Genomic DNA, 131,077 nt, shown 5'->3' with positions numbered 1-131,077 from the left:
AAGTTAGTCGCGTCTTTCTGCTCATACTGAGTATTACTGTGGTATTACTGCATGTAGGAGACACATGGAGCGCAGTATGGTAGGTGAACTATAGGGCACTAGGACCCAGCAGCACTACAGTGAACAGAGTGACAGTGGGATCTAGCGGTATTGGAGCTCTTATTACAGGACGCTGTTTCTGCTGCTTGTTATTAAACTCACCTGTGGATCATTTGAGGGGAGAAAACGTGGTGAGTTCTTGTTGTGTTCTTGTTTTTTATTGAGTTTTCTTGCTAGAAAAGAGATTTATGAAGCTTTTTGAGGGTGAAACTGGGAGCTGCATTTGTTTTAGATCTTCTGGACTTGCTCGGTCGCGCTAATTCTACTTAATAAAGTTTTAGTGTGCATTTACACCCTGTTTTACGCTACTGATCACATCGTCTACACTAAAAGCTTTAGTGCGCATCTAAACCCTGTTTTACGGTACGATGCTCTGACTGTAACCAGTAGGTTTCTTTGCTAAGAAGAAATTCTGCAATGTTTTCTAACACAACAACCACTACAAAGTACACTGTAAACACTGTCAGTACATGGTGACTACGAGTGGTTGATTTCATATTAAAGTTTATGTTACGTTTTGTTAGGATTCAGTTGCAGGAGAAGCTGCAGGAAGTAAAAGATGTTCAGGATGAGGATGATGTGAGTTATGAGAGTAACGAGAAATTCTTCACCCATACTCCTTTTCTACCGACGCAGCACGGAGCCCGTTCCGGTTCCCGAACTTGACTTTGAACCGGTTCCGCGTGTTTCTACCAGAAAAAAGAGGTTCCAGACAGCGAACTAGCGGGCCAATCTGGCACCACAGAATACTTGGTTTTTCAGCCCGAACTGTGACATCCGTCAGTGGGCGTGTCGTGTTGTACAGCAGCGCGTTAGCAACTATAGCAACTGGCGTCAGCTGGGGTCTCGTATGGAGCGTAATGCTGCATTTTTATCTTTTAAAGTTCACTTGATTACATTTTGAGCCAGTTTGCTGCTGATATTTTTAAAGCACATTTAAAAAGATGAATTGTGTGATATTACGAGATAAAAGTGACCCGGACAGAACGAAACACGCTTAACGTGAAAAATAAAGAGTGAAGCTTGTGGTAGCTGTTGTCTTGTTTGTACACACTTCAATCGACGCTTTTATGTATAGTGCATAGTGGTTTATTGTTCATTGTTACATCCACAAAATTAATGATCTCTTTAAATGACTTTATAATTCCAAAGTTCCAATACGTCATAAAGTGATAATTCCAAAGTTCCAATGCGTCATAAAGTGATAATTCCAAAGTTCCAATGCGTCATAAAGTGGTCTAAACTGTTTGTTCCCACAGCGTGACCCACATTTAGCACATCAAACACCTTTCTTCCCCGTTTTATCACGTGCTCTACGTGCAGGTGTAACGTACCAAAAAACACGCCCCCCCCCAACTTACGTAATACATTTATAAACACAAAATCAATAATAAATACAAAATAATAACATCAACTTAGTTTAACCTTTTTTTTTTTTTTACTAATAACGGCTACCACACACCGGCCCCTAATTGTTGCCCAGCAATCAATTAATTATCTAATAAACTTAGTAGCCGTAGTGCACAATACATATGAACATTCCACATTTCACAATTCATATGAAACTTACATAACTTTATATACATATTATATACTTCTTACATACAGGGGTTGGACAAAATAACTGAAACACCTGTCATTTTAGTGTGGGAGGTTTCATGGCTAAATTGGACCAGTCTGGTGGCCAATCTTCATTAATTGCACATTGCACCAGTAAGAGCAGAGTGTGAAGGTTCAATTAGCAGGGTAAGAGCACAGTTTTGCTCAAAATATTGCAATGCACACAACATTATGGGTGACATACCAGAGTTCAAAAGAGGACAAATTGTTGGTGCACGTCTTGCTGGCGCATCTGTGACCAAGACAGCAAGTCTTTGTGATGTATCAAGAGCCACGGTATCCAGGGTAATGTCAGCATACCACCAAGAAGGACAAACCACATCCAACAGGATTAACTGTGGACGCAAGAGGAAGCTGTCTGAAAGGGATGTTCGGGTGCTAACCCGGATTGTATCCAAAAAACATAAAACCACGGCTGCCCAAATCACGGCAGAATTAAATGTGCACCTCAACTCTCCTGTTTCCACCAGAACTGTCCGTCGGGAGCTCCACAGGGTCGATATACACGGCCGGGCTGCTATAGCCAAACCTTTGGTCACTCGTGCCAATGCCAAACGTCGGTTTCAATGGTGCAAGGAGCGCAAATCTTGGGCTGTGGACAATGTGAAACATGTATTGTTCTCTGATGAGTCCACCTTTACTGTTTTCCCCACATCCGGGAGAGTTACGGTGTGGAGAAGCCCCAAAGAAGCGTACCACCCAGACTGTTGCATGCCCAGAGTGAAGCATGGGGGTGGATCAGTGATGGTTTGGGCTGCCATATCATGGCATTCCCTTGGCCCGATACTTGTGCTAGATGGGCGCGTCACTGCCAAGGACTACCGAACCATTCTGGAGGACCATGTGCATCCAATGGCGGTGCCGTGTATCAGGATGACAATGCACCAATACACACAGCAAGACTGGTGAAAGATTGGTTTGATGAACATGAAAGTGAAGTTGAACATCTCCCATGGCCTGCACAGTCACCAGATCTAAATATTATTGAGCCACTTTGGGGTGTTTTGGAGAAGCGAGTCAGGAAACGTTTTCCTCCACCAGCATCACGTAGTGACCTGGCCACTATCCTGCAAGAAGAATGGCTTAAAATCCCTCTGACCACTGTGCAGGACTTGTATATGTCATTTCCAAGACTAATTGACGCTGTATTGGCCGCAAAAGGAGGCCCTACACCATACTATTAAATTATTGTGGTCTAAAACCAGGTGTTTCAGTTATTTTGTCCAACCCCTGTATATACCTCTCATTTAATTACTATTTCTATTATTTTCCATTGTCCAGACAATGTCCCAATGTCCACAATCCCTAGCAATTCTACAACATCGCATTATTGCAAATTTTAATAGTCCCAGCAGTGTGTTTTATTATAGCAGTTCATGAGTCTAGGTTACACTGCTTCCACTAATAAACAAATCTTGCTGATTGGTCTCTCTAGTTCATTTGTTTGAGTCTTTAAAAGTACACGCCGCACAAGTCCTTTAGAGTCATTCATGGTTTTAATGATTCGTCCCATAGGCCATGAATTTCTGGGTGAGGTCTCGTCCATTATTAGGACCACATCTCCGACTGTGAAGTTTCTGTGCAACTTGTTCCATTTATTTCTTTTCTGCATCATTGGCAGGTATTCTCTTATCTATCTTTTCCAAAACAAGTCTGCAATGTATTGGACTTGTCTCCAACGTCTCCATACATAACAATCTTCCTTTCTAAACAGACCAGGTGGAAGAAGTGGCTTTACCTTGAGTTGTATAAGATGGTTAGGGGTTAGCGCCTCCAGATCTTTTGGATCATCAGATGATGGTGTGAGAGGACGGTCATTCAGAATCGCCTCTACTTCACATAAAACTGTTTGCAAAGCTTCATCATCTAAAACTTGCTGTCTCACGACTGAACAAAGCACCTTCTTCACCTGCTGAACCAACCGTTCCCAAACTCCACCATGATGGGCTCCAATAGGGACCACAATGGAAATAAGTCTACGGATTTTTTGTGTTATCCCTGACTGTTTCAGTTTCTTATAAGAGGCATTGCATCTATTTAGAAAATGTGAAATGGTTCAATAAAATCAATCAATCAATCAATCAAGGGGGGTTAAAAACCCATTTAATTCCATCTTGCATAAGTGACCTTTGTATTTTGCTTTGGTTTAGCTCTTTTACAGCCTGTTTCAGTTCACGGTTAGAACTTACAAAATTGGTTCCATTATCTGATCTAATTTCCTTCACTTGTCCTCACCTGCATATAAATCTTCGAATCGCATTAATGCAGGAATCTGTATTGAGAGAGTATGCCATTTCTAGATGTACTGCACGACAGGTTAAACAGGTGAATAGAACCCCATACCTTTTACATGTGGCCCGATTTCTTTTTACCTCTATTGGGCCAAAGTAATCAATTCCTAAGTTTGTAAAGGGAGGAACATCCACAGCTATTCTGTCAGATGGGAGGTCGGCCATCTTTTGTTCACCTGGTTTTTGGCGCTGGCGTTGGCATACAATGCATTCTTTAATAATGGTTCGTGCTGCAGAGTTGGCATGAGGTAGCCAATAGTGACGTCGAAGTGTGGAAAGCATGTGGTTTCTTCCACCATGACCCACCTTTTCATGTATTAACCGAAGAATAAGTTTGGAGACGTGGCTATGCTTTGGCAGAATTGCAGGATGCTTTGTTTCTTCTGGTAAGGCTATTTTACTTAATCTGCCCCCAACTCTTAATATTCCATCGACAAGAATTGGATCAAGTCTGTACAAAGAGCTAGATTTCTTTACAGGACCTTTCCGTAATGCAGTGATTTCTTCTTGAAATGACTGTCTTTGAATAAAGCACACAATAGCCTTTTCTGCTTTAGCCAAGTCTTCCATTGCAAGTCTCTGTTGGTTCTTTTGCTTGGTGCTGGTTTGCTGTTTCAGTGGGTAGTGCTCTGCTTTCTTTCTTTCACATGCTTGTTTCCAAAGTGCTTCCTTAATTTTCAGTATCCACGCCACGATTCTTTGTAGCCTTTTCCATGTTGAAACAGAATTTAAAAGTCTACTTGTTGGGCTGTCTCCATGGTTCAAAATGACCAAACATGTTGTGATTTTCATTTTTACTTCTGGGTCATCATCTAAAACTTCCCGTTGTTCAACCTTTTCTGGCCAGAAACACTGAGGGTTGTACAGGAAGTTTGGTCCGTTAATCCAGTTTTGAGATTTGATGAATGATTTTATGGCCATCCCTCGTGAAGCAGCATCTGCTGGATTTAACTTGGAGCTGACATATCTCCACTGTGTTACTTTTGATGAGGCTTGAATAATAGCAATCCTATTTGCTACATATGTTTTGAATCTCTTTGTTGTATTTCCAATGTACTTGAGAACAGTCATACTGTCTGTCCAGAAAACTGAATCTTCCATTTGAATTTCTAGTTCAGTTTTTAACATTCGATCCAGGCGTACAGAGAGTACTGCAGCAGCAAACTCTAATCTGGGTATGGTGATTTGCTTAAGAGGGGCTACTTTGGCTTTTCCCATAATAAAGGTAACGTTTACCTCTCCTTGGTTGTTAATTAAGCGAAGGTACGCTACTGCCCCAAATCCCTCCTCACTGGCATCACAAAAGTGGTGCAGCTGGACAGCTCTGTCTTCAAAGTTTTTGGGTATGATACACCTTGGAATGCGAAGATCACCCAATAAACATAAATCACCCAACCACTTTTGCCATTTTTGAGCTGAGTCTTGGGGGATTTTTTCGTCCCATCCATACCTGCATTTACATAAGCTTTGAAGAATCTGCTTGGCAGGGAGAATGACTGGAGCCAACAAGCCCAAGGGATCATAGATCGAACTCACGACAGATAAAATACCTCTTCTTGTATTTATGTGATGTTTTTGTGACAAGGTAAAAGTGAAAGCATCGTATTCAATATCCCACTGTATACCAAGAACCCTTTCCATAGGTAGCTGATCCTTGTCAAGATCTATTGTCCTAATCCCTTTAGCTCGGTCATCTTCAGGAATTTCAGCAAGCATTGTACGATGATTGCATATCCATTTATTAAGTCGAAATCCACCCTTAGCACATGCCTCTGTGAGTTGTTTATACAAGAAAACTGCCTGCTCAACAGTGTCAGTGGATTTTAAGCAATCATCAACATAAAAGTTTTTTCGAATAGTATTAATGACATTTTCAGGATACCTTTCTTTGTTGTCATCAGCTGTCTTTAACAAAGCATATGATGCACAACTTGGTGAAGACACGGCTCCAAAGACGTGTACAACCATTCTGTATTCTACAAGGTCTTTACTGAGATCTCCATTTGGCCACCAAAGAAATCTAAGAAAATCCACATTCTCTTCTGTTACGCGAACTTGGTAAAACATGGCTTCTATGTCAGTCATAAATGCAATGGGACCTAGACGAAATCGAAGCAGTACTCCAATTAGTGTATTTGTTAGATCAGGGCCCTGTAGAAGTTCTTTATTGAGAGAGGTTCCTCCAAGTGACACAGCACAGTCAAAAACCACACGTAAGGTCTTTTTACGTGGGTGATAGACACCATGGTGTGGGATATACCACACTTTTCCACTTGTTGGTTGCAGTTGATCATGAGGCACAACTTCTGCATACCCCTTTTCGAACAGATCATTCATGAAGATGTTATACTCTTTGAAGAAAGCTTCATTCCTTTTAAACCGTTTCATTAAGTGCTGCGCTCGTTGCTGCACCATGTGTTTGTTATTTGGCATATTCACATCAGCATTGCGAAAGGGCAGTTTCAAATAATAATGTCAATTTTTCTGTTCTGTAGAGTTGGTCATTATATTCATAAACTGTTGATCTTCCATAGACATTTCTTTCTTTTCATCATAATGTTGTTCCATAAATTCTTGACTGTATTGTTGAATTAGCAGTTTTTCCAAAGTGTTCATAGTGATTCTATTGACATGTGCTGAAAAACAATCACCATCATTACGACTTCTACCAGAATTAAGAGGACCATTAATGACCCATCCAAGTAAAGTTTTTACAGCGTAAGGCCCACTACCTTCACTGTTTATTATTTTCCAAGGCTCCAATGCTTTTGGAGCATTTACACCAATAAGCAGCCCAATGCCAGCATCAATTGGTGTCAATTCCACCTCTCTCAGATAAGACCAGTGTTTTATGTCTTCTTCTTTGGGAATGTTGTCCTTGGTTACTGGAATATTTTCCTGTGTATATACATCCGGCAATGTCAAAAAAGTGTTGCTTTGAAGAGCAGCCACTTCCATTCCTGAAATTCTAAAACTGTTGACAAGTTTTTCATGGCCCATTGTTTTTATAAGGATTTCCATTTTTATTCCTGGTGCGTTCAGTCTTGCCATTAGTGCCTCGGTGCAAAATGTAGCGGAACTGCCTGGATCAAGAAATGCGTAAGTATGAATACATTTTGTTCCTTTGTTTAACTTTACTTTAACAGGGACTATAGCAAGTGAACATTCCTTTGTTCTGGCCCCATTATAGCAACCTGCTTTCAAAGACACCAACGCACTTGACATTGATGATTCCTTGGCTTCCATCATCACATTTTTTGGTCCAACTGTTGGTCCCTTTTGAATATGCAAAATTGTTGGGTGATTTTCCTGACAAATTTGGCATAACATGCGCTTTTGACATCTTTGGCTTATGTGTCCCTTTTCCAAGCATCCAAAACATATCCCGCTGCTTTTCATAAATTCCACCTTTTCTTTGTTGGATTTGTGTTTAAATATTTTACACACTGCCAATTCATGCTCCTTTTTACAAAACAAACACCCCACTTGTGCTGAGGGATGAACAATGTCTCTTAAGGACTGGTTGTTTTGTGGCGTTTTACCTTTGGTTTGAGCTGGCATGGCAGTTACTGTAGTGGCAAAACTACTGCCTTTAGTAGTGGCTTTAGGACTTGGAGTTTGTTGTCGTTTTGCGTTGGAGAACCCTTTGTCTGTTGGATTTTGTATTTCACCAAATACAGGATGTGTTGCAATTAGGGACTTAGTTTCAATAAACTTAAGGAGGTCTTTAAACTTTGGTTTTCTTTTTTGGCTTTCTTCTATATCACAAACCACTGTTCTCCATTTGTCACGAAGTTTGAATGGTAACTTGGATATTATACATCTCATGTTAGAAAGGCTTTCCAGTTCATCCATGTAGCCAGCTTCCAATATCGTATTATAACAACTCTGAAGAAAGAGAAAATACGATCTCAAAGCAGGACCATCTTCTGGTTTTATAATGGTCCAATTTAAAGCTCTCTCCATAAACGCAGATGCTATTTTGAATTTGTGTCCAAAGTTCCATTCCAGTTTTTCCTTTGCCCTTTTGTAGCCCTTTTGTGGATCCATGTGCATAAAGCTACGCACTAGAGTTTTAGGTTGACCAGTTGTAAATTGCTCCAAGTAATAAAGTCTGTCTTGCATGTTATTTGTTTTGCTCTCTATGCTTTGCTCAAAGGCTGTAATAAAAGTTCTGTATTGGAGAGGGTTACCATCAAAGACAGGTATTTCTATTGCTGGAAGAAGGGACATATTTTGTTGTTTAATTAGCAGCTCAGTTAATTCATTTTGCTTTGCCATAACGTCTGCAAATGCATTATACCCAAATGAGCCAGCAGGTTCAGCACCTTGAGAATAATGCACCTCAATTCTCTCTGTTTCTGTTTTGCACTGGCCTTTTAATTGTTTAACACTCTCTGATGGAGGTGGTGCACTTGGTTCAGCAGGCATGGTGGGTGTGTGTTTGAGGTGCCTTTGAGGTGTTTGTTGTCTGAAAGGGGTTACTGGGTTTATGTACTCGGTTGAAGGACCAGATATAGAAGAATCACTTGACTTTACAGATTCAGATTGTTTAAAGACCTTTAACTTTGCATTTGCTGCAGCAATTTTAACTTCCAAGGCTAATTTTTCTCTCTTTGCTTTTAGTTGAGCCTCCTCCATGTCCAAAGCATGTTTTTGTTCCAATGCCTGGGTTTTTGCCATTAGAACCGCATATTCTGCCTCAGCTTTTAAACGAGCGGCAAATGCATTTAAATTCGGGCTGGATTTACTAGATGCACCAGATCCTTTTGAAGATGTTTGAGATGCACTATCATCAGGCATAATGTCACCATCCTGTTGTTCATGTATACTGTGCTGTTTAGGTACACCATTTGCATCATCATTGTTATCAGTTATTACAACATCATCGTTTTTATCTGTAGCAGGTTTTTCCATCCATAACTGAACAGCATCCATAAATTCATTAAAACGTATTAATTTTGGTTCGTACCAGTCACACTGATCGGCCTCCTTTTCCTCATCGTCTAACAGAGCTTGTACAGATTCATGTAAAGCAGTGAACTCAGTGAGATAAGTATTAAACAATGCAACATGCTTATCTATTGTTTCTTTATCTTCACCAGCTTCAAACAGAGCGTTTATTTCATTTCGTTTCCTCGTTAAAACACCAAGCTTCCCCCTTCGCTTAGCGATCAACTTTAAAAGTTTATTTTCCTCCTCAACCACTTGTTCAGAAACCTCTTCCATTTCCATTTTAAAACAAGTCCACTTTAAACCGTGTTTACCGTGCACTTTACATCAAACACGCGAGCGCGGCGGCTCGTTCTTCGTAAACACCTGTTTACTCACGGTTTTCTGTATCGTTTGTCCAGCATGCCGTATTTCATCCAAAGAGAAAAATTAGACTTTAAATGTGGTAGCTGTTGTCTTGTTTGTACACACTTCAATCGACGCTTTTATGTATAGTGCATAGTGGTTTATTGTTCATTGTTACATCCACAAAATTAATGATCTCTTTAAATGACTTTATAATTCCAAAGTTCCAATACGTCATAAAGTGATAATTCCAAAGTTCCAATGCGTCATAAAGTGATAATTCCAAAGTTCCAATGCGTCATAAAGTGATAATTCCAAAGTTCCAATGCGTCATAAAGTGATAATTCCAAAGTTCCAATGCGTCATAAAGTGATAATTCCAAAGTTCCAATGCGTCATAAAGTGGTCTAAACTGTTTGTTCCCACAGCGTGACCCACATTTAGCACATCAAACACCTTTCTTCCCCGTTTTATCACGTGCTCTACGTGCAGGTGTAACGTACCAAAAAACACGCCCCCCCCCAACTTACGTAATACATTTATAAACACAAAATCAATAATAAATACAAAATAATAACATCAACTTAGTTTAACCTTTTTTTTTTTTTTTTACTACTAACGGCTACCACAAAGCTTTTTCGACTCCCCGAGCTGAATAAACACCACACGTGTAAATCCAGCTATACACAGATACATGTGGTATTTTAGTGTAGATTTGATGGTTATTTCACACAGATGGATGTTCATGTTGTGGAACTTTAGTGATGTTTTACCACTCAAGCTGAGCGCTGAGCTAATCGGCTATTTGCGCCGAGGGTCGCGGTGAAACCGAAGCGCAAAACGCTTCTCACCTTAATGAACTAAAGAAAACAACAACTGAGACAAACACGTCACGTCCTCTTATCACCGATATATAATTGATGTTTTTACATAAAAACAAACATCTGTAACAGCAGCACAAATGCTCGCACATAATCCACACACTCCTCCATGTTATCACTTCTCTTAACTCTTAGTAAGTAACGCCCATCGTTGATGATGCAGCTTGGTTCTCAAAAACTGGTGGAAATGCACGTCGGTTCACTACAGAACACCAAGGTTCAGAGAAACCCGAACAGAAACGGTTCAAGGGGTAATTGTGTGGAAAGAGTTTTAATAGACAGAGTGAGCTTAAAATACACCAGCACATTCACACTGGAGAAAAACATTATCTGCATCCGGAATCAGATACTAACAGAGTCTGTACTAGATTGGAGGAAGTACACAGTGCTTTCAGTACAGAAGTAACAACACCCCTACGTACTACGTCCGCCATCTTACCAACGTCAAGTGAAGACGTGATGACGTAATATCGCCATGGTTACAGACCACCATAGTTACAGACAAGCCCCACTTGCCAAATTTTTGGATATTTATCGTCTTTTTGCGCTAATCATAACATTATTTAGGGTTGTACACAATAATAACATTTTTATTTTGTTTATCTTACTTACACCTGTAAACAGAGGACTCCTCCTTCTCCCCAATTTCTTGTTTTTGCTTCCGCTTCGCAGCTACAGTTGCATTACGGGATACATTATGGGTTGCATACTCGAACATGGCTGCCCAAGAAGTAGGTCATCCGGGTACTTCTCGCGTACCTTTTTAATGTATATTTATGTATACTGTGTATTCGGACAGACTAACCGCTCTCGCGTACTATTGAGTATGGAAGTATGCAATTCTTTTTTTGTATTCGATGTGATTTTGTATTACATGCTTGAATCAGGTTAGCTCATGATGCATTAAGTTAAATGAATTTGCACATGTTGGATTATTAGTATTGAAATGCATAACTTGGAATAATATGCATATGAACTTAAATATCATTTGATATTCATTTCTTGATGTGCGGAAGTTTATAAATGTGTTGTTTTTACTTCTTGTAGTTTTAACCTACTTCCAGTTTGCCATTAAACAGAGTTGAACTAAACATCTACAGCGTGGTGATTGGTGGAGGAGTTATCTATCTGCCAGTTTATGCAGGGCGTATAAAGGTGGCAGAATAGAGTTAATACACCAGCGCATTCACACTGGAGAGAAACCGTATCAGTGCTCTGTGTGAGAAAAGCTTTAATATACAAAGTGACCGTAAAAATACACCAGCGCATTCACACTGGAGAGAAACCGTATCAGTGATCTCAGTGTGGATATCAGAGTTTTAATCAACATTGTCATCTCAAATTACACCGGCGCATTCACACTGGAGAGAAATTGTATCTGGACTCTGTAAACACTAACACACAGGAATCTAACTCAGATTATCAGATTGTAAAAGCTCTGAGAAAGAAAGAACAGAGTTAGAGAAGCATGTTGGAGAACTAAACATGACATTAGAGGAACTGCTTGGAATAACGTCTAGGACTGACTGTAGTCCTCTCTAAAAGACTACAGTCTGCTGTTCAACTCCAACTGCTGCTGTTCAACTCCAAACATGCCATTATTTTAATTTGCCAAACTTAATGACCCTTCTGTAAATGGTTTAATGTGCACACTGCTGCTACTGGCTTGTTTTTCTTTTCTACAATGTAAGTTCATACCTTCAGGTTCATGTTATTTGAGGTCTGTGTTTTGTTCATTCATTTGAATGCTGTGTACTTTGGTCAGTGGAAGTAGTTTTATAGCTTTATAAAACATTGTACTTACTTACTATTTCCATTCTTGCAGGAGTGTGGGTTTACCTTCCACTTCAATAGTGAGGCGTGTCCAGCCCTGCTACACAAACTGTCATTTTGTCCCTGTTAAAAACTTTAGCTTAGTTAAAGCAAATAAAGACACATTTAAAATGTTCATCTTTCATTACAGGTTTAAATTTGCATAAAACAAATGTTTGTACAAATAATATAAAACCAAAGTACAAAATAAACATTTCACTTATTTTAATTATCTCACAAATCACTTCTCAGTTTTAAAGGTCAAAGGCAGCAGCATCTTTTAGATCAGAACAGCTAATAACATTAAATATCACTTAAGAGGAAATCCTGAAGACAGCAATGTAAACCTTTCATTTAAATACAAGCTGCAGTAAAGTTACATAGTTCACCCACGGTAAAAAAGAACCTCACAGTTGGGTTGTTGTAACAACTTAGCACAACCCAACAAGATAAAAAAAAAACATCATGTGTTCTGTCACAGTGCTGGTTGCCAAATAACACTTTTTCACCTGCATTCGTCCTTTTCTTTTCTGTATACCAAAAACTTCGCCACTTCAGGTCTACAACACGTTACAAAAACACTTGGGACAGAAGAGCCATAAACACTCTCTGTTGGAAAAAATAGAACATACCCAAATATATATATGCTTATATGCCAATTAAACATTAATTATAGACTGCTGTATGAGATAACTTGATAACATGAACTTATCAAGAAGGTGTGAACCTACATTGTAGCAAAGAAAAACAAGCCAGTAGCAGCAGTGTGCACTTTAAACCATTTACAGAAGGTTCATTAAGTTCGGCAAATTGAAATAATGGCATGTTTCTGACCTGAATGAGAGGGGCATTAAAAAGATCTCACACTTGTCAGAGTTAACATTTGAAGCCCAGGTCAATAGGAACTGCTAGTTAGAGAAGGATCACTTGTTTGTTAGTTTAAATGCAAAAGAGGGTGTGGCCCGTACGGGGAGCGAACCCATGACCTTGGTGTTATTAGCACCACACTCTAACCAACTGAGCTAATTGGCCAGGCCACCTTTTCACTTTAGATCTTTGTACATAATTCTACACTAACCCCCATTCAACCAGCTGCATGGCAGCACAAAAACCATTTGAGATTCTTCACACTTACAAGGAAGATCTGTAAAAATAAGCGGCTTCTAAACTGAATTTGGTTGTTATTGCACCAGAAATGCAGCAGTTTCATGTTATTTTAATGATCAGAGATCTCAGTCCTGCTTCAGACATCACTGTCTAGTCATTTCTTATGGTCAGACTTTCTTAATACACATCTAAACTATCTAAACTATATATTTCTTAAAGTTCCTGACTGAGCTTAATGCCACCAACCAGCGACTGGAGCAGATACGACTCAGGTCCTGCACACAGTAAGTAGTGCTGATACACAGTACCAGCCTGCACACCAGAGGAGCTCCAAACATCAAGTTTTCACTCATTAAATCATGTATTTTGTGAACTTTGTGGAATGAATGTAGGATTTGTACGTGTAGATTCTGGGTTTTAGGAAGTTTAGCTACTGTTAATATTTTTTCTCAGTTAAACTAAAAACCTGAATTGATGTTTTAATTGTTCATTAAGACTTCACTAAGAGTTATTACCATCAAGCAAATGTAAAGCATATTTCTATATGAAGAGAATCTGTTTCCAGATAATATACACTGAGGTGTAAAGCATAATGGAGCGGGTTCAGTAATTGTGTAGTAGTTTAAAAGTGACAGTAAGTCTGTGTCTGTTTCTGTTGTTTATTCTGAATTGTGTTTGTTTGTAAAGTGTGAATTAGTTCTTAATCTGGTCGTGATGTTAGTGAATTAAATCTCTCTAATGGTCTGACTGATGAGCTGTCTTTTCTGACAAGTTTCTTCATTTAACATCTAGTAGAATCGGGTATGTGAGTATGACCTGCCCTTGGAGGTTAGCTCAGTCGGTTAGAGCAGGGTGCTAATAACGCCAAGGTCGCGGGTTCGATCCCCATACTAGCCACACCCAATTTTGGACATAAACTAACAAACAAGCGAGTCCTATTTACACAGTGCTGGGTTGCCAAATAACACTTTTTCACCTGTATTCGGCCATTATCAAAAACAGTTGCCATTACAGGTCTACAACACGTTACAAAAACACTTGGGACAAAAGAGCCATAAACTCTCTCTAATTTTTATATATTATAAAAATAAAATAATAATAATAAAGTCACAAATCTGTACCAAAGCAACAAGCTGTAATTTATTTCTAGCACCACTAGATGGTGACGATGTCTGTACAACATTTTGAACTTCACTTTAAAAGTCAGTTGAATGTGTTTTACTGTAGTAAGAATGAAAGTATGAGCTGATCTTTGTCTCATTGTGTAGCTTTGATGAAGAAAAAGCCTCTGGGTCAGTGTGTAACAGGAGGTTTGGAGTGAAGGTGGGTGTGTGTGGATAAAAGCTTCCAGCACCTACTATTCTCAGGCGGTCTCCCATCCAAGTACTAAACAGGCCCGACCCTGCTTAGCTTCCGAGATCAGGTGTTCTCAGGGTGGTGTGGCTGTAAGCAAGAGATGATGTAAACAAGCTGCTTCTTATAGACGTCCGTCGTTCAGCCTTTCACTCCACTGTGTGTCGTCTTTTACTTTCTCTGTTCTACACGCAGCTTTTCAAATAAAAGATCCTGAAACAGAGACAAAACACACAGAGAACCAAACACACCGCTCAGCTGCTGCTGCTGATCCTCTTTCACCTGCATTTAGTACAAAAACACCACAACAAATCATCTGTATTCAACCTTTCCTTAACCATGTACCAGAAAAGTCACTCACTGCTGCCTACAAAACCACACAAAACACTTTATACAGAAGAACCTTTAACTGTCTCTTACTTTTATTTTATTTTTATAAATAAATAAATAAGTAATTAACAGCTTAAAAAGCAAGTGTTTAGGTTCATTCATCATCTTAACACAGATTACAAACTAATCAAGCTCGTCCAATTTCAGACATTGTTCACGTAAACAAAAATCTTAGGTGTATAATGTTAATTTTAAGTAGTGCCCTAAGTAGGGAGTAGGCGTCATTTGAGACGAGGCCGATAGTCTCTACTCAAACTGCAGACTAAACGAACTGATAAACTATCTGATGAAGTAAAAGCTCTGAACCTTTTCTGTATTTTGGCTCCACTGTTCTTCATGTTTCATGTTTACAGTTTCTCTATTTTACACTAATTACTAAACTTGTGTTTTTACTTTCCCGGTTATTTCTGTGGTATTTGTGTGATTGGCTGATAGTCCTGCACTGAGGATACTGTGGGTCACTGCCAGTGTTGCCAACTTCTCAGTAAGGAAAGTAGCTATTGGCTGGCTATAATTATAAACTATAGGTAGCACATCTCAATAGATCCATTGATCTGTATCTCAGCCATATAGTAAAAATGTAGTATATTTACATGTATCTCAGGCATGTAGTAAATAATATTCTAACCCTCTATGAGGAATATCTTCTAAGGTTTTACCTCCGTGATTTATCATACCCTTTTGGATAAGATCCCAGTGAGAAAACTATAGATCACACAGATCTTATCTATAGCTACAAAAACATGGAGTGAGGAACAAATAATTAGAACTGAACTGACAAGGGAAAAGCAACAACATTGTTTTACATTTACAAACAGCTAAGTACAAGATAACATAATAAATGCTCAACATGTTTACTCAGTAATGAACTTTATTAGACACAACCTTTACATATGTACTTACTTGCTATGTGTTAATGTAAGGTTAACACATAGCATTAGATAAACAACTTAAATAATAAATAAACTTTATACTTTTAAAGGAATTAAAACTAAAACCACACATTACTAAACGCTAACAGAAATAAATTAGGCAAAGGTAGCACAGAATTATAGGCGTTCCAATCAAAAACAGATGTGCACATGCTCGGTAGGACAAATTGATGGTATTGGGTAAAATAAATCAACAGAACAACAGCAGCACCCGCTGCTCGGTGAGGACAGTAACTGCAGAACGATATGTGCTTTTACCTCAAAGTCTCCAATAACACCATAAAAAGTCACTAGAGGGTCTGAAAACTCGCTAAATATAGCACAAATATCCACCTGATAAGTCAGCGAAGACCGTAGAATTATGTACAAAGATCTAAATTGAAAAGCTGAACTGGCCGGTTAGCTCAGTTGGTCAGAGCGTGGTGCTGATAACGCCAAGGTTGCGGGTTCAATCCCCTTATGGGGATCATTACCCTCTTTAATGATTAAAGGTAGCATATTTGAGAGTCAGGTGAGCATGTGCTGTGTATCAGGACTTTCTAACCTGAGTAATTTAATCACTGAAAGTAAGAATACCACCCTGTTCTTCTGCCATCTTTAATTCTGGCTTTATTTCACCTAATGAACGTGGCATGACCTTTATAAATGCTTACAATCAATTTTGTCAATGGCAAAAATAAATAAGTAAATAAAAAGAGAACTGCTGTGTAATTTAGTGAATTCTTGCACTGCACATGGCAGAAGACTAAAAGAAATTTAGACAGTGTAGAATAAAGGTATTAGGAAAGTATGAGGTTAAAAGCATCAGCTTTTATTTATTCTTAAAAGAAAAATACATGAATCTCAGTCATCTTACACGAAGATCTGTTCTGCTCAACAACAGTAAAGCTCTCCATCGTTTCTGTGTGGCAGCTCCATAACTGAAGGGCTGTCAGTGTAGAATCGGGTATGTGGGTATATGCCCTGCTACACAAACTGTCATTTTTTTCCCTGTTAAAAACTTTAGCTTAGTTAAAGCAAATAAAGACACATTTAAAATGTTCATCTTTTATTACAGGTTTAAAGTTGCATAAAACAAATGTTTGTACAAATAATATAAAACCAAAGTACAAAATAAACATTTCACTCATTTTAATTATCTCACAAATCACTTCTCAGTTTTAAAGGTCAAAGGCAGCAGCATCTTTTAGATCAGAACAGCTATTAACAATAAATATCACTAAAGAGGAAATCCTGAAGACAGCAATGTAAACCTTTCAGCTGGAGTAAAGTTACATAGTTGACCCATGGTAAAAAAGAATCTCACAGCTCACAGTGAATACGCTGATGTACTTTAAGGGCACTACTTTGAGTAAAACTCTTTCCACACTCAGTGCAGTGATGTGGTTTCTCTCCTGTGTGAATACGCTGGTGGTTTTGAAGGGTACTATGGTCAGCAAAACTCTTTCCACACTCAGAGCAGTGATACGGTTTCTCTCCTGTGTGAATACGCTGGTGTTTTTTTAGGTTAACATGTTGAGCAAAACTCTTTCCACACTCTGAGCAGTGATACGGCTTCTCTCCAGTATGAACACGCTGGTGTACTTTAAGGTAACTACTTTGAATGAAACTCTTTCCACACTCTGAGCAGTAATACGGCTTCTCTCCTGTGTGAATACGCTGGTGTTGTTGGAGTGTACTCCATTGAGTAAAACTTTTTCCACACTCTAAGCAGTGATATGGCTTCTCTCCTGTGTGAACACGCTGGTGTATTTTAAGGTCACTGCTTTGACTAAAACTCTTTTCACACTCTGAACACTGAAATGGCTTCTCTCCTGTGTGAATGCGCTGGTGTTTTTGGAGCGTACTCCGACAAGAAAAACTGTTTCCACACTCTGAGCAGTGATATGGCTTCTCTCCTGTGTGAATACGCTGGTGTCGTTGGAGATTACTCTGCATAGTAAAATTCTTTACACACTCTAAGCAGTGATATGGTTTCTCTCCTGTGTGAATGTGCTGGTGTTGTTTGAGATTACTCTGCATAGTAAAACTCTTCCCACACTCTGAGCAGTGATATGGCTTCTCTCCTGTATGAATGCGCTGGTGTCGTTGGAGATTACCCTGCGTAGTAAAACTCTTCCCACACTCTGAGCAGTGATATGGCTTCTCTCCTGTGTGAATGCGCTGGTGTTGTTTGAGATTACTCTGCGTAGTAAAACTCTTCCCACACTCTGAGCAGTGATGAAAGTTCTTCATGTTTATGCTTTGATAAGACTGTAGAAACTGTTTCGTTGGAAAGCAACAGAAACAAAGAAACAAGTCGATTCATTAGAATTACTTTTACTACATTAATACCACAATAATATTAAACTCATCACCTAGTAATAAAAACATTAAATTCACTTCACATCTAAGTGAGAATCTGAATTCAAAGAACATCAGGATAAAATACTTATAAATACTGCAGATATTAATATTTAAATAACTATAAATAACTTGATATAAATAAAGATATAAGAGATCTGACTTTCTCAACATCAGTCCTGCACCAAGCAAATCTAATCCAGTTCATGACAGGACTAATAATTAGCTCACAAGTGTAAATCTTTGGTGTGCTGGGAGTAAAAAAGGCTTCATAAATCACCACAATTATGAGCATAAAGCTATTTTAAACAGTCTGAATATATTAACCTGATAATATTAAATAACATAATAAAATAAAAACAACAACAAATGCAACATAAATGTAAAAGAAACAAACAAGAAAACCCTTTACCTTCCTGTTAGAATCCTGGCAGCCACTTTAACAAAGCTGGTGTCTCCAGCAGGTCGTTTCTAATGAAGAACGTGCAGAAGATCCTTCTTACCAAGTGACTCAGCTACAAGTCTAGAGTTTAGTCCTTAAATAGAGCTGAGGACAAAGACCCAAGACCAGTTAAAAACTCTGCATTGGTCAATCATCAGACAACTATTCACACCTTCTTGTGTGAAGTACTAGCTCATTATCTATGGAACGTGTGCAAATGAACTAGATGGAGCCACAAATCATGATGGGTGAAGTCAAACTACACCTATTTATCTCAGCAGAAAAGTTATTTACATTTAATCCTAAATTTAATGTGTGAAATAGTTTCTACTGTATAAGAGGAAACACCCACCTATAGATTTATCTGTATTTATGGTGTAGAAATATTTATTGTGCACTTGTGTGTCTGTGAACTGTTTGATTTACTACTGTGGTCAAGCCTCCACTTCAAAATGCTCAGTCAAATCAGCTCCCACATTGTTTGTGAAGATGTGTTTATACTAAACATTACGGTAAAAGAGTCTGGCGGAACTATTTAGGATAGAAATTCAGGCTTTAAAATAAAAGGTTTGGTAATAACTGGACATTATGATTTTACTTTAAATTTAAAGCCAACTAAAACATAATCTAAGCTCATTTCCGTTTTAATTTAGATTGTTATTAAATGGAATAATCTTGATTACATGAATTGTTATTGTTACTAAAAGGAATTCTCCTGTTTCCACAGAACAATTCCACTTTATAATGATAGTACACAAAATGTAGGTTAAAAATACATTCTAGAAATGTGACCGTTTAAAAGGCCTTTATTATAAAGTTTAAGTGTATCATAAAACAGGGTTTAGATGTGCAAAACTTTTAGCATAGACCATGTGATCTCTACCGTAAAACATGGTGTAAATGAACCTGGGTTTAAATAGCATTTACACCAGGGTGCAAACTGTACACTTTGCTGTTTACACCAGGGTGCAGATAGCATCTGCCTAATTTAAAATAGTTCTTCATGTAACCTGAAATTCTATTCATAATTCATTAGTTAATAATGAAGATTGGAGAGGAAAGAACAGAAAAAAGTAGAAGTGAAATTCAGAGCTTTTACTATTTAAAGTGTTATTATTAGATGTTCTTTTATGAGATCTAAAACGATTACAAAAAATTCAATAAAATGACATAGTTTAATAATAAAATATTACTAGCTGTAATACCAATGTAAACAAAATACATCACAAAAAATATTATTCGGAATGTAAAATGAAGTAAAATGAAGTAAAATGTAGTACACTGATCGTTCATTTGCCATTTCACCAATATCTGTGACACCCTGGATTCTGGGCTAGTTTTAGCTGCAGGGTTGATTTTAGACCAGACATTAGGCTTGATAATTTTGTTGAACCTGGAAACTCTCACGATTTTCCCGCTAAATTGGGCTTGTTTAAAAATTCAGTCGTGGTTGAGGATTTGCGCTCACATAACTATGAACAAGGTCTGCTAGTTTTAGCATGTGAACGGCGGGTTTAGACAGACTTTGAGCTGGATATTTGTGCTGGACTTGGCATCCCTGGGTAGAGTTGAATTGTTTGGCGTTGGTTCCAGTGGCTGCTGGAGGTAAACAGACCGAGTACAAGTACAGTCTGTATTCCTGTAGTTATGAACTGCTCTCATTCTCAGCAGTTTAAACAGGATTTGAACGGAAGGTAAAGCTCTTATTTTCAGGTTTTGTTTCCTTCCCTTTATTAATCTTTATGTTTCCTCAGTGAGCTCGTATCACTGCTCAGAATGTAGAAAGTGCTTCAGTAAATCCAACAGTTCACATATTTCTACACCATAAATACAGATAAATCTATAGGTGGGTGTTTCCTCTTATAGTTTTCTTATTGTTCCTCATATACAGTAGAAACTAATTCACACAAATATACATACAGCATTTTACATGACTTAGATTCTTATCATAAAAGCTTTATCTAAGTTCATGTCATTTCACTTTACAGAATAGCCTTTCAATTCCTTGTTTGTGTTTAGGATTAAATGTAAATAACTTCTCTGCTGAGATAAATAGGTGTAGTTAGACTTCACCCATCATGCTTTGTGGCTCCATCTAGTTCATTTGCACACGTTCCATAGATAATGAGCTAGTACTTCACACAAGAAGGTGTGAATGGTTGGCTGATGATTGACCAATGCAGAGTTTTAACTGGTCTTGGGTCTTTGTCCTCAGCTCTATTTAAGGACTAAACTCTAGACTTGTAGCTGAGTCACTTGGTAAGAAGGATCTTCTGCACGTTCTTCATTAGAAACGACCTGCTGGAGACACCAGCTTTGTTAAAGTAGCTGCCAGGATTCTAAAAGGAAGGTAAAGGGTTTTCTTGTTTGTTTCTTTTACATTTATGTTGCATTTGTTGTTATTTTTATTTTATGATGTTATTTAATATTATCAGGTTAATATATTCAGACTGTTTAAAATAGCTTTATGCTCAGAATTGTGGTGATTTATGAAGCCTTTTTTACTCCCAGCACACCAAAGATTTACACTTGTGAGCTAATTATTAGTCCTGTCATGAACTGGATTAGATTTGCTTGGTGCAGGACTGATGTTGAGAAAGTCAGATCTCTTATATCTTTATTTATATCAAGTTATTTATAGTTATTTAATTATTAATATCTGCAGTATTTATAAGTATTTTATCCTGATGTTCTTTGAATTCAGATTCTCACTTAGACGTGAAGTGAATTTAATGTTTTTATTACTAGGTGAAGAGTTTAATATTATTGTGGTATTAATGTAGTAAAAGTAATTCTAATTAATCGACTTGTTTCTTTGTTTCTGTTGCTTTCCAAGGAAACAGTTTCTACAGTCTTATCAAAGCATAAACATGAAGAACTTTCATCACTGCTCAGAGTGTGGGAAGAGTTTTACTACGCAGAGTAATCTCCAACAACACCAGCGCATTCATACAGGAGAGAAGCCATATCACTGCTCAGAGTGTGGCAAGAGTTTTGCTCAACATGGTACCCTTCAAAACCACCAGCGCATTCACACAGGAAAGAGACCGTATAACTGCACTGAGTGTGGAAAGAGTTTTACTCAAAGTAGTGCCCTTAAACTACACCAGCGCATTCACACAGGAGAGAAGCCGTATCACTGCTCAGAGTGTGGAAAGAGTTTTGCTGAACATGGTAACCTTCAAAAACACCAGCGTATTCACACAGGAGAGAAACCATATAACTGCACTGAGTGTGGAAAAAGTTTTACTCAAAGTAGTGCCCTTAAAGTACACCAGCGTGTTCACACAGGAGAGAAACCGTATTACTGCTCAGTGTGTGGAAAGATCTTTGCTCATGAAAATAGTCTAAAACGGCATCAGCATATTCACATAGAGAAACTACATCACTGTTAAGTGTGTGGGAAGTATTTTATTGCACATTATGTTCTCCAACAACACCAGCGCATTCACACAGGAGAGAGGTCGTATCACCATTCACTGTCTGAAAAGAACTTTATTAAAAGGAATATCCTTTAAGTACATTACACCAGCGCATTCACATAAAAGGATGACCCATATTGCTGCTTATAGTGCGGATGAAGTTTTACTGGAAGCAGCATTTTTAATAGACACCAGTACGGTCACACAGAAACTCGTTTTTTTAAGAAGACTGAAGTCGTCTTGAAAAACACCAGCACATACATTCAGAGGAGAAAATAAAATGATACTCCACTACTGCATGTACAGAAAAAGCTATGTGTAATTTTTTCTCTTATAGTTTTTGTCACGAATCACTCATAGACAGTAGTAGAATCAGGTGCAGGTTTAATATTAGCAAACACACAGTCGAAATCCAATAAACAGTCCAGGGTCATACACGGGTAATCCAAATAATCAGTAAACAAATCCAAAGGGCTCAAGAAATTACTCACAATCAGGAATCCAATAAACGGCGGTCATACACGAAAATCCAGTACTAGAACAACGCTCAGAAATGCAGGAAAATACCGAACATGACTTCGCGAGCTGTGTTAGTAAATGTGGGGTATATATACCCATACCAAGATGGCCACCAAACAGGAAGTGGCTGCATTAGAACTCAGGAGACAGTGACCTCTCGTGGTGAGGAGGAGCAGCCACTGCCGGTGTAACATAACCCCCCTCCTGACGGGCGGCTCCCGACGCCGGTAACCTTATTATCCTGGGGCGTCCTCTGGGCCTAGGGGCTGGTCGATCTGGAAAGTCCCTGTGAAAGTCTTCTATGAGTGCGGGGTCTAGGATATCACTGGCTGGAACCCAAGATTGTTCCTCTGGTCCATAACCCTCCCAGTCTACCAGGTAGAACAATCTACCCGCACGGCGTCTTGAATCCAATAACTGGTTTACACTGTATGCGGGGGAACCGTCTACGTCAAGCGGAGGGGGGGGTTCTGTTACCACCGGCTGTCTGTGGGAGGAGGAAGAATATACTGGTTTTAGTAGGGATACATGAAATGTTGGGGCGATGCGGTAAGAGGTAGGTAATTCCAATCTATATGACACTGGGGTAATTCTTCTCATTATTTTAAAAGGCCCCACAAATTTAGGGTTTAGTTTTTTACAAGGTAATTTGAATTTTAGATCTCTCGTGGACAGCCATACCTTCTGTCCTGGTCTGAATGATGGCACATCCCGTCTATGACGGTCTGCCTGTACCTTTTGTCTACGAATCGCCCTTTGGAGCCTTACGTGTGCCTCCTCCCAAGTCTGTTCACTCCTCCTCATCCATTCGTCCACTGCTGGGACCGTTGAAGGGTCTCCTGACCAGGGAAAGAGTGGAGGTTGATAACCTAAAACACATTGGAATGGAGTTATACCCGTTGATGAACTTCGCAGTGAATTCTGTGCATACTCCACCCAAGGTAAAAATCTAGCCCAATCCTGCTGTGACCGTGAACAGTAAGATCTCAGAAACCTACCTATTTCTGCATTTAACCGTTCTGTTTGTCCATTACTTTGTGGATGGTATCCAGAAGTAAGGCTGACATTGATATTTAGCATCTTACAAAATTCTTTCCATACCTGGGACGTGAATTGAGGTCCCCGATCAGAAACAATGTCTTCTGGAATCCCATAAAATCTGAAAACATTGCTGAACAGAGCTTCTGCTGTTTCTAGGGCAGAAGGTAATTTTCTCATAGGGATCAGTCTACAAGCTTTAGAGAACCGATCAACCATGACTAAAATTACTGTGTTGTCTTGGGAATTGGGTAGATCGGTTATGAAATCCACACCCAGATGAGACCAGGGACGATTAGGAATGGGGAGTGGTTCCAACAGTCCAGCCGGTAGCTGTCTGGATGTTTTAGACTGAGCACACACAGGACATGCCTTAACAAACTCTTGGACGTCCTTCTCCATCTCTTTCCACCAGAACCTGTTCCTTACTAATTCTAGGGTTCTGCTGATCCCTGGATGACCTGAACTTGGTGTACTATGAATTTGTTCTATTAACTCTTGACGTAATATACCTGGCACAAACTCACGATCTGGTGGACAAGTCGTTGGAGAAGGATCATTTTCCTGTCCTTGGTGTATTTTATCCATTAATTCCCACATTATGGGTCTAATAAAACACTCTGGTTTAATTATGGGAAATGGTGGAACCTCCTCTCGTTCAACCTCCCACAGTCGAGACAAAGCATCTGCCTTCCCGTTCTTTGAACCTGGGCGATAAGAAACAGTAAAATCAAATCGAGTAAAGAAAAGAGCCCATCTAGCTTGTCTGGTGTTAAGTCTCTTAGCTGTCTTTAGATACTCAAGATTCTTGTGATCTGTTAAAACCAGGAAAGGGTGTTTTGCCCCCTCTAACCAGTGACGCCACTCTTCAAAAGCGAGTTTCATAGCAAGAAGCTCTCTATTTCCCACATCATAATTCTGTTCGGCCTTACTCAACTTCCTCGAGAAGAAGGCACATGGATAAAGTTTCGAAGGTGAACCAGTTCGCTGAGACAATATGGCTCCAACTCCAGAGTCTGAAGCATCCACTTCTACTACGAACGGATGTTCTGGGTTGGGATGCTTGAGAATGGGAGCTACTACAAACCGATTCTTTATAGAATGGAAAGCTTGTTCGGCTTTCTCGGTCCATTCTAATTTTTTCTTCTTCCCCTTTAACAAGGAAGTTAGTGGGGCTGCTTCCATGCTAAAACTCCGAATAAATCGCCTATAAAAATTGGCGAACCCCAGAAATCTTTGTAGCTCCTTTATGGTATTCGGTCTGGGCCATTGTACTACAGCCTTCACCTTTCCTTTATCCATGTGTACTCCTTCTCTATCAACAATATAACCTAAAAAGGAGACAGAAGATAAATGAAATTCACATTTTTCCCCCTTCACAAATAACTTGTTTTCTAAAAGGCGAGCTAAAACCTTCTTAACATGATCTCTGTGTTCATCCATAGTTCTGGAGTAAACTAAAATGTCATCAATGTACACGATGACCCATCGGTCAATCATGTCTCATAGTACATCATTAATGAATGCTTGGAACACAGAGGGCGCTATAGCCATCCCATACGGCATTACTGTGTACTCATAGTGCCCCCTGGTGGTTATGAATGCAGTTTTCCATTCATCACCCTTTCTGATTCGGATGAGATTGTAGGCACTCCTCAAGTCCAGCTTGGTGAAAACTGTTGCTCCCCGAAGTTGTTCCAATGCTGCTGGGACTAAAGGCAGAGGATACTTGTATTTTACAGAAATGTCATTTAATCCTCTGTAGTCAATGCATGGACGCAGTCCACCATCCTTCTTTTCTACAAAAAAGAAGCTGGCTGCAGCCGGAGAGGTGGAAGGGCGAATGTATCCCAATTTAAGAGCTTCCTCCACATAATTTTCTAGTGCCTCAGTCTCTGTTCGGGAAAGAGGATAAATCCTATTCCGAGGGGGTGTGCTGCCTGGCAATAGTTCTATAGCACAGTCCTCAGGTCTATGGGGAGGTAGCTCACTTGCACCTTTCTTAGAAAAAACCTCTCCCAGGTGCTTATAGCAATCTGGAACCCTTTCCAGTCCCACCATATTAGGGCTTTCCACTAAAGTAGCTCTAATGGGTAATGTTATACAAGATTTCAAACACTGTTCTCCCCATTTCTCTATTTCATTCTTTCGCCATGTGATATGGGGTTGATGCCGCACGAGCCAGGGGAATCCCAAAATAATGTCATGATTGGGAGCAGTAATAACAAAGAAGGAAATACTTTCCTTGTGAAGCGATCCAATCTTCATAGTAAGTTCAATCGTGTGCTCTGTGATGGAGTTCCTTCCTAAGGTTCTCCCATCCACAGCCTTCAATACCATCGGAGAGGCGGTCCTAGTCAGAGGGATCTGTAGTTTCTCAACGAGAGCTCGGTCTATGAAGTTCCCGGCGGCTCCCGAGTCGATGAGCGCTGAAACAAAGGTAGACTCTGAACCCCAAAGTAATTGAACCTTTATGTTCATACACTTGACGTTAATATCTGGTTGAAGCAGGAACCCTACCTCCAATACTTTAGCTGCACCTGGACGACTAGGACAGGAGGTGCGTATATGACCTGTTCTTCCACAGTATAAACACCGTCGTTCTCGGAACCTTCTCTGTCTTTCCTCTTCAGAGATGTGAGCTCTTCCCAACTCCATGGGTTCCGATTCCAGGTCCAAGCTCTCTGTTGACTTGACGGATTCAGTAATCCTCCTGGCCTGCCGACTGTCGCATAGCAGATTATCCAAAGTAATGGTGTGACGAATATAATTATCTAGGTTCATGGAGGCACCTCTAATAGCCATTTCTGCCTGCAGTTCCGGTTTAAGACCCTTTTTAAACATGGTTAGCAATGCCGGTTCGTTCCAACCACTCCCTGCAGCGATAGTTCGAAACTCCAAAGCATACTCCGATGCCATTCTTCTTCCCTGTTTGACATCACAGAGCCGGGCCCCGATATCACGTCCCGCTTGCGGATGATCAAACACTTCCTTAAATACGGAATAAAACAGAGCTTCCGATTGTAATATATCGCTACCCTGTGTCCATAATGCCGTAGCCCACTCCTTAGCCTTCCCGGTAAGTAGTGATATGACAAAGTGAATTTTGTCTGTTTCACCACGAAATTGTTCCGGATGGTGTTCAATGTAAATGCTACACTGCATTAAAAAACACTTGCACAACTCCATTGACCCATCATACCTTTCAGGAAGGGCAATATGAACAGGAGAACTCCCCGCCGGGGTAGGTAAGGTACTCACTGAACCTTGTGCGATTGTAGGCTGTTCAGGTTCATTGCGATCGGGTAGTGGAGGAGCTGTTCTCAGCAGTATCTCCTGCAAGAGTCTTGAAATCTCCTCCATTCTTTGTTCTTGACGAGTCAGGCGTTCATCCAAACCTGCTGATTCCATAGTCAAGGCGAAGTCTTCTGTCACGAATCACTCATAGACAGTAGTAGAATCAGGTGCAGGTTTAATATTAGCAAACACACAGTCGAAATCCAATAAACAGTCCAGGGTCATACACGGGTAATCCAAATAATCAGTAAACAAATCCAAAGGGCTCAAGAAATTACTCACAATCAGGAATCCAATAAACGGCGGTCATACACGAAAATCCAGTACTAGAACAACGCTCAGAAATGCAGGAAAATACCGAACATGACTTCGCGAGCTGTGTTAGTAAATGTGGGGTATATATACCCATACCAAGATGGCCACCAAACAGGAAGTGGCTGCATTAGAACTCAGGAGACAGTGACCTCTCGTGGTGAGGAGGAGCAGCCACTGCCGGTGTAACAGTTTTCTTTTTTTACTAATATACACTAGAACTGTTCTACTTCAATTATCAAATGTACATGATGGTATGAATATGATCATTAATCAGTAAATGTAATGTGGTGTAATGTACCAACCTCAGATCTGAATCTGTTTTTATTCTTTATTCAAGTTTAATCTACTTTATTAAACACAGAACAACTTTTACTTTCAAGTGGAAGAATTTTACCTTGGTCTTTATGGTGTTTGCAAAAATTCTTCATATTATGAATGCTAAGTTTTCAAAAATGAATAGCCTCTTACTTTAACACTTCTAGGTCTACACTCCAAAATTCTAGTCTTTAGATGATTTCCACTTAGCAAATATGAACCGTCCTCCACCAGAATGTACATGAGAAGGTGTGAATGGAGGGCTGTGGACTGAACAGTGTTGCATTGTTCTGTCATCATGAGTCTTTGTTGTTTGTGTTTATCTATAGACCAAATTAGTGGTAGCTAAACTCCTTTGTAAAAAGAAATACTCATATTTACGTTTAATTATCCCACCATCTTCTAGTGCAGGTGTGGCTAACTCATTTGTCAAATTTATACAATATATTTATAATGTATATCTACATTTCTATTGTCCTCCTTTACCACAGACACAGCCTCATGACACAAGAGACGCACCGGTTTCTCTTCCTAAAGCACAAACTTGTATTTACTTTTATTACATTTCCTCATTCTGCTTCATTTTCTCTTCTTGTACATGTTGGGATTATGTTTAAATATTTTTTAACATCATCTGCTGGTGGGATGGGGTCACTTTTGCGGGTCACAAAATCAGCATGCATTTTGGGAGATGCAGTTTATGTAGGATTTTACAGTGTATTTTAAGACAGACTAGACAGACAACTCCCTCCAGAACACAGTCGGTTTTATTTGCTTTCTAGCTATATGATACACTGTGTGCATCAGAATGGAGTAAAACTACATAATACAAACAATAAAAACAATAAAGAACTTCATACAGTAAAAGCACATAGCTGTAGTTACAGTGTTACATCTGGTACAATATGAGATGTAACCAAACGTAAAATAGTGCTAACGAGTTAGCATTGTGTGTAAAAATGCTAATTGCTATAGTAAATTTAATTACAGAATTATGGTAATTTTGTAACTTAAACGCTGTGATATACTCGCTAAACATTTACAAACGACTGAGAATATAAACGTCACTACTGTCACTACGATGCTTCTGTATTATATTGCAAGATAATTATTTGTATTTATTATTATTATTTACATTACTGACTACGCTACCCCGCGATCTTTTCGAAAAGTGACATGGCTTTTAGCGAAGGTCAAAGTTAGTTGCCGTGACTACAACGTCAGCAGTCGCTGCTTAAAGGTGCAGGAGTCCCATTACATTATAAGTGCGTCTCTGTAACGACTCCATTAGTACTTTGTTGCACCACCTCTGGCTTTTATAATGGTTTGAACTCTCTGAGGCATGGAGTTAACTAATGACAAACAGTATTCTTCATCAATCTGCCTCCAACCGTCTCTTATTGCTGTTGCCAGATTAGCTTTGCAGGTTGGAGCCTTGTCATTGACCATTTTCTTCAATTACCACCAGAGATGTTCAATTGGATTGAGATCTGGACTATTTGCAGGCCATGCCATTGACATTATATGTTTTCTTGAAGGAAAGTTTTCACGTCTGTCAACGACTGTGGAGATTTACATGTTCTCTTGAGGCAGTTATCTTCATACATTTCATTGGACAGACACAAGTACCAGCATCATCACCTTGCCCAATGCAGATTCACGATTCATCACTGAAGATCACTTTCATCCAGTCACCCACAGTCCACGATTGCTTTTCTTTAGCCCACTTTAACCTTGTTCTTCTATGTTTAGGTGTTAATGATGGCTTTTGTTTGGCTTTTCTGTATGTAAAGCCCATTTCTTTTAGGTGATTTCTTACAGTTCGGTCACAGACATTGACTCCACTTTCTGCCCACTTGTTTCTCATTTGTTTTGTTGTGCATTTTCTGTTTTTAAGACATGTTGCTTTAAGTTTTCTATCTTGACACTTTGATGTCTTCCTTGGTTTACCAGTATGCTTCCCTTTTACAACCTTCTTATTTTGTTTGTACTTGTTACATATTTTAGACACAGCTGACTGGGAACAACCAACATCTTTCACAACATTCCATGATGATTTATCTTCTTGAAGGAGTTTTATAATCCTCTGCTCTGTTTCAACTGACATATCTTGTGTTGGAGCCATGACTCATGTCAATCTGCTTTGTGCAACAGCTCTCCAAGGTTAAACTGAAGAATAATTAGCAAATTTAATCTGCTGCAGATGTTTTGTTTTTAAACTGCAAATTACAGAGTGATTCCATATTTTTTTTCCTCTACCACAGCAATTATATTTGTTTCCTAATGCCAAAGGTTGGAATTTTAAAAAATGATAGTTTTGTGGCATGTTTGTGATTTTTGTTTCTCTACAAAATTAAACAATTAAAATAACATCTTCCAAGAGTGGTGATTTCATCATTGTTGCCAGCGGTTGTAGTATTTAAAGTGTTACTATTAAGCATACCGTAAACATGGTTTAAATGCGCAAAAAAATTTGCTCAAAATCTAATGTGCATGTACACCCTTTTTTTATTGTACAAGTCACATGGTCTACACTAAAGATTTTAATGCACATCTAAACCCTGTTTTATGGTACTGATCACATGGTCTATGCTGAAAGTTTTATGCACATCTAAACTCCTGTTTTTTGGTACACTTAAAATTTATAATAAAGGCCTTTTATATTCTCACATGTCTAGAATGTATTTAGAAATGATACATCTGAATGACTTGATGTTAACTGAGTGTAAACTACAGGTGATTTACTATCATTATAAAGTGGAATTGTTAAGTGGAAACAAGAGAATTCCTTTCAATCACAGTAGCAATTAATGTAATCAAGATTATTCCATTTAATAACAATCTAAATTAAAACAGGAATGAGCTTAGATTATGTTTTAGTTGACTGTAAATGTAAAGTAAAATCATAATGTCCAGTTATTACCAAACCTTTTATTTTAAAGCCTGAAATTCTATCCTAAATAGTTCCACCAGACTCTTTTACTGTAATGTTTAGTATACGCACATCTTCACAAACAATGTGGGAGCTGATTTGACTGAGCATTTTGAAGTGGAGGCTTGACTGCAGTAGTAAATCAAACAGTTCACAGACACACAAGTGCACAGTAAATATTTCTACACCATAAATACAGATAAATCTATAGGTGGGTGTTTCCTCTTATAGTTTTCTTATTGTTCCTCATATACAGTAGAAACTAATTCACACAAATATACATACAGCATTTTACATGACTTAGATTCTTATCATAAAAGCTTTATCTAAGTTCATGTCATTTCACTTTACAGAATAGCCTTTCAATTCCTTGTTTGCGTTTAGGATTAAATGTAAATAACTTAAAAATAGGTGTAGTTTGACTTCACCCATCATGCTTTGTGGCTCCATCTACTTCATTTGCACACGTTCCATAGATAATGAGCTAGTACTTCACACAAGAAGGTGTGAATGGTTGGCTGATGATTGACCAATGCAGAGTTTTGAACTGGTCTTGGGTCTTTGTCCTCAGCTCTATTTAAGGACTAAACTCTAGACTTGTAGCTGAGTCACTTGGTAAGAAGGATCTTCTGCACGTTCTTCATTAGAAACGACCTGCTGGAGACACCAGCTTTGTTAAAGTGACTGCCAGGATTCTAACAGGAAGGTAAAGGGTTTTCTTGTTTGTTTCTTTTACATTTATGTTGCATTCTTTATATTTTATGATGTTATTTAATATTATCAGGTTAATATATTCAGACTGTTTAAAATAGCTTTATGCTCATAATTGTGGTGATTTATGAAGCCTTTTTTACTCCCAGCACACCACAGATTTACAGTTGTGAGCTAATTATTAGTCCTGTCATGAACTGGATTAGATTTGCTTGGTGCAGGACTGGTGTTGAGAAAGTCAGATCTCTTATATCTTTATTTATATCAAGTTATTTATAGTTATTTATTAATATCTGCAGTATTTATAAGTATTTTATCCTGATGTTCTTTGAATTTAGATTCTCACTTAGACGTGAAGTGAATTTAATGTTTTTATTACTAGGTGATGAGTTTAATATTATTGTGGTATTAATGTAGTAAAAGTAATTCTAATTAATCGACTTGTTTCTTTGTTTCTTTTGCTTTCCAAGGAAACCATATCACTGCTCAGAGTGTGGCAAGAGTTTTATTAAGCAGAGTCATCTCAAACAACACCAGCGTATTCACACAGGAGAGAAGCCATATCACTGCTCAGAGTGTGGCAAGAGTTTTATTAAGCAGAGTCATCTCAAACAACACCAGCGTATTCACACAGGAGAGAAGCCATATCACTGCTCAGAGTGTGGAAAGAATTTTTCTGTGCAGAGTAATCTCAAACAACACCAGCGTGTTCACACAGGACAGAAACCATATTACTGCTCAGAGTGTGGGAAGAGTTTTGCTCAACAGGTTAACCTCCAACAACACCAGCGTATTCACACAGGAGAGAAACCGTATCACTGCTTAGAGTGTGGAAAGAGTTTTGCTTACAGTTATGCTCTTAAAGTACACCAGCGTATTCACACAGGAGAGAAACCATATTACTGCTCAGAGTGTGGAAAGAGTTTTATTCAAAGTAGTGACCTTAAAGTACACCACACTGGAGAAAAGCAGAGTCATCTCAAACAACACCAGCGTATTCACACAGGAGAGAAGCCATATCACTGCTCAGAGTGTGGCAAGAGTTTTATTAAGCAGAGTCATCTCAAACAACACCAGCGTATTCACACTGGAGAGAAGCCGTATCACTGCTCAGAGTGTGGAAAGAGTTTTGCTCAACAGGTTAACCTCCAAAAACACCAGCATATTCACACAGGAGCAAAACCGTATCACTGCACTGAGTGTGGAAAGAGTTTTACTCAAAGTAATACCCTTAAAGTACACCAGCGTATTCACACAGGAGAGAAACCGTATCACTGCTCAGAATGTGGAAAGATTTTTGCTCATGAAAAGAATCTCAAACAGCATCAGTGTATTCACATAGAAAAACTACATCACTGTTAAGAGTGTAGGAAGTATTTTATTGCACATTATGTTCTCCAACAACAACAGCGCATTCACACAGGAGAGAGGTCGTATCACGTGTCTGAAAAGAACCTTAGTGAAAGGAATATCCTTTAAGTACACCACACCAGCGCATTCACATAAGAGGATGACCCATATTGCTGCTTATAGTGCAGATGAAGCAGCATTTTTAATAGACACCAGTACGGTCACACAGAAGTTACGTTTTTGTGACTGAAGTCATCTTGAAAAACACCGGCGCATTCAGAGGAGAAAATAAAATGATACTCCACTACTGCATGTACAGAAAAAGCTCTGTGTACTTTTTTTTTCTACCAATATCCACTAGAACTGTTCTACTTCAATTATCAAATGTACATGATAGTATGAATATTATCATTAATCATCAAATGTAATGTGGTGTAATGTACCAACCTCAGATCTGAATCTGTTTTTATTCATTATTCAAGTTTAATCTACTTTAATAAACACAGAACAACTTTTACTTTCAAGTGGATTTTACCCTGGTCTTTATGGTGTTTGCATAAATTCTTCATAGTATAATTGTTAAGTTTTCATAAATGAATAGCCTCTTACTTTAACACTTCTAGGTCTACACTCCAAAATTCTAGTCTTTAGACGATTTCCACTTAGCAAATAATGAACCGTCCTCAACCAGAATGTACATGAGAAGGTGTGAATGGAGGGCTGTGGACTGAACAGTGTTGCATTGTTCTATCATCATGAGTCTTTGTTCTTTGTTTTTATCTATAGACCAAATTAGTGGTAGCTAAACTCCTTTGTTAAAAGAAATACTCATATTTACATTTAATTATCCCACCATCTTCTAGTGCATAAAACCCAGTTCATATGAATCCTAATACAGACTGCACTGACATGTTTTAAAATTACATTTAAAAATAAATAAATACTATTGTGGTAGTTCAGGTGTTTTCTTATCATGGAGGTGACCAGTTGACCAAGACCAATTGAGGGGTCGGGAAACAAGTGTTTCTTTATTGATGAATAAATATTGAATCCAATGTCAGCAAATGTGTCCACTGTTGTTAAATGGGACTAGACTCACGGTCAATGTACTGTATTTGTATGTAGGCTTGAGCTGGAGTGACAATAGAAGACAGATGTAAATGACTGGGTGGGTAATCATTAACAGTTCTTTATGTAATCTGAAATTCTATTAATAAATCATAAGATAATAAAAAGACTAAATCGTTAATAATGAAGATCGGAGAGGAGAAGAAAACAGGAGAGGAAAGAACAGAAAAGAGTAGAAGTGAAATTCAGACCTTTAAGTATTTAAAATGTTATTATTAAATGTTCTTTTGAGATCTAAAACGATTATAAAAAATAAATACAATTACTAATAGTTTAATGGTAAAATATTACTAGCTGTAATACCAATGTAAACAAAATACATCACAATAAAGTATCAATGGAATGTAAAATGAAATAATAATAATAATAATAAGGCTGGATAATTTGGCCGAACCTGGCAACTCGTGATTTTCTCGCCAAATTGGGCTTGTTTGAAAATTAAGTCATGGTTAAAATTTTGGCTACTTTCAAAATTTGTCACGGCTGTCTAGAAGCTTTCATTAAAAACTGTACAACATGTTTTTAATGAGGATTTGCGCTCATATATCTATGGTCTGCTAGTTTTAGCATGTGAAGGGCGGGTTTAGACAGACTTTGAGCTGGATATTTGTGATGGACTTGGCAACCCTGGGTAGAGTTGAATTGTTTGACGTTGGTTCCAGTTGCTGCTGGAGGTAAACAGACCGAGTACAAGTGCAGTCTGTGTTCCTGTAGTTATGAACCATACACACCACCCTGAAAACACCTGATCTCAGAAACTAAGCAGGGTCGGGCCTGGTTAGTACTTGGATGGGAGACCGCCTGGCAATACCAGGTGCTGGAAGCTTTTATCCACACACACCCACCTTCACTCCAAACCTCCTGTTACACACTGACCCAGCGGCTTTTTCTTCATCAAAGCTACACAATGAGACAAAGATCAGCTCATACTTTCATTCTTACTACAGTAAAACACATTCAACTGACTTTTAATGTGAAGATCAAAATGTTGTACAGACATCGTCGTTATCTAGTGGTGCTAGAAATAAATTACAGCTTGTTGCTTGGGTACAGATCTGTAACGTTACTATTATTATTTTATTTTTATAATTATTAATTGTTGATGTTGTGTTTTCAGTGTAAAAGCATAAACAGCACCGCCTATAAAGATGAATCCTCTTGTGCTTATAGACTAGTTGGTTTGTAGTGTTATTTTTAAGCTTCTACTGGTGTGAATTTGTGAGTTGGAAAACAAAACATGACATTAGAGAAACTAGTCTAGGACTGACTGTAGTCCTCTCTAAAGCTACACTGTAAAAAATTATCTGAGCAATAAGTCAAGATAACTTCTTTCTTTCATTTACTTTAACTTATGAAAATCATTTTTGTAATTTCAACTAGATTTTATGAGTTTTCAGTGTTTCAACTTAAGTTTTTAAAATGAGTTTAATGAAATGAAAATCTGAAGGAGTCAAATGAACTTAACTATGTGAGTTCTGCTCTCTAACAGTGTGTAACCGTATTAATGTGTCATAGGAGGAGCTCTTTGTTTTGATCAATTAATTTAGCAATATGATGGTCTTTTTCTGTAATATACTAATATTACAGATATTCCAGACGTAGTAATAATTTAAACTAGAGAATTCTAAACGAAACACCTAACGGGCATCTGCAGACACCAGCTAATAACAGGAACTACACCAAGAGGCGGAGGAATACATTTTGAGCGCGAAATGTTGAACGTCACTAGCTACAACCAGGCGGAGGAAAAACGACCGTTACACGGACAGTCTCACTGAGGTGAGTGGGTGCATTAATCATCGATTTTGAAAACTATCTTTAGTATTTGGTTCATCAGGTGTCTTGTATAAAATACATGCCATAAATTGCTCTCATGTTAGTATATTCTTTACAGGATGCCGCTTCTATCAGTTTTGAGTAGTTTTCGTAGAAGATGTTAGTTAGCTTGGAAATAAGTTGGCAAACCGAGGCAGCTAGTTAAACCAAACCGTTAGCTTACACTAAACTCTAGCTTGCCTTCCCGCCCTTTTTATTCAAGACAGTTGCCGTTTAACAAATGCACACATATATACCGACGTGAGTTTAAAGCAAATAATAATGATAACTGTACATACTACAGATGTAATCGATCATTTATGACTTGTTTGGAGTTTAAATTCTACATCTAGGTCTTAATATATGTCAGCGAGACTAGACTACATGGTTTAATACACAGTATCAGTTTATCTTAATTATAAAAATAGATGAACTTCACCTTAACACCTGCTGTTTAAAATGGCGGGCTGCAGTTTTCAGCTTTACGGTAAAGTTTATTGATTAGTTGGAGGATATAAATTAAGACCTGGACGTGTTTTGAGAGGCTTTTTGGGGCACATATTTACAGAGATAATAATAATAATCTTAAAAAGATTTCTTTAGGGGTTCTTTAGTAAATACATTGATTCTATATAGAGCCATATGAACATTCAAACAACCATTTGCATGATTAAATAGTTGTTTTTTTTGCATGGGGAAATAGTTCTTCAGATTGATGAGAATGTGTATGGTTCTATATAGCACCAAAAAGGGTTCTTCTATTTTTATAAGCTTGAGATTGTTTGGTACTTTTTGGTGCTATATAGAACCATATCATGCAAAGAGCCATTTAGGCAAATGGTTCTTTAAGTGTTCATGGTTCTATATACAACTAATCTCTTAAAGAGTTGGTGACCATTGACTCCTAGTGTTTAACAATCTTAGCCTAGTAGCTCAAGTTCTAAACTAAAGAAGGACAATTTGGACTCCAAACATGTCTTGACTGATCCGAGGTAAGTGGAAAAATATGTCAATTAGATTTTTTTTTGCTGAACTATTCCTACTAAGGTTTGATATTGTGTACAGTTTACTCTTTTCATTATGTTTGCAGTTCATATGACTTAACCAAGGTATCCTATATGTGTTCTGATAATGATTTTTTTGTTTTACAGGTTTTGTTTGAATTCAAGGAAGTTTGGCTGCAACTGTGAATGAAGTGGAGTTGTAAGTTTTGCAGTTTTGCATCATATAATGAAAAGACTATAGTAAACCATTACAAAGACAATCATGGGCGTGGAAGACGGGGTTTCAGTTGTATTTACCCAAACTGTCTAACAGTTCTCCAGTCCCATGTGGAATTTGTGGAATTTGTGCAACATGTGAAGAAACACAAAAAAGGAACCAATCTAGTCGCTAAACTTCGCTGTGAACTTTGTAATTTTTCTACTCCAAGGAACATCAAGCAATATTTGATTCATTTAAAGAGACACTTGAGAAATAGAGAAACTGTGAATTGCCCCTTTGTGGAGTGCTCTTTTAAATCTAATGTAATTTCCACATTTACTGCACATAAAAGTCTGTGAATGGAAATTTTATATTTTATTAGTTATTTGCATCAAACTTATATGTTTCTGCTTTCTTAGTTCAATTAGCAGAGGTAGAAGAGACTTTTGGAAGGTTACTTAGGGGCAGAGATATGTTGACCTTGGCATGGGCTTCTTGCTTCCGTGGGAATGCATGGGTGTCGGGATGGTGTGTGCGGGGGTGCATGCGCAGTTTTGATACGGGTGCATTCTTGTGGAGGTACGCCATGTTTCTAACAAACTAACTATTCTTGTAGGATGATAAGCAAGTTTGATGTGGAAAGTTGACCTTGAGTTGGGTCGCTGAGAAGAGTTAGCCTGAAGGGGCAGTAAAGTGGGGTATAAATACTGTGATAGGGCAGACAGGAGGGGCCCTCTCTCTCTGTAAAGCTGTGTGAGCGGTTTGCATTGAGGTTGGCCCTCAGCTGAGTAATAAATTGATTATTTGCTTTTATCATTATCCCGGTTGTCTGTGTCAATCTTTAAGGGTTATTTTGAATTCCCACAACAACATGGCACCAACCAGATGGGACCCCGTTCCTTGGACGGCTGAGAAGTTCTGGGGGATACAGACGTCAGTATCCTGAAGGACTTTACTTCATCTGAAACGCCCAATTGGCATTCTGCGTTGCAGGACCAGACTTCGTCTGCCGCCTTGGTCCCGGGGTTACTATCATTTTATAGAAAGTAAGTAAATTAAACATTTAATATAAATTGTACGGGTGTGAATCACACAGGTAACAAAATTTAGACTTGGATTTTGTTGATGGTCGGGGGTGGCCAGCAAGGGTCGATGGGATATCGACTCGGTTTAGCAGTATTTCTTGGATAGAAAATCTGCCACAGGTTGACGAACCTAGTCTCCCGGGAGAAAAAGCAAGTCATCAGGGTACTGAACACAGAAGTTGAATATGGGATATATTTAACGAAATACGGGGCGTATTTATGTGTTTGGGAGGTAGCACACAAATTAAATACGGGGTATTTAATTTTAAAGATACCAAGGTATCTAGGTGTGTGAGAGTGATTCACAACGGACAATTTAAATTGGGTGGATTGACACAAAAGGCATAATGGGGAGTGGCAAAAGCAAACAGAAATTTTTACTAGATGTGTATGATGAACCAAATGTGTGGTTTATGGATGTTAATTATGGTGAAACAGCAGTGGCTAAATTTGCATTTTGGATAAAATAATGTGGTTTTTCTTCCAAAGGTAGTTTTAGTGAAAGACAATTAAAAATGTTGAAAAGTTGAAAGAAAAAAAAAAAAAGAGAGAGGAAAGAGAGATGTATTAATGTGAAGGTTTTGGTATGTAGATTATTGAGTCTAAGAAACATGCATATATATTACAAGTAGCATGTAATACTAACAAAGCAGATGTCTAGTGTGTAAAATCTGTTTCAGATCCAGACCTGGACGGGTGTCCCGGTCCGTGTCCTCCAGCACAGAGACGAGCACAAGTTCAACAGGAAGCTAAGGCAAGAAGCCATGAGGGTGCCATTCCACCTCCTGAACAGCACCGCCCAAGATCTCCACGTCATAATCTACTAGACCTGCCTTCCAAACCTGAAGCAGGAAGCTCAGCTGTGCTAAGTACAACCTATGACCCGCCCAGTGAGGATAGAGAGGACCTGTTCTAATTCAACATGTTTTCCTCCCTTCACACTCGCTCGACTGGTGAATATCGTTTGAAGGAGAATAAAGATGGACAATAAAGACATGCTACATTTCCCATGATTGAAGTAGCAGGACCTGATGGACATGTAATGGTGGTTCACACTCCAAGGACGGAGAATGACATCAATGAGGTGTCCCAACGACTGACACATCCTCGTGAAGTTGGAGGAGAAAAGTTCTTAGTGGAACTGAGACCTACCACAAATGAACTAAAACGTCTAATGGGTCGGAAGCTGGGCGTGGACATTTCACATGTCAGAATGGACTGGATAACAGACAATGTCACACAGTGAAATGTGACCTGGAGTCATAAGGACAACAACAAATGCTTCATTTGCAAAAAGAAGGACACTGGGCCAACAAATGACTAAAAGAGTTGAGAACTATGGAGAAGACTGAATGATGGAGGAGGACCGGACTGAGGACAAACCAAAAGGGTCTGGTGAGTCAGAATTTTCTATGCTTTGCAAAGAAGAATTGCTTAAGCTAACACCTATAGCTGTTAAATGTAAATGATAAGATCCAAGTAGCTATAAAACATATAGAACAAAAGTATTTTCCTGAAGGAACATATGTTAAGTATTCTGAACCTTAAAATGTCTATGATTTCAATGTTTGTGAATGGAACTGAGATAGAGTTTTTGGTAGACTCAGGAGAAGGGAGTTCAGCCATTAGAACTGATGAGTTTGAGGTCATTCCAAAGAAAAGTGGAAGATTCATGCATTTAGTTGGGGCAACAGGAGTCACGGTTATTGAATATTATTCAGTGCTGTCAAAATGCCATTTGCAAGGCCTTGAGCCTTTAAAATTTTTCCTTTCTACTGTCAGATCATTGTCCAGTAAATTTACTGGGGTGAGATCTGATGTGAACAATTAGGTATTACCCTGATCAGTGAAACTGACGGGCTAAAAATCCAAATTACCCAACATAACTCCTTTCAGGGTGGAATGATGAACATTAAACCCTTACTTTTTTGTGGCAACTCTGCAACCACAGCATGAATGGAGTGAATCTGAAGCTCAAAGAACACGCTTACTTGCTTACTAACCAAGTGAAAAATTAAGATTTGCATTGCACTGCACAGATCCAAGAGGGGGAGTCAGATGACCAGTATGAAAAGGAGTGTTTTAGAAACTGAGATAAGACTGAGGTTGTTTTGGAGTGGAAGTAGGAGCGAAGTTGAAGTTGACTTGTTGAGAATTGATGAAAGGGAAGGCTAACCACACCTGATTGACATAAAAGGCTGTGTCCCAAACGTGCCACTGTATAAAGGTTGTAATGATCACTGGAGTGATTTGGGTCCTTGAGGGTTGGAACTGTTGTCATGTGATGGTTGAACAGACATTGTGGTATTTTGGTGATGGAGAATAGGCGAAATGTCTGATTTCTGTATTATGTTGATCTATGTCTCTCATGAGGAGAGGACAGTTGAGTTGTGTACAAATGTGTACAAAGGACATGATTGGTTGTGTCCAAAAAGGTCAACAGTGAATGATTGTTTGTTGAATGTTCCAACGAAGGAGAAATGTGAAAATGACACTGTGAAACTATTATGTCACCTAGCAGCCAAGATAAAGACAGCCTTTCAAAATTACAATTAGTAAAACATGAAGTTAAATTCCTAGGTTAACTGATTCCTGTCGAAGGTAAAAGATTAGAAAATGGCAGAATAGAAGCCATTCAGAAAAATCCCATGTCAATCACAAAAAAGCAACTAATGTTTTTCTTAGGTATGTGATTTTATTGCAGAACTATCATCTCTAAGTATGAAGTCCTCGAGGCTCCCTTAAGTGAAATTGCTGATGGGAAGGGCCTACAGGCCCACAGTGCACTTAGTTGGAACATCGAAGCGGCTTTTTTTTAAAAGCTAAATTAGACCTTATAGTAGCAGGTCTCCAATGTGTTTGAGAGCTGTGCCAGCTGAATAAAAAGTGGTAAATGAAGAAGAACCTTTATTGTCATTATACTAGTGTAGAACAAAATTTTGTTTGATACTCTCCAAAATATAAAAGGAAGAAGAAGATAAAGTATTTACAGAAACATATGGATATTTACACAGGATAACTAGTACAATTTGAAGTATGGATTTTAGATAAATAAATAAATTATGATGAATGAAGTCACTGATGAAGTCAATGATTTAATAAACTTAGTAAGTTACTGAAATTTGACCTTGTTGGTTATAAATGTTGTTTCTCAACTGAAGAGTATATGATATGATAAGATGACAGCTAGATGGCTGAGGTATAACAGTGTATTAATTGAAATGACTAACATCTAGTGGTGGGCGGATCGATACCAAATTTTGCAGTATCGCACACCACTACTAATATCACAATGAAAATATGTAATGTATTTAATCCTGATACTTTTCTTCCTACAGGAAATGAAGGTGAACCAACTGATTGTTTTAATGTTGTTAATGAAGTTTGCTTTCCTAGACCAGATTACAGGAAACTCCAAAATCCAGATATGGAGCTGTTTGTTGATGAATCTTCATACAGAAGCACAGAAACAGGAAGAAGCTGTGTGGGGTATGATGTAATGACAAAAAATGAAACCATTAAAGCACAATCACTAACATCTCATCTATCAGCTCAAGCTGATGAATTAGTAGCATTGTAAATTGGCTAAAGGGAAAAACTGTTTACATTTTTACTGTCAGTAGATATGAATTTGAAGAAGTATATGTGGCCTTTTGACCTATTTAGGTAAATCTATCACACATCACAACCTGTTTTCTGCACTTCTGAATGGAATCCTATTTCCAAAAGCTATTGATGTATGTAAATGTGAAGCTCACACCTCACGTTCTGATCCCATTTCACAGGGCAACAACAGAGCAGACATGGCCGAGAAAGAAAAGGCAGCAGTGAAATGTACAGTAGATAAATATTTTTTGTTGGGGAAAAATGATTTCTGTTTCAGCTGACCTGACAGCCATCCAGTCCTTCGCCAAGCCAAAAGGAAAGGCCGAGTGGAAGCGAGCTGGGTGTAACAAAAAGGACGAGGTTTGGTATGGTCCAACTGGTAAGCCGTGTCTTCCCAAAAAAAAAATTGTTTCTAGATTATGATAATTTGACACATGGTCGAGACCATGTGCCAAAAAGGAGGGATGCATGGTAGTATCTCAAGACATTGGTACACTAAGGGCTTAACTAGCTTAACTATTTACTCCCAAAAATTTTGTGAACGCTGCATGATTTGCAAAATAAATAAAGTTAGTAGGGGAATTAAAACTCCTTAAAGTGCCAAACCATCGGCTGATTGACCATTTCAGCATCTCCAGATTGATTTCATTGATATGTTCTCCAAATTGATTGAAGCATTCCCAACTGAGGGTGGGACATTAAAAACAGGATGCAAGTGCGGTAGCAAAAGCACTGACATAATCCAAAAGTGGGGGATCTGTGAAAGAATTGGCAATGACAATGGTACTCCATTTGTCAACAAAGCATTACAGCAGGTCGTGAGTATGTGATTTATTGATTTAAAACAACAGTGTGCCCATCACCCAGCCTGTGGGGCTGTGGAGCAAGAAAATGGCACACTCAAAAACAAATTGGCCAAATGCCATGTAGATACTGGTCTGACATGGGTTAAGGCCCAGCCAGTGATATTAATGTATATGAGAACCAGAATAAGGGAAAAACAAACCTAAGCCCTTTCGAGATCCTATTTGGCAGGCCTCCAAATACAGGAAGTGGGTCCAGAGAAACTCCAAGGCCACTCACGGATGAGTGAGAGTGAAATGTTAAGTTATTGCGAAACCTGTCCTGTGTTTTGTGTGAAGTTCACAAGCAGGTGAAAGACTTCCTTCCAGGACCAACGAGTACCTATCTACATGATCTGAAATCCAGGTTACTGAGTGATGGTGAAAGACTTCAGGAGAAAAAGGTGGAAAGCCAAGAGGTGGCTAGATCCGTTCCAAGTGCTCCTAACGGCACAAACCGTCGTCAAGGTTGCTGAAAGAGCCACGTGGATCCACGCTAGCCATGGCAGAAGAGTGCCAGAACCAACTGAGAACCAGAGAGAGGAGGAATCAACTGAAACCAGCCCTGACACACAACACAGAGCAAGATTAAAGGGGCAATGTCAGCTTGACCTTTTGCTGATAATCACACAAAAACAACAGAGTTTTTGCATAAAAGTCACCTAAACGTGTTGACCCAGGAGAGGGGTACCTGATAAAAGAAGAGGACGTCATTGAGCCGACTGACATTGGACGGTGTGAAATAGCTCATTGATCAAACTGAAGAAAAAAAACCTTGAACACTGTGTAATAAAGTACATCTTGAACCAAAATCCAGAACATTTAATGAGACAGATTTTCACCTCAGTAACTAGTGAAAGTCAACTGTGAGCTTGTGTGTGATTTTTATTTGATTAAACAGGATCACTGAAGTGACATTTGGAACATATGGAAGATCCAGAGACTGAGAGTGAAACCTGGGGATAACACCTGTGTTGCAGAAAATTGTTGTAGACTAGATAATCTATAGAGGAAGGGTGTTTCTAAGCCTTGGTGAGGTGGGACGAGTGCTGATTGGGCGTGCCCGCACTCCGAGCACCAACATATGTCAAAAATGGCAAAGACTCACCTAACCTAGAAATTTCAAAGTCTGATGAAAATGAAAGCCTATTATTGACACATGGTGTATTGTATGTTAGCATGTCTAAGATTGGATGTGGCTTAGATAGGTTGAATTGGGGAAAAGATAGCTAAATTCTTAGACAGGTGTTCGAGAATTAGGTATCAGTATTACTGTTTATGAAAAGAACTAAAGTGTTAAATAATTAATGTAAATAGTTTTTATTTACCTATTGAGTTTCTTTTGACTGAGAGTTTTTGTTTTGATCATCTTATCAATCAAGTTGATAGAAGTTTTTGATGATTTAATGTTGTTTGAGTAGTTTTTTTTAAATATATATATATATATATATTTTATACTTTTTATATTTACTTATTTTTATATTTAATACTCGTATAATCATATTTAAATGTTTTCTATTCTTTTTTTTCTTTCCTTTATGAAAAATTTTGAAGCATTTAATCAAGGTAGAATGGTTGTCTGATAGGCTTAATCATATAATTCATTTTATATGTAATTATTTATTATGTAAGTCATCCTGTGCTGAACCTGTGGTGTTGAGTACACTATCGCATCAGGTAGGTTGGTTGGTAAGATGGGTAGGGTGTGGAATTTTCCCTAAATTGGAAATTGGTTGATAATTAGCTCGTGAGGATTCTCTGATGAGCCTGAGGGTTTTTTCGTCCACCCATGGGGGATGACAGGATAAACAAGTAGATAGCATGGAACATTTATATTAAGACTTTATTAATCACTTATGGGTTTGTGACATAGTCACAAAAGAGGGGAATCTATTCTTAGTGATATTCTCAGAAATATTCCTAGCAAAAACAGTATATTCATTTCATACTATTTTTTTTTTTAGGTGTGATTATGATAACAATACCTTAAACCTCTGACAAGGGTATATTTAGTATATAAAATTTTGTTAGTGTTGTTCAGGAAGGACAAGAGGAAGGATTGTGAATGGAAATTTTATATTTTATTAGTTATTTGCATCAAACTTATACGTTTCTGCTTTCTTAGTTCAATTAGCAGAGGTAGAAGAGACTTTTGGAAGGTTACTTGGGGGCAGAGATATGTTGACCTTGGCATGGGCTTCTTGCTTCCGTGGGAATGCATGGGTGTCGGGATGGTGTGTGCGGGGGTGCATGCACAGTTTTGATACGGGTGCATTCTTGTGGAGGTACGCCATGTTTCTAACAAACTAACTATTCTTGTAGGATGATAAGCAAGTTTGATGTGGAAAGTTGACCTTGAGTTGGGTCGCTGAGAAGAGTTAGCCTGAAGGGGCAGTAAAGTGGGGTATAAATACTGTGATAGGGCAGACAGGAGGGGCCTCTCTCTCTCTGTAAAGCTGTGTGAGCGGTTTGCATTGAGGTTGGCCCTCAGCTGAGTAATAAATTGATTATTTGCTTTTATCATTATCCCGGTTGTCTGTGTCAATCTTTAAGGGTTATTTTGAATTCCCACAACAAGTCGTTATCATCAGTGTCCTACATTTGAAGATTTCAAATCTGACCTTGTTGTTAAATGTTACAGTCAGACCCCTGCAAGTTATGAACAGGATAACTTGGATGATTTAACATCACCAGATTTTTTAGTGCCTGAATCTGAGTCAGTACATAAGTCTGTTCAGCGCCGATTTGCCACTCTTTTCCTTCGGATGCAAGCAGTTCTTCATGTGTCCCAGTCAGCAGTTCAAGAAATTGTGGATGAATTATTCGATATTGGTGAATGTACCGGACAGATAACTAGGCAGTCATTAGAAAATGTTTTGAAGGGGCATAATTGCACATCTGAGGAATTTTTAACGTCTTCATCAATTGAAGCATTACAGAGTGTGAATCCATTTAATCTGCTTTCAAGAGAAGGACCACTAGGCACTGAGCATAAAAGGCAGTCATTTTATAGACAGAACTTTACGGTCATAGAACCAGTTGAATATGTTTTAAGTACACAAGAAAGAACTCATACTGTTGTTTATGTTTCTATTTTAAACTTACTTTCTGAAGTTTTGAAAAGAGATGAGGTACTGCAAGCTTTGAGGGTAAATAATCAAATTGAACAGTCTGGCCACTACAGGTCATTTCAAGATGGACGCTATTTTAAAGAAAATCTACTTCTCTCAGGTCAAGATACCAGTGTAGCTATAACATTGTACATTGACGACTTTGAAATTTGTAATCCTTTAGGCACATCAAGAAAAAAACACAAAGTCTGTGGTGTATACTGGGTTCTATCCAATTTGTCAGCAAGATATAAGTCGTCATTGTCATCAATCTACCTAGCTTTGCTATGTAAGACTGAGCATATCAAGATTTATGGGTATGATAGGGTTTTGGAGCCATTGATCAAAGACATTCAACGTCTAGAAACAGTTGGTGTGTTTGTAGAAAAACTTGATTGTAATATAAAAGGGACAGTGCTGTATGTGGCAGCAGACAACTTGGCTGCACACTCTTTAGGTGGATTCCAACAATCCTTTAATGTGGGGAAGTTTTGCAGATTTTGTTTGGCTAGTCGTGAAGACATACAGACTTGTGATGTTAGAAGTGGAAGCTTTGTTTTAAGGTCACAGGAGTCTATTGATAAAGCTGTAAATGTGTTGAAGCAGGAAGAACTTGAGTGTGTTGATGGTGTGAAACAAGACTGTCCTCTAAACAGATTGACACGTTTTCACACATGCACGGGCTTTCCACCTGATTTCCTACATGATGTACTGGAAGGAATTGTACCTGTTGAACTGAGTCTGTGCCTTGCAAATTTGATTTCCAAGAAGTACTTCACATTGGAAGAGCTTAATAGTGAAATACAAGGATTTCCTTTTAAATCTTCAGATAAAACAAACCGTCCTCAAAAAGTTTCACCAACCTTTAGAAAGAACAAGACTGTAGGAGGCAATGGACATGAAAATTGGAGTCTTGTGCGGTTCCTTCCACTCTTGATTGGTCACCGTGTTCCAGAAGGTGATCAAACATGGGAATTAGTTCTTGAGCTAAAAGACTTGGTGGAGTTAATGTCAACCTCATTTTTCACCTCAGACTCCCTCTGCTATTTGCAATCCAAAATATCAGACCACAGACAGTTGCTCCTGACAGTTTTCCCTGATTACAAGTTGCGTCCCAAACATCACTTCATTGAGCATTATCCTCATCTCATAACAAAGTTCGGACCCCTGACTGAGTTTTGGACAATCAGGTTTGAAGCGAAACATTCTTTCTTTAAAAAGGTAGTACGTGATGCAGGCAATTTTAAAAACATTTTGCTTACTCTGGCCTCGAGGCATCAGCTTATGCTGGCGTATTACCTTGAAATGCCAAGTATTTTCAAGCCAGAGGTTGAGACTGCAAAGGTGTCTGATGTGTACCTGGACATCTTGGACAATGGTGTCAGACAAGCTATCTTGAATAGGTTCAGTAATGTTCACACTCTTGGGCTGACTCCTAATGTCATCTTAAATGGAACGAAATATTCAAAGGGAATGATTCTTTCTGTTGGGAGCACAAGTGGACTTCCAGACTTTGGTAGAATTTTGGAAATATGTATTGTGCTGGATAGTCAAATTTGCTTCATTATCGAACCTTTTACGGCATACTTTGTGGAGCATCTGCGGAGTTACCATCTTGTGAAGAAAAGCCCTTCTGAATGTGTTTTGGTAAAACCAGAGGATCTTAATGACTACATTCCACTGGTGTCATACTTCGTTCAGGGACGCATGTTTGTCACTCCCAGGACATTCCTGCTGAATTAAAGCTACTGTAAGTGATTTTTGTATGTTCTACTATGTATACTTTGACAACATCAAAGAAATGGGTGTCCTGAGACATGATAAAGAAATGTTTAGAGGACAGATATGTGTAAATGCAACTGATACTCTCTTAAAAAAAAATGTTTCTTTAGTAAAGTTGTTCTTTATAGAACACTCAAAGAACCATATGCATGCTTAAATGGTTCTTTTTATATAGCACCAAAAATGGCTCTGCTATTGTTAGGATGTCAAGCTTGTATACAATAGAATAACTTTTTTTGGTGCTATATAGAACCATTGTCTTTACTAAAGAGTCCTTGAAGAACCATCTTTGAAAGTGTATATGTACTAAATATTTTTTCTGTTATTACAACTATTTTGTTCCCCAGGTAAAAGTGGTTAACAATGTTGCTTCGAGTCATCATATCAGAAAGCGAAATCAGGCGCCTCACACTTGAAAATGTCCCCACAAGTGTTGAGAAGCTGTGTCAAGTGCTGAGAACAAATCTTGGACTGAAAGGGGGATTTGTTTTACAATTCGAAGATCCAGAATTCAATAATCAGTTGTGCAACGTGACGGACATCAGAGACCTTCCGGTGGAGAGGGCAACGTTAAAAGTGTTGTTCACAGCTGATGCCATTCTCTCAGAGTCAACCTTGGACACATGCAGCTTAACATCTCCCAGTAGTGGGGATTCAGTGGAATGGCCTGACCCCTTCCTGATTCCACAGTTCTCACATGATGTGGAACTTCAGCTGAAAGAAGCAAATTGTAGGTATGCTAAAGATGGATCTGTGATGGTCATTCCAAAAGCTATAAAAACAGATATCCTTGACACACTGGCAGACATTATGTCAAAGATTAGTGCTTATCCTGAAAGACATCACTATGAGAGTGTAGCCAAAGCACTCATTAAAAAACATCCCTGTCTTAAGGAGCCAGGGTCTGGAAAGGGATGGTACTCATGGTTTCACAGCCTTAAATTTAAGCTTGGAAATTATCGGCAAAAGTTAAGTGCAGCAGGATGCCCTGAGGTGGTAATCAACAAAAGAAAAAGTGGCGATGTAAAGGGGAAACGTGTGAAGAAATCAAAAAAGGGTGAAGTGAACTACTTGCCAGATCCACCTGAAGGACAGAGTGCAGAAAGTGGGGAGGAAAAACGGAACATGATGGTTATTGAAATGCAGAAGAAAAATCCTGATCTTCAGTTTGTGGATGAACTGATGACTGCTACGTTTTCACACCGCAGACAAGAAATCATAGGTGATGAGCCACTTGTTGCAGATGTCCTTAACAGATGGCCAGCTCTGTTCACCGAGAGGCAGGTAATCAGTCACACAAGTCATGTATCAGATAGGGATGTGCATTCCAAATTATTTTGCTATTCAAGTAACAGTAACATTTTTTGTAATTTTTTATATACTCCAGATGCAGTTGTTCAGTCAAGATATGTTTGGAGTGGAAATAAGTAGTGTTTTCAGGATTTGAATACTGGCAGATCAAACAGTTAACTAAGTTCTTGAGTACCTGTGCCCATAGTGTACACCATATGTCCTACTCAAAGGTGCTGTGTTCAGCTATTGTTTGTTTTTTGTCTGTGTCTCCTTAGATTAGGGCAGAGTTCAAGAGAGTCGTCACCACAGACCTTTTTCAGTCTTTTTTGGATGGACTTGATGGTTTTGTCCCAAAACTGCTGGAGGTGTACAAAGCAGCAGCCATGTCTGGAAAGAAGGGGGCACTCAAAGGCATTTTGGACTGCCTTGAAGAAGATGTAAGTGCAGTAATCTGATGAGAGTAAAATTTGTCACTATTTGTGTTTTATTTTTCATCTCTCACTGTATAATTTATGTATCCTGTAGAACACAAATGAGAGGAGAAGGACTGCAGCTTTGCTTGGTCTGCCATACTACCTATCAGAAGATCCAGCAAATGTCATCAGGATGTGTGATGTAAGACTATATCTTTTTCTGTGGTGCAAAACTGCAGTTGCATGCATACATTTTAACACAGATGTGTAATGCAGATATACTGTGGGTCCTGTGAAAAACTAATGAATTAGACATTATTTTTAATTACTTACTTTAATTACTACAGAATCGTCTTGGGTAGATACCAGTTGATAAAATGTGTGTGTTTTTTTCTATATGTTGTATACTGGCAATAATGAGTTTTGTAATGATTTACCTCACCAATTAACTAGTCAATTTTTTTAAATCTAGGACAGTGGTTCTCAATCCCAGGCCCTGAGGTACAACTTCCAGTCCATTTTCCAAAAATCTCTCCTCTAGCAGCTGATCAAACTTAACGTTTGGTTCTCAAACCCTTAATGAATTGGATCAAATGTGCTAAAGCAAAGATAGCTAGAAAATGGGCTAGCAGGGGTTCCTCAAGGAGTGGTCATGGAAATCACTGGTCTAGGATTATGACAGAAATTTGAATTGGCCTTATAGTGCGTAAGCATTGTACTTGTAGTCAAATTGGTGACACTATATATATTTTTTTTTATTTTGAAGGCTCATGGTGAGACACTGGATGTGGCTTTGAAGGGGATGCAAGTTGGCCTCCTGATAGGCCATGAAGGTGCTCTACAGGATGCCTTTCCTCGAGAGATCTTCAATGTGGCAGTTGTGGTGGAGGAGACCATTGTACTACACAACCTCAAAGATGTGCCATGCAGCTTTGCCATGCTTGTGGGCATCATCTATTGTGTGAATCTTGAGTATCCACAAGCTATGAAGTATTCCTTTGAGTTTCTACAGCGAGTGGTGATGAAGATCAAACCAGACCAAGCCTCTGCACGAATACATGGATTAAGAAACAAGCTCCTAAGGTACAAACTGTAAAACATCTGGCTACTTGGTTGTCATTAGCTGTTAGTGATTGAAATATACACAGATCAACCATAACATTAAAACCACCTCCTTGTTTCTACTCACTGTCCATTTTATCAGCTCCACTTACCGTATAGAAGCACTTTGTAGTTCTACAATTACTTACTGTAGTCCATCTGTTTCTCTACATACTTTGTTTCCCCCCCTTCATTATTTGGGTGGTGGATCATTCTCAGCACTGCAGTGACACTGACATGGTGGTGGTGTGTTAGTGTGTGCTGTTCTGGTATGAGTGGATCAGACACAGCAGTTTTTAAACACCTCACTGTCACTGCTGGACTGAGAATAGTCCACCAACCAAAAAAAATCCAGCCAACAGCACCCTGTGGGCAGCGTCCTGTGACCACTGATGAAGGTCTAGAAGATGAGCGACTCAAACAGCAGCAATAGATGAGCAATTATCTCTGACTTTACATCTGCAAGGTGAACAAATTAGGTAGGAGTGTCTAGTAGAGTGGACAGTGAGTGGACACGGTATTTAAAAACTCCAGCAGCGCTGCTTTGTCTGATCCACTCATACCAGCACAACACACACCAACACACCACCACCATGTCAGTGTCACTGCAGTGCTGAGAATGATCCACCACTTAAATAATACCTGCTCTGTGGGGGTCCTGACCATTGAAGAACAGAATGAAGGGGGGGTAACAAAGCATGCAGAGAACCAGATGGACTACAGTCAGTAATTGTAGAACTACAAAGTGCTTCTATATGGTAAGTGGAGCTGATAAAATGGACAGTGAGAATAGAAACAAGGAGGTGGTTTTAAAGTTATGGCTGATCGGTGTATACACACGTTCATATGTAATGAGTTGCTCTAGGAGATTAAAATGTGTTTCAAGATTTAATTACATTTCCTAATGTTTTGGTTTGTTTTGGGTTTTAACATGTCACTTTTTTAATTATTTATTTTTGTACTTTCTTTGTTAACATGTAATCACACTGAAATGTGTTGTTGAATTCAACTCCTCATCCAAAAAAATAAAAGTGAGTTGTTACCTCATAAATTGTCTGTTGTTATAACTATAATTCACAATTTAAAACTCTAAATAATTTTACATTATCTTAACTTAAGAACTAATGTCAAGACTGATTTTAACTTAAATATATAGGTTGAAGCCAGTGATTAGGACAAGTGAACAAAACTCATAATGCTTTGTCATCTGTATTTTAAACTTGCATTTCTAAGTTGAAACAACAAGCATTACATAGTCAGATCAACCTGAAAACAGGAATCCAAAGCAAAACTAGACATGAAGTAATGAGTTGAAGTAAATAGTAATTATAATTTGATTCTACTTGAAATTTTAAGGCAGCTTTTTAACTTAAGTTTTTAAGTTGAAGCTGATAAATTTTTTTACAGTGTACAGGTAAACAGAAACATTAGTAAACACAGCAAGTTATTTACAGCAGGTGGTTTAGTTTGTGAGCGTCATGTTCAAAACAAGTGTGTTTAAATCAAATCAACAATTTAAACTACATAAAGTAACAATACACAGTAATGTACAGAAGTGTGGAAATGTATAAACTCACCTGCGTTCATCAACTTCAATTATCAACAAAACTACAAACACAGACACGGAACAGATCCACACTCGAACAGAACATGATCAGAACAGTTTCACTTCTACTGAACTAAAGAAGAGAGAGAGAGTTTTACAGGAATTGATTTACATTTTCAGGTCATACAATCATTACACACAGTGCTGTGAAAAAGTATTTGCCCCCTTACAGATTTCTTTGGTTTTTGCTTTTTTGTCATACTTACATTTTTCAGATTATCAAACAAATTTCAACATCAGACAAAGATAACCTGAGTGAATTATAATAATGATTTCATTTATTAAGGGAAAAAAGCTATCAAAACTTACCTGACCCTATGTGAAAAAGTAATTGCCCCTAAACCTAATAACTGGCTGTGCCACCCTTGGCAGCAACAACTGCAATCAAGCGTTTGTGATAACTGGCAATAAGTCTTTCACATCTCTGTGGCCCACTCTTTTTTTGCAGAATTGTTTTAATTCAGCCAGATTGGAGGGTTTTCGGGCATGAACGGCCTGTTTAAGGTCATGCCACGGCATCTCAATCGGATTCAAGTCCAGACTTTGACTAGGCCACTCCAAAACCTTCATTTTGTTTTGTTTTTCAGCCATTCAGAGGTTGACTTGCTGGTGTGCTTCGGATCATTGTCCTGCTGCAGAACCCAAGTATGCTTGAGCTTAAGGTCACGAACTGATGGCCGGACATTCTCCTTCAGGATTTTCAGGTAGAGAGCGGAATTCATGGTTCCATCAATTACAGCAAGTCATCCAGGTCCTGAAGCAGCAAAGCAGCCTCAGACTATCACACTACCACCACCATGTTTGACTGTCGGTCTGAAATGCTTTACGCCAGATGTAACGGGACACACACCTTCCAAAAAGTTCCACTCTTGTCTCATCAGTCCACAGAATATTTCCCCAAAAGTCTTGGGGATTATCAAGATGTTTTCTGGCAAATTTGAGACAGACCTTTGTGTTTTTTTTTTTGATCAGCAGTGGTTTTCACTTTGGAACTCTCCCATGGATACTATTTTCGCCCAGTCTCTTTCTTATTGTTGAATCATGAACACTGATCTTAACTGAGGCGAGTGAGGCCTGCAGTGCTTTAGATGTTGTTCTGGGTTATTTTGTGACCTCCTGGATGAGTCGTCGATGTGCTCTTGGAGTAATTTTGGTAGGCCGGCCTTTCCTGGCAAGGTTCACCACTGTTCCATGTTTTCTTTGTGGATAATAGCTCTCACTGTGGTTCGCTGGAGTCCCAAAGCCTTAGAAATGGCTTTGTAACCTTTTTCAGACTGATAGATGTCAATGACATTGTTTCTCATCTGTTCTTGAATTTCTTCAGATCGGGGCATAATGTGTTGCTTTTTGAGATCCTTTAGTCTATGTTGTCAGACAGGTTCTATTAAAGTGATTTCTTGATTCTACAGGTCTGGCAGTAATCAGGCCTGGGTGTGGCTAGTGAAATTGAACCCAGCTTTCCCAAAATTGTGGTTAATCACAGTTAGTTCATTGGGGACAGGGGACAGGTTGTTTGGGATAGCTTTTTTCCCTTAATGAATGAAATCATCATTTAAAAACTGCTTTTTGTATTTACTTTATTTTTTAAATCTGAAATTATGTGTTGTTTGTTTTGAAGTGGGGGAAAAAGGTTCACACAGGCATACAGAAAGAAGAACATTATTTTGGGGCAACCATGCTAAAAGCCATATCTCCAAAAGTATGTAGCCTTGAATAAGGAACAGACAGCAAATATCTGTCATAGGATCGAATAGTGCGAGGGGGTAAATAGGGTTGAAGGAGACTGGAAATGTCTGTGGGGAAAAGACATGTAGAACCTAAAACAGAAGAAGTGTTTTATATTGAATTCAGACAGGAACAGGAAGTCAGTGTAAATGTTTGATTGTGGGATTGTAGGAATTCTAGCAGCTGAGTTCTGCAGTTCATTTCAGTTTAGGTTGTACCAATACAAAATGTGGAAAGTTTAAGGGATGAATATTGATGTATAGCACTGTACAGAGAAGAAAGCTTTCAGTTTTGGTTTCTGCATTTCAAACAATGAGCTGATAGAAGGTTGTGTGTCCAGTAGTTTGCATTTTCAGTATTTGCATGTCCCTCTTCATCACGTGAGCTTCAGCTTGATCTGCTGCATTCTGCACTATGTTTCTCTGGATCAGAATCAGAATCAGAATCAGAATCAGCTTTATTCGCCAAGTATGTTTACACACACAAGGAATTTGTTTCCGGCTGTTGTTAGCTCTCTGCAATTTACAACAATACAATATACATACAAGACTATGTAGACTCTTTACAATTACAAACAATACAATATACAGACAAGACTATGTAGACTCTTTACAATTTACAAACAATACAATATACAGACAAGACTATGTAGACTCTCTACAATTTACAAACAATACAATATACATACAAGACTATGTAGACAATGTACAAATTTACATGTTCAGCAGAATTTGCATATGTACAGAAAATATAAAAATAGTGTAAGATAAATAGTTGAGTAAGGTAAGATGCAGTTACGGTATTATACAGCATGTATAAAGTGCAGTGTGGCATGTAAACAACAGTAAACAGTAGTTCAGTTTTTGTTATTAATGAGTTTGATGGCATTTGGAAAGAAACTGTTAGAGTGTCTGTTTGATTTTGTGTTCAGGGCTCTGTAGCGCCTGCCAGAGAGTAGGAGGTTAAAGAGTTCGTGTCCAGGGTGTGCAGAGTCTGTGATAATTTTTCCTGCCAGGTTTCTTGTCCTTGTTGTGTATAAGTCCTGGAGGGTAGGCAAAGGAGCACCGATGATTTTTGCTGCTCTATCCATGCGTTTGGTGGATGATGTTTTTTCTGTTTATTGTTAGTTCAGTTTTGTGAGGACTGGGATTATGAAGAAGATGAGATGGTTTGTCTCTATATCTGTATCTGTATTGACCCGCGATTCATTTTTGAATGACAGCTAACGATAGTGATCTGACTCTTTTAAGTATTTTGTATAACATATAAAAAATTTTGACTTCATCAAAAAGAATCGACTCCCTCAGCTTCCAACTGCTCATTGCTGAGTACTATCAACTTAGTGAATCGACTCTTTCGAGTCTATTCCAGTCGTTCGACTTAAAGAACCGGATTAAAGAATTGGCTTATTTGATTCATTTGAACGCGCAGACTCACTCGCTCTCCCGCTGTGAGCTTCTCAAACTGAACTGCGTCTTTCTGTACATGAGGAAGAATCTATGTAGAGATCTCAAATAACATGAACCTGAAGGTATGAACTTACATTGTAGAAAAGAAAAACAATCCAGTAGCAGCAGTGAGCACATTAAACCATTTACAGAAGGGTCATTAAGTTTGGCTAATTAAAATAATCATGTTTCTGACTTGAATGAGAGGGGCAGTAAAAAGATCTCACACTTGTCAGAGACAATGTTTGAAGCCCAGGTTAATAGGACCTGCTAGTTAGAGAAGGATCACTTGTTTGTTAATTTAAGTCAAAAAGTGGGTGTGGCCCGATAGAACAATCCAAGCTGGAGACACTAAATTGTCCATGACTGTGTTCGATGTAACCTTGTGTAATTACACTGTTTATTAGCATGAAGTAAACATTAGCAAGTCATGTGACCCATGTGTACCGTCCAATAAAGCAACAGTGCCTGTGTCTCTGTGGCGCAACCGGTTAGCGCGTTCGGCTGTTAACCGAAAGGTTGGTGGTTCAAGCCCACCCAGGGACGAGTGCCTTTTACTGCAGTGTAGTTATTCTGTGTAGTCCCACCGAACAGTGGAAATAAGTAACTGAAAAACATCCAGTGAACAACAGTCCTACAAGCACAAATATCCACCTGATAAGTCACCGGAGACCGGCTGTCTGAAGTGGAAAAACTTTCTTTTGGTTTCTGTAGATGTTAAATGAAGATACTCGCCCAACGTGGGGCTCGAACCCACGACCCTGAGATTAAGAGTCTCATGCTCTACCGACTGAGCTAGCCGGGCTTAAGCAGCAGGTCAGAACTTCACTAACATCACGACCAGATTAAGAACTAATTCACAGTTTACAAACAAACACAATTCAGAATATAACAATCAGAACTAAATGTAAAAGTGTAAGTTAGTCGCGTCTTTCTGCTCATACTGAGTATTACTGTGGGTCACTGCATGTAGGAGACACATGGAGCGCAGTATGGTAGGTGAACTATAGGGCACTAGGACCCAGCAGCACTACAATGAACAGAGTGACAGTGGGATCTAGCGGTATTGGGACTCTTATTACAGGACGCTGTTTCTGCTGCTTGTTATTAAACTCACCTGTGGATCATTTGAGTGGAGAAAACGTGCTGAGTTCTTGTTGTGTTCTTGTTTTTTATTGAGTTTTCTTGCTAGAAAAGAGATTTATGAAGCTTTTTGAGGTTGAAACTGGGAGCTGCATTTGTTTTAGATCTTCTGGACTTGCTCAGTCGCACTATTTCTACTTAATAAAGTTTTAGTGTGCATTTACACCCTGTTTTACGGTACTGATCACATTGTGTACACTAAAAGTTTTAGTGCGCATTTAAACCCTGTTTTACGGTACGATGCTCTGACTTTTAGTACATTAGATTAAACAGAAAGAAGTTTTACATTTTAATAAACTTATCGAGTCCTGATGCACACAGATGTAGCAGAAATAAAGTCTGTTCTAGTCTAAATGTAGAACAATCTACATGTTCCAAATTCAGACCTTCTTTGGTATTAAAAATAAAGAAACCTGCTTTCAGTTAAATCCACTATATTTAAATAATTGTCCTACTTACCCATAATACCATCTTCTGTTTTTACCTTGATGATTTAAAGAAATTAGATGGTAAAATTATGCAAATGAAAACATTTAAAACTCCATAAAATAAGCAAAACAAACTATAATATGAATTCCTCATATTTATGAAGCGTTTAAGTATTTTTACTGTAGGATTATGAAGTAATGGGATGGTAAACTTATATAAAGTGCCTATTCAATTATGTATAGACCAGTTTTTAAAGTCTAATAAAATAATCAAATCAAACAGATTAAATGAGGATAACTAAACATTATAATCTTTATATAAATATAATAAATAACCAGGGTATAAAAGGGTTTCTTTGCTAAGAAGAAATTCTGCAATGTTTTCTAACACAACAACCACTACAAAGTACACTGTAAACACTGTCAGTACATGGTGACTACGAGTGGTTGATTTCATATTAAAGTTTATGTTACGTTTTGTTAGGATTCAGTTGCAGGAGAAGCTGCAGGAAGTAAAAGATGTTCAGGATGAGGATGATGTGAGTTATGAGAGTAACGAGGAATTCTTCACCCAGTGACTTCCAGCATCACCATCATTCTTTTTCATTCCACACTGGAGCAATCAACAAAAAAATCACTTAATGGGTCTGCAGTGGATAAATGTTATTACAAAATGTGTTTGACTTGTTCACCCATATTACAGTTTTACATTTCTAGAGTTACTACAAGGTTCAAGTCATTAGACTGAACATTTAGTGATTGACTGTCCAGTTGAAGTAGATGTTGTTGTGCACAGTGAGCTGAAAAGACGACCTCTGAGAGCAGAAGAATAAATCGATGCTTCCAAGAGTTCTTTATCTACAAAACCTACAGAAATGAAAGAGTTCTGGAACTGAGTCTGGTTACAGAGATGAAGCTCCAACTCCTGCTGTTCTGAAGTGTCTTCTGGAGACCAGGAAACAAGGAGAGGAAACATGAGAATGAAATGTTTATGTTATAACAGTCTGGATCCAACATGGTTGAGTATTTGCAGCAGTAGGAACAGAGGAAGCTCTTCCTGTTGGTATTAGAGCTTGGACATGATCATTGTTTTCGGTTTATTACAGTCCTGTAGAGCAGCGTCTCTCATCCAAGCAGTAGATGTTTGTTTTAGAGCTTTTTATTGCTTTGATTTACACTTTCATAAACAGTGTCTCCAGCTTGAGAATCATTACAGCAGGTAGTGAACCAGCACAATGGTAAATCTTCAGCTCTCCGGGTTTCAGGGGCCGTGATTTATTTAACAGAGGAGGAATTTAACATGTAAAGAAGAGCAGTTTAAGATGTATGTTAGATGTATTTTATATTTTTGTTTAATCACAGTTATTAAATAATAATTAGTTAATATAATTCAGACATTAATCATTTGTATTATAGTGTTAAATTGTAGCCTATTTTAATGAGATTATGCTTTAATGCTGTACTTTCTTAAATGTATTTATGCTTAATCTCATTACAGTCGGCTACAAATAATATGTGGCTACAATCAAAGAAATGCAGGATTTTCAACAATGTAAATAATATATTAATTATTAACTGTCTGATTTTGTTAACATTTTCCTAATTAGTTTTTTTGTGTATCCAGATACATTTTTATATTCAGTCATTTATTTTTATTAATACTAAATAATGAAAAAACACCTCAAAAACATCTTTGTGCTGTTTATTATTATTATTATTATTAATATTATTATTATTATTAGTAGTAGTAGTATTCACATATCACAGTAAAATTCATGGTAAAATGAACCCAGCATTGGGTAAAAAAGAACCTCACAGTTGGGTTAAATGAATCGCGAGTCAATACAGAGACAAACCATCTCATCTAATAGAATCAAATAATGTATAACAGTTTAATGATGCACCATACATACAACCCTAGTCAAAATATCCTATATCCTATATATCCTATATCCTATTCTCAAACTTTAAAGACCAAGTACCACCCATTATCAAACCAAAACTTCCAAGTACCACCTATATTTCTCATCACAGAACCACATATGGCACACATCAATTAGGTGTGTGTGTGTGTGTGTGTGTATATATATATATATATATATATATATATATATATATATATATATATATACATACATATTATGGCAAGCCAAACAGGAAATATATAGCAAATGCTGATATATATGGAATGAAACTTGATATATATATAATGAAACTCGATATATATATAATGAAACTCGATATATATATAATGAAACTTGATATATATATAATGAAACTTGATATATATATATAATGAAACTTGATATATATATAATGAAACTCGATATATATATAATGAAACTCGATATATATATAATGAAACCTGATATATATATAATAAAACTCGATATATATATATAATAAAACTTGATATATATATATATATATAATGAAACTCGATATATATATAATGAAACCTGATATATATATATAATGAAACTCGATATATATATATATAATGAAACTCGATATATATATAATGAAACTTGATATATATATAATGAAACTTGATATACAGTGTATCACAAAAGTGAGTACACCCCTCACATTTCTGCAAATATTTTATTATATCTTTTCATGGGACAACACTATAGACATGAAACTTGGATATAACTTACAGTAGTCAGTGTACAACTTGTATAGCAGTGTAGATTTACTGTCTTCTGAAAATATCTCAACACACAGCCATTAATGTCTAAATGGCTGGCAACATAAGTGAGTACACCCCACAGTGAACATGTCCAAATTGTGCCCAACGTGTCAATATTTTGTGTGACCACCATTATTATCCAGCACTGCCTTAACCCTCCTGGGCATGGAATTCACCAGAGCTGCACAGGTTGCTACTGGAATCCTCTTCCACTCCTCCATGATGACATTATGGAGCTGGTGGATGTTAGACACCTTGAACTCCTCCACCTTCCACTTGAGGATGCGCCACAGGTGCTCATTTGGGTTTAGTCCATCACCTTTACCTTCAGCTTCCTCAGCAAGGCAGTTGTCATCTTGGAGGTTGTGTTTGGGGTCGTTATCCTGTTGGAAAACTGCCATGAGGCCCAGTTTTCGAAGGGAGGGGATCATGCTCTGTTTCAGAATGTCACAGTACATGTTGGAATTCATGTTTCCCTCAATGAACCGCAGCTCCCCAGTGCCAGCAACACTCATGCAGCCCAAGACCATGATGCTACCACCACCATGCTTGACTGTAGGCAAGAAACAGTTGTCTTGGTACTTCTCACCAGGGCGCCGCCACACATGCTGGACACCATCTGAGCCAAACAAGTTTATCTTGGTCTCGTCAGACCACAGGGCATTCCAGTAATCCATGTTCTTGGACTGCTTGTTTTCAGCAAACTGTTTGCTGGCTTTCTTGTGCGTCAGCTTCCTTCTGGGATGACGACCATGCAGACCGAGTTGATGCAGTGTGCGGCGTATGGTCTGAGCACTGACAGGCTGACCTCCCACGTCTTCAACCTCTGCAGCAATGCTGGCAGCACTCATGTGTCTATTTTTTAAAGCCAACCTCTGGATATGACGCCGAACACGTGGACTCAACTTCTTTGGTCGACCCTGGCGAAGCCTGTTCCGAGTGGAACCTGTCCTGGAAAACCGCTGTATAACCTTGGCCACCATGCTGTAGCTCAGTTTCAGGGTGTTAGCAATCTTCTTATAGCCCAGGCCATCTTTGTGGAGAGCAACAATTCTATTTCTCACATCCTCAGAGAGTTCTTTGCCATGAGGTGCCATGTTGAATATCCAGTGGCCAGTATGAGAGAATTGTACCCAAAACACCAAATTTAACAGCCCTGCTCCCTATTTACACCTGGAACCTTGACACATGACACCAGGGAGGGACAACGACACATTTGGGCACAATTTGGACATGTTCACTGTGGGGTGTACTCACTTATGTTGCCAGCTATTTAGACATTAATGGCTGTGTGTTGAGTTATTTTCAGAGGACAGTAAATCTACACTGCTATACACGCTGTACACTGACTACTCTAAGTTATATCCAAGTTTCATGTCTATAGTGTTGTCCCATGAAAAGATATAATGAAATATTTGCAGAAATGTGAGGGGTGTACTCACTTTTGTGATACACTGTATATGGAATGAAAACTACCCCCAAGCGCAATGCAAAGGGGTTTGTGTACCTTTGGTCATTAGTTTTTCACTTTAAATCCCAAAATTAAAAAGGTTTCAGTTTTCAGTTTCGTTTCAAATAACAAACAAACACACATTGATAGTAATAACGACATGATCTGACCCCTGTTCTGACTTTTGTGTATAAAACTAACATGACAACGTTACAACGTCCAGTACGAAAATCGCTTCCTCACTTTAATTTTCTGCAGATAGAGCAAATATGTGCACGTCACTAATACAAACACAAAAGTCAGAACAACAGGACGCGTCGTTATTATTACTTTTAACACTTGTGTTTGATTTACACTGTCTAAACAATAATATAAGCATGTAAGCGCATGCACGCGCGTGCGCGTTTATTTCCAATTGAACTGATATAAATGCTGATTTTGGAAAATTAAAATACGAGGCGTTTTCACTGTGTGTTTGTTTGCTATTTGAAAACAAACTGAAAACTGAAACCTGGAATGTGAAGTATAAAACTGATGATCAAAGCGCTTGCTTTGCGTTTGGAGGAGCAATGAGGAAATCGCGGAGTCCTAGCGCCTTCCCTGTTTCATTCAAGTTTCATTATATATATATATCAGGTTTCATTCCATATACAGTATATCCAGTTTCATGAAACTCGATATATATATAATGAAACTCGATATATATATAATGAAACTCGATATATATATAATGAAACTTGATATATATATAATGAAACTCGATATATATATAATGAAACCTGATATATATATAATAAAACTCGATATATATATATATAATAAAACTTGATATATATATAATGAAACTCGATATATATATATAATGAAACCTGATATATATATAATAAAACTCGATATATATATATAATAAAACTTGATATATATATATATATAATGAAACTCGATATATATATAATGAAACCTGATATATATATATATATAATGAAACTCGATATATATATATAATGAAACTCGATATATATATAATGAAACTTGATATATATATAATGAAACTTGATATATATGGAATGAAAACTACCCCCAAGCACAATGCAAAGGTGTTTGTGTACCTTTGGTCATTAGTTTTTCACTTTAAATCCCAAAATTAAAAAGGTTTCAGTTTTCAGTTTCGTTTCAAATAACAAACAAACACACATTGATAGTAATAACGACATGATCTGACCCCTGTTCTGACTTTTGTGTATAAAACTAACATGACAACGTTACAACGTCCAGTACGAAAATCGCTTCCTCACTTTAATTTTCTGCAGATAGAGCAAATATGTGCACGTCACTAATACAAACACAAAAGTCAGAACAACAGGACGCGTCGTTATTATTACTTTTAACACTTGTGTTTGATTTACACTGTCTAAACAATAATATAAGCATGTAAGCGCATGCACGCGCGTGCGCGTTTATTTCCAATTGAACTGATATAAATGCTGATTTTGGAAAATTAAAATACGAGGCGTTTTCACTGTGTGTTTGTTTGCTATTTGAAAACAAACTGAAAACTGAAACCTGGAATGTGAAGTATAAAACTGATGATCAAAGCGCTTGCTTTGCGTTTGGAGGAGCAATGAGGAAATCGCGGAGTCCTAGCGCCTTCCCTGTTTCATTCAAGTTTCATTATATATATATATCAGGTTTCATTCCATATACAGTATATCCAGTTTCATGAAACTCGATATATATATAATGAAACTCGATATATATATAATGAAACTCGATATATATATAATGAAACTTGATATATATATAATGAAACTCGATATATATATAATGAAACTTGATATATATATAATAAACTTGATATATATATAATGAAACTCGATATATATATAATGAAACTCGATATATATATATAATGAAACTTGATATATATATAATAAACTTGATATATATATAATGAAACTTGATATATATAATGAAACGTGATATATATATAATAAACTTAATATATATATAATGAAACTTGATATATATAAATTGAAACTTGATATATATATAATTAAACTCAATATATATATAATGAAACTTGATATATATATATATAATGAAACTAAATGAAACCAGGGCAGGCCCTAGGACCCCCGATTTTCTCACTGGAGATCGGAAATAAACACGCACGCGCATGCATGCGCTTACATGCTTATATTATTGTTTAGACAGTGTAAATCAAACACAAGTGTTAAAAGTAATAATAACGACGCGTCCTGTTGTTCTGACTTTTGTGTTTGTATTAGTGACGTGCACATATTTGCTCTATCTGCAAAAAATAAAATAAACAATGTGGGGAAGCGATTTTTGTACTGGACGTTGTAACGTTGTCATGTTAGTTATAGAGTTGCCAACCGTCCCCTAAAATACAGAATTGTTCCTTATTTGGAAACTAAACGTCGCGTTCCGTATTGAACTGACACAGGACGCGCTTTGTTCTGTATTTTTATCAATGGGAGAGAAATGCCGCAGATTAGACTGAGACGGCGCGATATGTATGAAACAGAAGGAAACTGCTGCTGTCGTGGGAATAAGAACGCGTCTGGTTATTATTTTAAGTAGTATTTAAGTTGTGTGCGCAGACATATCAGCATAAACTTTTTACTATTTCAATGTTTAAGTAGCGCAGTGGGCAGCGCATCCAGAACCGGGTTTGCATGTCAGTGTGAAGATGGATTATGTAAAAATGTTGTTTGCACTATTGAGAAAAAATGTTACATGATGTTCTTTACAGTGGGGGTTCTAGAGGGGCCAATTACTTAATAAAATGTGGGTTACTTTGGTGTGCAGCCTTGTCGCCGTGTGTTCGCAGTTAGGGGGGCCATAGAGGGGCCAAGCTGGTTGTCACACTGGCCCAACATCCTATCCCACACCCTATACCTACGCCAACCCGCCAACTCGCCAGCCCAGGGTGTTCCTTATTTATGAAAGTTGGCAACCCTAGTTTTATACACAAAAGTCAGAACAGGGGTCAGATCATGTCGTTATTACTATCAATGTGTGTTTGTTTGTTATTTGAAACGAAACTGAAAACTAACATTTCAATTTTGGGATTTGAAGTTAAAAACTAATGACCAAAGGTACACAAACCCCTTTGCATTGCGCTTGGGGGGTAGTTTTCATTCTATATATATCAAGTTTCATTATATATATATATATATATATATATATACAGTGTATCACAAAAGTGAGTACACCCCTCACATTTCTGCAGATATTTAAGTATATCTTTTCATGGGACAACACTGACAAAATGACACTTTGACACAATGAAAAGTAGTCTGTGTGCAGCTTATATAACAGTGTAAATTTATTCTTCTCTCAAAATAACTCAATATACAGCCATTAATGTCTAAACCACTGGCAACAAAAGTGAGTACACCCCTAAGAGACTACACCCCTAAATGTCCAAATTGAGCACTGCTTGTCATTTTCCCTCCAAAATGTCATGTGATTTGTTAGTGTTACTAGGTCTCAGGTGTGCATAGGGAGCAGGTGTGTTCAATTTAGTAGTACAGCTCTCACACTCTCTCATACTGGTCACTGAAAGTTCCAACATGGCACCTCATGGCAAAGAACTCGCTGAGGATCTTAAAAGACGAATTGTTGCGCTACATGAAGATGGCCAAGGCTACAAGAAGATTGCCAACACCCTGAAACTGAGCTGCAGCACAGTGGCCAAGATCATCCAGCGTTTTAAAAGAGCAGGGTCCACTCAAAACAGACCTCGCGTTTGTCGTCCAAAGAAGCTGAGTGCACGTGCTCAGCGTCACATCCAACTGCTGTCTTTGAAAGATAGGCGCAGGAGTGCTGTCAGCATTGCTGCAGAGATTGAAAAGGTGGGGGGTCAGCCTGTCAGTGCTCAGACCATACGCCGCACACTACATCAAATTGGTCTGCATGGCTGTCACCCCAGAAGGAAGCCTCTTCTGAAGTCTCTACACAAGAAAGCCCGCAAACAGTTTGCTGAAGACATGTCAACAAAGGACATGGATTACTGGAACCATGTCCTATGGTCTGATGAGACCAAGATTAATTTGTTTGGTTCAGATGGTCTCAAGCATGTGTGGCGGCAATCAGGTGAGGAGTACAAAGATAAGTGTGTCATGCCTACAGTCAAGCATGGTGGTGGGAATGCCATGGTCTGGGGCTGCATGAGTGCAGCAGGTGTTGGGGAGTTACATTTCATTGAGGGACACATGAACTCCAATATGTACTGTGAAATACTGAAGCAGAGCATGATCCCCTCCCTCCGGAAACTGGGTCGCAGGGCAGTGTTCCAGCATGATAATGACCCCAAACACACCTCTAAGACGACCACTGCTTTATTGAAGAGGCTGAGGGTAAAGGTGATGGACTGGCCAAGCATGTCTCCAGACCTAAACCCAATAGAACATCTTTGGGGCATCCTCAAGCGGAAGGTGGAGGAGTGCAAAGTCTCGAATATCCGCCAGCTCCGTGATGTCGTCATGGAGGAGTGGAAAAGCATTCCAGTGGCAACCTGTGAAGCTCTGGTAAACTCCATGCCCAGGAGAGTTAAGGCAGTTCTGGGAAATAATGGTGGCCACACAAAATATTGACACTTCAGGAACTTTCACTAAGGGGTGTACTCACTTTTGTTGCCGGTGGTTTAGACATTAATGGCTGTATATTGAGTTATTTTGAGGGAAGAATAAATTTACACTGTTATATAAGCTGCACACAGACTACTTTTCATTGTGTCAAAGTGTCATTTTGTCAGTGTTGTCCCATGAAAAGATATACTTAAATATCTGCAGAAATGTGAGGGGTGTACTCACTTTTGTGATACACTGTATATATGTATATATACAGTATATACAGTGTAAACTCATGAGTTTAAAAATGACACCATTATTTGAGCTGTATGGGCCACATGGTGGATCAGTGGGTAACACTGTGACCCAAACCCAGAAGTGGAAAGTAAGGAATGACATTTACTCGCGTTACTGTAATTGAGGAGTTTTTTGTGTACTTGTACTTTTTTTTTGTAGATTTTACAACCTGTAAAGAAGTGGACATGAAACCGGCCCATTAGGCTGTTCGATCCTGCGGAGCATTTACGCATTTGTGGCTGCGAACTGAATCACTGAGTTAACGAGTCAGAAACGACTCACTCTGTTTCATTATGATGTTGTGCATAAACAACTCCATGAATCGGTTCATTTGGTGAAGAGATTCAGATGTATAAACCAATCAGAGCTTCAGAATTCACATTCTGGGCGGAATTTCAATCTCTTTCTTTATTGGTTGTTGTATAAATGACAGTTTAGTGCACGAATCACCAATTTAAGCTTTTTACCGGGAAAGCCGAGAGCAGTGTTGCCAACTTAGCGACTTTGTCGCTATATTTAGCGACTTTTCAGACCCCTTTAGCGACTTTTTTTCAAAAAAGCGACTAGCGACAAATCTAGCGACTTTTTCTGGTGTTACTGGAGACTTGGAGACTCGAACGTGAAAACACATATTGTTCTGCAGTTACTGTCCTCACCGAGCAGCGGGTGCTGCTGTGAGCCCCTCCGCCCCCCCAAAGCACTCACGGGCGGTCAGTATCACAGTCAGAGTTGCCAGATTGGGCTGTTTTCCACCAGAATAGCGGGTTTTGTTGGAAATTGTTTTAAAGACATGCAAGCAAAAATAATTTGTTCTTTATATGTATAATTACTGATCTGTACATTTTAAGATATTAATTTGTACGTCATGATGGTTTAAGGGCCATTCCACCGAATGGGTGCCATTTGCTTGTTGTAACTGTTTTAAATTAAACTTAATTTTGTATCTTTTTTCAACTCTGAATGTAATAACACATATATTGAACTATTCAAAACATGTATTGGTCAATCTCAGGCAGCTTTATTTAATTTTTTACAAGGTTTCTAAGTCGAAGATGGTTACATTTTTTTCAGTCCTGTTACCAAAACTCATGTGACATTTAAAAAAGCATGTTTAAAAGCATGTCAACTAATTCCTTTGATTTTCCCTCAAGAAAGTATTTATTTAAAAAAAAATAGTTGAATACATGTTCAAATAATTGATACTTTTAACTAAAAAATCACTACATATGCATGCACGTTGTACTTTTCTAAAATATCCAAAGCCATTTTTATCTTTTCAAGAAGACCCTAACCTGAAATTGATCAAATTATTTATCATGTAATTTATTAAACAAATGGATAAATGATGGACCAAACATAGTTGGAAAAAAAGTGGTTTATCATTTTTTTTTTTAGAAAAAATAATCAAGTAACAGGAATGAACACTGGGTAACAGGAATGAACACTCGGTAACAGAGCCATGTGCTTGTGTGTGTGTGTGCACGTGTGTGTGTAAAAACAAACTTGTCTGGCCTTTTCTAAGAGATCTTCTCTAGTGTGGCCCAGAGCTCTTATTTCATTTCCATATAGCGACCTGTGACTGGCATCAGAGGTGGGATAATACACAAAACATCCTCTAAAAGGTACCAAAGCAGTTGACCCCAATTTTGTGCATGCAACGGGCATCAACATGTGTTTCACTTGTATCTATGATGATGCCAGGGTATAGATCACCCTCGTACTTCACTACACACCATTTGCCAACAACTTCAGGACTTTGCCACATGAACTTCTATGGGAGCCGTCTGTTGATGACTGAACGTGAAATGCTTTGCATTAAAGCAGTCACAGGTCAGGTTTTGTTTTGTTGTACACAAGCAGCTGACATCCCTGTATGTCAGTTCTCCTTGGGCTAGGGTCACTGCCTGATGCATCCTCAAGGTGGATGGAATTGGTGGCACATCATTGGGCATCTCCAAAATTGCTTTCTCAACTGCTTCCTCGTTGACAAAAAACAACTTGATTGTTGTTTCTGCCTTTTGCAACACAGCATACAGCTCTGCAGCATTAGGAATGTCTGTCCCTTTGCTGACCAGACTGTCAGCCCTCCTCTTCAGGGCTCCTCCCACACCATCTGGGGCACCCTTCCCATGGCTCACCTCAAAGAAGTTCCACGTCCCAGCAGTGAATCCTTATCTGAACAGCTCAGTACAAAACAGGAAAAAATTCCCTCGCTGTCTATACTGAGTGCATGGCCCATTACTGTAAAAATGGATCGTAGAGACCTCTGGATGTGCACTCTGCACGTAATTAAGCACTGGTGACAAGTGCTGCCAAATTGCTGGTGGGCCCTTTTGCCTTGAGGGGGACACTGTGCAGAAGGACATTGGGCGGGGTGATGAATGCACATAAAGCACACCCGTGTGCAGTGTTGCCTGTTGGTGTGATGCTCCAAAGTGGACTGCCTGTATTTCTGTGCTGTACTTGCAGAGGTAATTTTCGGAAAAGTCAACATGAATTAGACATTCATGTGCTTTCAAGCCATGTCTCAGTGCCCTGTAGTGTCTAAACTGATTATTGATGTTGTAAGTGTGTCTCTTAAACCTATGCAGTTGCAGGTTCAGCAGTTCCAGCTGTTCTGCTTGTGTGGTCTGGAACTCTTTTTTTATTGTGATTTTAGATGTTTTGCCATTGGGGTCATTCTTGTGTTCCTTATCCACTATTGCCCACTGGAGATAAGTCACTTGACTCTCTGCATTGTACTGGCTAGAGACTGGGCAAGAGAGGTCCTTGCATTCAGAACATTCTCCATACATGCATTTAATGTTTTCTGTGTCGCATGTGATGGCTTTCACAAGGTCATGCAGATTGACGGTGCTGATCACTTTCAAGTGGTGGAGCTTCTGCACAATAAAACCCAGATTCTCATGCACCTTGCACATGCATGTGTCCCGGTCACTCAGAGTTGGATGAACAACCCAAAAAGGTTGAAGCAAACAGAAGAGTGAGTAAGAGATGGAGCTTTCTTCTTCAGCCAAAAATTGAATGTGCAAATTTTTCATGGTATCCAAAAGGAAACGTTTTTGCTTTTTGTTTTTTTTCCAAGTGATGGTCTGCCTCTTCCCAGTTGTGATGCGACTCACATCATCCCTTGAGTAGAAAGCTCTCACTCTGCTTAACAAACTATCTCCAACCCTGTTGTTCCGCTTCCGCTGGTAGGTGTAGTTAACCTTTCCATTTTTCTCATTCTTCCATCTTTTCTTTGAAAAGCCCAATGAATTTTGAGCCAAGCGCTGCAGCCTGTACTTTTTCAGAACTTTTCCTGTTGTTATTTTTGAAATTATTTGCCTTTCCCTCTCCCCCTGTGCTGCTTTGTATTTGTTTCGGATGTCCTCTACCAGAGCCTCATGAAACAAAAGAGTCTTCTGAATAGCTGGACATGGAAGCTGTCTCATCTGTCTTTTTACTTTTGTGCGTGGAGAAGCATTATTCTTTTTCATGCACTGGACTTGTTTCTTGTACTTTTCTATTTTTTGGGTTTGTTTCTTCAACAGAACCTGTAATTCTTGAATTTTCTTCTGAAGATTCTTTTGTTTTTTTCGTCTTCTTCTCTGCCCTTGATTGTGTTGCCTAAAACACACATGCATCACATTAAATAACACATTGCAGTTGGTTAAATGTACTGTTACATTATCTCTGTGACTCGATAAGCAGAATTTAATACTATAATGCAATAATGTCTATTTCCATCAGCTACTTCTAAATAAATTCTAACATTTGGTTGCACAACTAAGGTTGCAAAATTCAAAGTTGGAAACTTTCCATAGGAATTAACTGGAATAAACTAGAAATTTGCAAAGTTGCAAGTTAGCCTTTAACAGGGAACTTATATGTTGTTTAATTTCTCTCCTGCACTGGTCATTCTTCTATCACATGCACAGATCATTTCTATAATCCTGCTCACTACAGCCACAATACTGCATCTGAGCCCACACACTACATCCAGTCAAGTTTGAATCAGAATACTCCGTTGCACATTTTCTTTGACACTTGACCCATTTCATAAACTACACCTGGAAGTGCTTGGTTGTGGATCTACAGCTTGTGCTGGTGATAACTGGGGACTGTGTGAAGGGGTGATGAGGTGTTGTAGAGCTTCTTTCCTGTCCTTGATTCTATGGTATGTTTCCCTCCATTTTTTGCGTTGTCTGCGCTTTTCTCTCTCACTTAGGTTATTGATCCTTTTCTTCCTGCCTGATTTTAGATCCTCCCTGTATTTTTCTCGTTCCTTCTCTAAATATCTTTCTCTCCTCTCTGGGTCAGCATCACGTCGAGCACGATAGCGTCGTTGCTTTTCTGCAGCACTTAGTGGTGGATTGGCACCCTGTAAGTATGGTATCCACATTGTGAAACTGATATTAAATCTCAACAACTTCAGTCATTTCAACTGTAAACCTTAAAAAAGGTGAATAGTATTACATTGACTAATATTCACACTAATAAATCAATAAACCAGAGGACTCTACTCACTCCTGTTACTGGCACTCAGTCCTGTTACTCTTTATATGAGTAACAGGAAAAAGAAAGTAACAGGACTGAGTTTTTAGCATAGAATTAGCAAAAACATAAAATATAGCTACATGGCGGCTATGCTAATAACACGAGGACACTAAGCACATTTTAGTGATTTTCCTAAAATTGTATTTTAAAAATAAACAAATAACATCTAGGAATTAATTAAGGTAACAGGAGAGATCGTTGAGATTTACCTCCTCAGTCATACTTACAAAATGATCAAATATACAGAAAAAAAAAGGAGGGAACTTACTTTTGGTCTTCCCATGGCCTTCAGAAGATCCAACTGATGCAACTTCCTGTTGAACATGTGACTTGTGGAATGTTCCAAATTTTTCAGATGGGGTAATGTGTTATGGTAACAGGACTGAGTGAAAACCTAGGGACACAACTAAAATGTTTATTTGAACTTAAATATTATGGATTTTTTATGAAAAAAATATTTTTAATGCATAGATGGGATTAGGAGTCACACAACAATGCAAAAAAAATTACATCTCCGAAGGATTTTAATAATTATATTTTATGGTAAAGTGTATAGTTAGAGAGCGGGGACAGGTAACAAATGCTATTTGTTCAGTGTTATAGGTAGTTTTTATTAATGTTTTTAATTGTATATCTTAAAATTGCAATTAGGTCACTGTATAAGACACTATGCTTAATAATAAAAATGTATTTTACAGTTATTTTTTTGTGCACAGTAATGTCCTGGGGACGGAAATGGCACCGATTCGGTGGAATATATCTTAACTGGTTTATTATTTGTGAAATGCTAAACATCATCTGCTTATCCTGTGTTTTGGGCATTTTTTCATGCATTTTGGCTGAAAATTACTGTCGCAATCTGGTAACCCTGCTCAGAGTAGCTCAATGTTGTCTTAAAAAACATAAACAAACCACAAATCAACAGAAGAATGTTCATTTGTAGTTCTAAACATGTTTAGGGTGTTTTTACCCACTTTTTGTCTCTCCCACGATGTTATTCCTCTCTTCTACAGCGTCAATTACATGCAAATTGACCTTATGCAAATTAGGTGATGACGTCATTTAGCGACTTTTAGGACAGCCAATAGCTACTTTCCTTACTGAGGAGTTGGCAACACTGGCCGAGAGAATAAATGATCTACAATAGTTTACATTAGTTAGGAGGATAAAACAGTTGGGGATGGATTTATATAATCTGGAAACGTACAGGATGGTCTTGTGGATTATATCCCTAATGGAACAACACATGGATATAGATCAGGTAAGCACATAAGTGCTTATGATTTTCTGTTGCTGTGTGACTGATCTGGGTCGCGGTTCTGCTGTTTACGGTTGGCTTTCATTTTGCAACGATAGCAAAGCATTATGAAATATTGTGATTTTTTTATGTTCATTATTGTTTGAGTAATTATCGAAGTAAAACGGACAGCATGGATGTAATTGTGAGATGTAGCTGGTTTGTTCCATATGACGGTGTAAGACCCGTTATATTTTTGCTAGGTGCGACTTTACCAGCCTAACCCTGTTACTGAGGATACACAGAAATGATGCTGTATTGAACTGATAAGAGCAGTTACAGGGTGTTCGGTGTGTAGAGCTTAAATCCACACATGAGCTGCTGATATGCTGCATGACTGGTGAGCTGTGTGTGTGTCTGCTTCATCATTCATCATTCATCTATCAACTTCTGTTGGGAATGATGTTCCTCCTTCTGTTAAACAACTAACCCCACCCCCCCCACCCCCAAACACACACACACACACACACACACACACACACGCACACTCTGCACTGTGTGTTTGTTTATGAATCCCGGTATTAGAGTGACGTGGTACCTACAGGTGGATGAAACCTTTATGACGTAGTAAGGATTCCACTCCACACCGGGTATAAATAGCGGGGAGAGCGGGATCCTCCATCAGTCTTCACTGACAGAGATACAGGACACACACGCGGCGGTTACTCTCTCACACTCACCGTGTTTAGCATGGCGTTCCAGGGATTTATATCGGGGGGCGGACTGCGCTCAGCGGGTGTCGCGGTCGGCGTTACAGCTGCTGCTGCGGCCGGCTGTTATTTACTCTACCAAAAATGGCGTAAAGCGCGCAAGAGCACCAGAGGTGTCGCAGAGGCGGCGGAGGCGGAGGAACACATTCCTGAGGACGGGAGCAAGGTGGAACAGGCACCGGTACAAACCGGGTCTGAGGAGGGGAGCAAGGTGGAACAGGCACCGGTACAAACCGGGTCTGAGGACGGGAGCAAGGTGGAACAGACGCTGGTACAAACCGGGTCTGAGGAGGGGAGCAAGGTGGAACAGACGCCGGTACAAACCGGGTCTGAGGAGGCGAGCAAGGTGGAACAGACGCCGGTGCAAACCGGGTCTGAGGAGGGGAGCAAGGTGGAACAGGCGCCGGTGCAAACCGGGTCTGAGGAGGGGAGCAAGGTGGAACAGACGCCGGTACAAACCGGGTCTGAGGAGGGGAGCAAGGTGGAACAGGCGCCGGTACAAACCGGGTCTGAGGAGGGGAGCAAGGTGGAACAGGCGCCGGTACAAACCGGGTCTGAGGACGGGAGCAAGGTGGAACAGACGCCGGTACAAACCGGGTCTGAGGAGGGGAGCATAGTGGAACAGATACCGGTACAAACCGTGTCTGAGGACGGGAGCATAGTGGAACAGATACCGGTACAAACCGGGTCTGAGGACGGGAGCATAGTGGAACAGATACCGGTACAAACCGGGTCTGAGGACGGGAGCAAGGTGGAACAGGCACCGGTACAAACCGGGTCTGAGGAGAGAAGCAAGGTGGAACAGACACCGGTACAAACCGGGTCTGAGGACGGGAGCATAGTAGAACAGATACCGGTACAAACCGTGTCTGAGGACGGGAGCATAGTGGAACAGATACCGGTACAAACCGGGTCTGAGGACGGGAGCATAGTGGAACAGATACCGGTACAAACCGTGTCTGAGGACGGGAGCCAGGCACTGACACTGATGGAAATCCTGGGTCAGAGTAAGTGTGTGTGGAGAGAAAATGTATATATGATATATAGTGACTATAGGAAGTGATGATAATAATACTAATAATGGTTCTGCTCTTGTTTAGGCTCCCACAGAGTGTACACCTTCGAGTACAGTTTTGAGTTCTTCGGTTCTGAAATCAACGAACCGTCAGAGTACTGGACTCGTACTGAATTTGCTGCTGGTTTCATAATTAGATTTGATATGTTCACTCGACTCTTCAAGTTTGTAGGCCGGGCAGGACCAGCTTTAGTCAGCCTGGCTCAGAAGATCCAGAAAGCACTGACCGGTACCAGTGATACACTGGCTGTTACCGATAACGAAGTCACCGGTCAGTGAAAAGAAAGAAGTTCAATTCAAAAGAAATGTGTGTTCAAGTCCTTGCTCAGGGGCCAAAATGTGGCAACTTTGCAGCAACGGGGCTTGAACCAACAACCTTCTGATTACTTCAGTTAAAGAAGTTTAATTAAAAAGAAATGTGTGTTCAAGTCCTTGCTCAGGGGCCAAAATGTGGCAACTTTGCAGCAACGGGGCTTGAACCAACAACCTTCTGATTACTAATCCTTAAATAAAATTGACTAAAGCTTAAGTGCAGCGTTTGTTGTATTTTTATATTTCAGTGTTTTATATGAACTTATTAAACTACAAGCTTGGTATTTCATTAGTGCTTTTGTTGGGAAAAATAGCATCATTTGTTTGCTCAGTGAAGTTATTTTAATATTCAGATCAGATCTATATTAGTGCTGGACCAAACACAAAACACATACGACTTCTTTTACAAATTCTTACACAAGATCTACTCAAAATCCATGCATTCACAAGGGCCAAATCCACAAAATGGAAAAAAATAGAAATGACGTATCTCTAAAACTAACAGAAAAACGTAGGAAACATTTATTGTGCATTTATTCAGACAAATCAACCTATTAAAGTCTGTTACAGTTTGATGCATTAATGTCAAACTAAAAAACTTTTTACCCCCTACAAAAAAGTTTGTATTTATTTATTAACATTGTTTTAAATAAGCATCAATGTCTCGAAAAATGACATTATTTATTTTTATATACAATCAATGGTCCTCACCTACTACAAACCTTATTTTTGTAAATATTCATTTATTTATTACAGATTAATAACTAAACATTTGGAATGAAGAAAAAATTAACTTATTTGTATTACCATTATTACATTATATAGCATATACTAGTTTACACAAGTTAAAATTGTACTGTTTCAATTTTTAAAACTCAAACTTTAAAAATTAAATTCAAACTTTTGAATTAAAACATTCAGCTGTGTTCTTATAAACAAACTTTCCTTTTATAGATATATTTTAAAAACAAGGAACAAAAATCTGAATATTTAGTTTGGCAATACGGGTTTTAAACTATCCACAAACCTTTCTTTTATTTCAATATTTTAAAAATGAATTATATCTAAATTATTCAAATTAAATTATTTGAAGTGGAGCTGCAACCTCAGCATCACTGTTTCTGACCCACTGAAAACCAAACATTCCCAACATAAACATGCAAATCCAACAAAGTGTTTACAATCCCAGATCTACTCAATCCACGCATTCACAAGGGCCAAATCCACAAAATGAAAAAAAAATGGAAATGGAAATGACTTGGCTCCCTGTCACTCTCACTATCCTGTTGATATTTATCCTCGCTACTCAACACTGCAGTCACCATCATCTAGTAATGTACACACCTCATCTACTGTCAGCCAAACCAGACTGGATATGGGGACCTAGGGACGGGGACATTGGGACACCCCTTCCAACATTTCAAACTGCAGTTAGAAACTAAACTACCAAAACAAAATAAAATAGAATGTTTCCCTGCCCCTGCATGGGAGCTCTGCTTATTGCTTATCTGACCCCCTGCAGTGCTCGGTCAGTCTGCTGGGGATCATCCTCACAGGAAAAGGTGATTGTGATTGCGTGATTGTGATTGCGGAATATGATCAAAAGATGGCGCTAAAGTTATTTATACATAAACATGAGCAACGTTTAACAGTGTTACACAATGACTAACTGTACAACAAGTCTGTTTTATGCTGTAATGTATATGTATGTATACACACATATTAGGTGATTCATTGTTCTTCAAATAGGCTAGTGACCCTTGTTCTTAAAAAGACAAAGATACACGTTTCATTTGAGTACATGATCTAATAATGCTGTGTGTTAAGGTTTTATTTAACCTGGTTTATACCTGCCTTCATCCAGCTAAAGATGCCAATCATTTTTAAATAACCATCTGCGACCTTAACATCACAACAACACAAAAGATATTTCATTCTTATGTGCAAATATGTACAATAACAGTTGTTTAAAGTTAAAGTTGAGTTTAAAGTTACATACTGAGTGAACATGTTGAGCATTTATTACATTCTGTATGTACTTGGCTAATACACAAGATGTTTTGTTAATAGAGATCTGTACTTTCAATCTTTGTATTGTTCAAGTATACTGTAAAACATTTCACGTTGGTTAAACTCAGAAACTTAAGTTCACCTGCTGCCTTAAAAAGCTGAGTAAACTCAACTTGAAGAAAACTGTTAACAACTCAAGAAGTTAAGTAAAAAAGTTGTTTAACTAATGATTATTCATTGTTTCAACTTGATGCACTGAGTCAAAATAACTTACTATGTTTATTTTATTCATTTTAGAAAATGAGCTATCTAGTCAAATAAACATACAATTCCTCACTATTTTAACACACACTTTTAAGTTAATAAAACTTTAGCTATATTCACATAACTTATTGTCTAAAGTTAACAGTGCTTATGTTCGTCATTTCTAGACTTGACTAATAAATGTTTCCCAGTTTCTTTAAACTTTATAATGAATCAACTTACAACTTCTGTTTATAAATAACATTTATTTAAACAAAAAATATTTCATATGTTTTCACCTTGGCTCTTGGTACATCTTTTAAAAAGGCAATGTGTACCCAAAATAAAAACAATGCCACTTCTGAACACATTTATTGCAAACAGGTTCCATAAATGTTGTTTAGAAATAAATCTGCTCTTTGTAGTGCTGTAGTATTCTTCCTTGACCATTTCCACTTCATGAAAGGGATCTTCAGAACTCTGCAGAGAGAAAAAACAAGACTGCTAAATTGTGTTCTCAAAAATGTATGTGAATAAAATTATTATCTGGATAGGGAGATATTTAGCTCTCTTCATTCATCCCTACATATGTCAATTAAACCCAATTACAACTTTAAAAAGAAATACAAATTATTTAACACTCAGCAGATCAACACAGTGTAAAAACGCACAAAAATAAGTCGTTATTTACCTTTGAAACTGGATGGCTAACGAATTAGCCAGCTAGTTAACATAACCTTTACCACTATTAGCTTACCCGAGCACGCATGCAGACGTTTCTTTTAAAAGCAAACCAAAGTTTATTGTTAATGTTCCGTTATACTCATTACAGCACAAACCAACACAACCATTATTTAAAATATCTGCCATGGACCCAAGTGGTGTAGTAGCTAACTGTTAACCTCATGTTAAGCGTTCATGGCCTCGGCAAACATAACGAAACGAGTAAATCCGTCAGTTCTGTCACATTTAATGGTCGACGTACACAATTTCACTTTTTATCACACAGATTTAAAACATTGATAAACTCACCTGCTTCCCGCCATTGATGCTTTCAGTAGTAAACGCTCCAACTTGCCAAACTCCACTCGGTGTATCAATCCGCACTCAATTTGCCTCAAACTGTAGTCCAGAGTCAGGTGTGTCCCTCCGCCGCTAAAAGTAGTCCCCTATCGTATAACGTGTTATTCTTGTTTTTATCAGTATTAATATTAATGGCTTTCCGTCTGTGAAAAAAAATTGGTTAGAACCATGCTCCCATGGTTTAAACGTTTTAAAAAATATTATTGTTCTGTCTAACTCAAAAATGGTGCCCACCTATAGGAATCGCCCACTATATCCTTTTTTTCTTTTTAACTAATAACTTACAGACATGAGTTAAATGAACATTGACAACATAGAAAAACTAACAAGTAGTCAAGACAACTGATTATTTTACGTTAGATTTTCTGAAAACTTAATAACCTGAGTTCAATATCCAAAACTTGTCATGACAATTTGAGTTGAGAGTTCACATAACTTATTGAGGCTGAAATGTTTTACAGTGTATCTTATTATTCTTAGTTACAGTAGCAGTATTAATTTTCATTAATTTTGCAAATGTTGTCGTTTTTGTTTTATTTATTTGCAAATTAATGCATTTGAATGCTTTAAAAAGTGGGACATTACCATTTTTAATATAAGAGCCAGTATTACTGGCTCACTTAGTTTGCCAGTGGTGCCATGTCTTTGCCAGATGTGGCCCAGATCTGTTTTGGGACATGTGGGCCATATAAGCATTTCCTATATGTGGGCCACTTTTGGCTCATATGCTGTTTGCCGATGCCGGCAGTGAGCCGGCAGTGCCGTAACGTTGCCAGAAGTGGCCCACATCCGTATGCTATCTGGGGAACATCATAACTCATGTTATAACGTCCTTATTAGTGTTGCTGTGGGTATTATATTGGATGTTGCCTGCGTGTTGTCTGCTAGTTAATATGTTAATGCGTTTAACCCTGCTAGTTTTATACTGGACATATTGGACACTCGGCCTGACATTCGAGTTTTTTTCATCTCGTTCTCGGCTAATAAACTTTCAAAAACGAATAAACCTGCACGAACTGACCCTGCAGTAAACAAAGCACAAACTACAATCTAATATGTTTTTAAAAGTCTTTCTGTTTATTTTTATTTAACGCTATTTCATGATTGTGAGCTTTATCTGCCTTGAAAAGCCAAGGGAGCCTCTCAAAAGTGCATAAAACCCGGTTATAGTTCTGTATTACCTAGTGACATGTACCATTCACCACAACTGTATTAAATCCTACAGTACCGGTACAGTCAAATACATATCGTGTAAAATAAATCTAAATGTACATTTTAATGTAATAAGCAATGTAAATTGCAATGAAAATTTTCTATATTTCATTCTTTATTATTATACTCATGCTGTAGGACTTTGTATGATTTATCACTGCTGTAAGACTATTATGTAAAATAGTGAGTAGTGCAAGTGACATGGTAACTACTACAATCTTTTTTGTATAAAAATGTACGTTTCTATGTTATATTTCTACGTTTATATTTTATTCTTTATTACTATACCCACACTAGAGCTTTTTTTCTGTAATTTAGGGGTAGTAGGTGGTGCATGTCACTACATTGCTTATTACATTAAAATGTACATTTAGATTTCTTTTACACGACATGTATTTGACTGTACCGGTACTGTAGGACTTAATACAGTTGTGGTGAATGGTACATGTCACTAGGTAATACAGAACTATAATCTGGCTTTATGCACTTTTGAGAGGCTCCCTTGGCTTTTCAAGGCAGATAAAGCTCACAATCACGAAATAGCGTTAAATAAACATAACAATAAAAACATATTAGATTGTAGTTTGTGCTTTGTTTACTGCAGAGGCAGTTCGTGCAGGTTTATTCGCTTTTGAATGTTTATTAGCCGAGAACGAGATGAAAGAAACTCGAATGTCAGGCCGAGTGTCCAATATGTCCAGTATAAAACTAGCAGGGTTAAACGCATTAACACATTAACCAGCAGACAACACGCAGGCAACATCCACCATAATACCCACAGCAACACTAATAAGGACGTTATGACGTGAGTTATGATGTTCTGATCCAACTACACTGAAACTTTGTGATTGACACGCTTCTTGCTGCGCTAAAAACCAGCTCTTTTGATTGGTCGGTAATTACGTCTATCTCCCCAGTAGTCCCGCCCCCCTAAGCCCCTAAGCCCCGCCCCTGCAGCTACAGGTACAGATCAGTTTTGCAACAGGCTGACTGAGATATTTGTTGCAAAACTCGTGGCGGGCAGATTTGAAACTGTGCTGCAATGTTTTTATTCTCACATCGAAAATAAAAGTACACATTTATTTTTTACAGGTACAAATCTTTATTATAGTTACAGATTTTATTTTTACAGATAAAAATTTTACAGATTATTTTTACAGTTACAAATGTATTTTTTACAGGTACAAATCGTTTTCACAGTTACAGATTTTTTTTTACAGGTACACATTTTTACAGATTTCGTTTTCACAGGTGCAAAACTTTTGCTACATATTTACCTCCATAGTTGTGCTACTTAGACAATATAGACTGAAAAACGATGTTTACTCAAGGATATTGTTAATAACAGGTCTTTAGAGTGACTCTGAGAGTGTAACAGCAAATAAACCGGATCATGAACCTGTCAAAACTCCTGAAGCACTGTCCTGATGGTAACATGTCTGTAGCTACAGACAGTAATGTCATTGTAAAACACACTCAGATAGGATGAATAGGGTCAGTGTAGAATTATGTACAAAGATCTACAGAGATTAGATGAACTGGCCGGTTAGCTCAGTTGGTTAGAGCGTGGTGCTAATAACGCCAAGGTCGCGGATTTGATCCCCGTACTGGCAACACCCTCTTTTGGACTTTAACTAACAAACAAGTGAGCCTTCTCTAACTAGCAGGTCCTGTTGACCTGGGCTTCAAACGTTGTCTCTGACAAGTGTGAAATCTTTTTAATGCCCCTCTCATTCAGGTCAGAAACATGCCATTATTTCAATTTGCCAAACTTAATGACCCTTCTGTAAATGGTTTAATGTGCACACTGCTGCTACTGGCTTGTTTTTATTTTCTACAATGTAAGTTCACACCTTCAGGTTCATGTTATTTGAGGTCTGTGTTTTGTTAATTCATATGAATGCTGTGTACTTTGGTCAGTGGAAGTAGTGTTATAGCTTTATAAAAACATTGTACTTACTTACTATTTCCATTCTTGCAGGAGTGTGGGTTTACCTTCCACTTCAATAGTGAGGCGTGTCCAGCCCTGCTACACAAACTGTCATTTTTGTCCCTGTTAAAAACTTTAGCTTAGTTAAAGCAAATAAAGACACATTTAAAATGTTCATCATTTATTACAGGTTTAAAGTTGCATAAAACAAATGTTTGTACAAATAATATAAAACCAAAGTACGAAATAAACATTTCACTTATTTTAATGTATTTTTATTTCTAGCATCACTAGATAACGATGATGTCTGTACAACATTTTGTACTCACACACACACCGCTCAGCTGCTGCTGCTGATCCTCTTTCACCTGCATTTAGTACAAAAACACCACAACAAATCATCTGGATTCAAGCTTTTCACTAGGATTTATATGAACTGGGTTTTATGTACTAGAAGATGGTGGGATAATTAAATGTAAATATGAGTATTTCTTTTAACAGAGGAGTTTAGCTACCACTAATTTGGTCTATAGATAAACACAAAGAACAAAGACTCATGATGATAGAACAATGCAACATTGTTCAGTCCACAGCCCTCCATTCACACCTTCTCATGTACATTCTGGTTGAGGACGGTTCATTATTTGCTGAGTGGAAATTATCTAAAGACTATGATTTTGGAATGTAGATCTAGAAGTGTTAAAGTAAGAGGCTATTCATGTATGAAAACTTAGCATTCATAATATGAAGAATTTGTGCAAACACCATAAAGACCAGGGTAAAATTCTTCCACTTGAGAGTAAAAGTTGTTCTGTGTTTATTAAAGTAGATTAAACCTGAATAATGAACAAAAACAGATTCGGATCTGAGGTTGGTACATTATTTATCATTAAATGTAATGTGGTGTAATCATATTCACACCATCATGTACATTTGATAATTGAAGTAGAACAGTTCTAGTGGATATTTGAAAATGAAACACGATTTCAGTCACAAAAATGTAACTTCTGTGTGACCGTACTGGTGTCTATTAAAAATGCTGCTTCTAGTAAAACTTCATCCGCACTATAAGCAGCAATATGGGTCGTTCTCTTATGTGAATGCGCTGGTGTGGTGTACTTAAAGGATATTCCTTTCACTAAAGTTTGTTTTTTAGACAGTGAACGGTGATACGACCTCTCTCCTGTGTGAATACGCTGGTGTTTTTGAAGGGTACCATGTTCAGCAAAACTCTTTCCACACTCAGTGCAGTTATACGGTTTCTCTCCTGTGTGAATACGCTGGTGTACTTCAAGTGCATTACTGTAAGCAAAACTATTGCCACACTCTGAGCAGTGATAAGGTTTCTCTCCTGTGTGAATACGCTGGTGTACTTTAAGGTCACTACTTTGAGTGAAACTCTTTCCACACTCTGAACACTGATATGGCTTCTCTCCTGTGTGAATGCGCTGGTAATTTTGGAGCATACTCTGACGTGAAAAACTGTTTCCACACTCTGAGCAGTGATATGACTTCTCTCCTGTGTGAATACGCTGGTGTCGTTGGAGATTACTCTGCGTAGTAAAACTCTTCAAAGTTCATGTTTATGCTTTGATAAGACTGTAGAAACTGTTTCCTTGAAAAGCAACAGAAACAAAATAAGAGGTCAATTCATTAGCATTACTATTAGCATTATCCATTAGCATTATTATTACATTAATACCACAATAAGTAATAAAAACATTAAATTCACTTCACATCTAAGTGAGAATCTGAATTCAAAGAACATCAGGATAAAATACTTATAAATACTGCAGATATTAATAATTAAATAACTATAAATAACTTGATATAAATAAAGATATAAGAGATCTGACTTTCTCAACATCAGTCCTGCACCAAGCAAATCTAATCCAGTTCATGACAGGACTAATAATTAGCTCACAAGTGTAAATCTTTGGTGTGCTGGGAGTAAAAAAGGTTTCATAAATCACCACAATTATGAGCATAAATCTATTTTAAACAGTCTGAATATATTAACCTGATAATATTAAATAACATAATAAAATAAAAAGAACAACAAATGCAACATAAATGTAAAATAAACTAAATATAAAAAACCCTTTACCTTCCTGTTAGAATCCTGGCAGCCACTTTAACAAAGCTGGTGTCTCCAGCAGGACGTTTCTAATGAAGAACGTGCAGAAGAACCTTCTTACCAAGTGACTCAGCTACAAGTCTAGAGTTTAGTCCTTAAATAGAGCTGAGGACAAAGACCCAAGACCAGTTAAAAACTCTGCATTGGTCAATCATCAGCCAACCATTCACACCTTCTTGTGTGAAGTACTAGCTCATTATGGAACGTGTGCAAATGAAGTAGATGGAGCCACAAAGCATGATGGGTAAAGTCAAACTACACCTATTTATCTGAGCAGAGAAGTTATTTACATTTAATCCTAAACACAAACAAGGAATTGAAAGGCTATTCTGTAAAGTGACATGACATGAACTTAGATAAAGCTTTTATGATAAGAATCTAAGTCATGTAAAATGCTGTATGTATATTTGTGTGAATTAGTTTCTACTGTATATGAGGAACAATAAGAAAACTAGAAGAGGAAAGACCCACCTATAGATTTATCTGTATTTATGGTGTAGAAATATGTGAACTGTTGGATTTACTGAAGCACTTTCTACATTCTGAGCAGTGATACGAGCTCACTGAGGAAACATAAAGATTAATAAAGGGAAGGAAACAAAACCTGAAAATAAAAGCTTTACCTTCCGTTCAAATCCTGTTCAAACAGCTGAGAATGAGAGCAGTTCATAACTACAGGAACACAGACTGTACTTGTACTCTGTCTGTTTGCCTCCAGCATCGACTGGAACCAACGCCAAACAATTTAACTCTACCCAGGGATGCCAAGTCCAGCACAAATATCCAGCTCAAAGTCTGTCTAAACCCGCCCTTCACATGCTAAAACTAGCAGACCTTGTTTATAGGTATGTAAGCGCAAATCCTCATTAAAAACATTTTGTACGGTTTGTAATGAAAGCTTTTAGACAGCCGTGACACATTTTGAAAGTAGCCAAATTTGGCAGGAAAATCGCGAGAGTTGCCAGGTTCAGCCTGGTCTAAAATCAACCCTGAAGCTGAAACTAGCCCAGAATCCAGGGTGTCACAGATATTGGTGAAATGACAAATGAACGATCAGTGTACTACTAGTGAATCTTTTATTATTAATAATAATATAGTTTCATTTTACATTCCGATTGATATTTTTTGTGATGTATTTTGTTTACATTGGTATTACAGCTATTTTATAATCGTCATTTTACATCCGGCCCGCATGAGGTTCGTGGCAATTAAAAATTAGATGTAAATAAACGTACATCAAACATGCATTACAACAGGATTGATTTTGACGGGAGCGCTAAATCTTTAAATTACCGTAAGTTTGGATTTACGTGTGTGCGAGTGTTTCCAGCTTCACCGTAATGTGAACAGAAGGAGTTTTTAACAAGACATGAACTTCTGAAGTATTTATTAACTGAAGTCAGGTGTAACGCTGGTTAAGGATCAGAATTTAGGCTCTAAATCGCTGTTACGATACTAAACAGAAATATAAGAAAATTTTTACTCTGCCTACTTCTAATTTTCTGATTGTAACATCTAAACATTAACAGCTTATTAGAACTGTACAATCTACTGCTTTTCATAAAGAGTGGGCAGTCGTAGCTTAGTGGTTAAGGTACTGGACTAGTAATTAGAAGGTTGCTGGTTCAAACCCCACCACAGCCAGGTTGCTGCTGTTGGACCCTTGAGCAAGACCAATAACCCTCAATTGCTTAGACTGTATACTGTAACTATATTGTAAATCACTTTGGATAAAGATATCTGCTAAATGCTGAAAATATAAATAAACAGATAAAATTAATATTGAGCAGAATTAAGTTCACCTTATTGGTCTGGCCCTCCACAACAGTCCCAGTTTCTTATGTGGCCCCTTGGAAAATTTAATTGCCCACCCCTGGTACCCTTAAACTTTACAATTAAAGGCCTTTTAAATCGTCACATTTCTAGAATGTATTTGTAACCTACAGTACATGTTGTGTACTATCATTATGATGCGGAATTGTTCTGTGGAAACAAGAGAATTCCTTTTAATAACAATAACAATTCATGTAATCAAGATTATTCCATTTAATAACAATCTAAATTAAAACAGGAATGAGCTTAGATTATGTTTTAGTTGACTTTAAATTTAAAGTAAAATCATAATGTCCAGTTATTACCAAACCTTTTATTTTAAAGCCTGAAATTCTATCCTAAATAGTTCCACCAGACGCTTTTACTGTAATGTTTAGTATACGCACATCTTCACAAACAATGTGGGAGCTGATTTGACTGAGCATTTTGAAGTGGAGGCTTGACTGCAGTAGTAAATCAAACAGTTCACAGACACACAAGTACACAGTAAATATTTCTACACCATAAATACAGATAAATCTATAGGTGGGTGTTTCCTCTTATAGTTTTCTTATTGTTCCTCATATACAGTAGAAACTAATTCACACAAATATACATACAGCATTTTACATGACTTAGATTCTTATCATAAAAGCTTTATCTAAGTTCATGTCATTTCACTTTACAGAATAGCCTTTCAATTCCTTGTTTGTGTTTAGGATTAACACTAGAAGTCCCAGAAATTTCGAGCTCCCCCCTGAAGTCCCGAAAGAGGGTCAAATGACCCTTAGTCCGAACTGACGACTCTGATGGCTCCAATTAGCATCCTTTCATTTGTAAATGTGGCCATTGCCTGAGGAATCTGCAGGGGGGAGTAGAGCTGAATTCACACTAACGTCTGTCTAATACTTGAAAAGGACTAAAAACCTGGCCTTTCTGAGCCAATGGCCTTAAAGACAGATCTTTTACTTTTTTTGGTGTCAATGACAAAAAATACCAAAATTCAAGATTAAGTCAAATAATAATGATGATTTATTAATATGAATATAAGTAAGTTTACGTCTAAGTCTTCCTTCGGATCCAGACGAGTCTTCTGAAGCTTCTCAGGAGAGAAAAGCAAAAAGAGCCCCCACCTCTGGTCACTCTTTAGTTTTATACCTTCATTAATTCCTGATCACGTCAAAAATGCTTATGTGTGTGCACTGTCTTTTGCACAAAATGCTGAAGCATACAAAATCTTTTTCTGTACCCCTGTACATTTTGGCAAGACACAGAGTCCTGGGTCTTCACAAAGATCAGTTTCAGTTCCCTGTTCCTAAATGTTCTGTACAGAGAATTAGCCAGACATTATGTAATGGCTTTTTCCATCCAAAAGTCAGCTTTTTAAGTACAGTTATAAGTCAATAAGTTTTACCATATAAATCAATAAATTTTACCTAAAAAATCAATTTCTAACCGAGATGACATCCTCAAAACACCATGTGAAACACAGGTCAAGAGACTTTGCATTTTGAGGGAACTGACAATTTGTATAAAACACACATTTAGTTTTGAAGCACACATGAAGTGTTTTGGGAGAGATGTGACCTTTTGCTGCTGATCCGTGATGTTGTGCTGCATTATCCAGGTCATTTTGCCAAATGTACATATAGTTTGCAAAACATACAATCTGTTTCAAGTTTTCAAGTTTTTCTAAAATAATTTATTTATGTTTTTCTTTAAAAAAAAGATGTGAAAGAAGTGGGTTCAAAATGACAGACAAAAAACAAAACAAATTAATTGTGTTGATCCACCTCAACAAAGGTCTTGTAAAAGAGTGTAAGCAAAAGAATGTAAGCTGCTCCTGAGTGTGTCTGCCCACCCCCCAGCTGCATTGTTGTGCAGGGGATATGCATAAGGTTGCTAACACCTTAGCAAATTTGCATGCAGCCTTTTGTGCTGTGGGGGATAAATAGGTGACTGCTTCACCTATTTTGTTCAAAAGAAACCGTCTACATTCTCAGCAGCATGCACAGCGTGGTTGAGACTGAGGATACCAACAAAAGGAAGCCAAACACGGTCACACAATACAACCACACAAAGTGCGGTGTGGATGTAATGGACCAAATGGTGCAGGAGTACAGCGTGCGTGCAGGAACACGGAGATGGCTAGTCGCCGTGTTCTACAACATGATTGACATGGCAGCACTGAATGCGCATGTTCTTTATCAGGCATGCACTGGGGTGCAGGAGAGACGGGTGGACTTCCTGGTTGAGCTTGCAAAAGAGTTAGGTGACTCATGTGAGTGAAAAGAAGGCACGCAAGGAGAAACTCCTTCGGCAACAACCTTCCACACCCAGCCCTGGCAAAAGGGCGAAGTGTCAGGTCAACCATCGATGCACGAACAATTGTGCAACTGAGAGATGTGTTGACTGCTACAAATACACGTGTGGCTAATGTACCAGGGACATACCCAGGCAGTGCCAGGTATGTTCCGACAGTGCAGACAGACTGCTGAGTGAGTGCTGAAATGCTAGTCACACAAGAAGGACATGCCACTCACACACACACACGCAGCCCCCCACTGCAGCCTATTGTAAATATGTGTGGAATTGTTTTATTCCTTGTATTTTTTTTTATTATTTTTATAACAAAAATAAAAAGCATGGAAACAAATAACAGTTGTTCTTTTGTATATTTTTCACACTGAAATTTCAGTCCTCTTGACTTAGACACAAATGCTTCTGGTCATTACTCACAGCTGTACCTTGCTCTAAAATTTCTAATTCTCTATTTAAAATATATAAAAAATGATTTTTATAAAAAAATGCTTTTTTGCTCAAATAAAACTAAACTAAATACAATATGTATAGTCTTTATATTATCAAATACAATAAACTGAATAGAACTAACTAGAAACTAAATGGCTAAACTCAATGGAAAACAACAACCTCCTGTGGTGCGACAGTAATGGCCTTATTTGCAGAACAAAAGAAGGTGATTATAGGATGTTAGCTAAAATCCTTCAGGTCATTCGACCCGTCTCTGGGTTCCAAAGGTAGAAATGGTAAATGACCCCTCTCTGGGACTTCTAGTGTTAAATAAGGGACCCGCAGCTGCAGGTCGTTCGCCCTAACGAGCTGGCCAATTATTTAAGGCCAAGCTCTTTGCTGCTCTGTAAGGCCTGCAACATCAGGAGCGAGTGGTAAGCTCCACTGACGCCACAGAACCTTACAGTACCCTATCCTTAAAGGGACCTCTCCTGAGGTCCCTAGCCCAGCGGTCCAATTCCCCCAGGTTGCTACAAGCAACCGGGGGAGTGCCCCCCCCAAAAAAATTTTTTGGGAGAGAACGGGGGTTCTCCGCTGAGTCCAGAAATGGTCGCACCTTTCTGTTATGTGGAGAGAAAGGACTCAAGTGTGGAGATGGGATAAATCATAATTTTATTTTTTAAATGAGAAATAATAAACACAGAACAGAAAACAGAATTAAAAACAAAACAGGAACCCCGATGGGTGCCGCTGGGCGCTGCAGAAAACAAAAAAAACAAAAAGGGAAAAATAAAAGGAGTGGGATTCGAACCGGGTAATGGCATTATAGCCGAGCGCTTAACGGCATCGCCATCAGGCAGTTCCTGAACCCACTGGCGCTGAAAAACAAAGGAGTTGGATTCGAACCGGGTAATGGCGTTATAGCTGAGCGCTTAACGGCATCGCCATCAGGCAGTTCCTGAACCCACTAGCGCTGAAAGGCCCCCCGAAATCGCCTATGGCGCAGTTCGGGGGAACAGAAAGCTCCCGCATCAGCCGTAGCTGGAAAGAAGCCAGTCTGTTAAAAACCGGGAGGGAGTTGGATTCGAACGGGGTTATGGCATCACAGCCGAACTCTTAACAGCATGGCCATGGCGGTTCCTGAACCCACTAGCGTTAAAATTAATCGGCGCGTACTTCGTCTACGGTCGCAGCAAGTACTCTTTTGTTTACTGCCGTTTTAAAAGATGTATATTGCTGACAAAACAGCTTAATTTGGGCTTTTCCAATATCCCACCATTGTCTAAGTGAGCTAAAATTAGTCTTCCATTCAGACCACTTAGTCAAAAAAGTACAAAAACTAGAGCTAGACTTTATGCACTTTTTAGACACTCCCTTAACACTTAGCATTTCAACACCGCGGTCACGCCATTTGCACTTTAAAAAAGCTTGGTCACGCTATCTACACTTAATTTTTTACTGCGCGTCTAAACCGTGTTTTGCGGTAATACAGCTGTGTTGAAGTGTTGAAGAGGGTAAATCGTCTCTTTTATTTACTTAATATACGTTACTACCGAGTTCTGATGCACATAAATTGTAGCAGAAACAAAAGTGTGTTACAGCCTATATATAGAGCAATCTAAAAAGTTCGAAATTCAGACCTTCTGTTATAAAAAAAAAATAGTGTGTACAAGACCGCTATTTGAAGATCAATACAATAATCAAATCAAATTGTTATCAAATGACTTCACTATGACCATGAACAACACTTACTCTAGTACTAGGATTATAATTTTGAAACACTTTTACTGTAGGAGTTCGGAGTAATGTGATGGTAAACTTGTGTAAAGTGTATATTTGGTTTTGTTAGGAGCCTTATTAAAAGATGAATAAAATAGGCAAATCAAATTATCAAATCCCACCACTATGACCGTGATGAACACTTGCTGTAGTGCTCATGTGTTGATTTTGAGAGAATTTTACTGTAGGAATTTGGAGTAATCAGATGGCAAACTTATGTAAAGTGTCTGTTCGGTTGTGTTAACACCACATTTTGAAGTACAATAAAATAAGCAAACCAAAGTGTTATCTGAAGAGACCCCTAAATTCATAAAGAACGCTTACTCCAGTACTTATGTTGGGATTTTGGAACAATGTAGGAATTCGGAGTAATTGGATGACAAACGTGTGTAAAGAGTGTATTTGGTTGTAATAGGAGCAGTGTTTAAATATCAATAAATTAAGCAAATCAAAATGTTATCAAATACTACTATGGTCATAAAGAACACTTACTCTAGTACTCAGGTTATAATTGTAAGACAATTTCTCTGTCAGAGTTTGGAGTAATGGGATGGCAAACTTATGTAAAACGTTTGGACCACTTTCCAATGAAATTAGCAAATCAAATTGTTATCAGGTGCCACCCCTACATTCATGGAGAACACTTACTCTAGTACTCACCATGTGATTTTGGGACATTTTTGCTGTAAGAATTTAAAATAATGGGATGGCAAACGTATCTAAAGTGTAAGTTAGGTTGTGTTTAGACCAAATTTAAAGATTAATAAAATTAAGAAATCAAATTGTTATCAAGTGCCACCCATACTTTCATGAAGAACACTTACTATAGTACTCACCATGTGATTTTGGGGCATATTTACTGTAGGAATTTGGAGTAATGTGATAAACTTTAACAGTCTTGGCCAGACACTGCCAGAAAGCCACACCCACCAGCCTTTGGCGTTTTTCATAGTTGGCTTGTTGCTCATTTTAAGTTTCTGTCATTCAGGTGTAAAGTGTATTTTCGGTTGTGTACAGACCACATTTGAAGATCAGTAAAATTAACAAATCAAATTGTTATCAAGTGCCACCCAAACATTCATGAAGAACACTTACTCTAGTACTCACCATGTTATTGTGGGACAATTTTACTGTGTGAATTTAAAATGATGGAATGGCAGAAATGTATGTAAAATGTAAATTCGGTTGTGTTTAGACCACATTTAAAAGTCCAATAAAATCAGCAAATCAAATTATCAAGTGCCACCCATACATTCATGGAGTACACTTAGTCTAGTACTAATGTTGTGAGTTTGGGACAATGTTACTGTAGGAATTTAAAATAATGGGATGGCAAACTTGTGTAAAGTGTCTATTCTGTTGTGTACACGTTTGAAGATCAATAAAATTAACAAATCGAATTGTTATCAAGAGTCACCAATACATTAATGAAAAACTTTGGTTTGGACTCCCAGGTCTTTACAAAACCAATTATGCAATGTTGTGATGCCATTACTCCAAATTTCAGCAGTAAAATTGTCTTAAAATCACAACATGAGTACTAGAGTAAGTGTTCTTCATGAATGTACGGGTGGTATTTAATAACTATTTGATTGCTTATTTTATTGTACTTAGAAATGTGGTGTTAACACAACCAGACACCTTACATAAGTTTGCCATCCGATTACTCCAAATTGCCACGTCATTAATACAGTAAAATTGTCGCAAAATCACAAGATAAGTACTAGAGTAAGTGTACTTCAGAAATCTAGGGGTGGCATTTGATAACAATTTGATTTCCATTTTTATTGGTCTTCAAAATGTGGTCTGAACACAACAGAATAGACACTTTACACAAGTTTGCCATCCCATTATTTTAAATTCCTACAGTAAAATTGTCCCAAACTCACAACATTAGTACTAGAATAAGTGTTTTTTTATAAATGTATGGGTGGCACTTGATAATTTGATTTGCAAATTTTATTGGACTTTTAAATGTGGTCTAAACACAACCGAATTGACATTTTACATAAGTTTGATACACATCCGATTACAACAAATTCACACAGTAAAAACACCTGAAATGTATTTCATTAATAACAGAAGCAATGATCATATTCATACCATCATGTACATTTGATAATTGAAGTAGAACAGTTCTAGTGGATATTTAAAAATGAAACATGGCTTCAGTCACAAAAACGTAACTTCTGTGTGACCGTACTGGTGTCTATTAAAAATGCTGCTTCCAGTAAAACTTAATCCACACTATAAGCAGCAATATGGGTCATCCTCTTATGTGAATGCGCTGGTGTGGTGTACTTAAAGGATATTCCTTTTACTAAAGTTCTTTTCAGACAATGAACTGTGATACGACCTCTCTCCTGTGTGAATGCGCTGGTGTTGTTGGAGAACATAATGTGCAATAAAATACTTCCCACACTCTTAACAGTGATGTAGTTTTTCTATGTGAACACGCTGATGCAGTTTGAGATTAATTTCTTGAGCAAAAATCTTTCCACACACTGAGCAGTAATACGGTTTCTCTCCTGTGTGAATACGCTGGTGTTTTTGAAGGGTACCATGTTCAGCAAAACTCTTTCCACACTCAGTGCAGTGATACGGCTTCTCTTCTGTGTGAACACGCTGGTGTACTTTAAGGTCACTACTTTGAGTAAAACTCTTTTCACACTTTAAACACTGAAATGGCTTCTCTCCTGTGTGAATGCGCTGGTGTTTTTGGAGCGTAGACTGATGAGAAAAAATGTTTCCACACTCTGAACATTGATATGGCTTATCTCCTGTGTGAATGCGCTGGTGTTGTTGGAGATTACTCTGTGTAGTAAAACTCTTTCCACACTCTGAACATTGATATGGCTTATCTCCTGTGTGAATGCGCTGGTGTTGTTGGAGATTACTCTGTGTAGTAAAACTCTTTCCACACTCTGAGCAGTGATATGGTTTCTCTTCTTTGTGAATGCGCTGGTGTTTTTGGAGTGTAGACTGATGAGAAAAACTGTTTCCACACTCTGAACATTGATATGGCTTATCTCCGGTGTGAATGCGCTGGTGTCGTTGGAGATTACCCTGCGTAGTAAAACTGCTTCCACACTCTGAGCAGGGATATGGCTTCTCTCCTGTGTGAATACGCTGGTGTCGTTGGAGATTACCCTGCGTAGTAAAACTCTTCCCACACTCTGAGCAGTGATGAAAGTTCTTCATGTTTATGCTTTGATAAGACTGTAGAAACTGTTTCCTTGGAAAGCAACAGAAACAAAGAAACAAGTCGATTAATTAGAATTACTTTTACTACATTAATACCACAATAATATTAAACTCATCACCTAGTAATAAAAACATTAAATTCACTTCACGTCTAAGTGAGAATCTGAATTCAAAGAACATCAGGATAAAATACTTATAAATACTGCAGATATTAATAAGTAAATAACTATAAATAACTTGATATAAATAAAGATATAAGAGATCTGACTTTCTCAACATCAGTCCTGCACCAAGCAAATCTAATCCAATTCATGACAGGACTAATAATTAGCTCACAAGTGTAAATCTTTGGTGTGCTGGGAGTAAAAAAGGCTTCATAAATCACCACAATTATGAGCATAAAGCTATTTTAAACTGTCTGAATATATTAACCTGATAATATTAAATAACATAATAAAATAAAAACAACAACAAATGCAACATAAATGTAAAAGAAACAAACAAGAAAACCCTTTACCTTCTTGTTAGAATCCTGGCAGCCACTTTAACAAAGCTGGTGTCTCCAGCAGGTCGTTTCTAATGAAGAACGTGCAGAAGATCCTTCTTACCAAGTGACTCAGCTACAAGTCTAGAGTTTAGTCCTTAAATAGAGCTGAGGACAAAGACCCAAGACCAGTTCAAAACTCTGCATTGGTCAATCATCAGACAACCATTCACACCTTCTTGTGTGAAGTACTAGCTCATTATCTATGGAACGTGTGCAAATGAACTAGATGGAGCCACAAAGCATGATGGGTGAAGTCAAACTACACCTATTTATCTCAGCAGAAAAGTTATTTACATTTAATCCTAAATTTAATGTGTGAAATAGTTTCTACTGTATATGAGGAAACACCCACCTATAGATTTATCTGTATTTATGGTGTAGAAATATTTACTGTGCACTTGTGTGTCTGTGAACTGTTTGATTTACTACTGTGGTCAAGCCTCCACTTCAAAATGTTCAGTCAAATCAGCTCCCACATTGTTTGTGAAGATGTGTGTATACTAAACATTACGGTAAAAGTGTTTGGTGGAACTATTTAGGATAGAATTTCAGGGTTTAAAAAAAAAGGTTTGGTAACTGGACATTATGATTTTACTTTAAATTTAAAGCCAACTAAAACATAATCTAAGCTCATTTCCGTTTTAATTTAGATTGTTATTAAATGGAATAATCTTGATTACATGAATTGTTATTGTTACTAAAAGGAATTCTCCTGTTTCCACAGAACAATTCCACTTTATAATGATAGTACACAACATGTAGGTTACACTCAGTTAATATCAAGACATTCAGATGTATTATTTCTAAATACATTCTAGAAATGTGACAATATAAAAGGCCTTTATTATAAAGTTTAAGTGTATCATAAAACAGGGTTTAGATGTGCAAAACTATTAGCATAGACCATGTGATCTGTACCGTAAAACATGGTGTAAATGAACCTGGGTGTAAATAGCATTTACACCAGGGTGCAAACTGTACACTTTGCTGTTTACACCAGGGAGCAGATAGCATCCGCCTAATTTAAAATAGTTCTTCATGTAACCTGAAATTCTATTCATAAATCATTAGTTAATAATGAAGATTGGAGAGGAAAGAACAGAAAAAAGTAGAAGTGAAATTCAGAGCTTTTACTATTTAAAGTGTTATTATTAGATGTTCTTTTATGAGATCTAAAACGATTACAAAAAATTCAATAAAATGACTAATAGTTTAATAATAAAATATTACTAGCTGTAATACCAATGTAAACAAAATACATCACAAAAAATATTAATCGGAATGTAAAATGAAGTAAAATGAAGTAAAATGAAGTAAAATGTAGTACACTGATCGTTCATTTGCCATTTCACCAATATCTGTGACACCCTGGATTCTGGGCTAGTTTTAGCTGCAGGGTTGATTTTAGACCAGACATTAGGCTGGATAATTTTGTTGAACCTGGAAACTCTCACGATTTTCCCGCTAAATTGGGCTTGTTTAAAAATTCAGTCATGGTTGAGGATTTGCGCTCACATACCTATGAACAAGGTCTGCTAGTTTTAGCATGTGAAGGGCGGGTTTAGACAGACTTTGAGCTGGATATTTGTGCTAGACTTGGCATCCCTGGGTAGAGTTGAATTGTTTGGCACTGGTTCCAGTCGCTGCTGGAGGTAAAGAGACCGAGTACAAGTACAGTCTGTATTCCTGTAGTTATGAACTGCTCTAATTCTCAGCAGTTTAAACAGGATTTTAACGGAAGGTAAAGCTTTTATTTTCAGGTTTTGTTTCCTTCTCTTTATTAATCTTTATGTTTTCTCAGTGAGCTTGTATCACTGCTCAGAATGTAGAAAGTGCTTCAGTAAATCCAACAGTTCACATATTTCTACAGCATAAATACAGATAAATCTATAGGTGGTTGTTTCCTCTTATAGTTTTCTTATTGTTCCTCATATACAGTAGAAACTAATTCACATAAATATACATACAGCATTTTACATGACTTACATTCTTATCATAAAAGCTTTATCTAAGTTCATGTCATTTCACTTTACAGAATAGCCTTTCAATTCCTTGTTTGTGTTTAGGATTAAATGTAAATAACTTCTCTGCTAAAATAAATAGGTGTAGTTAGACTTCACCCATCATGCTTTGTGGCTCCATCTAGTTCATTTGCACACGTTCCATAGATAATGAGCTAGTACTTCACACAAGAAGGTGTGAATGGTTGTCTGTGATTGACCAATGCAGAGTTTTAACTGGTCTTGGGTCTTTGTCCTCAGCTCTATTTAAGGACTAAACTCTAGACCTGTAGCTGAGTCACTTGGTAAGAAGGATCTTCTGCACGTTCTTCATTAGAAACGACCTGCTGGAGACACCAGCTTTGTTAAAGTGGCTGCCAGGATTCTAACAGGAAGGTAAAGGGTTTTCTTGTTTGTTTCTTTTACATTTATGTTGCATTTGTTGTTCTTTTTATTTTATGATGTTATTTAATATTATCAGGTTAATATATTCAGACTGTTTAAAATAGCTTTATGCTCAGAATTGTGGTGATTTATGAAGCCTTTTTTACTCCCAGCACACCAAAGATTTACACTTGTGAGCTAATTATTAGTCCTGTCATGAACTGGATTAGATTTGCTTGGTGCAGGACTGATGTTGAGAAAGTCAGATCTCTTATATCTTTATTTATATCAAGTTATTTATAGTTATTTAATTATTAATATCTGCAGTATTTATAAGTATTTTATCCTGATGTTCTTTGAATTCAGATTCTCACTTAGACGTGAAGTGAATTTAATGTTTTTATTACTAGGTGATGAGTTTAATATTATTGTGGTATTAATGTAGTAAAAGTAATTCTAATTAATCGACTTGTTTCTTTGTTTCTGTTGCTTTCCAAGGAAACAGTTTCTACAGTCTCATCAAAGCATAAACATGAAGAACTTTCATCACTGCTCAGAGTGTGGGAAGAGTTTTACTACGCAGAGTCATCTCCAACGACACCAGCGCATTCATACAGGAGAGAAGCCATATCACTGCTCAGAGTGTGGCAAGAGTTTTGCTCAACATGGTACCCTTCAAAACCACCAGCGCATTCACACAGGAAAGAGACCGTATAACTGCACTGAGTGTGGAAAGAGTTTTACTCAAAGTAGTGCCCTTAAACTACACCAGCGCATTCACACAGGAGAGAAGCCGTATCACTGCTCAGAGTGTGGAAAGAGTTTTGCTGAACATGGTAACCTTCAAAAACACCAGCGTATTCACACAGGAGAGAAACCATATAACTGCACTGAGTGTGGAAAAAGTTTTACTCAAAGTAGTGCCCTTACAGTACACCAGCGTGTTCACACAGGAGAGAAACCGTATTACTGCTCAGTGTGTGGAAAGATCTTTGCTCATGAAAATAGTCTAAAACGGCATCAGCATATTCACATAGAGAAACTACATCACTGTTAAGTGTGTGGGAAGTATTTTATTGCACATTATGTTCTCCAACAACACCAGCGCATTCACACAGGAGAGAGGTCGTATCACCATTCACTGTCTGAAAAGAACTTTATTAAAAGGAATATCCTTTAAGTACATTACACCAGCGCATTCACATAAAAGGATGACCCATATTGCTGCTTATAGTGCGGATGAAGTTTTACTGGAAGCAGCATTTTTAATAGACACCAGTACGGTCACACAGAAACTCGTTTTTTCAAGAAGACTGAAGTCGTCTTGAAAAACACCAGCACATACATTCAGAGGAGAAAATAAAATGATACTCCACTACTGCATGTACAGAAAAAGCTATGTGTAATTTTTTCTCTTATAGTTTTCTTTTTGAACTGTTCTACTTCAATTATCAAATGTACATGATGGTATGAATATGATCATTAATCAGTAAATGTAATGTGGTGTAATGTACCAACCTCAGATCTGAATCTGTTTTTATTCTTTATTCAAGTTTAATCTACTTTATTAAACACAGAACAACTTTTACTTTCAAGTGGAAAAATTTTACCTTGGTCTTTATGGTGTTTGCAAAAATTCTTCATATTATGAATGCTAAGTTTTCATAAATGAATAGCCTCTTACTTTAACACTTCTAGGTCTACACTCCAAAATTCTAGTGTTTAGATGATTTCCACTTAGCAAATAATGAACCGTACTTCACCAGAATGTACATGAGAAGGTGTGAATGGAGGGCTGTGGACTGAACAGTGTTGCATTGTTCTATCATCATGAGTCTTTGTTCTTTGTGTTTATCTATAGACCAAATTAGTGGTAGCTAAACTCCTTTGTAAAAAGAAATACTCATATTTACGTTTAATTATCCCACCATCTTCTAGTGCAGGTGTGGCTAACTCATTTGTCAAATTTATACAATATATTTATAATGTATATCTACATTTCTATTGTCCTCCTTTACCACAGACACAGCCTTATGACACAAGAGACGCACCGGTTTCTCTTCCTAAAGCACAAACTTGTATTTACTTTTATTACATTTCCTCATTCTGCTTCATTTTCTCTTCTTGTACATGTTGGGATTATGTTTAAATATTTTTTAACATCATCTGCTGGTGGGATGGGGTCACTTTTTCGGGTCACAAAATCAGCATGCATTTTGGGAGATGCAGTTTATGTAGGATTTTACAGTGTATTTTAAGACAGACTAGACAGACAACTCCCTCCAGAACACAGTTATGTCGGTTTTATTTGCTTTCTAGCTATATGATACACTGTGTGCATCAGAATGGAGTAAAACTACATAATACAAACAATAAAAACAATAAAGAACTTCATACAGTAAAAGCACATAGCTGTAGTTACAGTGTTACATCTGGTACAATATGAGATGTAACCAAACGTAAAATAGTGCTAACGAGTTAGCATTGTGTGTATAAATGCTAATTGCTATAGTAAATTTAATTACAGAATTATGGTAATTTTGTAACTTAAACGCTGTGATATACTCGCTAAACATTTACAAACGACTGAGAATATAAACGTCACTACTGTCACTACGATGCTTCTGTATTATATTGCAAGATAATTATTTGTATTTATTATTATTATTTACATTACTGACTACGCTACCCCGCGATCTTTTTGCCGTAAAAGTGACATGGCTTTTAGCGAAGGTCAAAGTTAGTTGCCGTGACTACAACGTCAGCAGTCGCTGCTTAAAGGTGCAGGAGTCCCATTACATTATAAGTGCGTCTCTGTAACGACTCCATTAGTACTTTGTTGCACCACCTCTGGCTTTTATAATGGTTTGAACTCTCTGAGGCATGGAGTTAACTAATGACAAACAGTATTCTTCATCAATCTGCCTCCAACCGTCTCTTATTGCTGTTGCCAGATTAGCTTTGCAGGTTGGAGCCTTGTCATTGACCATTTTCTTCAATTACCACCAGAGATGTTCAACTGGATTGAGATCTGGACTATTTGCAGGCCATGCCATTGACATTATATGTTTTCTTGAAGGAAAGTTTTCACGTCTGTCAACGACTGTGGAGATTTATATGTTCTCTTCAGGCAGTTATCTTCATACATTTCATTGGACAGACACAAGTAACAGCATCATCACCTCGCCCAATGCAGATTCACGATTCATCACTGAAGATCACTTTCATCCAGTCACCCACAGTCCACGATTGCTTTTCTTTAGCCTACTTTAACCTTGTTCTTCTCTGTTTATGTGTTAATGATGGCTTTTGTTTGGCTTTTCTGTATGTAAAGCCCATTTCTTTTAGGTGATTTCTTTCAGTTCGGTCACAGACATTGACTCCACTTTCTGCCCACTTGTTTCTCATTTGTTTTGTTGTGCATTTTCTGTTTTTAAGACATATTGCTTTACGTTTTCTATCTTGACACTTTGATGTCTTTCTTGGTTTACCAGTATGCTTCCCTTTTACAACCTTCTTATTTTGTTTGTACTTGGTCCAGATTTTAGACACAGCTGACTGGGAACAACCAACATCTTTCACAACATTCCATGATGATTTATCTTCTTGAAGGAGTTTTATAATCCTCTGCTCTGTTTCAACTGACATATCTTGTGTTGGAGCCATGACTCATGTCAATCTGCTTTGTGCAACAGCTCTCCAAGGTTAAACTGAAGAATAATTAGCAAATTTAATCTGCTGCAGATGTTTTGTTTTTAAACTGCAAATTACAGAGTGATTCCATATTTTTTTTCCTCTACCACAGCAATTATATTTGTTTCCTAATGCCAAAGGTTGGAATTTTAAAAAATGATAGTTTTGTGGCATGTTTGTGATTTTTGTTTCTCTACAAAATTAAACAATTAAAATAACATCTTCCAAGAGTGGTGATTTCATCATTGTTGCCAGGGGTTGTAGTATTTAAAGTGTTACTATTAAGCATACCGTAAACATGGTTTAAATGCGCACAAAAATTTGCTCAAAATCTAATGTGCATTTACACCCTTTTTTTATTGTACAAGTCACATGGTCTACACTAAAGATTGATGTTAACTGAGTGTAAACTACAGGTGATGTACTATCATTATAAAGTGGAATTGTTAAGTGGAAACAGGAGAATTCCTTTCAATCACAGTAGCAATTAATGTAATCAAGATTATTCCATTTAATAACAATCTAAATTAAAACAGGAATGAGCTTAGATTATGTTTTAGTTGACTGTAAATGTAAAGTAAAATCATAATGTCCAGTTATTACCAAACCTTTTATTTTAAAGCCTAAAATTCTATCCTAAATAGTTCCGCCAGGCGCTTTTACCGTAATGTTTAGTATACGCACATCTTCACAAACAATGTGGGAGCTGATTTGACTGAGCATTTTGAAGTGGAGGCTTGACCGCAGTAGTAAATCAAACAGTTCACAGACACACAAGTGCACAGTAAATATTTCTACACCATAAATACAGATAAATCTATAGGTGGGTGTTTCCTCTTATAGTTTTCTTATTGTTCCTCATATACAGTAGAAACTAATTCACACAAATATACATACAGCATTTTACATGACTTAGATTCTTATCATAAAAGCTTTATCTAAGTTCATGTCATTTCACTTTACAGAATAGCCTTTCAATTCCTTGTTTGCGTTTAGGATTAAATGTAAATAACTTAAAAATAGGTGTAGTTTGACTTCACCCATCATGCTTTGTGGCTCCATCTACTTCATTTGCACACGTTCCATAAATAATGAGCTAGTACTTCACACAAGAAGGTGTGAATGGTTGTCTGATGATTGACCAATGCAGAGTTTTGAACTGGTCTTGGGTCTTTGTCCTCAGCTCTATTTAAGGACTAAACTCTAGACTTGTAGCTGAGTCACTTGGTAAGAAGGATCTTCTGCACGTTCTTCATTAGAAACGACCTGCTGGAGACACCAGCTTTGTTAAAGTGACTGCCAGGATTCTAACAAGAAGGTAAAGGGTTTTCTTGTTTGTTTCTTTTACATTTATGTTGCATTCTTTATATTGTATGATGTTATTTCATATTATCAGGTTAATATATTCAGACAGTTTAAAATAGCTTTATGCTCATAATTGTGGTGATTTATGAAGCCTTTTTTACTCCCAGCACACCAAAGATTTACACTTGTGAGCTAATTATTAGTCCTGTCATGAACTGGATTAGATTTGCTTGGTGCAGGACTGGTGTTGAGAAAGTCAGATCTCTTATATCTTTATTTATATCAAGTTATTTATAGTTATTTATTAATATCTGCAGTATTTATAAGTATTTTATCCTGATGTTCTTTGAATTTAGATTCTCACTTAGACGTGAAGTGAATTTAATGTTTTTATTACTAGGTGATGAGTTTAATATTATTGTGGTATTAATGTAGTAAAAGTAATTCTAATTAATCGACTTGTTTCTTTGTTTCTTTTGCTTTCCAAGGAAACAGTTTCTACAGTCTCATCAAAGCATAAACATGAAGAACTTTCATCACTGCTCAGAGTGTGGGAAAAGTTTTATTAAGCAGAGTCATCTCAAACAACACCAGCGCATTCACACAGGAGAGAAGCCATATCACTGCTCAGAGTGTGGCAAGAGTTTTATTAAGCAGAGTCATCTCAAACAACACCAGCGTATTCACACAGGAGAGAAGCCATATCACTGCTCAGAGTGTGGAAAGAATTTTACTGTGCAGAGTAATCTCAAACAACACCAGCGTGTTCACACAGGACAGAAACCATATTACTGCTCAGAGTGTGGGAAGAGTTTTGCTCAACAGGTTAACCTCCAACAACACCAGCGTATTCACACAGGAGAGAAACCGTATCACTGCTTAGAGTGTGGAAAGAGTTTTGCTTACAGTTATGCTCTTAAAGTACACCAGCGTATTCACACAGGAGAGAAACCATATTACTGTTCAGAGTGTGGAAAGAGTTTTATTCAAAGTAGTGACCTTAAAGTACACCAGCGTGTTCACACTGGAGAGAAGCCGTATCACTGCTCAGAGTGTGGAAAGAGTTTTGCTCAACAGGTTAACCTCCAAAAACACCAGCATATTCACACAGGAGCAAAACCATATCACTGCACTGAGTGTGGAAAGAGTTTTACTCAAAGTAATACCCTTAAAGTACACCAGCGTATTCACACAGGAGAGAAACCGTATCACTGCTCAGAATGTGGAAAGATTTTTGCTCATGAAAAGAATCTCAAACAGCATCAGCGTATTCACATAGAAAAACTACATCACTGTTAAGAGTGTAGGAAGTATTTTATTGCATATTATGTTCTCCAACAACAACAGCGCATTCACACAGGAGAGAGGTCGTATCACGTGTCTGAAAAGAACCTTAGTGAAAGGAATATCCTTTAAGTACACCACAACAGCACATTCACATAAGAAGATGACCCATATTGCTGCTTATAGTGCAGATGAAGCAGCATTTTTAATAGACACCAGTACGGTCACACAGAAGTTACGTTTTTGTGACTGAAGTCATCTTGAAAAACACCGGCGCATTCAGAGGAGAAAATAAAATGATACTCCACTACTGCATGTACAGAAAAAGCTCTGTGTACTTTTTTTTTCTACTAATATCCACTAGAACTGTTCTACTTCAATTATCAAATGTACATGATGGTATGAATATTATTATTAATCATCAAATGTAATGTGGTGTAATGTACCAACCTCAGATCTGAATCTGTTTTTATTCATTATTCAAGTTTAATCTACTTTAATAAACACAGAACAACTTTTACTTTCAAGTGGATTTTACCCTGGTCTTTATGGTGTTTGCATAAATTCTTCATAGTATAATTGTTAAGTTTTCATAAATGAATAGCCTATTACTTTAACACTTCTAGGTCTACACTCCAAAATTCTAGTCTTTAGACGATTTCCACTTAGCAAATAATGAACCGTCCTCAACCAGAATGTACATGAGAAGGTGTGAATGGAGGGCTGTGGACTGAACAGTGTTGCATTGTTCTATCATCATGAGTCTTTGTTCTTTGTTTTTATCTATAGACCAAATTAGTGGTAGCTAAACTCATATAGAGAAATACTCATATTTACATTTAATTATCCCACCATCTTCTAGTGCATAAAACCCAGTTCATATAAATCCTAATACAGACTGCACTGACATGTTGTAAAATTACATTTAAAAATAAATAAATACTATTGTGGTAGTTCAGGTGTTTTCTTATCATGGAGGTGACCAGTTGACCAAGACCAATTGAGGGGTCGGGAAACAAGTGTTTCTTTATTGATGAATAAATATTGAATCCAATGTCAGCAAATGTGTCCACTGTTGTTAAATGGGACTAAACTCACGGTCAATGTACTGTATTTGTATGTAGGCTTGAGCTGGAGTGACAATAGAAGACAGATGTAAATGACTGGGTGGGTAATCATTAACAGTTCTTTATGTAATCTGAAATTCTATTAATAAATCATAAGATAATAAAAAGACTAAATCGTTAATAATGAAGATCGGAGAGGAGAAGAAAACAGGAGAGGAAAGAACAGAAAAGAGTAGAAGTGAAATTCAGACCTTTAAGTATTTAAAATGTTATTATTAAATGTTCTTTTGAGATCTAAAACGATTATAAAAAATAAATACAATTACTAATAGTTTAATGGTAAAATATTACTAGCTGTAATACCAATGTAAACAAAATACATCACAATAAAGTATCAATGGAATGTAAAATGAAATAATAATAATAATAAGGCTGGATAATTTGGCCGAACCTGGCAACTCGTGATTTTCTCGCCAAATTGGGCTTGTTTGAAAATTAAGTCATGGTTAAAATTTTGGCTACTTTCAAAATTTGTCACGGCTGTCTAGAAGCTTTCATTGAAAACTGTACAACATGTTTTTAATGAGGATTTGCGCTCATATATCTATGGTCTGCTAGTTTTAGCATGTGAAGGGCGGGTTTAGACAGACTTTGAGCTGGATATTTGTGATGGACTTGGCAACCCTGGGTAGAGTTGAATTGTTTGACGTTGGTTCCAGTTGCTGCTGGAGGTAAACAGACCGAGTACAAGTGCAGTCTGTGTTCCTGTAGTTATGAACCATACACACCACCCTGAAAACACCCGATCTCAGAAACTAAGCAGGGTCGGGCCTGGTTAGTACTTGGATGGGAGACCGCCTGGCAATACCAGGTGCTGGAAGCTTTTATCCACACACACCCACCTTCACTCCAAACCTCCTGTTACACACTGACCCAGTGGCTTTTTCTTCATCAAAGCTACACAATGAGACAAAGATCAGCTCATACTTTCATTCTTACTACAGTAAAACACATTCAACTGACTTTTAATGTGAAGATCAAAATGTTGTACAGACATCGTCGTTATCTAGTGGTGCTAGAAATAAATGACAGCTTGTTGCTTGGGTACAGATCTGTAACGTTACTATTATTATTTTATTTTTATAATTATTAATTGTTGATGTGTTTTCAGTGTAAAACCATAAACAGCACCGCCTATAAAGATGAATCCTCTTGTGCTTATAGACTAGTTGGTTTGTAGTGTTATTTTTAAGCTTCTACTGGTGTGAATTTGTGAGTTGGAAAACAAAACATGACATTAGAGAAACTGCTTGGAAGAACGTCTAGGACTGACTGTAGTCCTCTCTAAAGCTACACTGTAAAAAATTATCTGAGCAATAAGTCAAGATAACTTCTTTCTTTCATTTACTTTAACTTATGAAAATCATTTTTGTAATTTCAACTAGATTTTATGAGTTTTCAGTGTTTCAACTTAAGTTTTTTAAATGAGTTTAATGAAATGAAAATCTAAAGGAGTCAAATGAACTTCACTATGTGAGTTCTGCTCTCTAACAGTGTGTAACCGTATTAATGTGTCATAGGAGGAGCCCTTTGTTTTGATCAATTAATTTAGCAATATGATGGTCTTTTTCTGTAATATACTAATATTACAGATATTCCAGACGTAGTAATAATTTAAACTAGAGAATTCTAAACGAAACACCTAACGGGCATCTGCAGACACCAGCTAATAACAGGAACTACACCAGGAGGCGGAGGAATACATTTTGAGAGCGAAATGTTGAACGTCACTAGCTACAACCAGGCGGAGGAAAAACGACCGTTACACGGACAGTCTCAGTGAGGTGAGTGGGTGCATTAATCATCGATTTTGAAAACTATCTTTAGTATTTGGTTCATCAGGTGTCTTGTAAAAAATACATGCCATAAATTGCTCTCATGTTAGTATATTCTTTACAGGATGCCGCTTTTATCAGTTTTGCGTAGTTTTCGTAGAAGATGTTAGTTAGCTTGGAAATAAGTTGGCAAACCGAGGCAGCTAGTTAAACCAAACCGTTAGCTTACACTAAACTCTAGCTTGCCTTCCCGCCCTTTTTATTCAAGACAGTTGCCGTTTAACAAATGCACACATATATACCGACGTGAGTTTAAAGCAAATAATAATGATAACTGTACATACTACAGATGTAATCGATCATTTATGACTTGTTTGGAGTTTAAATTCTACATCTAGGTCTTAATATATGTCAGCGAGACTAGACTACATGGTTTAATACACAGTATCAGTTTATCTTAATTATAAAAATAGATGAACTTCACCTTAACACCTGCTGTTTAAAATGGCGGGCTGCAGTTTTCAGCTTTACGGTAAAGTTTATTGATTAGTTGGAGGATATAAATTAAGACCTGGACGTGTTTTGAGAGGCTTTTTGGGGCACATATTTACAGAGATAATAATAATAATCTTAAAAAGATTTCTTTAGGGGTTCTTTAGTAAATACATTGATTCTATATAGAGCCATATGAACATTCAAACAACCATTTGCATGATTAAATAGTTTTTTTTTTTGCATGGGGAAATAGTTCTTCAGATTGATGAGAATGTGTATGGTTCGATATAGCACCAAAAAGGGTTCTTCTATTTTTATAAGCTTGAGATTGTTTGGTACTTTTTGGTGCTATATAGAACCATATCATGCAAAGAGCCATTTAGGCAAATGGTTCTTTAAGTGTTCATGGTTCTATATACAACTAATCTCTTTACTAAAGAACCATCTTTTTTTTAAAGAGTTGGTGACCATTGACTGCTAGTGTTTAACAATCTTAGCCTAGTAGCTCAAGTTCTAAACTAAAGAAGGACAATTTGGACTCCAAACATGTCTTGACTGATCCGAGGTAAGTGGAAAAATATGTCAATTAGATTTTTTTTTGCTGAACTATTCCTATTAAGGTTTGATATTGTGTACAGTTTACTCTTTTCATTATGTTTGCAGTTCATATGACTTAACCAAGGTATCCTATATGTGTTCTGATAATGATTTTTTTGTTTTACAGGTTTTGTTTGAATTCAAGGAAGTTTGGCTGCAACTGTGAATGAAGTGGAGTTGTAAGTTTAGCAGTTTTGCATCATATAATGAAAAGACTATAGTAAACCATTACAAAGACAATCATGGGCGTGGAAGACGGGGTTTCAGTTGTATTTACCCAAACTGTCTAACAGTTCTCCAGTCCCATGTGGAATTTGTGCAACATGTGAAGAAACACAAAAAAGGAACCAATCTAGTCGCTAAACTTCGCTGTGAACTTTGTAATTTTTCTACTCCAAGGAACATCAAGCAATATTTGATTCATTTAAAGAGACACTTGAGAAATAGAGAAACTGTGAATTGCCCCTTTGTGGAGTGCTCTTTTAAATCTAATGTAATTTCCACATTTACTGCACATAAAAGTCGTTATCATCAGTGTCCTACATTTGAAGATTTCAAATCTGACCTTGTTGTTAAATGTTACAGTCAGACCCCTGCAAGTTATTAACAGGATAACTTGGATGATTTAACATCACCAGATTTTTTAGTGCCTGAATCTGAGTCAGTACATAAGTCTGTTCAGCGCCGATTTGCCACTCTTTTCCTTCGGATGCAAGCAGTTCTTCATGTGTCCCAGTCAGCAGTTCAAGAAATTGTGGATGAATTATTCGATATTGGTGAATGTACCGGACAGATAACTAGGCAGTCATTAGAAAATGTTTTGAAGGGGCATAATTGCACATCTGAGGAATTTTTAACGTCTTCATTAATTGAAGCATTACAGAGTGTGAATCCATTTAATCTGCTTTCAAGAGAAGGACCACTAGGCACTGAGCATAAAAGGCAGTCATTTTATACACAGAACTTTACGGTCATAGAACCAGTTGAATATGTTTTAAGTACACAAGAAAGAACTCATACTGTTGTTTATGTTTCTATTTTAAACTTACTTTCTGAAGTTTTGAAAAGAGATGAGGTACTGCAAGCTTTGAGGGTAAATAATCAAATTGAACAGTCTGGCCACTACAGGTCATTTCAAGATGGACACTATTTTAAAGAAAATCTACTTCTCTCAGGTCAAGATACCAGTGTAGCTATAACATTGTACATTGACGACTTTGAAATTTGTAATCCTTTAGGCACATCAAGAAAAAAACACAAAGTCTGTGGTGTATACTGGGTTCTATCCAATTTGTCAGCAAGATATAAGTCGTCATTGTCATCAATCTACCTAGCTTTGCTATGTAAGACTGAGCATATCAAGATTTATGGGTATGATAGGGTTTTGGAGCCATTGATCAAAGACATTCAACGTCTAGAAACAGTTGGTGTGTTTGTAGAAAAACTTGATTGTAATATAAAAGGGACAGTGCTGTATGTGGCAGCAGACAACTTGGCTGCACACTCTTTAGGTGGATTCCAACAATCCTTTAATGTGGGGAAGTTTTGCAGATTTTGTTTGGCTAGTCGTGAAGACATACAGACTTGTGATGTTAGAAGTGGAAGCTTTGTTTTAAGGTCACAAGAGTCTATTGATAAAGCTGTAAATGTGTTGAAGCAGGAAGAACTTGAGTGTGTTGATGGTGTGAAACAAGACTGTCCTCTAAACAGATTGACACATTTTCACACATGCAAGGGCTTTCCACCTGATTTCCTACATGATGTACTGGAAGGAATTGTACCTGTTGAACTGAGTCTGTGCCTTGCAAATTTGATTTCCAAGAAGTACTTCACATTGGAAGAGCTTAATAGTGAAATACAAGGATTTCCTTTTAAATCTTCAGATAAAACAAACCGTCCTCAAAAAGTTTCACCAACCTTTAGAAAGAACAAGACTGTAGGAGGCAATGGACATGAAAATTGGAGTCTTGTGCGGTTCCTTCCACTCTTGATTGGTCACCGTGTTCCAGAAGGTGATCAAACATGGGAATTAGTTCTTGAGCTAAAAGACTTGGTGGAGTTAATGTCAACCTCATTTTTCACCTCAGACTCCCTCTGCTATTTGCAATCCAAAATATCAGACCACTGACAGTTTTCCCTGATTACAAGTTGCGTCCCAAACATCACTTCATTGAGCATTATCCTCATCTCATAACAAAGTTCGGACCCCTGACCGAGTTTTGGACAATCAGGTTTGAAGCGAAACATTCTTTCTTTAAAAAGGTAGTACGTGATGCAGGCAATTTTAAAAACATTTTGCTTACTCTGGCCTCGAGGCATCAGCTTATGCTGGCATATTACCTTGAAATGCCAAGTATTTTCAAGCCAGAGGTTGAGACTGCAAAGGTGTCTGATGTGTACCTGGACATCTTGGACAATGGTGTCAGACAAGCTATCTTGAATAGGTTCAGTAATGTTCACACTCTTGGGCTGACTCCTAATGTCATCTTAAATGGAACGAAATATTCAAAGGGAATGATTCTTTCTGTTGGGAGCACAAGTGGACTTCCAGACTTTGGTAGAATTTTGGAAATATGTATTGTGCTGGATAGTCAAATTTGCTTCATTATCGAACCTTTTACGGCATACTTTGTGGAGCATCTGCGGAGTTACCATCTTGTGAAGAAAAGCCCTTCTGAATGTGTTTTGGTAAAACCAGAGGATCTTAATGACTACATGCCACTGGTGTCATACTTCGTTCAGGGACGCATGTTTGTCACTCCCAGGACATTCCTGCTGAATTAAAGCTACTGTAAGTGATTTTTGTATGTTCTACTATGTATACTTTGACAACATCAAAGAAATGGGTGTCCTGAGACATGATAAATAAATGTTTAGAGGACAGATATGTGTAAATGCAACTGATACTCTCTTAAAAAAATATGTTTCTTTAGTAAAGTTGTTCTTTATAGAACACTCAAAGAACCATATGCATGCTTAAATGGTTCTTTTTATATAGCACCAAAAATGGCTCTGCTATTGTTAGGATGTCAAGCTTGTATACAATAGAATAACTTTTTTTGGTGCTATATAGAACCATTGTCTTTACTAAAGAGTCCTTGAAGAACCATCTTTGAAAGTGTATATGTACTAAATATTTTTTCTGTTATTACAACTATTTTGTTCCCCAGGTAAAAGTGGTTAACAATGTTGCTTCGAGTCATCATATCAGAAAGCGAAATCAGGCGCCTCACACTTGAAAATGTCCCCACAAGTGTTGAGAAGCTGTGTCAAGTGCTGAGAACAAATCTTGGACTGAAAGGGGGATTTGTTTTACAATTCGAAGATCCAGAATTCAATAATCAGTTGTGCAACGTGACGGACATCAGAGACCTTCCGGTGGAGAGGGCAACGTTAAAAGTGTTGTTCACAGCTGATGCCATTCTCTCAGAGTCTACCTTGGACACATGCAGCTTAACATCTCCCAGTAGTGGGGATTCAGTGGAATGGCCTGACCCCTTCCTGATTCCACAGTTCTCACATGATGTGGAACTTCAGCTGAAAGAAGCAAATTGTAGGTATGCTAAAGATGGATCTGTGATGGTCATTCCAAAAGCTATAAAAACAGATATCCTTGACACACTGGCAGACATTATGTCAAAGATTAGTGCTTATCCTGAAAGACATCACTATGAGAGTGTAGCCAAAGCACTCATTAAAAAACATCCCTGTCTTAAGGAGCCAGGGTCTGGAAAGGGATGGTACTCATGGTTTCACAGCCTTAAATTTAAGCTTGGAAATTATCGGCAAAAGTTAAGTGCAGCAGGATGCCCTGAGGTGGTAATCAACAAAAGAAAAAGTGGCGATGTAAAGGGGAAACGTGTGAAGAAATCAAAAAAGGGTGAAGTGAACTACTTGCCAGATCCACCTGAAGGACAGAGTGCAGAAAGTGGGGAGGAAAAACGGAACATGATGGTTATTGAAATGCAGAAGAAAAATCCTGATCTTCAGTTTGTGGATGAACTGATGACTGCTACGTTTTCACACCGCAGACAAGAAATCATAGGTGATGAGCCACTTGTTGCAGATGTCCTTAACAGATGGCCAGCTCTGTTCACTGAGAGGCAGGTAATCAGTCACACAAGTCATGTATCAGATAGGGATGTGCATTCCAAATTATTTTGCTATTCAAGTAACAGTAACATTTTTTGTAATTTTTTATATACTCCAGATGCAGTTGTTCAGTCAAGATATGTTTGGAGTGGAAATAAGTAGTGTTTTCAGGATTTGAATACTGGCAGATCAAACAGTTAACTAAGTTCTTGAGTACCTGTGCCCATAGTGTACACCATATGTCCTACTCAAAGGTGCTGTGTTCAGCTATTGTTTGTTTTTTGTCTGTGTCTCCTCAGATTAGGGCAGAGTTCAAGAGAGTCGTCACCACAGACCTTTTTCAGTCTTTTTTGGATGGACTTGATGGTTTTGTCCCAAAACTGCTGGAGGTGTACAAAGCAGCAGCCATGTCTGGAAAGAAGGGGGCACTCAAAGGCATTTTGGACTGTCTTGAAGAAGATGTAAGTGCAGTAATCTGATGAGAGTAAAATTTGTCACTATTTGTGTTTTATTTTTCATCTCTCACTGTATAATTTATGTATCCTGTAGAACACAAATGAGAGGAGAAGGACTGCAGCTTTGCTTGGTCTGCCATACTACCTATCAGAAGATCCAGCAAATGTCATCAGGATGTGTGATGTAAGACTATATCTTTTTCTGTGGTGCAAAACTGCAGTTGCATGCATACATTTTAACACAGATGTGTAATGCAGATATACTGTGGGTCCTGTGAAAAACTAATGAATTAGACATTATTTTTAATTACTTACTTTAATTACTACAGAATCGTCTTGGGTAGATACCAGTTGATAAAATGTGTGTGTTTTTTTCTATATGTTGTATACTGGCAATAATGAGTTTTGTAATGATTTACCTCACCAATTAACTAGTCAATTTTTTTAAATCTAGGACAGTGGTTTTCAATCCCAGGCCCTGAGGTACAACTTCCAGTCCATTTTCCAAAAATCTCAAACCCTTAATGAATTAGATCAAGTGTGCTTAAGCAAAGATAGCTAGAAAATGGGCTAGAGAATAATCCACCACCTAAATAATACCTGCTCTGTGGTGGTCCTGAGCATTGAAGAACAGGGTGAGAGGGGGCTAACAAAGCATGTAGAGAAATAGATGGACTACAGTCAGTAATTGTGGAACTACAAAATGCTTCTATATGGTAAGTGGAGCTGATAAAATGGACAGTGACTAGAAACAAGGAGGTGGTTTTAATGTTATGGCTGATCTGTGTATACACGTGTTCTTATGTAGGTACCTCTTCCAGTCCATTTTCCAAAAATCTCTCCTCTAGCAGCTGATCAAACTGCAGCTGAGAACGTTTGGTTCTCAAACCCTTAATGAATTGGATCAAATGTGCTAAAGCAAAGATAGCTAGAAAATGGGCTAGCAGGGGTTCCTCAAGGAGTGGTCATGGAAATCACTGGTCTAGGATTATGACAGAAATTTGAATTGGCCTTATAGTGCGTAAGCATTGTACTTGTAGTCAAATTGGTGACACTATATATATATTTTTTTATTTTGAAGGCTCATGGTGAGACACTGGATGTGGCTTTGAAGGGGATGCAAGTTGGCCTCCTGATAGGCCATGAAGGTGCTCTACAGGATGCCTTTCCTCGAGAGATCTTCAATGTGGCAGTTGTGGTGGAGGAGACCATTGTACTACACAACCTCAAAGATGTGCCATGCAGCTTTGCCATGCTTGTGGGCATCATCTATTGTGTGAATCTTGAGTATCCACAAGCTATGAAGTATTCCTTTGAGTTTCTACAGCGAGTGGTGATGAAGATCAAACCAGACCAAGCCTCTGCACGAATACATGGATTAAGAAATGTGAATGGAAATTTTATATTTTATTAGTTATTTGCATCAAACTTATACGTTTCTGCTTTCTTAGTTCAATTAGCAGAGGTAGAAGAGACTTTTGGAAGGTTACTTAGGGGCAGAGATATGTTGACCTTGGCATGGGCTTCTTGCTTCCGTGGGAATGCATGGGTGTCGGGATGGTGTGTGCGGGGGTGCATGCGCAGTTTTGATACGGGTGCATTCTTGTGGAGGTACGCCATGTTTCTAACAAACTAACTATTCTTGTAGGATGATAAGCAAGTTTGATGTGGAAAGTTGACCTTGAGTTGGGTCGCTGAGAAGAGTTAGCCTGAAGGGGCAGTAAAGTGGGGTATAAATACTGTGATAGGGCAGACAGGAGGGGCTCTCTCTCTCTGTAAAGCTGTGTGAGCGGTTTGCATTGAGGTTGGCCCTCAGCTGAGTAATAAATTGATTATTTGCTTTTATCACTATCCCGGTTGTCTGTGTCAATCTTTAAGGGTTATTTTGAATTCCCACAACAGAAACAAGCTCCTAAGGTACAAACTGTAAAACATCTGGCTACTTGGTTGTCATTAGCTGTTAGTGATTGAAATATACACAGATCAACCATAACATTAAAACCACCTCCTTGTTTCTACTCACTGTCCATTTTATCAGCTCCACTTACCATATAGAAGACCAGTGATAGCTCAGTGGTTAAGATACTGGACTAGTAAACAGAAGGTTGCCGGTTCAAGCCCCGCCACCACTAAGTTGCCACTGTTGGGTCCCTGAGCAAGGCCCTTAACCCTCAATTGCTCATTGTGTTCCGCTCACTGTGTAAGTCGCTTTGGATAAAAGCGTCTGCTAAATGCTGAAAATGTAAATGTAAATGTAAATATAGAAGCACTTTGTAGTTCTACAATTACTTACTGTAGTCCATCTGTTTCTCTACATACTTTGTTTCCCCCCCTTCATTATTTGGGTGGTGGATCATTCTCAGCACTGCAGTGACACTGACATGGTGGTGGTGTGTTAGTGTGTTTTGTGCTGGTATGAGTGGATCAGACACAGCAGCTCTGCTGGAGTTTTTAAACACCTCACTGTCACTGCTGGACTGACAATAGTCCACCAACCAAAAAAAATCCAGCCAACAGCACCCTGTGGGCAGCGTCCTGTGACCACTGATGAAGGTCTAGAAGATGAGCGACTCAAACAGCAGCAATAGATGAGCAATTATCTCTGACTTTACATCTGCAAGGTGAACAAATTAGGTAGGAGTGTCTAGTAGAGTGGACAGTGAGTGGACACGGTATTTAAAAACTCCAGCAGCGCTGCTTTGTCTGATCCACTCATACCAGCACAACACACACCAACACACCAGCACCATGTCAGTGTCACTGCAGTGCTGAGAATGATCCACCACTTAAATAATACCTGCTCTGTGGGGGTCCTGACCATTGAAGAACAGAATGAAGGGGGGGTAACAAAGCATGCAGAGAACCAGATGGACTACAGTCAGTAATTGTAGAACTACAAAGTGCTTCTATATGGTAAGTGGAGCTGATAAAATGGACAGTGAGAATAGAAACAAGGAGGTGGTTTTAAAGTTATGGCTGATCGGTGTATACACATGTTCATATGTAATGAGTTGCTCTAGGAGATTAAAATGTGTTTCAAGATTTAATTACATTTCCTAATGTTTTGGTTTGTTTTGGGTTTTAACATGTCACTTTTTTAATTATTTATTTTTGTACTTTCTTTGTTAACATGTAATCACACTGAAATGTGTTGTTGAATTCAACTCCTCATCCAAAAAAATAAAAGTGAGTTGTTACCTCATAAATTGTCTGTTGTTATAACTATAATTCACAATTTAAAACTCTAAATAATTTTACATTATCTTAACTTAAGAACTAATGTCAAGACTGATTTTAACTTAAATATATAGGTTGAAGCCAGTGATTAGGACAAGTGAACAAAACTCATAATGCTTTGTCATCTGTATTTTAAACTTGCATTTCTAAGTTGAAACAACAAGCATTACATAGTCAGATCAACCTGAAAACAGGAATCCAGAGCAAAACTAGACATGAAGTAATGAGTTGAAGTAAATAGTAATTATAATTTGATTCTACTTGAAACTTTAAGGCAGCTTTTTAACTTAAGTTTTTGAGTTGAAGCTGATAAAATTTTTTACAGTGTAGGTCACATTAATACTGTACTTCTGTAGTCTGAGTAGCATTCTTTGTAGACGTTTTGGTGCGCTCAGTAAAGGCTTTTTTTGGATGTTTTCCAATGGTTTATGGTCACTCTGTACCGTTACTTGTCGTCCGTAGGTGTACTGGTGGAATTTCTCCATTCCAAAAACAACTGCCAAACATTCTTTCTCAATTTGGGCATAACCCTTCTCAGTTGGAGTGAGTGCTCTGCTAGCGAAAGCTACAGGTTTACCATTTTGTGTCACAGTATGTACTGTATATCGTTGTTCTGAAAAATGTGATGTGTACAGTTTGACACTTGTCTTCTGCCCCCTGGTGTATTTCCCATGTACTGCATGCACCAGAGGACCTTTTATGGAGAGATCCAAATTGGGTTGAATATGCATGTATCAAATTATATACAGCCGGCAGTTAGGGCAAATATTAATAAATTCCACAAAGCAACATACACTGTTTGATAATTTATGAAATGGTCATTAAAAATCAAATGAAATGTATCTTTCCCACCCCACCAATCCCACTGGCAGGTTGTTCATTGCTGCACACTGAACTTTGCTCAGATTCACATTTTATTTCAAAATTTTGTGGCGATCCAACAGGTTTTTTTTGAGACTCCAATAAAGGGGTTAAAAAACATGTAGTAAACAATAAGTCAAAAAGATTAATACATTAAATCCTGATGTATCAAATATGATACAAAACAAAACTCATATATGCAAACTCTTATTTAATTTATTTTTTTGTGTATTTCACAGAAAGTCAAATAAACACTCCTTTGTACATCCAGAAGCAAGTATAAAATACAAATCTGATGGATCTGATCTTGATGAAGCTAAAAGTTCTATGTAGGTGTTAGAATTGACTGACCTGATGATGATAATGATGTGGCACTAAGAGTTATGATCAACAACACAGTGAATCCTGGAGGAGACACACAGTATTAATGTAAGAAATAATGACCATTAAACTACCTGCTGTACCTACATACTAACACAGTAATGCACAATCCTAATACATTAATGCACCATCACTACACATCAGTGCACTATACATAAACATTAATACACAATATTTATACCTCATTAATAAATACTTCGTTAATAATGCAATCGTACTTTTGTCAGCAAATTCTCTCAATATATTTGACTCACCTTTTAGAAACAGAATCATGTTCCAGTCCCTCTGGAGAACTCTTCTGCTCGTCTATATAACACGTGTATAGATGTATTTGTTATACGTGAGAAGATATCACCATCACCTGATACTGGACACTGAATGCATGTTCGTGTTCATGTCAGTAAATTTGTATGATTTGCATGAGGCGTCATGAATCAGCTTTTGCATAAACAACGTTCCAGGGGGGAGGAGGAACCGCGTGATGAGAGATGTTGTGTTTGTAAATGATCCCCATCAAAATCTGTCATTAATTATTCATCTTTTATTAAAACTTCATCATCAAGAGTCGTAGCTGGTCAACACAAAATATGGTGCCACCCTTAAACACTGTGTTCAAAAGCCTGGTTGGAAGTAATTACAGCTGCAGGTCTGCGCCAAGCTTTGCACACCAAGATTTGAGCGCTCCGCTCTTTATGGCAGATCCTCTCGATCCACGTCAGACTGGATGGTGAGTCTATGAACTGCAATCTTTACTGTGGTTTAAGTCTAGACTTGGCCTGTATGCACTCTGGAGGAGGGTCCCTGTTCCAAACCTCCTTCAGTCTTGCTGATCGTGTGGTGACTGCAGTAAGGGATGAAAGTATGCAGTATGTGAAAGAAACGAATCATTTTTAGGCAAACAACTTAATTTGCATGTCCACGTGGAACAGTGTGTGTTGTACCTGGTATTTGCATCATGAATTCACAGGCTGCGGACAGAAAGACTTTATTGTTGTCTTTGTTTGTTTACAAATAAGAACAAATCAGAAATCGTTAGACGACTCAGACCTACGTGCTTTAACAAGTGTGTGGAAATGTTATTTGTAGGTGTAGAGATTATTTGTAATAAAATAAAAGGCTTTCCACAAGGTTTAGGAGTGTGTTTATGGGAATTTTTGATCATTCTTCCAGAAGCGCATTTGTAAGGTCAGACACTGATGTTGGACGAGAAGGCCTGGCTCACAGTCTCCTCTCTAATTCATCCCAAAGGTGTTCTATCAGTGCAGGCCAGTCAAGTTCTTCCACACCAAACTGGCTCATCCATGTCTTTATGGACCTTGCTTTGTGCACTGGTGCACAGTCATGTTGGAACAGGAAGGGGCCATCCCCAAACTGTTCCCACAAAGTTGGGAGCATGAAATTTCCAAAATCTCTTGGTATGCTGAAGCATTAAGAGTTCCTTTCACTGGAACTAAGGGGCCGAACCCAACTCCTGAAAAACAACCCCTCACCATAATCCCCCCTCCACCAAACTTTACACTCAGCACAATGCAGTCAGACAAGTACCGTTCTCCTGGCAAAACCCAGACTCGTCCATTGAATTGCCAGACGAAGAAGTGTGATTCATTACTCCAGAGAACATGTCTCCACTGCGCTAGAGTCCAGTGGCGGCGTGCTTTAGACCATGCGCTTGGTGATGTAAGGCTTGCATGCGGCTGCTTGGCCATGGAAACCAATTCCATGAAGCTCTCTACACACTGTTCTTGAGCTAATCTAAAGGCCACATGAAGTTTGGAGGTCTGTAGTGATTGACTCTGCAGAAAGTTGGTGACCTCTGTGCACTATGTTCCTCAGCATCTCCTGACCCGCTCTGTCATTTCACGTGGCCTAACACTTTATGGCTGAGTTGCTGTCGTTCCCAATCACTTCCACTTTGTTATAATAGCACTGACAGTCGACTGTGGAATATTTAGTAGCGAGGGAATTTCACAACTGGACTTGTTGCACAGGTGGCTTCCTATCACGGTACCATGCTGGAATTCACTGAGCTCCTGAGAGCGACCCATTCTTTCACTAATGTGTGTAGAAGCAGTCTGCATGCCGAGGTGCTTGGTTTTATACACCTGTGGCCATGGAAGTGATTGTAACACCTGAATTCAATGTTTTGGATGGGTGAGTGAATACTTTTGGCAATATAGTGTATATTCACCTCATAAATCAAGACCCACTGCCGTCCACATGAACATAAGTAACCTGCTTTCATAAGTAAACAGTATTGGTATCAGCGATACTGTCCTTGTATTTACTTGATATTGGATCAATACGAAATTATGCAGTATCGCACACCACTACAGACTACAGAAAGATAATTATGCGTGTAGAAAAGCACAGTTGTCCATTGATTATGGAACAAAATGTATAAAACTTATAAAATGCATGTAATACCTAAACACATACATCAAATATTGTCAGCACACCACAGAAAAGTCTGTTACAATTACTTTAAGGAAATTAGATTCAACTGTTTAATGTCATGAATTCTAGAGTCTCCAAGTTGTAGGTTGAGAAAATTCTGTCGGGGGTGCAAGTGAGTCTGCACGTGTCGATTCTTTAATCTGTTCTTTAAGGAATCGACTCGGAAGAATCAAGAATGATACTAAGTGAAGAGCTTTTGGAAACTGAGGGAGTCAATTTTTCTTTTGATAAATTAAAAAATTAATAGAAATTATTTTAGAGGGTATAGTTCACTATCATTAGACCTGTCAATTAAAAAATAATTGCGGTTTAATAAAGATTATCTTATCTATTTAATGATGCACCATTCCCATTTTGTAATTGGTCAATTTTCCATCTGTAGTTCTACAGTACAAATTTTATTTTCATAATTTAAAATATTAAGATAGCATACAGTGCATCAAGAGGCAAAAATACTAACAGACATACAGTATAAAACCTTCAGCAAAATAATGAATCAATTTTATAATATAGAAATCAGAACATAACATACAAAATTTTTTAATGATATAGAAAGACAACAAATCACCAAAATAATATCAACATAATGCATAAAGCAAAAAACATGTGAATGTATAAGCTTATGTGTGTGTTGTGTATGTGAGTGAGTGTGCGTGCTTATGAATATTAATAGAATAGATACACATGTTTTGTCGCCATCTTGTGGCACTTTACTAAAAAAAGTAATATAATATGGTAGAGATCTTGTGACCAAGTTGAAAAAAAAAGTTTTTATAAAATGATGCATGACATTAAATAATGTAAAAACATGGTGTTGTAGAAAAACATTATGCACTTTAATCGAGAATGAATTGCACTTTAGTTTTTAATTTTACTGTTATATTTGTTTACTGTACTGCTCATCATGGAGGCAAATTGTTGGTTAAGTGGGCGGATCTAAACTGCTGTAGGCTGAATGAGCAGAGATAAACTGATGAAGCCTGAACGAACGTACCACAATACAAATAACTATTTCTGTGAAAGAATCAAATCCCCTCTGAAACCATCCACACATATCTAAGTTCTGCTGTATTATTCCTCATCATGTGCTGGTTTCACTTTTAAACTTGTGTTTTACAGCTCAGGAGAAACCAGGTGAGAATCAGCTTCTCCAGGAAAGTCTAAAACACCTCATGTGACTTAATGTACTAAACAGCCTAGAAACACCAAACGTCTCTCAGTTATTACTGCTCATAAGCGCTCGCTACTGCTGAAATGACCAACCTGTGGTTCAAAAGGAAAATGATCATTTTTATAATAAGATTTTGCTTATAATAGACTTGAGAAGAAAGAAGTTTAATGTGAAAATGATCACATTTACCATTTTGTAATGTACACAAATTTATTTTATGTTTTTAAATATTCAGTTTGTCTTTTATTTAATTTAGTTTTAATATCTGAATCCATTTAGATTAGGGGGTAAATGCTTTTTCACAGCACTGTATTTATTGTGTTTTATATATTTTTAAATGTTTAAATGTTTCCTTATTAAAAAGAAAATCTTTTAATGTTTAATGTTTTAAACAGTTTAATGTTACACTTTCATGTTAATTTTACATTTAATTTGTTAAATCTGACAGTTTCACTTTTGATCCTGAATAAAGATAAAACCCCTGGTAGAGGAGCTGAGTGAACGTGGTCTGAACTCTGTGGAGGAGCTTCATTGTATCAGAGACGCTGTAGAAGGACAGAGTTCCTGCTTCATAATCCACATACACTCCTATTCTAGAGGAACTCGGCATTATGATAATTTCAGTATTTTTCTTATTGTGCCAGAATAAAAATCTGGATGGAGAACAGAACAAACTCCAGGACTGATCATTACCTCCAAACAAACACTCAACACCACGTCCCTTCCTGCTGATGCTTTTATATGACACTGCTATATAAACCCCATCATCCCCACTCCACTCAACCTCCCAGTAACAGCGTCCACTCACACTCTCTCTACACAGAACCTGTAACCAGTAAATATCAAATCTATCTGGATGATCAGGATACGACTGTAATGTTCTACTGCAGGTCACCACTTTGTTCTCCTCAGACAGATGGAGGTTTTTATTTACTGTGTTTGGATCCAGTGTGAACCGACAAACATCTGGAGAGGAAACACAAAATAAACCAATTAACATAGAAGAGAGAGAGTGTGTGTGTGTGTGTACAGTGTGTGTATACAGTGTGTGTACAGTGTTTGTGTGTATAGTGTGTGTGTAATTATTCATGTCTATGTGTGTGCGTGTAAGAGTGACACTAGACAAACACACACAAGCACTGCACAAATACACAGACACTACACATATACACACATGATACTCAGACACTACACACACATAAATACTACTCAATCACACACAAATACTACTCAACCACACACAGATACTACACAAACACACATGAATACACACAGAGAATACACATACACACAAATACTACTCAAACGCACATGAATACTACACAAACACACATGAACACCACAAACACTGCACAAATACACACAGACACTACACATACACAAAAATACTACTCACACACACACACACACACACACACACACACACACAAATACTACACAGAGATATAGACACCCCACAAACACGACACATTCACAGACAGGACACAGACACAAACCAGCAACACACAATCCAAACACACACAAAACCTCCATGTACACACAGACACTACACAAACACACACACATTACACATACACATACATTACACAAACACTACACAATCACACAAACACATACAAACCCTACACATACACAAACACTACACAATCACATACAAACCCTACACATACACACAGACTATACAAATACACACAGACACTACACAAACACTGCACAAATACACAGACACTACACAATCACACAAATGCTACTCAAACACAAATACTATTCAAACACACACAAATGCTACACAAACACATGAACACTACACAAACACACACAAATGTTACACAAACACGACACAGACATATAGAAACACCCCACAAACACGACACATTCACAAACAGTACACAGACACACACCAGCAACACACAATCCAACAACAAACACACATTCATGCTCTTTGAATTGTGTGTGTTAAAGTGTGTGTGCGCGCACACATGAGTGTGTGTCTGTTAATGTGTGTGTAAGTGTGAATGTGTGTAAGAGTGTGTGTGAGACGGTGTGTCTGTGTAAATGTGTGTTGGTGTGTGTGTGTTTTCACGGGTTTTTGTGACTGGATGATTGAGACTTAAGCACATGACCCTAAAGCTTTTTGGGGATGATGTTCTGTGAACTGATGAGTCAGAATTCTTATACTTGCAATAAACCTAAAACAGCATTTTACAATAAAAACATCTTACTAACAGTCAGTCATGGTGGTGGTTGTGTGATGGAGTTTCAGGATTAAAGAAGAACATCTGGTCATCAGTTCATGATTTAAAGATTAAACACATGTGTAATACAAAAACACAACAATTCCATATAACATGTGACAAATCTGTAAAAATACAGATAACTGGGGGGTGCAAATACTTTTTCACTGCACTGTGTATGTTTGTGTGCTTGTGAGAAACTTACATTGTAGAAAATCTTCTCTGATTTCAGGTTCAGGAAGTGAAGTAATCCAGACTTTCTTCACTGCAGAAAGAGTAACAGTACAATCACTAATCACAGTAAATACATATTTACACCAGAAACTGTTGCAGGTACAGCCAGTAAGAAGTTTGACATGTTCTCCCAGTGTGTCTAAAGTGACCTTAAGTCTGGATAACTGACCAAGTGAGTGTATTTCATTCAACCCTGGACTCACTGTGACCATGACCAGTACTGGGTTAATGAGTAAATGAATGATGTTGTTAGATGTAAAATGTTTATGTTGGTAAATTTGATTGTTTTGTTCGATGTTTGAGTACAGAAGCATTTTGGAGACAATGGAACACTGAGGGCTTGAACTCACCTTCATCTGGTATCTTCTCACACTGATCTTTCCAGAATTCTTCTACTTTCTCTCTCAGCTGAGATACAGACTTTGTAACATCATCAAATGAGAGGAAAGGACTGATTGTGATGGCGGCTGATTCTGCAGATCCAGCAGGATCCAGCAGCCGAAAATTCTACATCCAGACAGATAATGTTCACAGAGAAACAACAAGATGATGATGAATCACAAATAATGGACGACTGACATGAAGCACAGAGTGACGTTTCTCCTAATAACATTAACAGTATTTCAGTGTTACGACTTTATGGGTCATAATGTGTTTTGTGTAGGGGGGTTTTCCCTGTGTTACAGATTTGTAGAAGATGCATGAAGATGCGCAAAGCTACCACCAGGGAAGACGCCTATGAAAAGGAGACCTCTGGGAAGACAGGAGACGATGCTTTGCTTGTGACGTGGTTTCTGTTGTGTTTCCGGCTCTCCCTAACATGTTTAAATTAATTCTTACAATAATCGAGTTTAAGAGAACACATTTCTCAACTAAAGGCATTAAATTTCAAAAATTTTAAGTTTAGGGGACGTCAAGTTACAAGGTACCGCTGTAATTTATTACTTGGACTGGTGCAGCAATAATATAATTATTTTAGTGCTGTTACCTTGAGGAAATGGACGGGATCCTCTGTGTGAAAGCTGTTCCAGTTCAGCATCTTTCCTCTTCAGCTCTACAATCTGCTGCTCCAACTGCTTCAGGACTTTTTCAGCTCGACTTACTTCTGCTGTCTCTCGATCTCTGATCAGATCTTTTAGCTCAGAGCATCTTCTGTTAATTGAGTTGATTAGTTCAGTACAGATCCTCTCAATGTTCTCCACTACTGTCTGTGCAGAACACTGTTAGAAGATTCAGAAAGAGGAAACATTTCTTACTTTGATATTTGTCCATCCTGCACATTCATATGTAGCTACTGGTCAGACTAAGACTTCCATCACCCATAGCTTGGTGATGGTGCTAAATGGCTTGAGTGTCAGGAAACAACAGCCTGGCCAGGACTGGGAAATCCAATGTAGTGATCTTCTCAAGTCTTCACCAGAAATCTTACACGGTAATTACGGCAACAACCAATAATCTTTTTGGGTGGCTCAGTCAAAGTCCTAATCTGATCTAATCACCCTTATAATTATTAACACAACCTCAGAATTGCTGTACAGCATCAATCACCAACTAACCAGGCAGAATTTAAAGATTCTTTTAAATTTATGAACAAAAAGGCTCCATCACTATATCTCATTTTTAATGGAGATTGGTTTAATGGAGGAGAGTCGGACTGATCCTGAGAGCTTTTTGTTTATAAAACTTACCTTGTGAGACTCCACAGCGTTTATCAGCTCACAAAGTTCCTTCTCTCTGTTCTGGATTTTCTCCTGGAATTTTCTCTGGATCTCCAGCAGCTGCTTCTACACAGAAAAACAATTCAGGATTTACTTGTATTGTGTACGAGCACAACATAATATCAGTGTAAATGATAATGAGTTGTTACTTGTTAAAGAGAGCTGTATAATATTTTACCTGTTTCTCAGTTCTTTCTGCTGCAGCTGATATTGTATCATGTCCTTTATGATCATCCATGGTACACATCAGGCAGATACACTGCTGATCAGTACGACAGTAAACCTCCAGCAGTTTATCATGCTGAGAGCAGATCTAATCCTGGAGTCGTCTGGAGGCTTCAACCAGCTTGTGCTTCTTAAAAGCATTAGATTTATAGTGAGGCTGAAGGTGAGTTTTACAGTAAGAGGCCAAACACACCAGACAGGATTTAACTGCTTTGGATTTTCTCTCTGTACAGAAATCACACTCCACATCTTCAGGTCCAGAAGAACAGTGTTCATGATGTGGAGCTTGAAGAACTCCAGCCAGAATTGTGTTTCTCCTCACAACAGGTCTTGGAGTGAAGGTTTGTCTACACTGTGGACAGCTGTGTGTTCCCTTATCATCCTCCTGATCCCAGCAGTTATTAATACACACCATACAGAAACTGTGTCCACATGGAATAGCAGCTGGATCCTTCAGTGTTTCCAGACAGACTGAACAGCTGAACTCGTCCTGAGTTACTGAAATTTTGGATTCAGCCATTTTTCTACACGGAAACAGAAACACCAGTAAACACAGCAAGTTATTTACAGCAGCTCAGACTTCCTGGTTTAGTTTGTGAGCGTCATGTTCAAAACAAGTGTGTTTAAATCAAATCAACAATTTGAACTACATAAAGTAACAATACACAGTAATGTACAGAAGTGTGGAAATGTATAAACTCACCTGCGTTCATCAACTTCAATTATCAACAAAACTACAAACACAGACACGGAACAGATCCGCACTCGAACAGAACAGCATCAGATCAGTTTCACTTCTGCTGAACTAAAGGAGAGAGAGAGAGAGAGAGAGAGAGAGAGAGAGAGAGAGAGAGAGATTCCACAGAGAGTGAAGACATGTATAAGATGAGCTCCTGATTTTATTTAGTATTTTTGTTTCTGGAGTGAGATACATTTTAGTAAAACAGTTAATATCTACAATAATCTTAAATGTAATATTAAAGATAAGTTTTTTTTTAAATAACTTGATTAGGCAAAACCTGATAAAATAATAACATATCTGGACAGAATCTTACCAAAAACAAGGCAACTTCAAAAGAAAAGAAGAAGAAGGAGAAAAGATAACACAAAGAAGAAGAAAATAAGGTACAGAGGACTTAACATGTATTAGGAAGAGGAGGAAAAAGAAAAGTAGAAACAAAGTCATATAAACAGGAATAAGGACAGCATTTCCACAAAACCTGGACAAATCTGCTCTGCTTCTGCACACTGAGGGTAGGAAATCTAAGCACACAGTCCTAAACTGCACACTTACATACCCTCTACAAAAAAAGAATTAGAAAACTGAAGATAAAACAGCTATAATTTATTTTCTAAAGGCTTACTGTGCTAATTGTTTATTAAATTGCTATTGTTTTGCTGAATGTGACAGTTAATGACAGTTAAACTGCCAGTATCATTCAAATATTGATACCTTTTAAAATGGCCAATGAGGAGACAGTAGCAGTAGCAACAGTAACAGCAACAGTAACAGCAGCAGTAGCAGTGAAGCCCCGCCTGTTTGAGTTTCCTCAGGAGGTTCAGACAGAGAATAGCAGACAGCAGTACAAGATCAAAACTCATTTTAAACATGCCACTAAACGTGGTATCTGTAAGGGACGTCAAATTAATGTATTTGAAGACTGATAAAAATGCAGAACACAGATTTTTAACTATAAACCTGTACCAGACAGGTACTATCATGATTCAAGGTAGTGAACATGCACTGGGAAAATTCGCAGATGTTTTTCCATCAATCAGAAGCTTGTGTCTCAGGGAAAGTCTGAACCCCTCCTCTGAATTACATACCACTGAGAGAGACACAGAGTCAGGTAAAAAACCCTGCACCATCCCTCCACCGAGCCCACACCTCAGCACCACTGTGACCCAACTCAGAGACAATCTATCTCTGTTAGAGACCGAGCTGATAGAACTCTTTTTTAATCACAACATCCCCAACCCAGACACCGAGCTCAGAGACCAGATCAACCAAATTAAAAACCAGCTAAAAGTGACTGTACAGGAACTGAAAGGAGAGATTAAGAACCTACAGCAGGACAGGGAAAAACTACAAAATGAGCTGAAGGAATATAAAGAGAAAGCAGAAAAAGAACAAATAAACATTAAAGCAGAGCTGTCCAGAGAGATCTTGAACCTCAGACCGGAGCTGCACAACAGAGACTCCATTAAAAGGACTTCCCCTGGGCCTTCGTCACAATCTATCCTCTGACCCTCATCGCAGTCCGCCCCTGAGCCCTCACCTCAGCCCACTCCTGGGCCCTCAACACTGCCCAATGCCAAGACCTCATCTCAGCCCACCCACAGGCCCTTATCACAGCCCAACCCTGGGCCTTCAACGATGCTCATCGGCAAGCCCTCATCTCAGTCTACCCCTAGGCCCCTAATGCTGTCCACCCAACCCTCATCACAGCCCACCCCCGGGCCCTCAACGCTACCCACCGCCAAGCCCTAATCCGTGCCCACCCCCGGACACTCACAAGAAATGCCCACATCCCCACAACACCAGCAGAATATCCAGCCAGGAACTCACACAAACACAGAAGTCGTCATACTAATTGATTCAAATGGCAAATTCTTACAGGAGAAAAAGCTCTTCCCAGGATACACAACATCAAAAATTTGGTGTCCAAGAATAAAAGATGTGCACCAAATCTTCCACAAAAATGCCCTAATTCAGCCCAGTTATATAATCATTCACACAGGCACAAACGATTTAAGAATAGAACAGGAACGTGTTGGAGCCTTGATGTGCAGAGCTGCAGAGACCTTCCCCAACACTAAAATCATCATATCAACCCTCCTACCACGCAAAGACTTCCACCCTGACACCATACAGAAAGTAAATTCCTACATCTCCAGAGGATGTGCTCTCATTCCTAATGTACACCTCGCTCATCACACCAACATTACACCCCATCACCTATACGACCATGTGCACCTGAACAAAAACAGTGTAAAAGAATTCGCCAGAACACCAAAGGATGCAGCACTGGGCAGACACACACCTACTCACACAGCGGACCAACACAGAGGACAACTCCCAAAGCTACAACAACAAACATACAGCTACAGCACACCCATCAGACGACCACCAACACAACCGCTTTTTAAAAAAACTCAAATGGGACACAACTTAAAAAAACAAAGCATACCTCAACCTACTCAGCGCTCTCACCTGACCAGACCGGCACCAGGCAAATTACCATCACTTCAGCCTGGACTACTGACAACTCCACCAGCTCACCGGCACCAACCAAAGCATTCAGAACCAGCAACACCACTCCACCTCACCCGGACTGAACAAACACATCTCAGCTATGCTCAAGCACTCATAGGACCACAACACACTGACAAAATGGGTGAGATCAAACAATTACTGCAGTACATTTGCAACAAACTGGTTTAAAAAAAAAACTGCCCTTTATGTATATATGATTGTTTGACTGATTTGTCTCATTCTGAAATGAAATAATTATAAATGACTTCACTCACCATCACCACGTGGAATATCCAGGGGCTAAATTCCTCAGCCTTTGGTATAAAAAGTTTACACCCTGAATTACACAAACAGATAAAACACCTTGACATTATCATTCTACAAGAGACATGGTGTAGGGCTGATACGGTCACTTACTGTCCTCAAAACTACAGGGAAATTTTAATACCCTCCCAAAAACTGAGCACAGTGCACCAGGGCAGAGACTCTGGGGGGGCTCATCATCTGGTATAAATCAAACCTACATAATTTCATAGACATAATAAAACAAGCAAAATACCACATCTGGCTTAAATTAAACAAATCTATATTATCATCACAGAGGGACTTATTCCTCTGTGCTATTTACATCCCTCCTTCAGAGTCTCCATACTACTCAGATGATATATTTACAGAACTAGAGAGAGAGACGAGCCATTTCCAGGCCCAGGGAAATGTGCTCATTTGTGGAGACCTGAATGCAAGAACAGGAACACAATCAGACACTTTAAAAACACATGGAGATCACTTTATTAAGAATAACATGTTCCTTAATAATCATTCCTCTTCCACTTACAGGAACAACTATGACATTGGGATAAACAAAAACGGTAAAGACCTCCTGCAGCTCTGTCGAAGTCTGAGTCTGTACAAAAAGACAGAAACTAACCCCACCACACACACATGGCCCAGTAAGCTGTACAACATCCCCAGATGCTACAGATGGGCCGAGAACAGCGCAGAAGAGTTCCAGAAAGCAATCATCAGCCACCAAATTCAAACACTCTTAGAAAACTTTCTGGACACTGCGTACACTCACAGTAAAGAAGGAGTAAATCAGGCAGTCCAAAATATTAATCAGATCTTTAGAAGAACAGCAGAGAAGGCAAAACTAAAACTTAGATCTACACTAAAACCCAAATTAACAAAAGATGACAGCTGGTTTGATAAAGACTGTCAACATTAACGAACAGAACTCAGAACATTATCAAATCAAAAACACAGAGACCCAAACAACACTAACATACGACTTCTTTACTGTGAAAAGCTTCGACAATATAAACGTACGCTCAGAACCAAAAAAGCACAACACACAAACAAACAACTGACACTAATTGAGGAGTCAATCAACACACATCAATTCTGGGACAATTGGAACAAACTAAATAAAAAAGAACATGAAGAATTAGCTATTCAGGACGGGGATATACGGACAACCCATTTCCAATCACTATTTAAAAACATAACATTCAACACAAATTCAGAACAAAATGACATCAATAGAAGACTTATAGAACTTGAATTGGCTATTAAAGATAACCAAAACCCTTTAGACTCCTCCATTACTGAGCAGGAACTCCTTAATAAAATAAATAAATTAAAACCAAAGAAATCATCAGGACCTGATGGAATCCTGAATTAAATGATTAAGCACATCAGTTCCAAACTTCGATTGGCCATTTTAAAACTCTTTAACCTGGTTCTGAGTGTCGGTTCCTTCCCTGAAATTTGGAATCAAGGTCTCATAACACCAATTTACAAAAGTGGAGATAAATTCGACCCTAATAATTACCGGGGCATCTGTGTGAGCAGTAACCTGGGGAAGTTATTCTGTAGTATCATTAACTCAAGGTTTTCAAGCTTCCTTATTGAGCACAACGTCCTGAGTAAGTGTCAAATTGGATTTTTACCAAATTACCGCACTACCGATCATATTTACACCCTACACACCCTCATTGAAAAATATGTAGTTCAAAACCATGTAAAAATATTTGCCTGCTTTATTGACTTTGAAAAAGCTTTTGACTCAATTTGGCATCAAGGATTGTTTTACAAACTATTAGAAAGTGGTGTAGGGGGTAAAACATATGATCTTATCAAATCTATGTACACAGAAAACCAGTGCAAAATAAGAATTGGCAATAAACAAACAAATTTTATCTCTCAGGAGCGTGGAGTGAGACAGGGCTGCTGTCTGAGCCCAACTCTATTTAACATCTATATTAATGAATTGGCCTCCATGTTAGAGCACTCAGCCACGCCCGGTCTCACTCTAAACGACTCCGAGATTAAACTCCTGCTGTATGCAGATGATCTGGTCCTGCTGTCTCCCAGCGCTCAGGGTCTCCAGCACAAACTGGACCTGCTGCAGCAGTACTGTCAGACCTGGGTCCTGACAGTCAACCTCAAAAAGACTAAAATTATGACCTTCCAGAAAAGATCCAGATCTCAGGGAACCAAACACACATTTAAATTAGGACATCATGAAATTGAACACTCTAAAAACTATACCTACCTTGGACTAAACATTAGTTCATCAGGAAACTACAACCTGGCAGTGAATGAACTGAGAGAAAAAGCACGCAGAGCCTTCTATGCCATAAAAAAAAAAAACTTCTGTAGAAATCCCAATCAAAATTTGGCTCAAAATATTTGGCGCAATAATTGAACCAATTGCCCTGTATGGCAGTGAAGTGTGGGGCCCGCTTACACACCAACAATTTAACAAATGGGAACAACATCCAATTGAGACCCTGCACACAGAATTTTGTAAAATAATATTAAAGGTGCACAGACACACCACCAACAATGTGTGCAGGGCAGAATTAGGCCGATACCCACTTATTAATAATATACAAAAAAGGACAATAAAATAAAATTGTGGAATCATCTCAAAGAGAGCGACCCACACTCGTATCATTACAAAGCTCTGCAATACCAAGAGCTGAGCAAAGATATCAGTCCCCTCATCCAACTGGTCCTGAGTCACTGCACCAACACACCATTAACACATACTAACACACCACTAACACACACTAACACAATTAAGACTCAAGACCAGAACCTAATCAGAACTGATCAAATTACACAGAAATTAAAGATAAACCATTTGGCCTATTGGGAAACACAAACTAAACTCCAAAGTAAACTACAATGTTATTTGGCTCTAAATAGACAGTATAGTGTGGCAGATTATCTCAGCACTACAGTATAACTGATCCAAAACTCAGAAACACCTTGACAGGGCTCTAGAGTGCGACCAATTTGGTCGCACATGCAACCTAATTTCTCAATGGTGCGACTAAAAAAAATCTCAGGTCGCACCGGTGCGACCAGGCATCCGAGGGAAAAAAAAAACAACAGACACACATTAGGCCAATAACATGGTCTAAACCAATCAGAGATAGCGAAGGGCGGGACATTATTGTAGCGGTGATATGTGAGCGACATTCAGCTCAGCCAATCAGAATGCAGCACCAGGTTTATACATGTGCGTTCGGACGTTCTGCCGTAAGTTTAGTTTTGTATATGAGACTCGCCGGATGTCCCCAGAATGGAAGTTCGGGTTCTGGAGCTCGGCGGTGTAAAGTGTTGTAACGCTCACTTAAGTCCTGACTAAACAGTTAAAGTGACTCGACCCTGTCGTGTGCGTTTATTTCCACACCTCCACCACCGCACAGCAAAAGACCCGCAGCATCCCCACCGGACAGCGGCTAGGTGAGCCGACCCTCTACAGTAGCAAGGGGCTAATGCTAGCGGTAAAGTGTGGCGATAGTGAAAGTAAAAACACGACAATATTTTCGTTAAGTAAAATATAAAAATAACTAAAAGACCAAAATATATTACAATACATGTAGTCAAAATACACAGTGAGTGCACCGCAAGCGATTTTGGGAATCTGTGTAAAAGATACAGTAAAGCCGATAATATAATGCACTGCATTTAAGATTACACTCTAACACACACACAAACATATACATATCATTTTAAATATACACACACATAAATAGATATACACACATACATACACATTTACTCTATTATTATTTTTATAATTTTTATAAGTGTGCTATAATTAGTCTATAATACTATAATTAACTGTAAAGAGCATGGGAAGACCATGGCCGGCAATAGTATATTTGTGACTGGTTCTAATACATTTCGAATTGAAATTACATGCCGCGATAAATGCACTGCCCAAGTGTCCCCTCTCCCCACTGCCTTTCAGCGGCAGGCAGTAGCAAACACATCATCAGACAAGGCCATGTTGACCAGATTGTTAGTTATTTACAAGTCAATATTGCCTGTATGGACAGTGATTAAAAAAAAAAAAAGTGAACCTGTAAAACTGCGGTGTTAAATGCGATGCGGTCAAAAATTTGGGTGCACCTAACTTTTGTGCTGGTGCACCTAAGAAAAAAAGTTAGGCGCACCAGTGCAACCAGTGCAAAAAGTTAGTCTAGAGCCCTGCTTGACAAGGTACAGACTCAGCGAACACAGCCTGGCCATCGAGACGGGACGACACAGACAGTCCTGGATGCCCAGAGAGGAGAGAGTGTGTCAACACTGCTCTTCAAACCAATTAGAGACAGAGCTGCAACTCCTCACTGAATGTACAAAATACACACAAATTTAAAAACAATTTTTTACCAAAATCAACAAAATTATCCCCAATTTTAATTTGCTCTCAAACCCTGACAAGCTGCCCTACCTACTGGGGGAGCACAGAGCGAGCTGCACACTCGCAGCTCTCTACTTACACACCTGCCACCAGGTGAGGGACAGTGAGTGACCTTATACTGTATCCCAGGGTTTTTCAAACTCTGGGTCGCGACCCTTGGATGGGTCGTGAGCCAAAAAAAATGGGTCGCCCAAAAATAAATAAATAATTAAAATAAATATACTTTTTACAGGCTCACATAAACAGGATTGTTTTTAACAGGCACATCATGAACGCCCCCTAGTGCGGGCTTTATTACAGTGCTGCAGCTCAGATCTGTGTTAAACTAGTTGCTGCTGTTCAAACCTTTTATTCAGAATAATATATATATCGGAGCTGAAAAATTAAGCTACTGAGCCAGTCAAGAAAAAACAAAAAACGAGTGCCAGGGTCTATAAAGATAGTTTGGATTTGTAAACTGTTCCCCTGCTCTAAGGGCGGCACGGTGGCTAAGTGGGTAGCACTGTCGCCTCACAGCAAGAAGGTCCTGGGTTCGTCCCCAACATCATGGGGTGGTCCGGGTTCTTTCTGTGTGGAGTTTGCATGTTCTCCCCGTGCCTGCGTGGGTTTCCTCCAGGTGCTCCGGTTTCCTCCCACAGTGCAAAGACATGCTGTGGAGGTGAATTGGAGACACTAAATTGTCCATGACTGTGTTTGATATTAAATTTGTGAACTGATGAATCTTGTGTAATAAGTTACTACCGTTCCTGTCATGAATGTAACCAAAAGTGTAAAACATGACGTTAAAATCTTAACAAACAACCAAATCCTTTGCTCTAAAAGTGTTGCACTCTCTTGTTGTGAACCACAATGGGACCAGATCATACATAGCAAACAGGCCCATCCTTCTCATTAAGTAAGTGAATTTTGTTTTGTGATTTAGTAAACATATATATATATATTTTTATGTTGCCTGGGTCACATGAAAAAATCATGGACAAAATGTGGGTCACCAGAAAAACCCTGCTGTATCCCATACACACTCGCACATACTCGCACACACACACCATACACACCCACAAATACTTTTTCCACACATACATATACACACTTTATATACTTGTTGTTCTAATTTGTTTCTGTTATTTTTTAAGGCTAATTACTAATGTTATTGAACATTCTTTAAATTAATATAAATGTTTATGCATTTTTTTTTCATTTATTATCTAGTTTGTAAAGACGCTTTGGCAATACAAATGTGAATATTTGTCATGCTAATAAAGCACTTTTGATTTGAATTGAGAGAGAGAGAGTGTAGCGAACCCAGCTGATTAATGGTCAAAACTCGAAAACTGATGATTCATGGAGATTTATTGTCTTTAATTCCAGAATTCACCGTAAGAGCTAAGTTAAACAAAACAAAATAAATAGTTCACAATTACTGTCTATACAGAAACAATACACATATAACAGCATGTTTTAATGTAAAACAACTCAGTTACAATCACAGTTCACTTTCTCATAAATG

General features: G+C 38.1%; 3 protein-coding genes, 3 non-coding genes and 1 pseudogene across 6 annotated transcripts; 2 read left to right on the top strand and 5 right to left on the bottom strand.

Annotated features, from left to right (window-relative positions):
- Nucleotides 1-14,449: 14,449 nt before the first annotated feature.
- Nucleotides 14,450-14,558, bottom strand: LOC134327176 (5S ribosomal RNA; annotated as a pseudogene).
- A 1,617-nt stretch (nucleotides 14,559-16,175) lies between these two features.
- On the top strand, nucleotides 16,176-16,251 carry trnai-gau (transfer RNA isoleucine (anticodon GAU)). Its single transcript has one exon. It is a non-coding gene; the product is annotated as a tRNA-Ile (tRNA).
- An 890-nt stretch (nucleotides 16,252-17,141) lies between these two features.
- Nucleotides 17,142-81,186, bottom strand: LOC134326575 (zinc finger protein 665-like; the record flags this gene model as incomplete). The annotated part of the gene is given in 2 exon segments (XM_063008743.1): nucleotides 17,142-17,992; nucleotides 80,883-81,186. Coding segments are annotated over 2 exon segments (1,155 nt in total), but the record flags the coding sequence as incomplete, so codon positions are not given.
- On the bottom strand, nucleotides 22,572-23,320 carry LOC134326576 (chromo domain-containing protein cec-1-like). Its single transcript, XM_063008744.1, has 2 exons — nucleotides 23,190-23,320; nucleotides 22,572-22,995 (listed from the first exon to the last, which is right to left on the bottom strand). The coding sequence occupies exons 1-2, from the start codon at nucleotides 23,216-23,218 to the stop codon at nucleotides 22,641-22,643; spliced, it is 384 nt and encodes a 127-aa protein (XP_062864814.1). The 5' UTR covers nucleotides 23,219-23,320; the 3' UTR covers nucleotides 22,572-22,640.
- trnan-guu (transfer RNA asparagine (anticodon GUU)) lies at nucleotides 55,096-55,169 on the top strand. Its single transcript has one exon. It is a non-coding gene; the product is annotated as a tRNA-Asn (tRNA).
- trnak-cuu (transfer RNA lysine (anticodon CUU)) lies at nucleotides 55,356-55,428 on the bottom strand. Its single transcript has one exon. It is a non-coding gene; the product is annotated as a tRNA-Lys (tRNA).
- A 36,243-nt stretch (nucleotides 81,187-117,429) lies between the features above and the next one.
- Nucleotides 117,430-121,400, bottom strand: LOC134326716 (tripartite motif-containing protein 16-like). The gene is made up of 5 exons (XM_063008892.1): nucleotides 121,340-121,400; nucleotides 120,640-120,871; nucleotides 120,002-120,158; nucleotides 119,623-119,682; nucleotides 117,430-118,149 (listed from the first exon to the last, which is right to left on the bottom strand). Exons 2-5 carry the CDS (start codon nucleotides 120,688-120,690, stop codon nucleotides 117,611-117,613), a joined length of 807 nt encoding a protein of 268 aa, XP_062864962.1. The 5' UTR covers nucleotides 120,691-120,871; nucleotides 121,340-121,400; the 3' UTR covers nucleotides 117,430-117,610.
- Between the last annotated feature and the right edge of the window lie 9,677 nt (nucleotides 121,401-131,077).

Source organism: Trichomycterus rosablanca, chromosome 14 (genome assembly GCF_030014385.1).
Source record: "Trichomycterus rosablanca isolate fTriRos1 chromosome 14, fTriRos1.hap1, whole genome shotgun sequence".
Lineage (NCBI taxonomy): Eukaryota > Metazoa > Chordata > Actinopteri > Siluriformes > Trichomycteridae > Trichomycterus > Trichomycterus rosablanca.
Note: the sequence above shows the minus strand (reverse complement) of the source record. Positions and strands in the feature narration are given on the sequence as shown.

What these genes read in the sequence shown, in the direction of transcription:
- LOC134326576 (XM_063008744.1), bottom strand. Translation starts at nt 23,218, where the DNA reads ATGTGCCATCATTCAGACCAGGACAGAAG. An exon ending in CATTCAGACCAGGACAGAAG is followed by an intron (nt 22,996 to 23,189) that starts GTATGGCTGTCC and finishes CTCCTCCCACAG; the next exon opens with ACAGCCGGTGGTAACAGAAC.
- LOC134326716 (XM_063008892.1), bottom strand. Translation starts at nt 120,690, where the DNA reads ATGCTGAACTGGAACAGCTTTCACACAGAGGATCCCGTCCATTTCCTC. An exon ending in ATCCCGTCCATTTCCTCAAG is followed by an intron (nt 120,159 to 120,639) that starts GTAACAGCACTA and finishes GTCTGGATGTAG; the next exon opens with AATTTTCGGCTGCTGGATCC. An exon ending in CAGAGAAGATTTTCTACAAT is followed by an intron (nt 118,150 to 119,622) that starts GTAAGTTTCTCA and finishes TTTCCTCTCCAG; the next exon opens with ATGTTTGTCGGTTCACACTG.